Source organism: Monodon monoceros, unplaced genomic scaffold (genome assembly GCF_005190385.1).
Source record: "Monodon monoceros isolate NGI ecotype Baffin Bay Population unplaced genomic scaffold, NGI_Narwhal_1 Super_Scaffold_17, whole genome shotgun sequence".
NCBI classification, from domain to species: Eukaryota; Metazoa; Chordata; class Mammalia; order Artiodactyla; family Monodontidae; genus Monodon; species Monodon monoceros.
The window spans coordinates 8,846,934-8,991,112 of NW_021703773.1; positions in this window are offsets into that span (position 1 = coordinate 8,846,934).

The following is a 144,179-nucleotide window of genomic DNA, read 5'->3' on the forward strand; positions in this document are numbered from 1 at the left end:
GGTAGGATGAGATCATTCCTGATTGGCTAGTTCCTTTTACAACCAGCTAGGACCCCGGCAGATGAGAAATAGAGGAGGAAAGACTCAATTTATTAAAAGGTTGTCTCAGCAACAGGCTTGGTTAGTACCACCAATCTTTGGGTGCATAAGTTCTTGCCCCAGCTTTGGTCCAGCTGCTACATTATCATCTCTTCTTCCTCCCTTCGTAAGGAAACGACGTAGAGAGAGAAAGGTCTCTGTCCTCAGAACTATGTTGTCTGGGTCAGTGCCCAGCTGAGCTACACTGAAACCAGAAGAAAAAGAGAACACTGAGCCTGTCTTTATTAAAACTTTTGATAGTTGGTTTACCGTGGACTTTTTTGCATTAGTTTTGCTTTTTAAAACTATTGCCTTAAAATATTATTTGTCCCCACAACTGGATTTTTGGGCAGCCCCTTGTGAACGTCTTGCTTGCCTCACTCTGATCACAGCCCTGACTGGGGGGCTCAGTCCTCAGAGGAGAAAATGGGTGACGAAATGCAGGCACGGGGACCTCGAGGTGCATCTCACTGTGATGGTTAATTTCATGTGTCACCTTGGCTGTACCATGGGGAGCTCAGATTCAGCATCATTTCTGAGTGTGTCTGTGAAGGTGTTTCCAAATGAGATGAGCATTTGAATCGGTGGAATCGGCAAAGCACATTGCCCTCCCCAATATGACCACCCTTTCAATCTCTGAATAGAACAAAAAGCAGAAGGAGGAATTTGCCCCTTTCTCCTCCTGCCTGCCTGCTGGAGCTGAGGCATCCGTCTTTTCCTGCCCTTGAACTGGGATTTACACCATTGGCTCCCCTGTTTCTCAGGACTTTGGACTTGGACCGGAATTATGCCTCCAGCTTTCCTGGGTCTCCAGCTTGCAGATGGCAGACCATGGGACTTCTCAGCCTCCATAATTGTGTGAGCCAATTCCTGATAATAAATCTCCTTTTATATATGTATATATAATTTTATATTATATTATCACATATATTATTTGTAATTACGTATGTATATATAAAAATATATTACATACGAAGTAGTATATATGTGTGTATATATGTTCATATATATATATATATATATATATATATATATATATATATCCTATTAGTTCTGTTTCTCTGGAAAAACCTGACAAATATAATCATCTCCCAAATTCGAGATGACAGGAGCACCTCCTCAAAGGGCCAAGCCAGGTTGGAATGGGAGATCGCCCCTCTGACAAGGATGGAGACAAGGACGGTGCTCGTGTCTTGGGGAGGGCAAGAGATTAAACTCGGGCAGCGTTCCAGACAGACACATGGCCAGGAAAGAAGCCTCAATTCCTCTCACTCCTGCTGGTCCCTTGTCCCAGCCATGCCTGATATTGGGGGCCCAGTTCTCGGGCTCCCTTTGTGACAGGAATTAACACACCATGTTACTGTCCCCCTCTGCTAACCACACAGAGGCAGCAAACTGCGAATTAAGAGTATCACCTGGAAGATACACCTCATTTAAAAAACTGCACATCTTAACAAACTCTAGTCTCTTCTAACCCCTGCCAGGAGAAGGGGCTCTGGTAATACATGCACAGCCACGTCTCTTACTGTGTTAATTTTCTCGTTTCAGAAGCAAAGAGGCGGGCTGAAACAATTCTGCTCTCCTCTAAAGGAGACTCCAAGCCCAATTCAGCTGTCGAGACTGAAATACATATTGTTAATGTATCTAAACTATTTAATTCCTTGTACAGACATCCAAGGAGCGGGGGTTGGAGGGGAAGGAGATGGAAACTTCAATTGTATCTGCTCCTTTGTCCCAGGCCTCTTCTCCTTGACTTTCTCCTCTGCTATTTTTTTCCCTATGTTCCCTCTTTTATTCCTCTGTCTCTGCATCTCCAAGAGTCTAATTTGTGGAAAGGCAGAAAGTACACACTGTACCGGTCTCAGGCACTTGAGCTGCCAGATCTGATTTCCCTGGTAGATGTGGTAGACTGAGGAAAGAGCACCTGTGGCTGAGGATTAGATTTATTTTTCTCTGTGTAATCCAACCCCTGACACGGTACGCAGCTGTCCACGGCTAACCTACCGTCTCCAGCAGAACAGGGGCAATTTTATCGGCTCCCAGAGTGGAGAGACAGAATTTCTCAGAGTCAGATCAGACCCTCCCTGCTGGCTTGTGAGCCCTTCCAGCATCTCTCAAAGCAAGTCCTGTACGTCCTTGAAGAAAACACTGGGAAGAAAGCACTGGCTTATCTTTGGGAGGCAGAACTTGCTGGACAGAGCACCTAAGGACCTGGACGAGATGCTACAGTGGTTTTCTCTGACGCTTGACTCCACCGTCGTAGATTCTACTGCCCAAAGGGTTTTACAAGTAAATACAACCTTTGTTCTACTCAGCAGCATCATTCCAAAGGTACCATACCTCCTGCCCTCCTTTCCCATCACTTCGCTCTTTAAGAATAATTATGTTTTTGGCAGTCATTAACACCTTAGTGCGCCGTGCCAGGAAAACGTCTTTGGGGTTGGAAGAAAAGCAGAATGTGGAACAGAGGAAACAAGGGAGCGTTTTGTGCCAGGTCAGGTGAAAAGGAGGAGAGAGAACCAGCTTTGCTACTGCTCATCCTGTCAGGCACTGCACTGGAGGAAACGGGTAAGGGGTGGCATATGACAAAATAAATTAAAAAAAAAAAAAAGGTCCCTCCTCCAGGAAAGACTGAACATCAAGCAGAATTTTTAAAAGAAGAAAAAAGAAATAAAAGGAGCAAAAAAAAGCAAAAACCATGGGAGAGAAAATACACCTGAGATGGTGTCTGCTCTATGGATATAGTGTAGAGTCCCCTTTTATTTGCTTCTGCTCCTTGATACAAGTTTTCTTGCTAAAATCATCTCATAGTTTAGCTTGTTTATCCTCATATCTTGCTTCTTAGCCTTTTAGTAAATCTGAATTGGACCGAAGAATCATGAACCCTTTTTTCCCTTCCTACATCTCCCTGCTTTTTCCAACGCAGAGCGGGAGGTGTAGCCCGGCCCACAGAACTCCTTCAATGGCCACTGTGGCCTCTGAATTTGGAGTAGTTTTGCCTCCTGCCAAAGCTAAACAGATTTTGGATCCAGAGACTGTATCCAAGAATTATACCTGAACACCAACTCCATGGTCCACATTTACCTGGTTTGAAACACATCCAAACGCTGAGGACTCTGAAGAAAAGGACACGGTCCAGAGTCTTAAATACCAAATGCTGTAGCTTGTAAATAGACAAAATTATATTGGTTTCAGTATCACTTCTTATAGGGTGAACATACTTTCCCAGGAGACACGTCTTTTTATATACTTTTCCACTAGTATTTTATGTATCAGATTCAAACCTAATTTGAGATGCCCAGATTCTTATTCAGTTTCCATCTCTAAAAATCAAATACCCATTAGAGAATTCTGCCATCACTCCCAAGAGACTGGAATGGAAACAGATAAATGAACTTTTAAAGATAATTGGCTTCCAAAATGCCCTCCTGTCCCTCTTTCTCTATTTCTTGACAACCCCACGGGGAACTGCATGGAAATAGCAACTTGGGATTCTTTGGGTACATGACATGTGGCAGGGAACCAGTTCACAGAAACTAATTTCTTAGGCACTGAGGTGTCCTGCCACTTGGCTACTGCATCTTGGTAGAAATTTACTAGCTCTGCTCAAATGCCTGCTTCTGACCTTGTTCTGCTAGAGTCCCCTCATCCATTTTCTACTGCACCCCACTGTAGCTGCTCGTTCTTGAACACTTCAAAACAGGTATTGAATCCACAAACGAAAAGATTTTCCCATAGTTTATTTATCCTTGGATACATTTTCCCACATGTTCCCATTGAAGGTGATGAAGTGAATCCTTCACAATCTGTTTTCAGGAAATTCTCGGAACGCCTAACACATTCACTTAACGAATATTTGTTGATCACGAGTAATTGAGACATTAGTCCAGCTGCTGAGGATAGAGCAGAGTAAACCCAAATAATACCTTTGCCATTAAAGGGCTTGTAGTCTAGCAGAGGGAGTCAGAAAATAATCAAGCAGACAAGGAAATAAGCAATTGTTTCAGATTATTCAAAGTGCTGGACCTAAAATGAACAGGGCTCCGCTCTAGAAAGTGGTGAAGAGAAGTGTTTGCTCTAAGAGAGAATAACAGAGGGTTCCCATTTTAGGTCTGATAGTCAAAGAAGCCCCCTCTGGAAAGGTAAACTTTTACCTTACACGTAAAAAATATAAATCAATGAGTCAGGCAAAAGCCAGGGGAAGAGGACAAATGTACCAGGCAAGTGGTACAACAAGTGCAAAGGACAAATGGATAAAGTTAAGAAAGACTGAGAGTGTCAGGGCAGAAGGTTGGCTTCTCTGGCTGGAAGCTATAAGGTAGTCAGGGGCTAGATCCCATAGGACTTCGCCATAACAAGGACTTTGGATATTATCCTAATTATAATGAGAAAATCTTTTATCAGGTAGATAACCACCAGCACATTCCCATGGTTAGCTGAAAACAATACCTCAAATCCATGTTCCTATAGCCAGATTCAGGTGAGCCCCCATCTCACGGTTCTGACTTCATTTCTACCTGCAGAGTTCCCACTGAAATCAACAAAAGAGGCATAAAAAGGAGAGGAGTTGTCAGATATCTGCATCATTTTCCATTTAGCCTGTTTAATCAGTGTGTCCAATGTGGCCAAACATCTCTAAAACAACATCATGTTTTAAGCTGAATATCATAGAGCATCTCCTTAACCTTGACCAATTTGGACTGCTTTAGGGTATGTGTTATTGAATAATTTTGTCCATGATAATTTTTTTTAAGTTGCTGTTTAGTCGGGAGGGAAGAAAACAGCGTTTGCAGTGAGATAATAAAGGAATCCAATAAAAGCTCATGGTGACTGTAATAGGAGGTGGCAGTCCCCAAGTCCTTCCCATTGTAAGTCCTGCTTTGGGCAGGCTGCCAGGGAACCACTGAGCAAGAGGAGAAGCGCCTCTGCTGGACACCTGGAGGATCGACCAGCTACAAAGGGAGGGAAGTAAAGTTGTAATAAGAATACTCCGAACTTCGGGCTCCCCTGGTGGCACAGTGGTTGAGAATCCGCCTGCCAATGCAGGGGTTCCGGGTTCAAGCCCTGGTCTGGGAAGATCCCACATGCCGTGGAGCAAGTAAGCGCGTGCGCCACAACTACTGAGCCTGCGAACCACAACTACTGAGCCCACGTGCCACAACTACTGAAGCCTGTGCCTAGAGCCCGTGCTCTGCAACGAGAGAAACCACCGCAATGAGAAGCCCAAGCACCACAACAAAGAGTAGCCCCCGCTCCCCTCAACTAGAGAAAACCTGAGCACAGTAACAAGGACCCAATGCAGCCAAAAATAAATAAATTCATTAAAAAAAAGAATACTTTGAACTTTCATTATAATTTCTACTAGCAGATACTTCCCAGATGATGAAAGTGAAATACAGAAACACAGGAGTTGAGTTTGGGCTTTGGAGTCAGAGGGAACCAGATTTACACCTTCACTCCTCCCTCACTTGTAGCAATGTGAGCTTCTCACCTTAAACTGTTCATCATATCAGCAAAGGCACCTCTGTACTTCCAGGAGGTTTTCGTCATCCTCAACTCCTCTCTACGTTCCACAAGCAATCTGTCAGTAAATCTTATTAGGTTATACCTTTAAAATATACACAGAAACCAACTACATCCCACCACCTCCACTGCCGCTACCCTGTTCCAAGCCACCAGCATCTCCTGCTGGGTTTGTACAACAGTCTCCTAACTGCTCTCCCTCCCAGGCTTTTCTGAGTGCTGCAGCTAGGACAACCTGTTACAAAGGAGCTCAGGGAGGTGTAATTCACACCCCTCTTTGAGCATAGGCTGGACTTACTGACTCAATTCCGAAGAACAGAGTTGGGAAATGGACAAATCATAACTTCACAGTGGAGAAACCTGGCAGACACTACCTTAACCAAAGGATCAAGGCTCACATCACCAAGTGACAAGTCACGTAAATGTCACCTACCCACTGACATGTTATGATGTGAAGGGCACTTCACCTCTGTGGCATTCTTCCCCCAAAGTCACAGTCCCAGTCAAATCATGAGAAAAATTAGACAATCCCAAGTTGAAGGCCATTCTACAGAAAACGTGACCAGCACCCTTCAAAACTGTCTCAAGGTCAGGAGAGACAAGATGAGTCTGAGAGGGCTTCCCTGGTGGCGCAGTGGTTGAGAGTCCGCCTGCCGATGCAGGGGACACAGGTTCGTGCCCCGGTCCTGGAGGATCCCACATGTCGCGGAGCGGCTGGGCCCGTAGCCATGGCCGCTGAGCCTGCGCGTCCGGAGCCTGTGCTCCGCAATGGGAGAGGCCATGGCAGTGAGAGGCCCGCGTAGCGCAAAAAAAAAAAAAAAAAAAGATAAGTCTGAGAAACTGTCACAGATTGGGGAAGACTAAGAGGACATGATGACTAAATGCAACATGGAAATCTGGAACGAATCCTGGAACAGAAAAAGAACATTTGTGGGGAAACTGGGGAAATCTGATTCAAGTCTGTAATTTAGGGAGTAGTAACGTACCAAGGTTAATGTCTTAGTCTTGAAAAATGTACCATTGTTATGTAAGATGTTAACATCAGGGGAAACTAGAAGAATGGTACATGGGAACACTGCGCTATCTTTGCAACTTTTCTGTAAATTTTAAGTTATTTTAAAATTTTAAAAAATATTTAGAAGAAAAATCAAAGAGGAGTCAGATCATCATTCCTCTACTCAAAACTTTGTAAAGGCTTCCTATCTTACTTACTCAGTTACCTGGCCCCCCATCACCTTTCTGACCTCATGACTTCATACTGATCACACAGGCCCATGGATGTTCTTTAAACACTCCTGATATACTCCCAACTTTGGGGCTTTCCATTTGCTTTTCCACTTCCGGAAATGTTCTTCCCGCAGCATGGTTGGCTGCCTCAGTTTCTTTAGGTTTCTATTCAAAAGTGACTTTGTTAGTTGGGCCTTTCCTGATCACCCACCTAAAATGGCAATCTCCCCTGACACCTTCTAACTTGCATTTCTGCATTATTTTTCTCCTTAACACTTAGTACACTTATCATCCTATATGTTTTATTTATTTTGTTTGTCCTTTGCCTCTCCTACTAAAATGAAAGCTCCAAGAGACAGAGATTTCTGACTGCCGTATTCAGGGCTATATACACAATTTCTGGCCAGTATCTTCCTATGTGTCATATTATGATACTCCATAAATATTTTTCTAAGAATTAAAATGACCTTGAGTATTTATGTAACTCTGAATCTGTTTTCACATATGTAAAATTAGGATAATAGAATGATAATTCCTGTATAATAGGTTTCTTGTAAAGCTTAAACGTGATAAAGAAGGTAGTGTTTTGTACAATTCTTAGCATGGAAAATATCTAAGAAATTAAATATTATCACTGGTTACATTTCCATTACTATTATTAATTCTATCACTAATTGCTATTTCCATTTTGACTGTTCCCACGTACATTGAATTAGGAGTGTACTTGAAGATGTAACCTGTGTTTAACCCCTAAGGCACGCAGGTCCCCTCCTTTGGGAAAAATCCATAGCTCCTTTCTCCCATTAAAATAAACGATTTTCTGTCTACTTCTCTGACAAGAAGTCTACTTTTTTTTTTGCGGTACGCTAGCCTCTCACTGCTGTGGCCTCTCCCGTTGCGGAGCACAGGCTCTGGACACCCAGGCTCAGCGGCCATGGCTCACGGGCCCAGCTGCTCCGCGGCATGTGGGATCTTCCCGGACCGGGGCACGAACCCGTGTACCCTGCATCGGCAGGTGGACTCTCAACCACTGCGCCACCAGGGAAGCCCAAGAAGTCTACTTTTTTTGTTTCCTTGCTTGCCTGTTTTATTTTGTTGTTGTTGTTGTTGTTTTAATGTGGATGAAAAAACTGAGAAACACAAGTTTTAAATCAAAACCTTAGGCTTTATTTCTGGGTCTAAAAAGAATTGGAGTCATTCTTTACAGGGTCTCCTCCCCTAGGAAATCTCTGAGCTCCTTTTCAAAATGGCAATAATAATACCCACTCTGATTTTTGAAAATGAGCTCAAATTAGTTTGTGTCTTTCCATACCTATTTCACACTTAACAGTATATTAGGCACTCTCTAGCGTGGAGTGGCTTATAATCCAGTTTAGGGCCACATATGGGTGAGAAAGAGAATAAATTTTATGTTATCATACAAACAAGATATGACACAGACTATATGCCTTTGTCCTGAGAAAAGACAAAAGAAGGAAAATATCACCCTGAGAGTCAGAAAGGCTTTGTGTCTGTGAATTGCTTTTAGGTCCTTGAAAAACAGTCATGTGTGTGACGATGCATTTGATCTCTCTTCTTATCCCTTGATAATGAGAATAATGATAAAAATGTTTATTAGTGGTATTCTCTTTATTAAAGGCCACGGGTATAGATAAAATGTATCAGTATTGTTATTAGTTATTTGTTATTATTGTTATTTGTTTTTAGTCACAAGATGATTTTAGTATTTTTCTTTTACTATTTTTACTATTCTTAACAGTACTGTTGTATTATTATTGTTGTTGTTGTTATTTTATTATTAAAGACTCTACACTAGACCCTGGGCAAAACACATTGCATGCCATGCTCTCATTTAATACTTACAACAAGGTTATAAGACAAGTACTATTGTTATCCTCATTTTTAAGATAAAGAAAGTGAAGTTTAGCAAGGTGAAGTAATGTACCCAAGGGAACTACTAAGAGATGTGAGAGATGGAGCTGGATCCCGGATCTACTAGGCTCCAAAGACTGCACTCCATCCCTTCCCCTGTGTTGGAAGGTCCAAAGTTGAGACCGAGTGCTTGGAGCACAACTATTTATACATGCTAATTGGGATTAGGTTTACATTTATTCTGCTGAGGTCACAAATCTTATTGTCCAGGCACACACGTCAAGTCTGATCAGGAACAACCGGAGCTTGGAATTGAATTTCCTGTGCTCTTTTGCCCTCAACAGCTTGCAGGTTAAAGCTAAACGTATGTGTTATCCATCTCTGCAGCTGGGCTCCAGGAACATTTTTTGGCCGTAAAGTTAAATAGCACAGGAGACATTCTTGTCCAAACCAGACTCTTTTGTCTTCCTTTGTCAGACTCATGGTGACATTCAGGGGAAATGTGCACCAAGCAAGGTAAAGGTCTCTTTCCAGAGATTGTCTCTGGGAAGGAAGAAAGAGATCTCTAGATAGAAGCGTGACCTTATAACTTTGATAGTCCTCTTCCTTTTCTGGAAGAAGAAACTGAGAAACATGGTGAAATTAATCTGCTGGCAGACAACAGATAAGACCAGTTTTATGTTGCATAAATGAATGTGAGTCCGGAGTTTCCAGCTCTCACCCTACAGAATGGAAATGTTGGTCCACAGCTCAGAGTGCTAGGTGATTGATAGCATGGGCCGAAAGAGGCCTCCATCAGGGTCAAGGGTGAGTTACGGCGGTAGAGCTCAGAACCAATGATGGTTATAGCCCATAAACCCAGACACTCCAGACCGCACTCGCCCACACATGTTGTGAATATTGATTTCACTCTGGTTGATTTTATCCTTGCAAGTCTAAAGAGAGGACAAGAAGGAAGAAGAAACCATAATAACAAGAACAACAAGAACCATAAAAGTACCAGGGCATTCAACATACCACTACATGTAGCAAGGATGTCAGAGAGAAGACAGAACTACTCCTAATTGGTTTCTATCTTTTCGATCAAGGTTAATTACTTAAAAACTATGGAGGGTAGGGGAAGAAAACGAGACTGAGAAGGAATTATACCCAAGCTAGAATAATGCCTCATAACATGATATAAGTTGGCCTCCTGTTCCAGAGGAATCTACTAGGGTTTAGCTGAGGTCACAGAAATGCCATTGAGTACCTCTGTTCACAGTGAACTCTGACATCAATCCCGTGTTGCATGATTATTACCATAAGTTTTATCCCAATCCTCAGTATGAAAAATAAAGACATGGAAATGTTACTTTATTACTCCATTTCCAGAAATAATGTGACATTTGTGAATGAACAAGTAAAGTGTGAGAACAGAAAATGCCTTTGCTTTTTTCCAGGAATCATCACCCTTTTCCATAAACACAATCTGTTCCAGTCCAGACATTCCCTTCTGCATGGTTGTGGTGGGCTTATTATAAAATGGGGGGAGGGCTGCTGTGTACAGATACAAATATCTTGCTGAGACGATGAGGGACAGAGTCTCTCAAAATGTTTTAGTGGAAAAGAGAGAAAGGCACTTGTGAATGATAACTCACTAAGCTAAATTTATTAGCAGATAAATGTCAGGATGAACTGCCTGATTCTGACCTTTGTCTTATTGGGCTTGATGTGTTTTTTGGGATGTTTTGTTTTGGTGTTCTTTTTTTTTTTTTTTTTTTAATCAATGGCTTTGAAAAAGGTACCTTTTGTCTGATTTGCAGTTGAGACAAAGTTGAAAGTCAAACAAATATAAAGTATTGAGAAAAAGTTTCAGAAACGTCTGACATGCTTGTAAAATTAATTCATGAATTAAAAAGCAATCATCAAGCTAAGAAAAATATTTACCAGAAACACAACAGGAAAAAGGGTGATATTCCTAATATGTAAAGTTTTCCTACAAGTTAATAAGAAAAACACTAAAACTCCAATAAACATAAATGTATAATTCACAAAAGAAAAAAAAGTAACAAAATTTTTAAACAAATATGTTCAACCACACCAACAAATTAGTGAAAATAACAACGTGATCTATTTACCTATTAAAATAGCAAATCTAAATAAACTAGTGGTTACCAGAGAGGAAGCACTAACTAGTTCCTCTCTGGAACAAAGAGGGGAAATATAGGTGAAAGGGATTAAGAGGTACAAACTACTAGGTATAAAATAAGTAAGTTACAAGGGTGTAATGTACACACAGGGAATATAGTCAATATTTTAGAATAAATTTGTATGGAGTGTAATCTATACAAATATAAAATTACTGCATTGTACACCTGAAATTAATATAATATTGTGAGTCAACTATTCTTCAATTAAAAAAATAAAAATTTTTAAAATATATAAAAGAGCAAATCTCAAAGGAATGTTGATGTTTAATTTTAAGGTTAAACTTATTATAAAGAAATTTAGCAATCCCTATCAGTAACCTTGAGGTACTCCACTCTTACCCCTTGACACATTTTCTATGTCTAGGAATCTTTCTTAAGGACATAAAAAAAATCAAGCCAAGATTTGTCTGCCAAGATGCTCTTCTCAGCATCAAATGTGTAAGCAAGGAGGAGGAGGAGGAGAAAGATGAGGAAGAGGAGGATGAAGGGAATGAGGAGAGCAGATGGAAACAGAGGAAGAGGACATAGAAGGGGAAGAAGAAACAGACAGGAGAGAGGGTGAAGGAAAATGAGAATACAACATACTCAAATTTAGGAGAATGGTCAATTAATTATTAGATATTTATTAACTGGAATTTTATATATAAACACAAACCCAATGCCTTGAAATATGTTAAATGACATGAGAAAATGCTATGATAAAGTGTTATTTAAATCCTAGTGCAAATTTTCACATTAATCTGTACTAAACATCAACTGCACTAATATCAGTTAGAAAAGCTGTGATTTAACCAAGATTCATAGGTAACACACAAAAAAATTTATTCCCTCTACTAGACTGTGGGCAACTTTCCAAGTAAGTGCCACAGCTTTTCAGCACATTATCTGGAATACATGGAAAGCATTAGTAAATGTGTATAGAATCAATGATAACTGAATTAGAATGTGGTTTAGCCCAAGTTCCCTAGAAGACAGAGCTCGAGACAAAGCTTATATGCTGCTATTTTTATGGCAACATTGGCCAGCAAGATTGAAGAAAGTGGGAAGGTGAGGCAGGGAAGGAGAGAAGGCACATAAAATATTGTGTATATCATGCTGTCCATAGCTTCACAAGAAAACCTAGCTGATTTTTCATTCACACAGAATATCTCTATGAATTTTGGACTGAATGCACATTACAACAATCCATAGGAGAAAGGGGGAAATTCTACTGGCTGCCTTCTACCTCCTGTCTGTCATTGGTCAAACTTTGTCCCATGGGATCTTAACACCCTCCTATATCAGTCTGTGCCTCCTGGCCCTTTGAGCAGCCACTGGAGAAGCCAGATCTCATGCCGCCATGGCACTTCATCTGAGTCCAAGGAGGTGAGTTGAACAGAGTCTCTGTTGTTCCAGTTGGGTTGAGTCTGGGTACTGGAAGGGCTGAGTCTTCTGCTATAGGGGGAACAATGAAGGCAGTGCTGGAGACCAGCCTAAACCGGGAGAGGCAGAGACAGCTAGAAATGTCTTGAGACGAGTCAATTGCATCAAGACTTGGTAGAACAAGTGAGAGGGACCAGGAAGCAGGGAAAGTCAAGCAAAATTGGAAAAGTATATTGGTATAAAATTAGTATAATTTGTGTCATTATTTTGATATCGCCAGTCTAATATATTTAACTGCACCAGCAGAAATTCTATGTCCTGGAAAAATCACATAATCATCCCTCTGTGACTCCCTAAGGTCAAACCATAGACAGAGCACTGTGTTCAGTTCCAATTGTCCTGATATAAGTGGAACGATGAGCATGAGACAAGAAGATAAAAAGATAAAGATAGCCATAATGAGTGTCTGGAAAACATACTATTTGAGGAACTGTTGAAGGCACTGTGATTATGTGTGAAGAAGAAGGAGAGGGAGGCAGAGGGGGATGGAAAGGAGGGGGGAGGGGAGGGAGAACAAGAAGAAGAATTAATGATCTCTAAATTCTTATGAGCTGCTCTATTACAGGGTCATTCAGATATTCAACTGGGAAGTCTGGAACTATGATCTAAAGACTGGCTAATTAAATACCAGTAAGATAACTGAAATTTTGTACCCTTTGACAAACACCCTTGCATTTTCTCCCACCTCCTAGCCCCTGGCAACAACCGTTCTACTCTCTGCTTTTATGAGTTCATCAGCTTCATTGTGGCAATCATTTCACAATGTACACATACAGAAAAACATCACATCATACACCTTACCCTTCTTGTCAATTATACCTCAATAAAGCTGGAAAAAATACAAATAATATCAACAAAGCGTGTTTTTTATTCAGAGATGCTAATAACATTTTTTACTATTGCTGTTTCTTATTTAGCAAAAGTTACCTCTAAGAGCATATATTGATATTTCCAGAAAGAAGATACAAACAGTAAAGTAATAAAAATTAAAACACTACTAATAAGAATAACAACAATAATTAAATAATATGAGTGTACTAGAAGTACAAAGAAATATTTATATCTTATATTTTTTGGTTTTCACAACAGTTCTGTCTTAAGCAGAAGAGCTGAATCTTGGGATGACGTAAAAATAAGAAGAATGATTCTGGATTATGAGGATAGCAAAAAAGACCACAGCCTCAAGAATGAGAAAAATACAGCAATTACTTGCTTTGTGCTGAGTTTAGAGACAGTGATTTCTTTATTCTTGGGTCAGGGTGAGAACCTCAAGTCATCCATTTCCTGTACTGCCCTCAAAGGCTGTCAACTGCATTGCCCCTGTGGAACTCCAACTAGTCATTTCTTATGCTTCTAAGGGCCATCAGTCATTTCTTTTTTTAATTAATTAATTAATTAATTAATTTTTGGCTGCGTTGGGTCTTTGCTGTTGCGTGGGGGCTTTCTCTAGTTGCAGCGAGCGGGGGCTACTCTTCGTTGCGGCGCGCAGGCTTCTCATTGCGGTGGCTTCTCTTTGTTGCAGATCCCGGGCTCTAGCCACGAGGGCTTCAGTAGTTGTGGCTCGCGGGCTCTAGAGCACAGGCTCAGTAGTTGTGGCATGGGCTTAGTTGCTCCGTGGCATGTGGGATCTTCCCGGACCAGGGCTCGAACCTGTGTCCCTTGCATTGGCAGGTAGATTCTTAACCACTGCACCACCAGGGAAGTCCCCCATCAGTCATTTCTGATAGGACAATTTCTACACTTTCATTCAGGTACTGTTCATCCCTCCATCTCAACCATTTTTTTGGCCCCTGTTGAGACTGGATTGCTCCTCTTTCCATGACTGATCTCCAAAGCTTAGCATCTTATTCACCTCTTGTCTAATGCTTTGGGAGAAATTTTTCCAAATCGGCTTTACCCCAAATTCATGAGGTGTGGTGTTAGCCAGCCTGGCCTCATACTTGAATTATTCAAATTGAGCCAATTACTTTTGCTTTTTTTTTGAACGTGATACATAGTTTTAACGACTAAAGATCATTCAACCCACCATGATTAAAATTCCACAAGACATATCATCTCCGTGATACTATGTGCTCCGACTAAACTGAGAATTATCTTTAAAATTCTATTCTCATGCCACTACTCAGACAAAACCTCTTACAGTAAGGACCCCACTTCCTGCAGGATTAACATCCCAAAACCTGGGCCTGGCAGTCCAAGCCTTCCACAATTTGATCCCAGGCTTCCTTACTCCTGCTGTTTTATCTGTAGCTTCCACATTACCCAAACTGAATATGTCCTGGATCATTAGATTAGACCTTCCATCTCTGTGCCTTTATTTGTGCCCTCCCTCTTTCCCAAGATGCTATCTTCTTCCCATGCTTCTAAATTCTATCAATCCTTCAAATATCACTGAGTCAAACTTCCTCCAGGCTGTCTCCCTTGATTCCTTTACCCCACGGTGACTTCCCTCTCTTCAGAGATGTTACAACATTTATTGGGTGGAGGGGAGGGGGGGCATTCATATAATACAATTATGAAGTTCTGCTCTGTTTTGCAAAGTAACTTTTTATGTATATCTATTTCATTTTTGTCCACTAGATTCACTATGTTTCCTTATAATCTTTAGAAACCCTAGCAAATATTTGTTACCTGTTACACAGGGTTAAATTTAGAATTACACAGGTGTTTGCTTACCATTTATTATGACAAAGTTATGTATATATGTATATATATATTAGGTATACATATATGTATTAATTATATTAAAAAGCAGAGTAATGGTGATCTTTGGGAATGAGAGAGAGAAAAAAATATTCCTGGCCTGAAAACCTATTTACCAAAGAAGCCAGGTCTTCAAGCCTCAGTTTAACCTCTTCAAGCCTCAGTTTCCCCATCTGTAAACTAAAGATAAGCATCTTTCATTATACAACCAGTATATAATGGGGCAAAGATTTGAACTGATTTCCATTTGAAAAGTCCCTGCTCTTTGCATTATGCCACGCTGCCTCCCATGGGAATTAGGAAACCTAAATTCTAAACCTACGTTTGGCCACCAACCTTCTGGGTAACCTGGGTCAAGTCACTTCACATCCATGACCCTCAGTTCCTGAGTCTTAAAATAAGGAATGCTAGACTACATCAATGGCTTAAAATTTTTTTGAACATGGCCAACAGTAAGAAATAATACTTTAAATTGCAACACTATATATATCTGTACATATACATGCATATGTACAAATACATATTTATACGTACACAATACAAACATTTGTATTAACATTTACTCTGTGAATAGAATCTATTTTCTGTTTTTTAATTCTACTTTATTTCACTTTTTTAAATGCTTATCTACAATCCACTAAACTGGTTTCACAACCAGATCAGACCCCAACCCTAAAACAGAAGACTCTGAAGTCTCTTTTTGCTGTATAGTCTAGACTCTGACTTGCAGCTGAGTGAGAGCTGCAGGGTAGAATCCAAGCCCAAGGACTCAACCTGTCTTCACCTACCTATAAAAGTACAGGTCAGCTAACTGATGAAACCTCGGGCCATGAGCTTTTATGCAAGTTCAACCATCAACATATCCTGTGAACTAGGGCATACTACCTGCATCTAAACCTTTATCCATAAATTGAGAAGAGTGAAAGCTCTCACTGACTTCACAGAATTGCCACAGGGAAAACTCAGAATGTCTGCAGAGCCCTTTGGAAATGCCAGATGACCTCTTTGGAAGTACCTCTTTTAATGCGGCAGGAAATGTTCTATAGCAGGGACCAGCATAAAAGTGATATAGAAAAAAAAAAGAAAAAACCATCTGGAGCACATCAATTTCTGACCTCTGGGTCTTTGACAAAATCTGGGTAGATGTTTTTTTCTGGTACACCAGTCTTCAAAAATATATGATTCCTTTATACTAAATGGAAGGGAGAGGTGGAGAAGAGAGGAGAGATGGTCTCTATTTCAGAAAACATGCACAGAATCTCATTAAAAATATACTGTTAAATCTATTATGAATTTTGAAGATCATTCTAATATTTCACAGAAAAACAGGTCAAGTAATTTCTTCAGGTTAATTCAGTTTGTTGGCTCCAGAAGTGGGCTACAATTGAAGGTAGAGTTTCCTATTATGGACGGTGCTTAAGTAAAGGCTGGGTAACCATTTGGTTAAGATGTAGTAAAGAGCATTGAAGCTTACAGTGGTGAGGGACTAGGTATCCTTTAAGGCCACTGATTCATTTGGCAAAAATGTATTTAAAATCATCTATCTTGTGCTGATTACAAAGATGGCTCCAATTATTCCCCTTCCCACATTCGTATCCCTCGCCATGTAACTTTTGCATCTATTCCCATCAAAGGGTGAAGGCTTCCCCCTTCCCACCTCCTTGAATCTGGGTGGATTTTGTGACTGACTTTGGCCAATAGAATATAGTAGATGCAACCTTGTGCCACTTCTGAGCCCAGGTTTCAAGAAGTCTTGTCCTCTTGCAACCCCTGACCAGCTACCATGAGAAAAAGCCTGGACCAGCCTGAGTGATGTGTGATCATCACCCCCATCACACCAGCTTATCATCATCTAACCACAAGACATGAAGGTGAAACCATTCTAGACCAGTCAGCCAGCCCCCTTCTGACCAGCCGGCTGACCACAGACGCATGAACACAACTCACTGAGACCAGCAGAACTTTATCTACCTCAGCAGAACTAACAAGCCCCATAGACTTATGTCCAATGATAAAAATAGTTCACCCTTGAACAACACGGGTTTGAACTTCACGGGTCCACTTATACAGAGAATTTTTTCAATGAATATATTGAAATTATTTTGAGATTTGCAACGGTTTGAAAAAACTTGCAGATGAACCTCATAGCCTAGAAATATGGGGGAAAATTAAGAAAAAATTAGGTATATAGATACGAATATGTAAATATTCATGTAACATACAAACTATGTGTTAATCAACTGTTTATGTTATGAGCAAGGCTTCCAGTCAATGGTAGGCTATTAGTAGTTAAGTTTGGGGGGAGTCAAAAGTTATACACAAATTTTCAACTGTGCAAGGGATCAGACCCCCTAACCTCCATGCTGTTCAAGGGTCAATTGTACTTACTGTTTTAAGCTACTGAGTTTTGGGGATTTTGATATACAGCAATAGCTACCCAATCAGACATGGAAACAGACAACATGGAACAAGATGGATGACCCTAAACGTCATTTCCTACCCTAGGAGTAAATGATTCTTTTAAAATTCCAGGACTTATCACCTTTTTTGAGTAAGTACCACCAATATGTGTGTATTTATATCTTTATATTTTTTTAATGAACTAAACATTAACTATAGACAGAACACTCATGAATTCTTCCTGCAGACCAATGAGCATGAGCCCATGTTGTAAAGAACACTGCTCTGGATTGCTTCAGTCCTTCTGTGTTTTTGCAGGTGGCACCATGGTCCCAGCACCTAGGAAAGGCACACTGCCATTCTCTTTCCCTTCTCTCCCCAGACCTGCAGGCTGGGTACCAAACAGCTCCTCAGAGCAGCTTTACCATCCTGGATGTTCCTCACACTTCTGGTGGTGCTGGATTCTGCTGAGCTTTGTCTCCACTTAAAAGGCATTGGTGCATGTCCACACTGCCCTGAAAGGAGACTGGGGCCTGGGAGATGCACATCAGCTGTGGACAGACACTTGCACTTACATCTCCCTTGAACCCAGGAGGGTGTACACTTGGCTCTGAATGGTATAATTAAGCAGATGGATTAGAATGTTATGCCTTCTATATCAAACTAGAAATTCCCTCCTTTTTAATTTCAATATTATTCTTCCTATCTTCTGCCCAGCCAAGAACATTAAATTATTCTCCAAAATGGGCTCTGTGCTATGGCAGCTGAGATACAGCAGTTATGGGGAGATAGAGATGGAGTGGATAGCCCCTTGAGCTTTCCCACCCAAGCACAGTGAGACAAGTCTGGGGCTGCTCAGGCATCCCTTTTTCTTCTTATTTCCTGGTTCCTGATCTCCTATCTTAGTCTTATCATCCTGGCTCTCTCCAACACTGATTTTTTATGAAATGATGAGGAATTAGATCAATTCTCACTCAGATATGGAAATAATATCTATCAGTGAGTCTCTTTGCTGTGTCTAAATATGAAGAAATACTTCATATTTTCAGGCAGGGAGAAAGGAGGAAGAAATGGACATGATGGACAAATACACTTTGCCATTTAAGTGAATTCAAATCCACTTGACATTTCTCATATGCTCTGCAAAGGACAGAGCTTGTATAATAAACTTGTTACCAGCCACCTTCCTGCCACTGCCTTTCATGAGTTTGGAAATCAGTCCACAATGATATTCTAAGTGTTGGAAGTGCAGTTTCATGCAATATTTTACGAGCTAAAGAGCTGTAAGCTCTTGAATAAAAGAAGTCAAGAACGATTTGTTGACTACAGACAATTTGTTCATTGATTCGACAAATAATTATTAAGCATCAATCACATACAAATGCACTATAAGGACTGTTCACTACAGAAAACAAAGCTCTAGAAAGTGGAAAAAAAGGACCCACCCATCCTCCATTCTCTACTCTAGGAAGACAGCTCTTGGTCAAGGAATACTTACGATACAGATCAGGAAAGGAGCAGGAAATATTTCCTTGGCTTAATAGAATCAGAGTCTTAGTTTAAAAATAAAAATATTAATAATAACCATAGTAAAAATCTATATTATATAATTATATGATAGGCACTGCTCAACGAAGCTGTATTATTTTTATTAACTAGACATCAGACCTTATTCTAAATGTTTTGGTGGATCACTCATGTGACCATCACAATGAACGTGTGAGCTTTGAGGCAGACCTTCGCATCACACATATATTATATACAGGAAACTAAGGTGTGAAAAGGTTAGTAAATTCCCCTTGCTTACTTTCTTGGTGAATTTATGAATGGAGCCAAGCAGCTTGACCCCAGAGCTTGTACTGTACACTCTAATGGCTACAACATGCTGCCCCCATTCTAGATCCACTTGACCTAAAGAGAGTCAAAGATGTGGTAATAGGAGAAATATTATTTTTTCCATACATCATAACGAAGAGGTTTAAGGAGGAAATTAATCCTCTTAATCCTACAAGTAGAGACATGACTGACTTTAAAGGGTCTAGTGAAAAACCAGCAACAGCTTAGAGAAACAGACTCTCTTTGATTCTCCACCCACGACCACTGAGGTTTGTAATGGATGTAATGTTTTGAAAAACTATCGCTTTTTCTGTCCAAGATCCAGCGAATATGTAGCAGAGCTAGAAGTTCTTGGGAGCTCATAGCACTGCACTATTTTGCTTCTCAAAAGTGAAAATTAAATAAACACCCTTTTCAGCCCAAGAGCTGGGGAGGAACAAGACTCCAGTTTCGAGAAGAGTGCCCTGACTTTCCTACCGGTGACCTGGAACAGGAACAGGACAGTAGATAAGGGAGGAACATGCCAGAACAGAGGAGGAGAGGAGGTCTTTCCCCGCTACCTCTTGAAATTTCTTGTTGATTCTCACTTCAAAGTCTCCGCACACACCAAACTGGGAGTGTCTTCATCAGGGTAAAAGGCATTGTGTACAACAGAGTTGAGAAAAGAGAAAAGACCTGAATCTAACTCTGCAGAATCTCCCTCAGCCCACATATGGCATCAGTGGAATTCAGAAATTCTTGTGTGTCCTCTGGAATGATTTCGTGTCGAAGGTAATGAGAAAGAGAAAACACAGCTGCGGATGTCCAGAACTGACCCGGCATTCACAACCAGACCTCATTAGTACAGGTTGGTCTGATGCTCAGTCAAGACAATTTGTTCTCCTTTTGATACAGATGATCTCCCAGAATATTATATGAAGTGAGATGGCTCTGAGACCATGATAAAGCAAGACAAAACAAAGGTCATTGTGGAATACAAAACACCTGACGTCCCCCTCTCCCTACTTGAGCGACTGCTATTTCCTTACAATTACAATTAATTCTCACTATAGTCTCTTCCCTATTGATAAGATTTCCTGAAATGCACAATCATAAAATTGCCTTCGTTTTCTGACAACACCCAATCAAGAAGAAGCCTCTGCTTCCTTAGACCCTTCTCCAAACTACCCCAAAAAAAGCCCGAATTCTATAATATGTTCTTTCAAGCACCCTTTTACTGAGGCACTCCATGGTTTCCTCATTATAATGAGAAAGAAATCCAACTTGTTCATCAACAAGTGTGTTCCTGCTGGTGTCTAGCTGAAAGACATTGACGGTAGGCAAGGATGGTTGGCAAGATTTCGAGACAGTTGCCATATTTGAGGGTGAAGTGGTTTATCAGTTAGCTTTTGTTGTATACCAACAACAGCAAAAACTTAAATGGCACAATACAAGTATTTATTGCTCACGAATATGGCCGTCAGGTCGGCTGCTGATTTGGGTTGCGCTGGCTCAGACTTCTGGGGTAGCCTGGCTTCTGGCTGACTTAGGCTGGGCTGGGCTGGGCTTAGTAGTCACCTTAGCTCTGTCGCAAGTATGTCTCATCTTCCAGCAGGATAGCTCGCGCATCATCTCACAGTGATGGCAGAGGCACAGTAGAGCAAGAGGAAACGTGCACAGCCTCTTGAGGGTCTAGGCTCAGAACTGACATACCGTCACTCTGCTTCATTTTAAAATGAAGAAAAGAACCTGCATTTACAACGAGTATCCAACACAAGTCACACAGTTAGATCAGATTGTGGCAGAGGTGGGGAGACATGGGGACTAGACTCCACCTCCTCAGTGAGAGCAACTGAAAAATTGATTGCAAAGGGCATACACAAAAGGAGAGTCTAGGAATTGGAGCTATCACTGCAGTCTACCACAGGTGGAGCTGAATGATAACTCTAACCAGACCTCAAGGGACCTGTAATACCAGGGAAAGTCTTAGAGAATGTACATTCTATGAGGGCAGGAATTTTTTGTTTTATTCGTTGCTATACCCAGCATCTATAAGTGCTGACTACTAATAAGCACTTAATAAATTATTTTCAAATCTGACTCAGAGTATAAAGTATTAAGCACATTAAATTACTCTTCCCTGCAATGCTCTGCAAGTAACTCCAGCTTTCCAAAGAACTGGATCCCCAAAGAAAACAATAGGTTTTAAGGGAAAACATCATTAGGTTACCAATATCTGGAGGCCAACTCTTCCTTCCAAAGAGCTTACTGCAGGAAAATAGGTGATTGACAGTAGCCAGCTACCACATCTTTAACTTTACTGTAGTGTTCACACTGGTCCATGCTTCCCTTGGGTTGTTCCCTGCCAATCACTAAGAATAATAGTAGACTGGAAGTGGACAATTTCTGCCCAATGTGGGGTTCCTCTGATGGGTAAATTTGGCTAAGAGATTCGCCCTCAGCCTGGGCAAGATTTTCCCAGATCTCCACTGCAATGTGAGGCTTTCTACTCACTCCTCTGTCTCCTCCCTGTGTTCACAGGTGTCACACCTGTATTGTGGCTGGGGGCACTCCTTAAGTCCTCTTGTTCCCTCATCCTTTATCCTTCAGAGACCTTCCCCAGAAGAAACCATGTACACATCTAATCCCGTTTTCGTGTCGGCTTCTTGGGAGACCTGAACTAACGTACAAAGACACAACGGGTCTGTCCTTGGTGGAAAAGCATCAGTTTCCTCACATGATTATCCTAAACATAAGGCTCATCACACGATTATAGAAGTCAAGACTGCAAAAGTCAGGGACAGAATTGTTCTCATTAGAAAGACAGCAACTAACTAGGGAATTCCCTGAGGGTCCAGCTGTTAGGACTCAGTGCTTTCACTGTCAAGGGCCGGGGTTCGATCCCTGGCTGGGGAACTAAGTTTCCATGAGCTGTGCAGCCAAAAAAAAAAAAAAGATAGCAATTAACTAGAGCTCAAGCCTTCATTTATTTGGGGGACTACTTCCAAACAGGGTATTCTTGCTTACTGAGTTTAACTTAGGAGGCAATGTAGTTTTTCTTTCTGTCTGTAGTATATGATGTGATTATCCCTTATCCAACAGGGCAAGGCATCACTTTTGCTTTCTCAGAAGCAAAAGGTATAGATGAAAAGTTCATTGCCTTGGGAATCTGCACACCCCTCCCAACTTGCTGTTTACTCAATACTACAGTCTTGCGTAAATCCGCTGAACACATCTAGCCCACAAATACCATCGGCAAAATCCCTGCTGCTAGAGACGGCACATGAAAGGAAACTTCCGGCCTCTGATTCTGCAACTTACTAGGAGGCAGTAGGAAATTAATCAGCTAATACTATCAAGAACTTACCATTTTGTTCAGTATCCTAAAAGGTAAAAATAGAAAACATTTTTAAAGCAAATTGTTGCAGTGGTAATTTCTATATTCTATTCTCCTGAAATGTGTCCACGTTTGGGGGCGGGGAGGGGCGGGGGACGGGGAGGCAGGTATTTTTCTCAGTACAGGTTCCTCTCTGATTCCCAGGGATGCTCTGATTCCTAGGGATTCTCATGTATACAGAAAACCAAGCAGAAAACCTCTGAATTCAGTTGCCAAGTGTTCTGACTCTTCAACAGCAGATCCTGATATTGTATTGGGCCCAAAGTAGCACTCAAGCTGCATTTTCTCTTGAACACCCTCCCAGGACTCAGTACAAGTCTTCAAAACCATTTTACTCAAACCTTTGTTTGAACAAGGTTGTCTTTTTCCCTCATTCAGTCCGCAGTACACCGTCAGGATGAATCCTGCTGTTAGCAAGACAGGGGTCCCACGAGAGGCCATGTTGGGTTCTGTATGTTTAACTTTTTATCCTTTGTGTCAACCAGTTATGTTTCTAAAATATTTCCAATCCCCTGGCTTTGCAGAAAACAAATAACTCTGCACAGCCCCTCTCTTCTGTCATCTCTCATACATAATTATCAAGGGGGAAGTTGGCCATAGAGACAGAGCCTGAATGCCGAAGAGGGTGGTGTGGTCAACTTCAGCTCCACCTCGGAGAATCATCTTGCAGCTGTGCGGTGAGACTTTTCCAGTGTGATGGGAACAATGGCATGGCAGCAATACTGCTGCAAGTCAAGATCCTGACTGTGTCATAGGAAGAGCTCAGGGCTTACCATCCTAGCCCAAGCTCGGTGAAATGTTTCATGTATGATTTAGATGAGCTAAGATAATTACCTCTCTGGACCTCAGCATCTTCGTCTATTATGAAGCATGATGGTGGGGCAGTTAAATACATGGCTTTTCAAACCAAACTGCATAGTTTTGAATCTGAGTTTTGCCACTTAATAACCATGTAACTTTGGACAAATCGCTTCATTTCTGTATTAGGCAACTTATACTTGTTTATGCTGCACAACAAAAAACCCCCCCAAAATCTCAGCAGCTTGCCAAAATGAAGATCTGTTTCTCACTCACGTCACTTTGTCGCTGTGGATCGGCTGTGGTCTTGAGGCTCTGTGGCTCTGTTCCACATGTCTTCCTCATCTATGGATACAGGAGGAGATATAGCCTGTGTCTTGGCTTCTTAAGAGATTATAAGAAAGTGATGAGATTGGGCATGTTCAGGGTGGTACGGCCACAGATTATGGAGAACAGTATGGAGGTTCCTTAACAAACTAAAAATAGAGCTACCATATGATCCAGCAATCCCACTCCTGGGATCCAGAGAGAATCACAATCCAAAAAGATACATACACCCCAATGTTCATTGCAGCACTATTTACAATAGCCAGGACATGGGAGCAACCTAAATGTCTACTGACAGAAGAATGGATAAAGAAGATGTGGTACATGTATACAATGGAATATTACTCAGTCATCAAAAAGAATGAAATAATGCCATTTGCAGCAACATGGATGAACCTAGAGGTTATCCTACTAAGTGAATTAAGGCAGACAGAGAAAGACAAATATCATATGATATCACTCTTATGTGAAATCTAATTTAATAATGATACAAATGAACAGAAACAGACTTAGAGATATCAAAAACAAACTTATGGATACCAAAGGGGAAACACAGTGGGGGGAGGAATAAATCAGGAGCTTGGGATGAACATACACACACTGCTGTATATAAGATGGATAACCAACTAGGGCCAACTGTATAGCACAGGGAACTCTACTCAATATTCTGTGCTAACCTATACGAGAAAAGAATCTAAAAAGAATGAATATATGTATAACTGAATCACTTTGTTATACACCTGAAACTAATGCAACATTGTTAAATCAACTATACTCCAATAAAATAAAATAAAATAAAAGCAATGACCAGACATGAGATGGCTTTTAAAGAAAATGATTGAAATGAGCCTACGGTCTCTTCCACTGACATTTCATTGGCCTAAGTGATGACATCGTATCAATGTGCAAGGAAGTCGATTCCTACCCTAGGGAGGATAAGCAAGTCAAGTAGCAAAGGGCAGGGATCCATAATTTTCCTACCTGGAAGGGGGTAAATAATTGTGTACAAAATATAATCTACCTTCTGCCTCTCACTTTCTTCATCTGTAAAATAAAACTGATAATAATAATGCTTACCTTATAAGGCTGTTAGAAAGATTAAATGAGTTTTCATATGAAAAAAACATTTAAAATGGTACCTGGGACTTCCCTGCTGGCACAGTGGTTAAGAATCCGCCTGCCAGGGGCACGGGTTCGAGCTCTGGTCCGGGAAGATCCCACATGCCGTGGAGGAACTAACCCGTGAGCCACAACTACTGAGCCTGTGCTCTAGAGCCCACAAGCCACAACTACTGAAGCCCGCATGCCTAGAGCCTGTGCTCCACAGCAAGAGAAGCCACCACAATAAGAAACCCACGCACCGCAACAAAGAGTAGCCCCCGCTCGCCACAACTAGAGAAAGCCCGCGCTCAGCAAGACCCAATGCAGCCAAAAATAAAATAAATAAATTTTTTAAATAAATAAAACTGTACCTGGAATAGGGGAAACCCTCACTAAATGTCTGTTATTATGATCCATCCAATAGGAATAATATAACTCTTCCTACCTCACAGAGATGTTTGCGGACCCTGTTATTAGTGTTTTTTTTATAGATACTATGAAAGATAAGATAAGCATATTAAATAGCATATGAAAGTCAGAAACTTTATTACATCAATTGCAGGCAATAATGCAGATCTGTACCCTCTACTCATCTCCATGGAGATGTTCAGTGAGGAGGTTTCAAAAAGGATTATTAACAGCACAGTATCTCTTGGAGACATCATCACCATCAATAGCAGAGCATATCATTCATGGAGCCTCTATTATGCATGAAGGATGATACTCAGCACAAGAGAAGCAAAGGTAAGATCTAGCCCCCATATGCTTACAGCCCAGCTGGAGAGACCTTCTTTATTTATCTGCCTTAACTAAGTATACCACATTAGGGCTACCTGGATGGTGATGCAGGTCATAGATGCTACAAGAGGTCCAAGGGGAAATGATCCTGAAGGTGCAGCTTCGGACAGACTTTTCAGATCGCAAGATACTTGAACTAGCCCTTTAAGAAAAGTAGGATTTGGGTAACCAGACCAGAGAAGGAAAGGAAAAGGAGAAAAGCAAAAAAGAAGGTAAAGACAGTTTCCCCATTTTCAAGAAAAATTTTGTGCAAAAGATGTTGTCAGTTGAAATAGTGAAAAAAAAGGAGAAACTTAACAAAATCAGGTGCCCTGGCTCCTGGTACTGGGTGGGATTTTCCCCTGGACCCGTGATTTCTTTAGGAACATTTCATCTTCTGCTCATGTATTTGATTTCTTTCTCTCAAGACCCCATCTTTCTTCCTCCATCTGTCTTTTTGCAAGGTTATGTAACATGTGAAATACATTTTAATGCAGTTACTTTAATAATATTTATCACTTACAACATCTATGATGTGCCTTTTAGAGACACATAATAATCCTCATGACACTCAGTGAATTATTTAATATAATCCCCAAAATCACCCACTATGGGGCCAAGCCAGTATCAGACCCAGGTGTTTTGGCCCCAGAACTTGTGCTCTTTTCCATAACATTATACTCTTTGCCTTTAAAAGTGTGTGTATGTGTATGTGTGTGTGTGTGCGCACGTGTGTAGACACATAAGCATGTGCTGGACGTGTATACACACATTCGCCTGCTTTGGTGTGGGCACAGGGCCACAGAGAAAGGCCTTCAGTTGATCACATGATTCTTCCCACTTGGCAAATGCTGGTGTGTCAAACCCTAGTTCTTAACCCTGTTGATTGATTACAATTTGGTTGCTGACTCTGAAGAATACGGGCAACTGTAAGTGCAATTTCCTTGTTAGTTTATTTTAAAGCAACTGGTGTTGTGCCTCATGGTCACATTTTGGAGGATAATGAGCCTACGTGATCTAGGCAAGGGCAGTGGATTGCAGGCAGCCTCCTTGGAAGGTGTAGAGAATCATTAAGTCTCCAGCGTTTCATCAGAGACAACAGTGAATACCCCAATCATACGTGTGTCAGAGGTTCAATCTCTCTAGTGAGAGCAATTTAGTAACAGCCTAGTGATTCTTGCTGTCACACAGCTGCCTTGTGCTCATACCTGGCCGTTTAACATGAACCCAAGATCAGATGGGAGAAGACCCGAAAGTCATTTTTAATATGATTTCTTTATTCCCCATCTCCCTCACCAAGTTCTCAGTGCACATGGGAGTGTGCACATACACACACACATACGCAAACAGTCTTCCATAGATTTCTTCACTGTACCAAGACCTCACAAAGTCATTAAGAGCATGACTCTATATTCACCAGATCTTGTCATACAGCACCTGATTTCTAATTGGAACCTAATAGAAATCTGTGAAGGGGAAAAAGCAAAGAAGGAAAAAAGAACTAGCCAGGCTCTAGAATTTGAGAAAAAATTTTAGAACCCAGTGCATGAGCTATGCTGACATTTTTCACGTAATTTCAAACTCCTCTACTTATGCAATTTTCTCTCCCTCCCCCTTACACCACTGCAAACCTATCCATTTGTTTTCATTTGGATTATCACAAAAGCAGAGCCTGATGCAAGGATGTTTGTATAGGCAGTTTATCTGGTAGGTAAACCAAGAGAGGTAGAGTGAGAACCTGGAGAGAGTGAAACAGAAAAGTTAATATAAGTGTGCTATATCAAGTTCACTCCTGTGGGCAACAGGAACTTAATTTTGCTGGGACTTTCTGAGAAACATACAATTGTCGGAAGTGTCAACTAGAAACACAATGGAGCTCCATTGTCCCATTGGTTAATGATTGTCCCAAAGGATATTAATTCAGAAGGCAAGTCCAGGTTTTCAGAGGTACCAGAAAGGCTGGGTGGGTTCCTTGTAGCATCCGCATGACAGTAGCAGAAAGTCCTAGGGCAGAAAGTAAGAAATCCACAGTGCCGTTGAAGCTTAATTAGGCCATATGAGAAATAAATTTAACAAAGATATCTATCAAAGAAGTCTAACACAGTTTACCCCTTGAACGACATGGCTCCACTCATGCCCTACATAAATTCTTGCCATCATACAGCCTTCAGGATGGTACTAAGTTCAATCTTTACAAAATACTCAATATGAAATGGTTAGTGAAACAAACTACAGTCTTTGCTGCTGCAACTGGTCCCAAATCCATAACTTACATTCATCATCTCCTATCTCCACCATCCATTCCAAATATTCCTTACACTCAGCCAGAACATTAATGGATATGTGTGTTCTTTGTTAGGGTATCACAAACCTTTATTCCTGAGAAATTTCAGCCTTTGATCACCTTAGACTTGCCAAGTCATGGTTGCTACACTGTTCATTCATCATTCTCACCAAGTATGAAAACACCAAGAGACACCCCAGTAACCACTGAGTTTCATAGAATATCCTCTCTGCCACCCTATATAGTAATGAAGCTAGGTTCTCTTAAGATTCGGGGTCAATTACAACTCACTGGAAAATTTACTCATCCCCTTGTGTAAATGTTTTCTTCTCTGGGAACCAGGACCTCTAAATAAATAATGTCTAAAGATGCATAGATCAAAAGACAAATTTCACAAGTGGGTCACGGGGAACGATTGTGAGAGGGACCAGTTCAACTTTCACCCCATGATTTCTTGACTCAGGTTTCTAATTACTGGGGACACAACATCAGGTGTCAGTTCTTGGTTCAGTGCATAAACTGAATCCTGGAGGAGACCACTCCAACCCCACACGGTTTGTCCCCCAGCTGTCAACTTAACTGACCTGTTAATGGGCCAATCCATCCTTCCGGGAGGCCATGGTGAGACCAGTGATTTCCATGGTCATGCTCACCTGTCACATTCCTGGGACTGCATAAATGGTTAAAAAGGCAGACTGAATCCTAGGAAAATCAAATGTGGTTAGGTTGAGTATAAGAGAAGGCAAGAGTTATCCTAAAAATAGATAATAATCAGATGAAACAGATACTATGTCCCTAAAAGTAGAAATTAGATGATAGACTCAGTTAAGGCAAACAACAAAGGTACTTCTGTTTGGGGAATGAAATAAGAGAATAAAAGAGAAATTTTAAATAGGCTTTTCAGAGCACACCTAACACCCACATCTTGGTTTCTAGCTTTACTTGACAATGAAAAGAACCAGGGCACTTTGGAGCAATGACAAATTTTAAGACTGCAGCAGAAAATTTACAAGATGATCCTGGAGCATCTTGTCATGTAACACACAATGGGATATAACACACAATGATGGAGTTATGTCAAAAGAATCCAGAAAGCAACTGAAAGAGCTCCCAATGGCCAGAGAAGAAACTGTACAAGAAAATAAAGTAGTATTGGATTATAACCCAAAGGAGAATAAACATCCTTGAGTCCTTGGTGACATAAATGAATGATTGAACAAAGAAATAAATGGGACAGGATAGACAAATCTCCTGTACAGAAAAAGTCCAAATAAGTTATCTAGACACTCTGCCCTCAAGTAATGAGAGCATAAACTCCCCCTTCCTTCCACGTGAGCTGCACATAAGAACTTCCTTCCAAAGATCAAAGTATGGAAAGTAGGAAAAAGAGTAACTTCAGAGTGGAGAAATCTGATAAAGAAGCCTAAGGCATCATTGACCACTAAAGATATGTGGTGCCCTGGATGGGATCCTGCAACTCAAAAAGGACATTAGGGAAAAACTAAGGACATCTGAATAAAGTGTGGACTTCAGTTAATAATAATGTACCATTATTGTTTCATTCATTGTAACAAATGCATGATACTAGCATAAGATGTTAATAACAGGGGAATCTGGCTGTGGGGTATATGAGAACTCTCTGTACTACCCTCACAATTTTTCTGTAAATCCAAAGCTGTTATAAAATAATTTATTTAAAGAAAAAAATTATTTTTTAAAAAGGTTTTTCACCAGAGAGGATAGAAATGAGAGGAAAAGCACCAGCATTTGACAAAGGATAACGAATGAGGACAAAGACAACTTGGCCAGATTTCCCTCTAAAAGTAGAGTGTGAGACCAAGACTTATATGAGGGCAGTTTATTTGGGAGGCAATTCTGTGGTGCAGGAGCTACAGACGGGGGAGAGGGTAAGGCAGATGCGTAGGAAAAGAAATCTCACCGTGATTATTGAGAGAACTTCTTTGGGCAATGGAGTCTTGATTCCGACAAGGACTTAAACACATAAGCTGTCCCCAAAGTGTCTACCTGAGACAGAGAGCAAGGGAGTATTTTCCTTCTCGTTCCCATCTTCTCTTTGTCAAATGTTACCCAATGGGGAGTTAATGTTCCCACACTTCCAGGTGTGCACATGCATCGGAATGGCCCAGAGAAGCCCCCGCAGGTGTTAAACATGGTGGTGGCAAAGGATCCCCAGGGTAAAAAGGAAGACGTAGGAAGTGCAGCTGAAGCAAAATCCTGGAAGTCCAGATTTGCAGCATTTGGTTCCTGTAGCAATGACCAGAGCAAGGACATGGGCCACAAAGATATAGTCAGAAGATAAAGAATATCCAACTCACCAGCATCAAAGTTCCAGATAAAATATCTCTCTTGGGTAGTTCAATGTGTGCAGGGAACCAGGACATTTTTGCCAAGCAGTTCATGGCAACTGGGAAGACAGATGGCACATTTTCTTGGCAGGACTGTATCTCCAAGAGAAAGACGAGAAACCAGTAATCATCAGTGGGCCAGTGAGACCCAGCCCTTATTCTATGTTCCTGTGGGAGGGTTAAGCAGAGACCTGTGGGAAAGAGCCTGAGATTACTGCTACCCTCCCAGTCTCTGGCTAACTTGGGCATGAACCCCGGGCACGATTTTAATCCATAGATATGGACAAACCATAAACTCATCCCTGAGAACCTGGGGAAAGCAAAATTAGAAAATAAGGTGGTAGCCAACATTTTTTGTTCACTGAACTCAGACACCAGTGTGTTCTTAAGACTTGTTCTGTTGGAAGTTTGCCTTCTCCGCCTTTGGTTCCAATTTTCCATCTAGAGCAAATGTCACTACTGCCTATGCAGCTTTGTTGCAGGATGATGTCTGTCCTTCCATTGTTCTCTTCCTCAAGCCAACACTTTCCAAAGACCAGAGGAAAACTCCCTGTCTCTTCTTGTTTCAAAGCATGCCATCTTCTTTGCCTGCCCCCTGAGTTCCTATTCCCCAATAGGGATGTCCTTCATGGAACAGAGATAACCGGTAATCAATGATCCCAAAGAAAAATCTAAGGTTTCACCCCAGCTCTGTTTATCACCCACTTCCCAGGCTTTTGGTGGAAACTCAGCACTCACAGGCATCTTTCTCCTTCCTTCTGACTGCTATTTCACGTCAGCAGCATGCTTCCTCACTTTTACAATATTAGAATTACATTTACAAAACTAACAGCCATTCCCAACAAGCAGAATGGAAGGTCTTTCTCCCCCAGGACCAAGAGAGAGAGTTGTGGGCAGGGTCCCCAAAGGACCTTGCCTTGGATTGGTCCTCCAAGAATCCTTTAGGTCTTCTTGCTGCATGATTAATGGCCTCTTCAAAATACAGTCTCATTCCAGGAATCACAAACATAATTGGTTTATCTTACTACTTGATGTTTCCAGGCTTGCCAGCTCTGAGAATCTCCATCTTCACTTAACTCACAAATCTTTGGCTTCCTCTACTAGGGTCACATGACCTCTTCCAGTGGCAGGCCCTCAGCCCAGCAGAGTAACTGTCTTTTGATATCAGCAAGGATCACTTTTGGAGGCTCTCACAGCTTAACTTTGAAAGTTCACTCTTCTTGTAGTTTCTGTAATCATTGTATCAAAAAGACCAGCTGCTCTTTAGTTTGCAGTCTCGACACCATGAAAGCCAAAGACTTCCCAAGTCTGAGGTATGTCAGTCAGGGGTCACTTAGAAACCCAACTTAACAAGATTGCTTTTCTCACTGCATGAGGTATTTCGTTCTTTTTAGCTCTGTTCTGCTGCTGACTGATTGGCAGACAGAATTGTTTCAAGGTTACCTCTGAGGGACTGTATATACCCACGTGCAGCGTGCTTGCTGGAAATCGCATGTGGCAGAATTTTGGTTTAGTTCTTTTTTTTTTTTTTTGCATGTGCTAGACATGAATGTACATTTATTTATTTATTTTTATTTTATATTTTAGTTGATTTACAATGTTGTGTTAGTTTCAGGTGTACAGCAAAGTGATTTATTTATACATATTCATATATCTATTCTTTGTCAGATTCTTTTCATTTTTACCCAAGCAGATATGAAAAATGTATCATTATATATCTCCATGTTCTTTTTTTAAATTTGGCATCTTAGGTTTTATACTTTCCATGATGCTATTAATTATGTACCTCCAGTTTTTTCTGCTTTTTTCTCTAGCTGTTTGCACTTTAAATGTTGGAGTTTTGCAAAGTCATATTTCTGTTCTGTTTTCTTTATTCTTTGACATATTTCCTTTCTCTCTTGACATACTTCCTTTCTCCCTGTAAGTTTCCAGATACTCCCAGGACTTTAAGTACCACAGTATCTGATGACTTGAAATCGTGATCTCTCATTAGATCTCTCACCTGAGCTATACCATGGTACCTACCTTCTTATCTGGATGCTGTATACTTATTGTGTCTCAGGGGAACCCCAATTCACCATGAACAATGAACTCATCACCTTTGTATGCCATCCCAACCCTCTGTAAACCAACCTTGAACACCTCTCCCATCACTCTTGTCACCATCCCATCTGCCTGCTTCTCCTGTTCCCCCTGTGGTAGTAGGCACCACTCATAGTCACCAGTATCCAGTTCTCTTGTGGTTCCATGTGTGTGGAAGGTCACATGTCCCTACCCATTTAATAAGTATGGCCATGCTACGGAAGTATGAGCAGATTAATGTGTGTCTGTCGCTTCCATGAAAACAGATTCAAGTGCTGGTGTATAATTCACCACATTCTGTCCCTCTGACTTAGTACCCGCAGGGAAATGTTGAAATAGTGGCATCATAGTAACCTCCCTCAGTCTGGGTCCTAGTGACTACGAGGCACAAATCCCCCTGCCAAACTGCCTAACAAGAAACAGACATTTGCTGTTTGAAGCCTCTGTGATGTGGAGCTTTTTGTTAGTGCAGCATGACCCACCTTCTCTGACTGGTACACCTTTTCTGGTTAATGGGACCCACTTAGCTAAGTGATCAAGCATCATTAACACTTTCCTTTCCTGGATTTTCTGCATCCAGATAGTTGATAAGCCCTAATAGTTCTCCTCCTAAATATCCCTTAAATCTATTTTGTCCTTTTTATTCTAACTGCCACTGTCCCTTTTGTAATTACTCACATTTTTACAAAACTTCCTAAATGGGTTTACTGTGTCCCCCCTGTCCCTCAGTCTACACAAATATCCTTCACATGTCTTCTGGGGTATTTCAAAATAAAAATCTGATTTATTTACATTTTAAAAAAATTTTCATTGAAGTATAGTTGATTTACAATGTTGTGTTAATTACCGCTGTACAGCAAAGTGACTCAGTTATACATATGCATACCTTCTTTTTCATATTCTTTTCCATTATGGATATTGATATCTATAGTTCCATTGAGATCTATATATCCATAATGATATTGAATATAGTTCCCTGTGCTATACAGAAGGACCTTGTTGTTTATCCCTTCTATACATACCAGTTTGCCTGTGCTAATCCCAAATTCCCAATCCATCCTTCTCCCACCCTCTGCCTCCTTGGCAACCACCAGTCTGTTCTCTATGTCCCGGATTCTATTTCTATTTCATAGATAGGTTCATTTGTGTTATATTTTAGATTCCACATATAAGTGATATCATGATATTTGTCTTTCTCTTTCTGACTTGCTTCACTTAGTATGAGAATCTCTAGTTGCATCCATGTTGCTGCAAATGGCATTATTTTGTTCTTTTTATGGCTGAGTAGTATTCCACTGTATATATGTACCACATCTTCCTTATTACTCACATTTTTTTAATTCCTGGAAAATCTTTATTTAGGGTTCCTTTGAATAGAGTCATCTATTTTAAGGACTAAGTCTTTGAAAACATCAGCTTTATTTTGTGAACAGACATGGCAGTGTTGGAAATCAAAGCATCTAAAAGCATATCCACAAGAAAAGAAACCTTATAAGAGAAAAGCAACTTTTCCCAGACCAATACTCTGAGAGGTAGAAATGCCCATCCCTAGTATCCCTTCCATCAAGAGAGAGATGGGGTGGGGAGGACAGGAAAAAAGGGAAATAGGACAAGAAGATGATGGGACAGAAGGTTTCTTGCCTCCCCAACTCTTTCAGTATCTAGAATTTATAACAATCTTACTTTCCAGAGTAAGTCTAAAAACCAATCCCTAGACCCAACCACGAAGCTTACTCTATTTTTCTCATCATTCTTCCATCCCTGTAGTTAACTACTCACTGTGAAAGCAACAAAGAAATGCTATGATCCTGATTTTTTAAAATATTTTTTTTTAAAATGAGACAGAGAATGACCATTTAACTAAACCAGTTCTGCACATTTGTAACCCAGCAAGATCACTTCCCTGGGATTCTGGTTAGAGGTTAATTTCTCCATCCACAGGGACGGACTCTTGCTGCTTGCCATTCCATTTTGGTGTGGCTCTGTGAGTTTAGAGAAAAGCACGGCCAAAAAATAATATTACTAAGCATTATTTTTATTAGTTCTCCTTTTATTCCTAGGAGAGTTTCTCTAGGGAAGCCCATGTTATGTTTGGAAGACAGTAATGTGGAATACGCAAAAAATGTACGTGAGTAGTGGCTGTACATTCTCCTAGCTGCAAAGCCCCCAGGGGTCTCACCTGGAACTCTATTTAAACTCACATATTTAAGTCTAGAGGATAATTTCTAATGTTGGGTGCCCTATGGGATCTACCGACTATTCTATCACTTTAGATATAAATAACCAAGGGACAGGCAAAAGAAAGGAAATTAGCGCTGATACAGACTTTATAAAAACTAGAAATTGCTGAGATTATATTTTCCTAAGGAAAAATTTGATAATAATAAAGTAATATTAATAACTAGCTTATCATGGTTGTAATTCTCCCAAGATTGAAATGCGCTTAGGCACCTAAGGATCGCTTTTGCATCCCTTTAATTTAATTGTTGAGTAACAATTGTCCAAAATTGGTAGCCATTGGGATTACATAGATACATTTTTTTCCAAGTGAATATCTTTAAGGGCATAGATTTAAAACATAAGTCCCCACTGAAAATTTCCTTAAGGAAAAAGAAGTTTTTTCCCCTTAGCTCCCTCCCTCTATACCTCTCTACCTTCCCAACATGTTCTCCCACAGGACCCTATATCTTGGTATGGGAGCCGTGATTGGGAAGGTATTGGGGGAGGGAGAGAATTTAAAAGATTAAGAGCAAATCACCCAGGAAAAATATCCTCTGGGAAGTGCTCCTCAGATGGACCTGGTTGCTCTGGGATACTCAGAGTTAATGAGGTCACCTGGAAGGTTGCTACTAAAACCCCAAGAGATGCTCCTGCCCGGGTCCCAGACTCGGATGCATGGAATCAAAGGGCTCTGGCCAGGGAAACACAACCCTAAGTGCCACCAGTGACACAATGTGCTTGAAAATCCTTTGTCACTTGCTTGTATGACAGATTACTATCTGAGTGATGAATTGGGGACAAGCTGATATTACTGCTAGGAGGAGGAAAAAAAACCTCGTGTCCCTGTCACGTGTCTTCCTCTAGTCCATTTTGTCTTTGAGCACTTGGAAAGCGATCACAGCGGCACTGAGACTGACTTCCCTGTGCTTCGGAAAACACTGCCCTCACATGCTGTACCCGGGGTCCCTTAGCCACCACTAAGAGCTCCTTTCTGAGCATCAAGTACCATCCTACGTGCAGTGTTGGCTCTAGTTACTGGCTCTGGTTGCTACTTTGTTGTCATTCTTTTTTTTTTTTTATCATAGTGTTGTTTCAGCCAAGGTTGTTTTCAGGTGTATAACTTTGGATAAAATATGAAGGAGGAACAGTGGAAGCTGGCAGCCAACAGAAGATAGAGCTATTTGGAAAATCTGGGCATGAGGAATTCTGAAATAATTATGAAGAAAACAGAGCAGAGGTAAGAGGTGAGCTGGAGACAGGAGTGAATATAAGGAACTTGGGAATCCCACAGGAGGTAAAACCCAAAGGCTGAACATGGTCCTGATGCAACACGACCAACTCCAGCCTCCCCTCTGCTCATCCCTCCTCCTCTTGGTTACTGGATCGGATCACCTCAGCTTTCTCTCACTTTTTTCAAAACATACCAAGTCTGTCTCACCTCAGTGTCTTTGCACCTGCTGTTCTCTGTGCTTGAAATGCCCTTGTCCTTGCCCCTATATTATCTCATTTTCACCCATCTTTCGGGTCTCAGATTAAAAGCCACTTCTTTCAAGAGACCTCCCCTGAACCCCCAGTCGAAACAAGATCCCCTGCTTACATCCTCTAATGCGTCCTGCACATCTTATGCTCATCGCAGCTTACAGTCCTTCTCCCACAGCCATACAATTACACACGAAATTTCTACTTCCTCACTCGGCTATCGGCATCATCAGGTGTAGGGAGTCTGTCCACTTTGCTAAACAGTGAGGCGCTGTCAAAGCAGGGTGCTGGGCATACGTTAGGGTGAGTCCTGGTGGTTTTCGAAGGAAGAAGGGTGAACACTGAAATGAGGAACTAACAGCCTGGAAAAGCATCAGAGGAGATGATATTAACAAGCAAGAGTTAGCAGACAAAGGTTATTTTGGATGAAAGTAATAATAATCCGAGTTATGCGTTTACACCTTCATACTTCTCAACTAGTTTAGCATCCTTTATTTGTGAAGACTCCAGTAAGAGGAGAAGTACAGCAAATGGAGGCAGAGAGGAACGTGGCAGCTTATTGACCCAGCTCTAGAGATGCCTGTTGTGTTTGTGGTAAGGAGTGATTTTTAAGAACAAAACCTTGCATTTTGGTTGCATCTTAGGCTCTCCCACATGCTTTTCTTTGACCTTTTCTGGGATGCTCACACCTGAGACAGTTCCTCTTCTGGTCTCAGTTGGATTTTCAACGTTTCAGCTATAGGTTTTGCAGACTTTTCCAAGATTAATATCCATTCAGCACCAAAATTTTGTCTGCACGTTAGTTGAATCGACTCAAATCGAGTCATGTCTCTTCTAGCAATACTCATTTTTCTTAACTTTGAAATGATAGAAACACATGATTTAATTTAAAAGTAAAGGGTGAGCATGTGCATACCCTATTACACTGACATTAAACATAGGTTTGGTTCTTCTGTAATTCCCCATCTGCTAAATCTTAGCCTTGGTCCTGGTCCTGCTAAGATCTCATAATTATCCACACCTAATTTCCTCTTTTTATGTTTCTAATATTTCTAGAACCCTCCCCAAAATGTCAGTGCACGCCACCACTGCATTTATTTAAGTCCACTTGGTAATATTTAAGACCTTCTGCTTTAGCTGCTATTGACCTTACCTTTTAGCTGTTATCGCTCTTATCATTAACTCTTTTCCTTTTCATCCATCTCTGTCTCTTTGCACTTGCATCTCCATGCATTTTATTACAGCATTGCAGGGAAGAGTTGACTTTCCGTCTAACCACCACACTCTCTGATGTACTGTGTGCACTTGGCACCTGGCATTTTCCTGTGCTGGGCTCAGTTTTCTGGCCCTGTAGTAACTGCTGAGGGATCCCAACCCATGCTTCCTTCAGAGTGTTCATCGCGGCCTTGAGAAGCAGGTGATTCTTTTCAGTCTTGTTGGCCACCATGGCTGACAGGCCAGGGGCTATCATTGTACTGCCCGTCCAGGCTTCGTACTGTCACTCTCTCTGGTCTGTAGAGACTGTTGGATTTCAGTGATCACTCCAGTTTGGTTGATGCTTGGTTCCCCAAGATTTTTATGATCTGATTTAGGATAAGAAGGAGCAACTCATGGGAAAGGCACATTGGGAAGACTACTGTTTTCTCAGAAAACAACAAAAACACATGCCTCTTTGTGTGTGTGTGGCTTATATACTTTGGTCAATATGTAAAACTCTGGGGTATGCTCAAATTGCTGCTGTTCTAGGAGGAAAAGTCCTTTTAATTGTTTATTCTTTTCATTTTAACTCTTTCTGGAAATGCTGTATAATTGCATTTCCAACTAGATTAACATATTTGATATTTATATCCATCCTATGTTTCAAGCACAGCCATTACAGATAAGTATACTGAACTCAGGTTATTTAAAATGTCAGCGGTCATACAGCTAGTCAACAGAACTGAGAAAACCTAGCATACAACTTAGTCCTTCTGATTCTGATCTCAGTGTTTTTTCGACAGCATTATGTAATCACAGGTGCTAGAAATAAAATGACTTCCTTTATCAATGCTCTTCTATGCATTTCTTCAGGTACCAGGCACATCTTAGGCTTTGGAAATATGGGTGGGTATACATGGGTGGGAAGAAATTGTCAGGATCCAAGAAGGAACTAGCGGTAAAAAGGTCAAAAAAAAGTGGTGACCATTTAGTAATGGATAGAAACATGGGATCACTACGTGGTGCACTTGTAACTAATATAGTGTTATAGGTCAATTATACTTCAATTAAAATAAACAAATAAATAATAAATAAATTTTCAAATTAAAAAAAAAAGAGGTAAATGTAGTGGCTTCTTGCCATCTTGAGAATGGATGAAGTCGGAATGTTCCAATGAGCTAAAAATAGCATACAGCCTTCCAGGACTCCGGTTCTAACTCTGTCACTAGACACTTCTTCCCCTTCTAAGATTTTCTACTTCTAACAAAAAGAAAGGAAAGATTGTTTTTTCCTCCTCAGGAAATGTAGACATTAACGAGATGTTCTGAGCAAAGCTAGCAAGTCTTTAACCTCACTGTTAAATCAATGACTTTCTACGAAGCCCAACAGCCGTGAAACCATCTAATTATTCAGCCCATCTTGTGTTCATCTCAAGGGAACTTATCACATACAAAGCCCGTGGTCTTGAAGAGCTTTTCTGTTGAAGTGGCTTGTACTTACTAGCTACTTTTCTCTTTCAAGGCAGTTTCTTGGTAAGAGAAAGGGAATGGCAGTGGGAAAAAGTTGTGTTTGTTTGTTTTACTGTTTTTGAATTATTAGAATGATAGCTGTCACTGAAAAGGTGTGAGAGGGATAGATTGGGGGGGTGATAAACTAAATAAAAAACTAACATAAGACTTTAACACTGCAGTCATCTTGGGTAATATGTTTCTCAAGAACACTCAAGAGGAGGACAGATCAAGTATTAGCAAACATCAAGGATCACCATCACCTTTCCTCTTGGGAAACACTTTAAAAATAGTCCTGAGGGGCTTCTCTGGTGGCGCAGTGGTTGAGAGTCCGCCTGCCGATGCAGGGGACATGGGTTCGTGCCCCGGTCCGGGAAGATCCCACATGCCGCGGAGCGGCTGGGCCCGTGAGCCACGGCTGCTGAGCCTGCACATCCGGAGCCTGTGCTCCGCAACGAGAGAGGCCACAATGGTGAGAGGCCCGCGTACCACCAAAAATAATAATAATAATAATAGTCCTGAGTGTGTGTCGCAAAGGTCAGTAAACATAGAGTTACAGGTAGAAATGACACCATCAGTGTTTCTGATTCTTCAGATTTGGGATGAAGGACAAGCCTGCAGGTGTCTGTGGGACGGTGATCAGAGACATCCCTGGAAGAAACTTCCCTGGACATACGGCTCCTTTTGCTGAGTTTTACTGCACAGTATCTATTGTCTTGTATCGGCCACAGATTTGATGGTGTTATAAGAAACTTGTCAATGTGGTGTGTGACCCTAAGCAAAATAAGGACCAACTGAGATTTATTAATGCTGATTTCCTGTTCGGTGAGTGAGCCAAGAGGAGGTGTCAACCCGCGTTTGTGTCTGTTCCATGATGGGATAAATGTATGTTACTTTCTATTTACAGAAAATGGCAGTTGGCCTGCTCGTGTGGTGCTGAAATGGGTAAGGATGAATGGTGCAGACAGTTCTGTCAACGGCACTTGAAGCTGTCTAAATGGTTTCTACAAATTCCCACCTATGATGGACAAGGTCAAAAGCATCAAGGAGGTGCCACCTCATTAAGACTGAAATGCACCTGGCTCCAAGCCCCATGCAACCATCCCTGATGCTAAAATTAGTCCTATAGATGCCTGAGTACTTCTTCTTTCCATCTCATATTTGGTCCCATTAAGCACAGAGGACAGTTAATAAAGGAAGAAAAATTAGTCTAACCGCATTAATTGAGCTCGAGTAGAAGGGAGGGCGAACATCTATTTCTGTAAGGACAATGGGGCTTTTTTGGCCCATGAGGTTGAGTGCCTGTATTCTGATTTAATTTTTTCTTAGGCTTGAGGTGCACTATCCCTCCAGGAGAGGAAGTTTAAAAGTGTGTCTCTGCTTCAGTTCCTTCGAAAGAAAAGAGTGCTACATATACCCAAACAAATGAAAACAAACACACACACACAAAAAACAATCACATGACTAGAACCAGGATGACTAATTGTTCATAACATGATATCAGTGAACCTTGCACGGTGATTTTCTGTGTAGCGATCTATTAACAGGCCGTTGAATTAATGTTTATGAGCCCTCACCCAAATAGACAGTACTCTCTGAACATATTGTTATTAGAAGAACACATTTTATTCTCATGCTTAGTTAGGACAAGAATAAACCAACCTTTAGGATTGAAAGAGAAATAGAGACCATTTAGTTCAAATCTTCCTGAAAAACCCAGGACCAGTGAGGTTTAAAGACTATCCAAGTGGCCTGCTGATTCTTGACAGAGCACCGATCAGATTCTAGGTCTTCTGAAAGCTGTGACATTGTTCTTTACGCTGGACCTCACTGGCCATATTAGTAGGAGTTCCCCATTATTCCTCTTGAATATAAAAATATGTTCTATAACCCTAGTGTCCATACTTCAGTAGGCTTAAGAGTCATCCAAGCCTTTCATAAAAATTCAGAGTCTAGAGTCTCACCTCCAGATATTCTGATGTAGTAGATGATGCCCTCCCACCTCACCCCCCAAAAAATCTAGTTTACAAATCTATTTTTAACAAGGCCGTTGTTGATTCTAATGCAGTTAGACCATGAAACACACTCTGAGAAACAGAGTTCTACATGACTGAATATAATCCTGATGAATGGGTTGAGAAACAATAAGATTTTTCTTCCATTTTATGAAAGGCAATTAAATAACTTCTCCCTGCTTTTACCTCACTACCTAAATAGAAGTATTTTTTATCTTCTCAGTGAAACTATAATTAGAAAGATTTCAAAGGTCTTGTAATCCTATCCTGTCTGTTTCCTTCCAGATTCTATGCCATCAACTCATGCCTAGTTTTTTTCAAGACCATCTTCTTGTGCTAAAATGAGGTTTAAATCAAAATATAACCAAATATAGATACCTGTATCTCTTATGACACTAAATACTCTTAACTTTGTGTTGGGGCAGCAACAGTACAAATGCATGGACATTCAGAGAGGGGAGAGTACTTTCAGCTCAGGGAAACCCTGCAAAGCATATAACAGACACACTGAGCTGAGAATCAGTCAGGAAGGGCAAAGGGGAAGTAGCATTTATTGAATGTGTATAATGTATCAGTTATTTTATTTACATAGTAGAAAAAGTGAAACAAAGATGGCAGCAACATTATACTGGGAAGAAAGAATAGATCTTTGTTTAGCTATACTGTGTAACTGATGGACAATTTAGATACTATGAAACCCATCCATTTGTGTAAGGTCAAGGTAAGTCAGGAGTGAGCTGTCAAGAAAAAATGTGAACGACTTTGAAATAGAAAAAAGAAAAAAATCAGGGAGGGGAATCCTGTCTGGCATACACTTCCAGGTTACCTTCTTCTTTTATTGTGTTTGAGCTCTTTTAAAACTCTGTCAGTTGCAGAATATTGATAGTAATGCAAGTGATTCTTGCCCATAGACATGTAAATTGTGTCCAGAGGAGAGACAGTTTCTTACTGCCCTGTGAATATTGACCATTTTTGCCATTATATACGTGTGATTCTTTCAGTTTTCCTTTGAACCAGCTGTAACACCTTACCAGTCCTCTCATTAAATAACGAGTTAAATAAAATATTTGTCATGTGTTAATTTTTAAATGTATTTATACATTCCTGATTTTACCCTTAAGAAGATAATAATTCTTAACAAAACCAAAAAAAGAAAATTGGTCTGCATTAAGAAAGTAAGCTTTTTTTTTCGTTTCTCCAGGTAGACTGAAAAAAAGGGGGGAGGGGGTTGGAGAATGGAGTGGTAGGTGCAAGGGTCAGTAAATCATGATAAGAGAATAAAGCTTTATGTGAAGGGACCAATGAACTGTTGCAATGGCAGGTGTAACCCAGAGACTTTTAGAATGAGAGCACTAACTCTTGAGCGGCTGTGCTTTTTTCCCCTTCCCCACTCATACCCCCAAACTGTTAATACAATCTCCTGCTCACACAGCATGGGTACTGGTCAGTGCCATTTAATAAGGAACAGAGCAGGTAGATGGAGAAGGCAGAACTGAGGTTGGCAACGCAGCAGCGCCTGAAGCTAAAGCTAGAAGAGCCTGAGTCTAAGACAAGAGAATTCTCCAAAACTTGCCAGATATCTGGAGGGATGCTGGGCTATCTACCCAGTGTGTGATAGAGAGGTGATCCAACTAATACTTATTATGTTGTTTTTTAAATTAATAAGCTTTGTTTTTAAAGCAGTCTTAGGTTCACAGCAAAATTAAGCCAAGAGTACAGAGAGTCCCCAGATACCCACTGCACACGCCCCACACACACACACACAACCTCCCTTATGATGGACACCCTACCCCACACTGGTACATTTACCACAGTTCGTGAACCTACATTACACATCAGTATCACCCAAAGTCCGTGGTTTATATTAGGGTTCGTTCTTGGTGTTGTACATTCTGTAGGTTTTCACGAAGGTATAATGACACACATCTACCATTGCAATATTTAATGTTAAATTTTAAAGGACACATTAATACCAGTTGAATGACTTAGTCATATCCCATTGCCTGACATCCAGGTACCACATTCCACATCTTTCTTTTTTTTTTTTTTTATCATCTTTATTGCAGTATAATTGCTTTACAATCGTGTGTTAGTTTCTGCTTTATAACAAAGTGAATCAGTTATACATACACATATGTTCCCATATCTCTTCCCTCTTGCGTCTCCCTCCCTCCCACCCTCCCTATCCCACCCCTCCAGGCAGTCACAAAGCACCGAGCTGATCTCCTTGTGCTATGCGGCTGCTTCCCACTAGCTATCTACCTTACGTTTGGTAGTGTATATATGTCCACATCTTTCTTTAAACAGCCAGACAAGGTAAGTCTTATTAGCTCTCCTTAGTGCAAGAGGAAGCTGAGGCTCAGGGAAGTAAATTGACATGTTGGAGCTCAAATAGCAAGTAAGTGATGGAGCTGTCTACACTGCCTGACTCCAATATGCCCACTCTTGACTTTATTGTGTGCTACCTCCTAGAGTATCTGTACTTGTGGAAATAGTACCATGTGAAATATTTTGTTTTGTTTTATTGAGGTACTAAGCAAGTGAAGCTCCAGCCAAAACATTAGCAAAATCAAGAGGACCAGAGAGAAAACACGTGGCAAGGAGGTAAATCCTCAGTCAGCAGAGTTGAGCCTATAGTGGCACCAAGGGAAGGTACACGAGCGCGTTTTAAGCACTTTTTGGAGACTTTCAAGAAAAAGAAATGGGTTTATGATTGCAGTGCTCAAGCACTGAACTCCTTGAATGCAAAGGATTAAGTTCTCACACCTTTCAGGATGAATGATAATTTACCAGTAAACAGAGACATATTAGACTTGTCATAGGCAGATTTTGTAATAATCAGGGCTGCATTTGTAAGAGAATCAAGGTTCCACATTGTCAGTTTCAGCTTTTCTTGTTAAATTAACTTCTTCTCTGACAACATATCCTTTCGGGGAGGAAAGGAAGGGTGGGGGAAAGGATACATTCAGATGAAGGAAATCTGCTACTAAATTTATCACACTTTATTTGTTATGAGTTAGAAACAAACACTGAGATCAAAATACATCTGCACATATTTGAGAATCCAAGCTCTTCTCTGTGTTTCTTTTGTAAATCACTGCCACTGCTCTCTACCTCTCCAATGCAATGTCACCCTCTTCTGTTCCAAAAGCATTCTCACTCTCCCCTTTATGCTTCTTCCTTTTCCCCCAGAGTATCTGTTCAAACATCAGGTACCACCTCCTCAAAAAAATCTTCCCTAACCACCTAGCTTAACCTTGACCCTCACTTTTTTCCCTCAGCCACTTCTCTTGAGTTGTTCTCTAACTCCTTCTTTATCCATCTTTATTTTTCTTCCAAGTATTTATCACTAACTGAAATTATTTTACGTCTTGATATGTCTATCCCTTGCCCACGCAACCACAGAAATGTAAGTACCATGAGGGACGTTTTCTGAATTGTTCATTGATATTTTCCCACCATCTAGCATAGTTTCTGGGGCACAGATGATGCTCCATAAATATTTGTTGAGTCAATAAATGAATAAAATATGTAAGGAGATGTTTAGGGGAAGAAGGAGCCACATGCAGAAGTGTCTCTAATTCTTCCCTGTTTCCCCAGCTCAGCTATCTCCCTGGACAAAGAAGCCAATCTCAAGCCTGCCATCACCACACCAGTCCCTAAAGGGACATATCAAGGTATGTGTTTGTAATGTTGTAATGTCCTATTATGCTGACTGGAGTTTGACAAGACTATTTTGTTTTTTTTACCCTCTGACAACCCACAAGTTACTTCTACACTGGACCAGAGAAATTTGCTTAGAAACCCTAGGCCAACAAAGAAAACACAATGGTGCCCCAAAGGGTTTGTGAAATGGATGGGTTTACAAGCCCGGGAAAGTTTTCTTGGTTACAAGTTTTGTAGACTAGAATTCAGAATTACAAAATTGAATTCAGACCAATCAGGATCCTTCTGGCCACAGTCTGTCTTATCTAAGCTCTATTTGTGTTTCCAACCCTTCAAGATTCAGAGAATTTTCTCTCTCTCCCAAAACCTGTTTCCAGCTTTCAGTCAGCATGCAGTATCCTGATTAGTCTTGTTCCAGCCCTGGAAAGTGTTGCGATACTTTTGTGGGTTATTGCTGTAGTCTTTACACATTTACAGTGTCTCGGCACCTTAAAACGGGAGGGCTGGGGTGGGGTCTCTTTACAGATATTGGTGAAACCACCTTGACCCTTCCAATAGGTTTCTCTTAGCTGAGGTATCCATCATATTATCTTCCTTAATCCATTTCTTTCAGTCCCATGTCCAATGCATACAGGCAGGTGAGGGAGGCAATGTTGAAAACAATGGAAATTTCATGAACTTTACCATTACTGTCCAGGAATTAAATCATGACTTTGGAACTTTCTAGATGTGCAGTCGTGAGAAAATTAAATTTTCCAAGTGTAAGGAAATTAAACTCCAACATTGAAGTAATGACAATTATATCACAGGATTATCAAAATGCAATGATTTTGATAACAAATTACACATAGTAGTAACTGAGTAAATTTTTTTATAATTCCTTTCCACAGGTGGCTGAAGTTGTATGTGCCCATTTGTGAAACCCACCCCTACCCCCAATATTGTTTCTAAGTGAGCATCTTGGTTTCTTCTTCCCACATGCTTGTCTGTGGTAGGTACCATCTTTCCTGAAGCCAGTGGGTGTAAATGGAATTTCCTTGCTCCACCCCACCACTCTATTCACCCCCAATCGCAGTTTATCTACTATATTGTGCACGAACACTGTGTCATTCATGAATATCGCTGCCTCTCAATGACTTTCCTAAACAGAGATCATTAAAATTTCCTGTAGCAAATGAATGGTCAAGATACATAAATCCCTTGGGCTTCCCTGGTGGCGCAGAGGTTGAGATTCCGCCTGCCGATGCAGGGGACACGGGTTCGTACGCCGGTCCGGGAAGATCCCACATGCTGCGGAGCGGCTGGGCCCGTGAGCCATGGCCGCTGAGCCTGGGTGTCCGGAGCCTGTGCTCCGCAACAGGAGAGGCCACAACAGTGAGAGGCCCGCGTGCCACAAAAAAAATTAAAATTCAAAAAAAAAAAAAGATACATAAATCCCAAATAACCTCACTTTCTTTTTCCTTGACACTTCATATGCATTCTGTCATTTAATGCTCACAGCAACCCTGAGATGTAATTACACTATTATAACAATTGAGAATTTTGGTAGTACAAATCATTTGACCAACTTGACCCAATAGCAAGTGTCAGAGCTGGCCCCAAAAGAGGTGTGTCTGACACAAAAGCCCGAATTTGAAGCTCTCACTTAGCCTCCTTTGATAACTCATTATTTAATTATTTCCATGAAAGAACAGTCTACATTCTCAAGATAGCTTAATAGGTACAGAACATAATATTTTTAAACTTGGGTATTTGGGGGTACTTAGTGTTATATAATGTAAATGAGACTCTTCTAAGACAAACAATCTCATTAGAATCATTGATTTAAGAATTAGAGGTGGGGACTTACCTGGTGGCACAGTGGTTAAGAATCCACCTGCCAATGCAGGGGACATGGGTTTGAGCCCTGGTCCGGGAAGATCCCACATGCCACAGAGCAACTAAGCCCATGCACCGCAACGAAGAGTAGCCCCTGCTCGCCACAACTAGAGAAAGCCAACACATAGCAACGAAACACCCAATGCATCCAAAAATAAATAAATAAATTTATTTAAAAAGAAAAAAGAATTAGAAGTGGTCATAAGATACCACACTGAGTGTCCTTTCCTTTCATATAAGCATAGTATGAAAACCCTAATGAAACATCAGTTTCCTCAAGACAAAACAGGGATTTGACTTACTCATGGTCAACTCATCACATGTGGGTATGAAATATCTTGCTGATAATAAAAGTTCTACCTCCCAGGACATAAAACTGGAACACCTGCCTGACCTCGGAAAATATGCTCAATCATACATAGCATGCTTAAAGGGCCTTCTCATGCCACTTCTTTTCCAGATGTGCCGAAGCTCTGAAGTGCCTCCAGACTTGGTGAATGAACAGGTTAAGGCTCAAGAAGATAGCCAAATATCTCTGCTGGTTTTTTAATCCTTGGTTTTTTTCATAGACTCAAAGGCTATTCAGAAAAGTCAAAAAGTTGGTATTTAGAAGATACAAGTCACATGGTATGAATTTTTTGGATATTCTCTTGGCTGACCCCAATTTCAGAAGTTAAGTTCTGGGAAAGCTATAACCTATGGGACTTCTATAAACTAACAGGAAAATGTTCCTATTCCTAAACTTCAGAAACTAAAATCTACAAGTCAGACGGCAAACAACTTGCAAGAACTGTAACTTTCACTATAAAATCACTTAGGTCCATTTAAACTCTATCAGAAAAGATTTTGAATAATTATAATCATTATGCTCTTAGCATTACAGCACACTAGCTAAAATAATGCTCCCAGCGTTTCTAAAATAATGTGATAATATGCCATATATGTGACATAAAAGATAATTAATTTTCAAAATGACAGCTGCAAAAATCTCTTCCTTTTAATTTTGGAGAGCAAAAACATATTTCTCAATTGTGATTCATACTGTTTCCACTCAAATTTCTTCAGAAGTTGTAGAAAGACCAACATTAAGATTTCTAAAAGGTTTTCAAGACAGAGCATGAAACAATGTATTTGGCAAAGCTGGTCTTCAACTAGGTAAAGAAGGAATGATAAAATTCAGCAAAACTTTTAGGGTATGAATACTAAACTATGGAAATGCCTATAGCATCCTATTCCAAGGCTTGATTCTAGTCTGAATGTAGGCTAAAAATAGAGTCACCTGGACCCATAGAATTCTCATACTCCCATCCTGCAGAATGTTGCATGTTTACTAAGGTCCCTCAAGGGTTAATCGTCTCTAATTTCATGAGCTATTCACAGGAATTTGCAGAATATTTGTAGAATATGAATTATTTCTTTTGTCCTCCTTGGACTGAAAGCTTGTAATAGTCAAAGACTGTCCCTTTTTTTCACTAAATGTTGGTGGAGATTAACTTTTTTAACTTAGATGTGTGTATAGACTCATAGAGAAGCGAATGTTCCTGTTTCTCCCTCAAGTTTGGAGGGAAGTAATCTTACACATCACTCAATGAGCTTAAATGCTCCCATCCATATCACAAGGTTTAATCTCTCTCTTGAGCTCCCGAACAAGTTTTCTGTTTTCCGTATGTTTCTAAAACTCTCTTCTAATAAAGCTGAACTCTTCGTTATCCCTTTCCTGTAAACTGCTTCTCTGCTGAATTTTCTGCCTTGTTTAATAACATTATATCTTAATCACATGTGCAAATTTGGGAGTGATCCTCAACAGCTTTCTCTTCTTCATCCACTACATACAGGTACTCAATGAATCCTGATGATTCTATTCTCAGTAACACTTCTGCTCTTGACGGTATTCTTAGGTTTTTTGTTTATTTGTTTGCTTTTGTTTCAGCTTAAACTAATTCAATAACTTCCTAATTAGGCTCACAAACTAAACATTTGCCTCCTTTGTTCATCATGTTGTAACCAAGCAGGACCCTATGGGGCCTTCCAGAATCAGACACCCACCACCAAGTCCTCAACCTGCCTCTTGTTTGTAGAAAAGCTGTAGTCTCCCAGGCCTCCTCTAAGTCACAAAAGCCTGGCCCAAGAATAAATGATTGAAAGCATGTGAGCATGTAATGACAAAAATAACAGTTGGGCCAGGAGAACTAGTAAGAATTCAAACAGTGTATCAGTCATATGGCAGTCACAGAATCTTTAGTTCCTCCCTGAAGTACCTAGATAACAGTGTCCGATGTACATTTCCTGAGTTGCTTTGCAGATGCTAAACCCACCAAATGGAAGAAGTTAACTACCTGATGACCATGCCCCCAGACCTACTGGAGCTTGAGGATTGATAATGATAATCACACGACACTGGCCTGTTACCTCACCATCAACCAATCAGAGAACTGTGCATAAGCTGATCACACACCCTGCAACTCCCCTCCCTCACCTTCCCCTTAAAAACGCTTCTCTGAAACCCATGGGGGAGTTCCAGTCTTTTGAGCACAAGCCACTCTTTCCCCTTGCATGGCCCTTGCAATAAACCTTTCTCTGCCCCAAACTCCAATGTTTCGGTTTGTTTGGCCTCGCTGTGCATCAGGCACACGAACCTGGGTTTGACAATACTCCCATCCTTTATCAAGCAAACATATAAATCTGGTTAGTTCATTCCCCTCTTCAAAAATTGCAAAGGTGGGCTTCCCTGGTGGCGCAGTGGTTGGGAGTCCGCCTGCCGATGCAGGGGATGCGGGTTCGTGCCCCGGTCCGGGAAGATCCCACATGCCGCGGAGCGACTGGGCCCGTGAGCCATGGCCGCTGAGCCTGGGCGTCCGGAGCCTGTGCTCCGCAGCGGGAGGGGCCGCAGCGGTGAGAGGCCCGCGTACCGCAAAAAAAAAAAAAAAAAAAAAAAAATTGCAGAGGTTTCCTCACTGCCTCCAAATTCTTATCATGAACTTTAAAAATATCTAGTTGCAAATTATCATTCTAGCCTTGTTCCTCTCTGCATAATGCTGTGTGCCCTGTGCTCTAATCAGTTTCAGAACGGGCCCTTAATTTGTGTGTCTTCGTATTTTTGCCCCTGCTGCTCCCTCAGTTCTCAGGTCTTTATTAAAATCCTTCCCATCCTTCAAGACCCAACTCAGTTGCCACTATGCCTCTGGAATATCTAACCCCATGTCAGAAAAAAACTGTCTCTTCATTTAGATGCCTCTAGTTCATTTGTACATTTACTTAGCACTCATTTCATCTCCTTCCATGCTATCTCAAAAGGCTACATAAGGGCTTTTACGAGACAGCATGCTAATGACATTAGAAAGACATGGGTTACAATTGCCCCTTAGCCCCTTGCTAGCTGCGTGACCTCGGGCAACGAACTTAGTTTAAACTGTCTCAATCTCTTTTCCTCATCTCTAAAATGTGGCTGATGGTAGATGTTCCACATAACTATTATGAGGAATAGAGAAATCTATATACTTAGAAATATCTGCTATAATTTAAAGACGAGGTGTCAGAAAGAAATATTTTCTCCAAATAGTTTTTACTAAATAGACTCCTGTGATATTTTCCTTCTCAAGAAATAAAGAGCAGCAACTTCAAAAATCTGAGACAATAACTCAGCAACAACAAAATTGTCTGAATTTTGTAGACGAGTTGGGTTAGTTCCATAGATTGTTTTATCTTTCATCCACCCAGAAGGACATAGCAAATACCCTTCAGGATACAGAGGAGGGCATGAAGCATATCTTCTACTAGAGACTGGCATAATCATCACACTAGGTTTTTTTTGTTTGTTGTTTTTGTTTTTTGTGTTTTTTTCGGTACGCGGGCCTCTCACTGTTGTGGCCTCTCCCATTGTGGAGCACAGGCTCCGGACGCGCAGGCTCAGTGGCCATGGCTCACGGGCCCAGCCGCTCCGCGGCATGTGGGATCTTCCTGGACCAGGGCACGAACCTGCGTCCCCTGCATCGGCAGGCGGACTCTCAACCACTGCGCCACCAGGGAAGCCCACACTAGTTGTTTATATTTCTATTTACTCTTCCACGCTCTTGCCCTCTAGATTCTAAACTCCTTGAGGATATGAATCTCACCTTACTCATTCCTGGATAACCTCAGTGCCTAAATGAAGTATTGAAGTTCATAATGTTGAAATGAGTTGAATTTAATTTAACCAAATTGAAGATAATCAAATCTATGCTAACTAAATGGGTGCATCAAAAAGAGAAAAATAAACTATTTGAGAATCATTTCCGTCCTGCTCTGTTCTATCTCCTTCACCTCTTGCTCTTTGTTTATATCAGCACAAGGAGCTTCTCCCAGCCTCCCTTCTCCTTTTCTTCCATTAGTTTCCATCTGTTGCTTCTGCTGTATTACATCCTTCCTGGGAAGAGTTGCTTTCCGTAAGGATTCACTTTGGTATACTCTCCCCCTTCACGATGGACATGTTATTTGTACAATCTGTAGAGTGTTTCATTAGCAGAGATGTGTATGCTAGGAAGTGGGCTTGTTTATTATTCATATTTGTCTTCATGCTGGAGCTGTGATCGTTTTTCTCATTTGGGCTCTTCTGTGCCTCTTCAATTTGTCTTTTGTTTGCTCATCTCGCTTCAAAAACAGCCTGACTGCAGTTATAATTGTTTGGATTTGTAACAGATTAGCTGGGCCTTCTGATGTCTGTATAACTTCACAAGGGAAAATATGCACAAATGTCTCCAAGCCAGCGGACCTTCAGTTGTCTTCCTCTGCTCCCATCACCAGATAACACCAGGCACTTCCCAAAATGAGTCCACAGCATGTTTGCTGACCTATTAAACCATCTCCTGAAAGCAATCATTGAACTCATCCATCTGTTCTGTCAGTATGCATGCCTCTGCTTCCCCCAGTGAAATTAAGAAGATTGAAACCAAGGGTAATTGTAATCCTATTATCAATAACAGCTCTTTCATAACATATTACAGTCAAAGTATTATTTCTATCAGCTTGAAAGTTGGTGGTTAGTAGCAGGATTTTAAAAATCATTTGTCTTAAAGCAGTGTCTAAGAATCACCTGAAAAGTCTAATAAGCACATAAAATTCTGATCCCCAACCCCCAGAAATTCTGATTCAGTGGATCTGGAATGGGACCAGGAATCTGCATTTTTAATAGATTCTCCAGGTGATCCAAGGATAGGTAGTCTGCATACACTATATTGAGTAACACTGGTTAGAAGTGTGATAATTATCCACCAGATGTCAAAACAACCATAACATTTAGGAAAAAAAAAAAAATCACCTAAATGATCATTAGGGGTAAGGCAATGGGTAAAATGACTGGGTTTTCAACTGGCTGTTTGTTAGATTATGAAAACTAGGTTCAGAGTCTAAAGTTAAGATTGTGTAAATGAGTGTCTGAGACAAATCATCATTTCTGCATTTTGATGCTTCAACCGCAACCGGTGTTAAACAATGGCTCCAGTTTGAGTACCTATTGCCATGTAACAAACTAACCCAAAATTTAGCGACTTAAAATAACAGCGATTATTTCACAGTTTCTGTGGGTCAGGAATTCAGGAAAGATTAGGGTGACAAACCATTCTAGTTTGCCTGGGACTCAGAGGATTCCTGGGACATGGGATTTTCAGTGCTAAAACCAGAAAAGTTCTAGGCAAATCAGGATGATTTGGGTTTAGCTGGGTCGTTCTGGCACAGGGTCTCAGGTGGATGTAGTCAGATGTCAGTAGGGTCCACTGTCATCTGATGGCTTGACTGGGGCTAAAGGATCTACCTCCGAGATGGCACGCTTACGTGGCTATGGGCCAGATGCCTTTGTTCTTTGCCAGCTATTGGCAGGAGACTTCAGTTCCTCGCTTACACGGTCCTCTTCATAATACGGAAGCTAACATCACCCAGACTCAGCAATGCAAGAAAAGGATCAGGGAGGAAGCCACATGCCTTTTTATGATGTCGCCTCCAAAGTTGCACATCATTACTTCTGCTTTATTCTATTTGTTAGAGGACAGTCACTAAGTCCAGCCCACTAAAGAGGAAAATCAGGCTTCACCTCTTAAAGGGAGGAATGTCAAAGACCCTGTGGATATATTTTAAGCTACCACTGCTCCAATGGGAGACGATTTAGTAGCTACTCCTTCCCTCTAACACTGAAAGAACTTCAAGTTAAAATAAAATAATCTCCTCCGGACCTTGGTTTTGGTAGCTGAAATATAGCTGACCTTTCTGGCATTAGGAATTATGTTCTTGTTGCTTTAATAAAAAAGAATAAACTTTAATGCTATTTTACTCAAGTAAAGCTCATATTTCTAAGGTAAATGCCAGTAGGTTTCCTTCATAGCTGAGGTTAAGGTGGAAACTTGGCAAGTTCATAATTAACCAGATCAATGTGCTCAATCAAACCAGAAATTTGCTGTCCCAATTTACTGTATCTTGTTTCATTTTCACTTTATTCTTTGTCAAATTAGTAGCTAAGTAGAGACTGGAAACCAGATTTTAACAAATTAGCTATGTGGGGACTTCCCCGGCCGTCCAGTGGTTAAGACTTTGCACTGCCACTGCAGGGGACACGGGTTCAATCCCCGGTTGGGGAACTAAGATCCCACAGGCTGTGTAGCACGGCCATACACACACAAAAAAATTTACATATGTCACCGTAGGCAAGTACTGTTTCTAGCTACTTTACATATATGTAATATGAGAAAATTTGTCTAAAATTTCCTTAAGATCATTTCTATTTGTAATATTAGAACATTATCTGAATCACTAGGAAATTTGCTGGACTTTAAGATGGAATGGACTTAGTTTTTTTCCCTTTCACGTGAACTTGGAAGAGTGGGGTGTATATCAGTGACCTAGTCAATTCCATTGGCAAGCTGGTATAATACTCCAGTAGCTCCTTTGGGTAATACATCATCAAAATTTGTGGCTCTAGAGACACACACTCAAAAAAGCAGACCGTCTTTGAAAACAAAAGGTTCCTGAGAAGTGTGACCCATTCACATATTCTAGAAACCTTCCAGGCTATCCAAATCCTGAAGGCTACAGAAAAGCATGCAATGTGCCGTCTATGTTGTCTATTTCCCATTTTCCATGCCACATGTTACCAACTGATATGTCATAGAGATCAACTCAGTTCCTTAATCAACTTCCCTCTGTGTGTTCTGAGTCATAATCTTTACTTAACACTGATCACTAACAACCTTAAACGTGACTTACATTTCTTTTTCCATGTTTTCTTCCTTATCCTTTGTGTTTATAAAATGTAGCTAATTTAGTACAGTCTAATACAATTAGTTGGGTTTCTTTTTTCCTTTGAATGATTCCTCTAAAAATGCAGTGACTTGTTTTCTCTAATATAAAAGAGCTTTTTTTTGCATAGAGATATCAATAAATAGTTCAAAAGAGTATCCTAAAATTATAAAATTAAAAATCTGATATTTATACTAGGAAATCATTACCTTTTAGCACAAAGCCCTTTCCCTCAGATTGCTTTATTTAAATCCTTACAACAAATCTGAAACTGATGAGCCAAATATATTTATCCCCATTTTACAAATAAAGAAATGGAGGCTCAAAGAATTTCTGATGTCTCCAAGGTCACACTATCTAGAGTTAAGGAAATAGGGACACATATTCTAGACCCACACTTGAATATGCAACCCTTCTATGTCTTCAGTTCCTTTCCACAATGCTATGTATACCCACAGCATTTATATCTGATACATAAACACAATCCTTCATAAAAACAGGGGAACATGAATTCTCTCATGTTCAGGAAGTTCAGAGTAGTCTAATGTAAGAACTGTCCAAGTTGTGACATATCCTTGGACTCTAATCCCTCCCTACTGTGTGACATTCTTGGCAGTGCATGGTGGCCTAACTCTTCTGCCTTAATCACAGGATAACTCAACATGTTAATATCAGTTATCTTCAACATACGGCACACGTACAGGTGCCTTATGGCCCAGGTCCAACATGATGACATTCGCTTATACAAATTCAAAATATGCAAGATCAGATAAATATAACATTTTTAAAAATAAATGTGTTTAGAACACATGGTTCTAAACACCGGCCAACTACTTCATCTAGTACAAAAGTCAAAGGAACAGACATTTCTTTCAATGCTGGAGGGCAAAACTGGCTGTGCATTGGATTCACTAGGACAGTGCAATCTGTATAAAATCAGAGAATGTGTTCTTCATGGGGAACTTGAGGGATTCTTCTAGAGTAGTTATGACTACATGCCTACATAAACCATGACTTTGGCACCTAACTACAGAGGAAGAAAACAGGTAATGGGGGAAGGGGCAGAAAGTAGTCAATGACAGTGTCTGTCCTCCTAGTAGCTAAGCTTGACTCTAAGAAACAAATCTAACTTGGCCTTGTAAACAACGTAGAAGGAACCCAGTATCCCAGATGCGTAATGGCATCCATAATCCCAGTTGGATGAATTCTCATAAATATTTGACCCTGGCTAATCAACACACACACACACACACACACACACACACACTGCTTTATCTTTTGACACCAAAGCAGATACAGAACTATAGTCAGCTACCTTTCTCTTTACTGGCTAAAGTATAAGAAAGGAGCATATTGAGTTACACAGGAGGACTCCAAAACACTGCAGAGATCAAGGAGTCATGTTTTCAAAGAGTTTCCCATAAGATATCTTGCACACTCTTGTCTTCTCTGCCCCCCCTTCTCCTCCATCTTATTCCCTTTTGCTTGCTTGAAAAGACAATCATTGCATTAAGTGATTAAGTGCTTCTTTTCTTCTGACTCATAGTTCATAAGACCACGATATGAATTTCAATTAGATTTTCTTCCCGTGCGAAAGGGAAAAAAGAAAAATCAGACCTTGGAGAACAGAGTTTTGGGGAAGCCTTTTCAATGTCTACATGCAGTTTTTTTCACGGGGGCAAAACTGTGGTAAGACAATGAACAGACCCAAGATTCAAGTGCTCCTTAAATGAGCAGTTTCTGTACTAACACTCTGTTTGATATCTTCTGTCTAACTGGATAAACATGCCACACGGAAAGATTATTTGTAGTTAGAAATCTTAGTTCCAAGTTCCAGCTACTAACTGTGAAACTGTGGGCAAATCGCAAAGACTTTCTAAAACCCTGTTTCCCCATCTACAAAATAAAAATAGTAATACCTGCCTCGGAAGCTGGCTAGCAAGATTAAATGAATTGTATATATGAAACTGCTTTATACGCCATAAAATACTACATTTGAAAGACAATAATGCAATGGTAAAGACTGGATTCTAGAGCTGGGTTGCCCGGGTTTGAAATGTCTCTCCACTACTTCCTAGCTGTGTGATTTAGGGATCCTTGACCTCTTGGTGCCTCAATTTCCCTTCTGTAAAAGGCGGAGGTCATGATACTGTGACAGTTCACTCAATATTTAGACTAGAGCCTCGCACACTGCAAGTGCAACTTAAATGACAGCTACTCTTATCGATGTTTTTGTTGAGTAATAAGAATGACAGCAATGTGAGTAAAGAGAAGAGAGAAGCCATAGAAAGAAAATGATGGTGCCACCCAAAGTCAAGTGTCTCTTAACAAAGGAAATAAACAGAGTGTGTAAATAATCCCGCAGACTCGGAATTTAAAAGTAAGGCCCAGTTATTTATAAGAACTGTTTTGCAGGAAGGAAGGAATGTTCTCCAGTTAGTACACAGCCTAGTTCCTTAACACACCAATTGTTCAGCATCCTTTCCTCAGGAACACATCTCAATACCCACTTTGAGAATTGCCTTGTGTCACCAGGGGGCGCCAGACCATAGGACAATCAGGTCGGGGGGATGAGACCACTGAACAATCAGGTAAATGTACCTCATGATACTCAGCAAAGGATGTGAGGACTGGTACTTTATTCCTGAGTCAGCAATCTCCAAGAAACAAAACACTACTTAAAAAGGTGAAGGCAATGGACATAGAGAACAGACTGGGAGTTGCCAAAGGGGAGGGCATTGGGGGAGGGATGGAATGGGAGGCTGGGGTTAGCAGATGTAAGCTTTTATATATAGAATGGCTAAACAACAGGCCCTACCGTATAGCGCAGAGAACTACATTCAATATCCTATGATAAACCATAATGGAAAAGAATATTAAAAACAGAATATATATGTATATATATGTACCTGAATCACTTTGCTGTACAACAGATATGAACACAACATTGTAAATCAACGATACTTCAATAAAATTTTTTTTTAAATTTTAATTTAAAAATAATAATAGGGCTTCCCTGGTGGCGCAGTGGTTGAGAGTCCACCTGCCGTTGCAGGGGACACGGGTTCGTGCCCCGGTCCGGGAGGATCCCACATGCCGCAGAGCGGCTGCGCCCGTGAGCCATGGCCGCTGAGCCTGCGCGTCCCGAGCCTGTTGCTCCGCAATGGGAGAGGCCACAGCAGTGAGAGGCCCGCATACCGCAAAACATAAAAATAATAATAATAATAAAACGGTGAAGGTGACATGTATATAAACGCTCCCACAGTATTTGTTCAGTAAATACTTCAGACATAGAAATGAGTCACAGTGTTTGTCTTAGGGGATGATGAGTTCAAATTTTCCCACTACTGAAAATAGTACCAAAGGGATGATTTCCCCAGCGATCCCTCTTCTGTCTTTTGGGATCTTCCACTTAATATTAACCCTAAGCCCAAAGGAAGAAAACAGGTGGTGGGAATCAGGACAACGGCAATAACAATAGTTGCAATATTTTCATTTACGGTGCTCCTACGATGTTCCTACACTGTGAGAAGTGTCTTTCTCACACATTATCTCATTTGATCCTCCTAAATATCCCATGGAAATAGGAGTTTAGAAGCAAACTAAGGTTTGTGGAAATAAGCAACTTGCCCAAGGCCATAGAGCTAGAAAATATTGAATCTGGGATCCAAGCCCAGTTCAACCTGACTCCAGAAAAAGTACCTTAAACCCCTATCTTATATGAAAGACAAGAAAGTCCTATTTCTCACCCAAAAGAAGCTAATGTAGGGGCTGTTCTGGTCAGTGAATCAATAACATCTATTTCATACCCAGCATTGCACAAATTTGTCAAATGAGTGAGTACCTATGGGAATTTGCTTTTGTTGTGACGGTTGGTGTTGTTTTTAATGGATAATATGGGGGGGAAATCATAAATAGGGAAAACAAGCCCCTTTTCTGAGAGAGCTTAAAATCCAGATACAAAGTGAATATTCAAGGAAGAGAAGATGCAGGAAAAGAAAAGCTAAGGCCCCGCTTGCTGCAGGCAAGAGTAATCCAAAACAGGTGGGCTGATCCCAGCGGCACCGGCGTAAGACACTGGTCCCTTCAACAGTGGCCAAGGCACAAGCTGTGTGGAGGGCCCTGTGCTGGTGCTCCCTGCTGCGATCCACTCTAAGGCAGGAAGAGAGTGTCATTAATAATCATTAGCGTAAGGCTTACAGGTGCTACAGCAGATGTTGCCTGGCAGGAAAATTGGCAGCATCTGAGAACATAAACCGGGAGGTAATTTTCATCATGGGACGATGCTCGGGAGATGTCCAACCTAATTCAAAATGTGTTCACTCTCCCAGCCTTCACATGTGATGGGATCTTCGCCTCCTCTGACTCTCCCAGGAGTTAGATTCCCCTCCGATGTGCTCCCAATATCCCACGACTTACCTCCATCAAAACTTCTATCCCAGTGTAATGTGTTTGTCTATTTATGTACATTCCTTTCTTACTAGATTGTCGCTTCTTTGAGGACAGGAGGCATGTTTCATTCATCTTTGTATCTCTAGCACCCAGCGCATGCTTATTGCTCAGTTATTGTTGAATGAATGAGTGAGTAAACGAATGAATGCACCAACAGTTGTATGGGTGGATGGATGGATGGATGGATGGATGGATGGATGGTTGGATGGTGAAAAGAGTATCCTACAAGTATAATTTTGTAGTCAACTTTCATCCTCAGACCCAAAACCCTCAAAAATGGGTTCCACTTACTTTCATAAGAATATCAAATTACCTTTGGAAACATTTTATTATTTTGCAGTGTGTTTGCACACTCATAACCCAATTTAATCCTCCAAATAGTCTTTTACGACATAGAGGGAAAATGTGATTTACCCATTTCAAAAATGAGGGAAACAGCTCACAAAGGATAAATTACTTTCTCAACGCCAAGCAGTAAGTACGTGGCAGAGTTGGATTTTAATCCGAGTTTCCTGATGACTACCATGTTGGCTCTTCCCGCCACTATACCACACCCTTACCCAGGCATTCCTTCCCTGCTACCAGAGAAGCAGCTCTCACTCAGGATGGGCCTCTATTCTCTATGACTACCACCCAGGAAGTCAAGCTGAACAGACTTCTGTATATTTACAGCACAAAACAGACTCTTTAAGCCATGCTGCCTATTTGTTCTCTGCTCCTGTTAGTGGCATTTCTGTTCTCCCAGAACAGGTAACTAGAGATGAAAGCTGAGGACAAAGAGTCAAGCAGTGTCCCACATTGTACTGAGATTCCTCAGTGGTGGGGCCAGGCTGTTCCTTGTAGGGGAAAGGAAAGAAGGGTTCCGTACTCTCTGGAGCCAAGTGCCCTAGTAAAGAATGACTGCAAGGAGAAGACAATGGCACTTGATAACCATTTGCTCATTTACCATAGACATAGAACTTGTTCTTGTGCTGTTTACCAAGTTAAACATGGGAAACTTCATGGTGGGAGATGTCAGGACATAGAGAAAGAACAAATGTACATCAGTTGTAGTCCCACATTTGACACAGCAGGTATGAGAGGATTTCCTGAGGGTCAAATGGAAAACTAAAAGGATAGCCAGGTTGTTTTTAATATTTATTTATTTTCTTTAGTTTTTGGCTGCATCAGGTCTTAGTTGTGGCACGCAGGATCTTCGTTGCAGCACGGACTTCTCTCCAGTTGTAGCACGCGGGTTCCACAGCACGTGGGCTCTGTAGTTTGCGGCGTGGGCTCTCTGTTGAGGCGCACGAGCTCAGTAGTTGTGGTGCGCGCGGGCTGAGTTGCCCAGTGGCATATGGGATCTTAGTTCCCTGAGCAGGGATCAAACCCGCATCCCCTGCATCGGAAGGATGATTCTTTGCCACTGGACCACAGGGAAGTCCTCAGGATAGCCTGGTTTGAGCCAAGTAGCTGGTACATTGTTCTTAAGGACTTGATATGGGGTAAAAGGACCAGACAACCAGCATTCATTTGGCAGCTCCTCAAAAAGTTAAATGTAGATTTACCATATGATCCATCAATTCCATTCCAAGGTATATATCCCCAAAAATTGAAAACAGAGACTCAGGCAGATACTTGTATACCAATGTTCATTATAGAATTATTCACAAAAATCAAAGTGAAAACAACCCAAGTATCCACAAAGAGATAAATGGATTAACAAAATATGGTATATAAATACAATGTAGGGCTTCATTGATGGCGCAGTGGTTGGGAGTCCACCTGCCGATGCAGGGGACACGGGTTCGGACCCTGGGCCAGGAGGATCCCACATGCTGCGGAGCGACTGGGCCCATGTGCCACGACTACTGAGCCTGCGCTCTAAAGCCCGTGAGCCACAACTACTGAGACCATGTGCCACAACTACTGAAGCCCACGTGTCTAGAGGCGTGCTTCACAACAAGAGAAGCCACCGCAATGAGAAGCCCGCGCACTGCAACAAAGAGTAGCCCCCGCTCTCTGCAACCAGAGAAAGCCCGTGCGCAGCAATGAAGACCCAAAATTAATTAATTAATTTTAAAAAAAATAAATAAATAATGAGAAAAAAAATTATATATTTTTAAAAAATACAATGTAATATTATTCATCCATAAAAGGAATGGCATTCTGATACACACTATAGCATAAATGACTCTTTTAAACACTGTGCTAAATGAAATAAGGCAGATGCAAAAGGACAAATATTTTATGATTCCACTTACATGAGATACCCAGAATAAGCAAATTAATAGAGACATAAAATACAGTAGAAATACCAGGGGAGAGTTATTGCTTAATGAATACAGAGTTTCTATATGAAAATGTTTTGAAAATAGTGGTAATGGTTTGGGATAGAACTAATGCCATTGAACTATACACTTAAAAATTGTTAAAATGGTGTATTTTGGGTTAAGTATATTTTGTAACAATAAAATATAACTTTTTTAAAATTAAAAAAAGAAAAGAACTACCACTCCCCTGTGGTCCTGTGCTGGAAAACATTGCAGAGACTTTTGCTCTGCAAGTTAACAGGACCACATCTCAAAATAAGATCCCACTTTCAGAAAAGGGAATGCTCCTACACCACTGGTGGGAATGTAAATTGGTGCAGCCACTGTGGAAAACAATATGGAGATTCCTCGGAAAACTAAAAATAGAATTACTGTATGATCCAGCAATCCCACACCTGGGCATATGTTCAGACAAAACTATAATTCAAAAAGATACACGCACCCCTATGTTCATATCAGCACTAATCACAATAGTCAAGACATGGAAACAACCTAAATGTCCATCGACAGATGAATGGATAAAGAAGATATGGTACATATATACAATGGAATACTACTCAGCCATGAAAAACAACAAAACAATGCCATTTGCCACAACATGGATGCAAGTAGAGATGATCATACTAAGTGAAGTAAGTCAGAAAGAGAAAGACAAATACCATATGATATCACTTATATTTGTAATCTAAAATATGGCACAAATGAACCTATCTATGAAACAGAAACAGGATCAGGGACATAGAAAACAGACTGGTGGTTGCCAAGGGGGAGAGGGGTGGGAGAGGGTTGGATTGGGACTTTGGGATTAGCAGATGGAAACTGGTGTATATAGAATGGATAAAAAACAAGGTCCTACTGTAGAGCACAGGGAACTATATTCAATATCCTGTGATGAACCATAATGGAAAAGAATATGGAAAATAATGTATATATATATGTATAACTGAGTCACTTTGCTGTAAGCAGTAATTAACACAACATTGTAATTCAACTATACTTCAATAAAAATAAATTTTAAAAGAAGATCCCACTTTTTCTCTTGGCTATAACTAGGGTGAAATCTCAGCATAATCCAGCCAGAATTATACAATCCACCTAAGAAAGGAAAAAGGCTGTAGTCCAAAGGAGTTACAGAATTAGCCAGCATGTATCAGTAAGAATCAGCAGAGTACTCATAGGAGTGGATTTTGAGGGTGTTTGATCAAAAAAGTTGAAGTATACAACTGGATAATAAGAGTTGATTGACTTGTGGGCACCCTCTTGGGATAAGGGATTTCACACCCTATCAAGGATGCCTGGAGAAAGCAAAGGTTTGTTCTGAGAAAGACTGAAATCACTGAGTTGCTATGATAGACACTGGAGAAAGATATTAAAAGGTTCAGGGAAGTGGGCATGCTGGAGAGGTTATACGTTGTATGGTCAAAATGATGATTTTGTTCCTTGGAAAGCCCAGAGGACACACCACTCACCAAAGCCATCAGAAGCATGCTGGTGAGAAGGCATGAGCATCACCACATTCAGTGCAGCCCTCATCTGTGGACCAGAGATGGAGGTAGGAAATGTTGTCATGGAATATTCCTCAGGAAGCAATAGAAACCAGGTGGCAGCATTTAACTGCCAGAAGCCAAGGGGGTTGTAATTATTGCAGCAGTCCGCCTGGTCAGAGCAGCAGCTAAAGGTCTTGATCTCAGAGCGTTGTGGAGATGTTCAATAAAGCATCCTACAGGCAAAAGGAGGGGTGGGGAAGCCAACAAGGATACAGCTTGGTACATAAAATCAGAATAAAGTAAAAATGGATGAGTAGAAGGATGAGGGTGGTCAGCCCAATAAAAAGTCACCATCTCTTGCCCAGATCACATCCCTAAGCCAGTTTTCAAAACTAGAACCTATTGCCCATATACTGGCAACACCATGGCAGGTATATACTCTAATGATTCACTCAATCCTTTCTCAAAGAGACCTACGGCCATTTAGTTGGACTGGAGTCAATCTCACTTTGGGTCCTTGACCGTGGAAGTAAAAGCCATTGAGTGTAGAAGGCCAAGTTTGAGCCTCTGAAACTGAGTCCCACCTTCCTCCCTCAGATAGTAAATTATAAACAATATTGCATCCCAGGGGAAATTCAGAGATTAGATACACCCTTATATATCTAAAAGATGCAGAAACGGCAATCCTTATATCTTTGTTTAATTCACCAGTCAGTCCATGTGGCAACCGGATGCTGGCTAGGGAATGACCGCACACAGGAGGTTATGTTGTTAATAGAGCAGACGTACATGGAGTCAAATAAACGTATGCAGCCATTGATTTGGTGAAGGCATTCTTTCTCTCCCAAACAGGAAAGAGGAGTTAAAACTGTTCACATAGAATTCACATGGAACCGATAACATTATACATTAACAGTTTTGTTCAGGGCTCTACAACTCTTCCACTGGCCTCATAATCTATTACTCTGTCCAAATATCCCTTATCATGTCTCATTGAGCCATTATGTTCATGATATGGTACTAATCCAGCAGACTGAGCAAGAGTAGCTGGTATACTGGAGGCTTAGTTAAGACAAATAATCCAGAGGTCTCATGGACCTGTCACTTCCACTAAGATCTTAGGGGTCCAGTGGTCAGGAGTGTGCTGAGACAGACCCTCTAAAGAAAAAGACAAATTGCTGCAGCTTGCATCCCCTACTGCAGGGATCCCAAACAGCCCCCCCACCCATACTGGTCCGTGGCCTGCTAAGAACCAGGCCGCACAGCAGGAGGTGAGTGGCGGGTGGGCGAGAGAAGATCCATCTGTATTTACAGCCGCTCCCCATCACTCCCATTACCGCCTGAGCTCCGCCTCCTGTCAGATCAGCGGTGGCATTAGATTCTCATAGGATCACGAATGCTACCATGAACTGCACACGCAAGGGATCTAGCTTGCGTGCTCCTTATGAGAATCTAATGCCTGATGATCTGAGGAGGATCTGAGGTGGTGATGCTAGTGCTGGGGAGCGGCTGCTAATACAGATTATCATTAGCAGAGAGGTTTGACTGCACAGAGACCATAATAAATCAATTGCTTGCAGTTGTGTATCAAAACCCTATCAGTGAGTGGCGAGCGAAAACAAGCTCAGGGCTCCCACTGATTCTGCATTATGATGAGTTGCATAATTACTTCATTATATATTACAATGTAATGATAATAGAAATCAAGTGCACAATAAATGTAATGCACCTGAATCATCCCGAAACTATCCCCTCCCTGACCCCGGTCCGTGGAAAAATTGCCTTCCACGAAACTGGTCCCTGGTGCCAAAAGGTTGGGGAACTCTGCCCTACTGTATAGAACAAAGCACAACACCTAGTAAGCCTCTTGTGAGTTTTAGAGGCAACATATCCCACACGTATGAATACCACTCCAGCCCATACACCGGGTGATGGGGAAGACTAACTGCGAGCGGAGCCGGAAGCAGGAAGTGCTCTACGGCAGGTCCAGGCTGCAGTGCAACTAGCCCTATCCCTTGAGGAATACATTCTGGCAAGCCCTATGGCATTTGAGGTGCCAGTGATGGCAAAAGATGTGTGTTGACGGCAAGCTCAGGGGGAGAATCAAAATGCAGAATCTGTGGTTCTGGTATTACTTGACTTCTGCAGTGGAGAATTATATGCCTTTTGAAAAAAATAAAACAAACAAACAAAAAAAGCTCTTGTTATGCTCCTGGGCCCTGATGGAGAGGAAATACTTAACCATGAAACACCAAGTAAATGTGTAGCCAGAACTGTCCATCATAAGCTGGGTCTCTGCCCCTCTAAGTAATAAAGTCAAGCTAACACAAAGGCAATCCAAAGGGACTGAGCACTGGTGGGAACAGAGAGCACTGGCAAGCTGCATGTGAGCACAAACTCCCAAGACACCCATCAAGGTTCACCATCACATCTCTCAGCTCACACGGAGGCCATATGGGAAGTCTCATAAGACAAGCTGAAGAAGGAAGGAAAAACTCAAGACTGATTTGTGGATGGCTGGGCTGGTAAGGGGGTGCAGGCCAAAAATGGATGAGAGCTGCTTTACAATCTCACTCAAAGGTAGCTTTGAACTACAGTGGAGAGAAAATGTCTTCCAATGGGTGGTTGGTTTGGGTAGTACACTGATCGTCTACTTTGAATGAAAGAAAAAGAAGCTTGAGGTTAATTCATCTATCTATCTACCTATCTATCTATTCATCTTCCTGTATCTATTTTGGTCAGATTCCATTATTTCCCAGATAATTTTAGTTATTAAAAGACTATCCATTTTGAACTTGACTCTCCTATCTCATTCAAAGGTTTCCTTGCTATCATTATATGTCAGGCTTATAACCAGGGTGATAGAAAGTGGGGAAGCAGAACATTACAATACTATATCGAGCCAGTCGGCTGCTTCAGGAAGGTTCAATATGTGATACAACCAGGGAACACCATGGCCACGGGAGCATCCCAGACCTCCTTCATAGTGAAGTGGGTCCTTTGGTTAAATGTTACCCTGTGTGTGATTGTATGACTCTATGATTCTACTGGCCTCTGGATGGTGGTGATAGATATATTATGGGCAATGGCCAATGTCTTGGGTACTGGTCAGGGCCAAGAAAGTCAAAGTTCAGTGAGACAAGGAGCTCTGGGGTAGAAGTATGTGGATGGCAATACAGGCACAAGTGCAGCATTATCCTTTAAGAGCCATCAGAAAGCATGCACCAAAGAAGAGGCAGAAAATTACCAATGAGATCAATTGAACCAGTCAGTTGATATTAACCAGTGACTGTCAGTTGCCATCCCAAGCGCTGGAAAATAGGTTCCTCAACAAAGCGGCAGAGGTGGAACCGTGCATGGGACCGACAGCAGAGACTCCCACTTACCAAGGCTGATCTAGCCACTGTCACCTCTGAATGTCTAACCTGTAAGCAACAGAGACCAAAACAGGATTGGCACTATTCCTTGAGGAAACCAACTGGCCACAGGGTGGCAAGTTGGCTACAATGGGTCCCTTTCAATCTCAAAGAGTCCGTGATACATTCTTGCAAAAACGGATACTTATTCTGGATATGGGTTTGCCTTTCCTGCTGGCAGAGCTTCGGCCAGCACCACCACCCAGAGGCCAGTAGAATCTCAGAGTCGTACATAGAATCACACACAAGGTAGCACTTCACCAAAGGACCCACTTCACTGTGAAGGAGGCTCTGGGATGTGCTCATGACCATGGGATTCCCTGGCTGTATCGCATACTGAACCATCCAGAAGCAGTCGTCTTAACATAGTATTGGAATATTCTTCCTCCCCACTTCCCATCTCCCTGGTTGTAAGCCTGACATATAATGATAGCAAGGAAATCTTTGAATGACATATGAGAGTCAAGTTCAAAATGGACAATCTTTTAATAACTGAAAGTAGCTGGGAAATTGTGGAATCTGACCAAAATGTATTAAGGGATGTACTCCCCAGGGGGAAGGAAGATTTGACATAGAAGAGTTGGGACCAGTAATCATAGAAAAATTAAAACTGTTTCATGTTTGTCCCTTTCCTAATTGAGAGTGCTTAACAAACAGTTTGCATTTGTTGCTTTCCACCCGTTATCAGCGAGGCTCATTCTGGGAAGGCACAGATGTTGCACCCATACTGTACAATTTCGTGTCCATGGACTGACATTCTCCAGAGGTTTCCTTTTCTCTAATGGCTGCTGAATTATTCATATTCCCAGGTGCTTTCTGAGCCTGGATTGTAATTATTAAAAGTCCTTTCTGCAACACCCGTCCTCTCTCCCTCCTTAAAAGAACTTTCTTCCCTATTGTCTTCCTCATTTGCAATTCATTCTCCTAATCATCACAGCTTTGTCTGGACTAAAGAGCACCCTGGGCTCTTCCTATATAATTCTCTCTCGCTTCAATTGCGCGACAGAAGTAGCAGCTGACTCACTTCAGAGATTCATCCTTAAAAAAAAAAAAAAAACTCATTGTTTCCTGATTGAAAAACACTTTAAATAAAGTGTCCTAAATATACTTAACTGCTCTTTCATTTTAATTTAATACTGGGAGCTCCAAGTTCCAGAAAAAAAAAGAAACAACTAATTGAGCTTTAACAGTATGCCTTTGAAATGTTGGAAATTTTTAAGTAATTCTATATTGCTAAAGAGTTTGTAAATCTCACTGAAGAATTCATTTGTCCATTGTTGTTTTCCACCTTACAGAGAATATCACTATATATGTATACATATGTATATATATGTATGTATATATATTGAATATATTCCAAATGGACAATCTTTGCATTGTATTATATAGGCATATACATGTTTATTTGTAATATGCAAACACATTTCACAGAAACAAATAAACAAATTTTGAGCAAATAATACAAATAGTCTTTGAGCAATCTTTGACCAAGGAATCCTAGAAGAATCAGTACACATATATTTTGTCTTCCCTCCTGTTACTATGAATGAGGTAGAAGGTAGAATGCTTCTATCCTTCCACATTTGCACAGGATCCTATCTCTCCTCTCCTACAAGGACATACAACCTGTCTCTTACATTGTCCATTTTCACCTCTGTTGTATTTTTCCTATCAGCATAAACGCCTTATTGCTTCTCCAACTTAAGAGATAATGATAATAATAAATATTTTCTTAGTCCCTCTTCCCCCTGTAGCTGCAGTCCCACTTCTCAGCTCCCCTTTACATTAAAACTCCTTGAAAGAATTAGTTCTGGGCTTCCCTGGTGGCACAGTGGTTAAGAATCCTCCTGCCAATGCAGGGGACATGGGTTCAAGCCCTGGTCCGGGAAGATTCCACATGCCGCAGAGCAACTAAGCCCGTGTGCCACAACTACTGAGCCCACGTGCCACAACTACTGAAGCCCACGCACCTAGAGCTCGTGTTCCACAACAAGAGAAGCCACCACAGTGAGAAGCCCGCACACCGCACTGAAGAGTAGCCCTCGCTCGCCACAATTAGAGAAAGCCCACATGCAGCAATGAAGACCCAATGCAACCAAAAATAAATAAATAAAATAAATAAATAAATTTATTTTAAAAAGAGTTAGTTATATCTTCAATTTATCTCATTCCACTCTTTCCTAAACTCATTCCACTTAGGCTTTTGCCACCAAAACTCCACTGATAAGACTCTTGTCAAGGTCACTTGCCACCTCCATATCATTAGACCCTGGGTCAGTGATTAGTTCTCATCTTAATTGACTTTCCAGTAGCATTTAACCCAGTTGTTCATTACGTCTCCCTTCCCCTTTTATTTTTAATTTTCTTACAGGACACCATATAGTTCTGATTTTTCTCCAGACTCTGACCACACTTTGTTAATATTCTTTGTAAATTTCTGTTTTCTTCCCTGACTTTGGGCCCGAAGGGTTGAGTCCTTGCGTTCCTTCTCTCTTTGTTTTCCTCCAAACTCTGGGCTTTAAGTTCCATCCAGATGCTGGTCACTCCCAATTACTTTAAAAAACCTCTAAGCCAGTCATCTCCTCTAAACATCATATTCCCATATCCAGTGGCCAAATAAATGCGTACCGGACGACTCAAACTTAACATGCGTAGAATTGAAATCTTGGTCTTCCCCCAAAACTTGCTCCGTTAGCAGTCTTCCCAGCTCAGGTTATGGCAATCCCAACCTTCCATTGCTTGGCATCATTTTTGACTCCTGCCTTTCAAACTCCATCGACTATTTCTACCTCCCTGGTCCCGGCCACAATCATTACCTGCCTGGATCGTTACCATGGCTTCCTGATTGGTCTTCCTACTTCCAAGCCTTTCCTCTTTAGAGGTTGCACTCAACACAGTGATCCTTTTAAGGTATACGTCAGATCACAGATGCTCAGCTCCAAACCCTCCAGTGGCTTTTCATTGCATCAGAGTAAGAGTCATAGTCTTTACAAAGCCCTACAAGATGCACATCTCCCGACTCTCTGACTCATCTCCTCCTACCCTTCCACTTGCTTATCCTGCTCCAGCCACAGTGGCCTCCTTGCTCGTCCACCTCTGGGCCTTCCCATTGCCCACAACAGTCTTCCCTGCATGATCACATGGCTCATGCCTTTACTCTTTCAAGTCGCTACCCAAATACCAAAGTTTGTGTTTTTGTTTTTGTTTTTTTTAATAGATCTTTATTGGAGTATAATTGCTTCACAACACTGTGTAAGTTTCTATTGTACAATAAAGTGCATCAGCCATATGCATACATATGTCCCCATAGCCCCTTCCTCTTGAGCCTCCCTCCCACCCTCCCTATCCCACCATACAACCACTATGGAAAACAGTATGGAGGTTCCTTAAAAAACTAAAAATATAGCTACCATATGACCCTGCAATCCCACTCCTGGGCATATACCCTGAGAAAACCACAAATTCAAAAGGAGACTTGTACCAAATACCAGAGTTTTATTGAACCCCCCTCCTCTAATTTTCTTTCTCCTTTATCCTACCTTATTTTCTTGTAGCAATTATCATCTTCTAATATATAAAATAATTTACTCATTAATTACATTTTTTGTCTCTTTCTAATAGAATATGAGGTCTCTGAGAACAAGAATTTTTTCTGTATTTTTGTTTGTTTTTCTACTATCCTGTCTCCAGTGCCTAGAAAAGAATCTATCACTTAATAAGTGTTTTATGAAAACATGTTGAGTAAATTAAAGATTCAGTTCAACGATCCTTTACTGAGCACTTACTTTGTGCAAAGCACATGCCAGGCACTGATGAGAAGATACTGGGGTGAACAGAACAAGATCTCTGCCCTCAAAGAGCTTCTTGTAGTCAAGTATTAATAGAGTTAACCATGCAAAGACTGCCCATGAGGCATGACTGTTGGAACGTTAAAGAGATGTCTTTTTCTCCAACTTACCCCATGTATAAATTCACTGATGCTTGAAATTTCATAATTAAAATCAATCACTCTGAAGTTCTGTGACCTTGAGCAAATTATTTAAGATTTCTAAGTCTCAGACTTTTCATTTGTAAAGTGGGATAATAGTGCCCATCTCATAGGGTCGTTATGAGGACGAAATGAGATAGTCCTTATAAAAAGGCTCGGTATAGTCCCTTTGCAGTAAGCATGGATGGATGTTAGCTATGACATACATTCCCTTGACTCTAAATCCTTATCCTTGTTATAAAGCAAAACTGTCTCATAGAAGTCCTGAAAATCAGTTCTGAAAACCAAATAGAACAATTGCTAAAGCCACGATATGAGTTGTCTTTCAGGCAAGAAGAGGGAGAAATAATCGTATGCATCACGCATATACATCACCATCCAAAAATGGGAGGACTAAGTTTCATATCAAAAATTCACCATGGTCTAGAATAGGAACAAGAAAAGGAAAATCAGAGAAAGAAAGGATCCAGCCTCCCTATGTAGAAGCAATGGCAACTTTCGTATATGTCCTCAGTGACTGCTCTTTCCTACTTCTTTCTCTAAAATTAAGATTAAACAGAAGTAAATAAATATGATAGACATGACATTGCTTTCCAAAAAAGAAAGATTCTAAAAACATTTTTTGAGCCACTAACATGTGCTAGCTTCTCTCACACCTTTTTTTTTTTTTTTTTGCGGTACGCGGGCCTCTCACTGTTGTGGCCTCTCCCGTTGCGGAGCACAGGCTCCGGACGCGCAGGCTCAGCGGCCATGGCTCACGGGCCCAGCCGCTCCGCAGCATGTAGGATCTTCCCGGACCGGGGCACGAACCCGTATCCCCTGCATGGGCAGGCGGACTCTCAACCACTGCACCACCAGGGAAGTCCCTCTCACATCTTTTATACGATTTCATTCTCAGAACACCTCTGAGAGATATATATTATCCTTATTTTTATAGTCAAGGAAACAAAGTCTCAGTGATGTTAAATTGTCCAAAACCATAAAGTTTGTATGTAATGGAGAGATCCAGGATTCAAAGTAAAGTTTCTCAGACTAACTCTTAATACTACTCTATCTTACTTCCAGGAAAATCAGAGAGCTATAAAGAAAAATGCAAAACCCACACTGGACAGATCCCCTAAAAAGGGCCAGGAAAAGCCTCATAGTGGCTCACAGGAGCTGATTATATGAATCTCTTTCCAAGTCCAAGTTCAGTGCCTTTACGTTGGTAGCTTGAACTCAGCCATCATGGGAACAGTTATAATACTGAACTCAGCAAAAGTTACAAATCAGGGCTTTCTTTTCTCAGAGAGCCAGTTTACCAGCACCCACGACAGAGCCCTTGGGCACTCATCCTTGGAATCTGAGAATGCCTGATAGCAATGTCTGAGAGCCATTCACAGATTTTAAATGCCCAGACGGAGCCACACAACCGACATTCAAGGTGTGCCAGTCTCCTACTGCCCAGGGAAGATTCCTGTCAACATTATCCCACCAAGAGCAAATCCTTCAGATCCCTTCCTGAGATCTGGTCTCAACAGGGAGAGGGTACAGAACTGAGGACCCTGGCTTACCGAAAGATGAATGAAGGGAGACCCACCTGGGTGGCAAATGGCCTCTAAGGGCAGACCCTGGGATCAACTTAGCCTGCCTCAGTGCTGCCCATGGCTGGCTCAGGTTGCACAATGTCAGCATAGGTAGGCGCAGCCTATGTGACTTGAGAGGGAAGACCAGGGCTCATGCCTTACACCCTATTCCTTCATCCACTTATGCCTTCCATCATGCATTTTTGTCTCCTTCTATTTCATCAGTAGAAAAACCAAAGGATGAATAAGCATATTCAGCAAGGTCAATTTAAACATACACAGATTGAAAATAGATAACCGACCAGGACCTACTATATAGCACAGGGAATGAGCCTCAATATCTTGTAATAACCTATAATAGAAAAGGATCTGAAAAAGAATATATATATATACACATACATATATATATACACATACATATATATATATACACATACACATATATATATATATCTGAATCACTTTGCTGTACACCTGAAACTAACACAACATTGTAAATCAACTATACTTCAATAAAAATTAAAAAAAAAAAAAAACCACACAAACAGATCAAGATTTAGTCAAAAACTGTGATGTGGTGTTCCCCAAACTTCGAAGTTTCTTGCAAACTGGATCCCCTTTCTATTCTGGTAAATAGAGGAAATGCCTCCCCAACCTAGTACAAACTTCCTGGCTTTTGTTGGATAAATGAAAACAGAATTTTCCAGAGAGACTATTCAACCCAGCCTGAAGATATAAACCGAACTAAGGGGAAAGAGAGTATCAAAAGAGTTTGGTTGGTTAAAACTGGCTGGGGACGTATTTCTTCCTGACACCTAGTATTATTCAAATGACAGCAGATATGACTGAAAGCATTTATCACACTCCCTGACTTACTTTAATCTCCGGCAAAGGGAAGCTGAGCTCAGCTCATGGGGCAGGGGACATAATGAGGGAGGAGACCAGGCTGCTGGAGTGCGGCATTGATTTTATGTGCTGAAAATAGAACCTGCTACAGTTTCCAGCCGGCTGCCCTGTGTCTAGAAGTGGATTATCAGCTGAACAGCAAGAGCACGGAGAGATGTTTCCAGGCAATCAGATTGGCTTATACACAGGGCATCCTTTCTCCAGAATTATGCCATGTTGACTAATCAAAATGGCTTTGTCTTTAAATAAAGCCTGTGGTCTCTAAGGCAGCATTCACACTTTCAGAGAGCAATAATGACCTCTGTTTGCAGGGCATGTTCCAGAAATTAGCACCTGGCTCGGGTTAATGGTATAAAACACAGCTTCTCCTAACTGGTCATTAATCCCAAGTAAATACCCAGCAACTCGATTTCTGTGGCTTTAGGATAAACCTGAAATCAAATGGACTAGTCAGACCAAGCAGATTTAGTGCGGGAAAAGCTAATGACCACAACAGCCTCCCGCTCTGGGTACAGTGGGGGAGAAGCTAATCTAAAAAGCATTTTTCCTTTCATGATGTTCAAAATGCTGATTTCCAAGTAAGAGCTTGTCTCCCTTACTACATGGAGATAAGTCACCCACCCACCGTCAGTGAGGAATGAGCTGTGAGCTGTTTTTCTAAGTTAGTGATGATGGATTCTGAACTGATTCATTCACGGTCTCAAATGACATGTGTCTAGAGGGTGATGAGCTCTGCTTAGGCTGCTATCTGTGGCTGAGCAGTCAGGTTTAGCAGGGGTGGGGTCTGGCTGGGCTCTCACTGTGTTAATAAGGCCGGCACAGCTACCCACTGAAGCTCAGACAAGCTTGATCTTTAAGGAAGGCATTCTTTTAAGCTCTGTAACTCTGCAGTCATCACACCTGATAATTTTCAAACTGTGTTCTGTAACCTTTAGGGTTTCCGAGAGGTGCATATTGGACTTTGAAAGGGTGTGAGGACAGAGCATCCGGTGATCCGACTCCAGGTTTATGCTTCAAGGAATCTATGCTTTTGCCTGGTTTATAGATTGAAGGTCTTTGTAAATGTGCATTAATAAAAATAGTTCTGCTATTAAAACTACTGTTCCATAAAATCTGATTCTAGTCAACTTTCTCATCTTACGCTTGAGGAAATGGCTTCCCCACACTCCATAGTTTGGGCAGCTCTCCAAGCGTGTTAAGTTCAGCCAGACCCCTTCCCCTCAGTTCTCCTTATGTTTATTACCTGTTCCACTCCCTTGGAAATTTATAGCACTGCTTTATTTTGCTAATTACCATTTTCTCCAAAAAGCCATATCCTCCTGAAGGGCAGGATAATAATGAACATTTCTTATCCTTTTTAATACCTAGCACAATATTTTATACAGAATCAATGTCAATTTCTCAGGGAAATGATGAATGACAACAGTATTGAAGGTGCTGGTCAAAGAAATATAAGATCTAGCTAACAGTAGCTAGTTTGGTTTTGGTTTCTGTTGGCTTGAGGGTTTGTTTTCATTCATTTTCTTTTCTTTCTTTTTTTTAACATTATCACAAAGTATTGAGAAGCTGCTGGCATTTGTTAAATGATTCAGTGACATCAGAATTCATCTCTACTTAACGATCTCAAGGTGGATACCATTACTCCAGACTTCATATCCAGGCTTGTGATAGGCAGAAGGGAGGTAGAGAAGTGAGAAGTTGTGCCTAACTCTGTTCCTTTTTTTAAGATAATTTTCCCCCAAAACCTCCTAGCATAACTTCTTGTAAATCTCTGTCAAGAACTGGAAAGGCCTGAGAATTTACCCCACTTACAAGCTAACACATTAACCTGCCAATGTTCCTGGATGTTGGCAGAAAACATGAAACTCTCAGTTCAGAGATAAAGGACTTCATTAGCCAAGGTAAATCAAGCAGGATGAGTATCAGCATATTTGTGTCAGACCCTGTTGTTCCCAAGTCTCACAGGGATGACATCAGGAGGCCCATATGCCTATACAGGGAGTCGGTTGTATTACAAGAGAGGAATCCAGAGCTTAGGGGACCCCAAACTTTTCTAATGGGCAGTAGACATGCCTGCCATTTGCTCCAGAAGGAGACACTATCTCTACCTTCCAAGGAGACTCACAATACATTCTTGAAAAAACAATCAAGAAAAAAAGGGCAATCAGTATCTCTCTTCCTAAGACATACAGAACCATGAGAAACCCATGATATATCGTCTCTCAACAAAGTCTCAAAAGCCAAGACCAGGACCTATGGCTATATCTGTCTTTATTTAAACTTGATGATAGAATAATTATCCTTTGATGACACAGGGGCAATGATATTACATCCAAAAAGAAATAAATACTGAGTTCACTAGGTGGTTTTGAAGTAAATATTAATTTGCATAATTATAATAATGTAAATTCTGTTCACTTGTTTTCAACTTTTATGATTAACCCATAGAAAAATCATGGAAAACTTCATTGTGGTTACTGGAAAGACAGTAAGTATCATCAACCAGGATACTTCTGGAATGGTATACTAGGCTGCTGTAGAGGTATACATGTACCATTGGTTCAAACAACTTGAGAAATTTTAATAAAATATAACAATTAACATTTTTTAACAAAAATTAACAAACCTGACACCAAGAAAGGAAAACCCTTTGGTGCTAGAAACAAAAGGAGCTGGAAGTCACAATAGTGAGTATGAACTGAAACCAAGACACCTCACAGTACTTTGGAAACTAAAACAGGCTGTAACAACTAGGGAATGGGATACTGTCTGACTCTTACAGAGAGGGGAGTCCAGTCTATAACCTTCAAGAGCATAGGGATTCAGAGCTGCGCTATTTGCATGAAGCTAAGTCACAAAGACAGATCCTATCTGTAAAAAAGGGGCTACAAGAACTTGACACTGAGGGACATAACAAGGAAAACTTCCATCCATTCAGGCCCATGTTCAGAAAAAGAGTCTGAATCCAGGCCAATGCCATTTTCAGGACTGGTATTTGAATTCACACACTGAAAGGATACATGAATTCCAAAACAAGGAATTCACATTAAAACTGATCCAGATTTTATCAGATACCTGTGTAAAACCACGTTGTAAAGATGCTTCTATAGACGAGATTTTCAGTTATCAGTTCCAAGGAAAATGTGGCCATGGCTAAATCTGAGTTCATAACCAAATATTGTAAGTAGCATAAAGAAATGAAGTATAATCAGGAATGATTAGGAATGCAAGTAGATGGAAGAAAGTGCAGCCTAAAAATTAAAAATAGAAAAACAGTATGAAAGTAACATTGAAAGTATTATGTTTAAAATGTTTAAAGAGAGAATAGAAACCAAAGGCAAGTATAGGACAGTATGAAAAAAATGGCAGAGTTTTAAGAATCCAAGGGAATTCCATAAACAAACAATACAGTCAGTGAAATTAAAATATCATGGAAGGATTTAACAGTACAGACAAAGGTAAAATTAATGAATTAAAAGAAAATCCTGAGAAAATCATCCATAATTCAGCACATAGAAAGAGAGATACAAAATTATAATGATAACAAAGAGACTTGTAGGCTAGAGGGGAAAAAAAAGATGCAGTACACATCAAATAAGCATTCCAAATAGGAAAAAAATAGAGATAAAGGGAGGATTTTTATGCAAAGAGCTAGTTAAAAAGAATTTCCAGAATTTAAGAAAGACACATTAGAAGAAGCCCACCAAATCCTCTACAGAATAAATAAAAATATATCTACACCTAGCCAAATTATAGTGAAACTTTGAAGAACATCAAACACAAAGAAAAATTGTGAAAACACTGCATTTATTTTAAAATAGGGTTGGCTTCAAAATAAATAAAGAAAAATGCAATGGCTTTAAAAAGATTGGAATTCATTTTCTTTTCTCATGTTATGGTCTAAAGCACCTCTCCCAAAAGAAATAAAATGCAAGCCACATATGTAATTTTAAATATCCTAATAACCACATTTTAAAAAGTAATGAAAGTTACATTAACTTTAATAGTTTGCTTTAGTTGGTGCACTATAGCTAAATATTATTTCGATATGTAATCAAGATAAAATTATAATTAGACATTTCACATTTTTTTACTAAATTGTTGAAATTCTTTTTTGTTTTGTTTTGGGGTTTTTTTTTTGTTTTTTGTTTGTTTGTTTAATTTTGGCTGCCTTGGGTCTTCGTTGCTATGTACAGGCTTTCTCTACTTGCAGCGAGCAGGGTCTACTCTTCGTTGTGGTGCACGGGCTTCTCATCGTGGTGGCTTCTCTTGTTGCAGAACACGGGCTCTAGGCACGCGGGCTTCAGTAGTTGTGGCACGTGGGCTCAGTAGTTGTGGCTCATAGGCTCTAGAGTGCAGGCTCAGTAGTTGTGGCACATGGGCTTAGTTTTTCCGCGGCATGTGGGATCTTCCCGGACCAGGGCTCAAACCCGTGTCCCCTGCATTGGCAGGCGTATTCTTAACCACTGTGCCACCAGAGAAGTCCCTAAATTGTTGAAATTCTTTACATGCACAGAAGATCTCAATTTGGACTTTACACTTTCATACTTAACCTGTATTTAGATTTTATAAAATTTGCTGTCGAAAAAGTAGAATCATACACTCAAATTGTTCCAAACATTTTTTTAAAGTTCCAAGTCCTAAATCAAATATCAATGTTTAAATTTGTTACAATTAAACAAAATGTAAAATTCATTTCCTAAGATGCACTGACCACATTTCAAGTACTCATGGTCATATCTCGCTAGTGGATACCATTTTGGACAGTACAGCTGTAGGTAAGTGTTTTAGGTCTAGTTGCAAATCTGGTCCTGGAAAACTTCTGTAGTTCTTCACATCCCTGCAAGTGAGAAAGGGAAAGTGGCCAGGGATCTGTGTACACTTCTTCAGAGCCTCTACTGGAAGGAGTTTACTCAAATCCCTATGGCCAGTCCCTAGAAGAGTGTCTGACACATAGTAAGTACAAATATTACTTATTAAAAAGTAATATTTGTTCAGAGAAAGAATATTATATAGACATCATCTCACCCAACACTAAATTACAGTCAGATTAAAAAAATTATGTTTTCAAATATATGGACACCAATGGGGGGAAGCGGGGAGATGGGAGGTTGGTGGTGGGATTAAAAAAAAAAAAAAGGAAAAAAAATTCTGTTTTCTCATCTATAAAACTAAGGAATTTACTGGACTACCTCATATCTAATAGGGTTAAACAATTTCCTTCTCTGTTCAAAATACATAATGGCTCCCTTAGGCAAACAAAGTATGAATTCCTTAATATATCTTTTATTTTTAAATTTTTATATTTTATTGGATTATAGTTGACTTACAATGTTGTATTAGTTTCAGGTGTACAGCGAAGTGATTCAGTTATACATATACATATATTCATTCTTTTTCAGATTCTTTTCTCATACAGGTTATCACAGAATACTGAGCAGAGTTCCCTGTGCTATATAGTAGGTCCTTGTTGGTTATCTATCTTATGTATAGTAGCGTGTGTAGGTTCATTTAACCCTCCCCCACTATGTTTCCCCTTTGATAACCATAAGCTTGTTTTTGATATCTTATATCTTTTAAAACCATCAACAATACACCCTGTAACTATTTTCTGTAACAGGAAAGAACCTGCACTCAGATTTATCCAGATGTTTGGGGAAGGTGTTCATTTAAAGGGGTAGGAAATGCCCTCCTTTAGTAAGAAAAGTCCAAATAGTAGTTTCATAGGTAGACTTTTCATACTAAATGCTGTTGTCAACAGCAGAAGCATCATGCACTCTAGGAATCAAAATTTCATACAAATAATTCCAAATGGCTCTGTTGGGTGTTATGGATTTGATTGTTAGACTGAGACAGCATAACGGATTGTGCCGACTCAAATCCACACATAGTCTGGTTATATACATTGAATAGCAGTTTTATCTGACTAAAATTAAAATATAAAACAAGCCAAAAGTTTCCACAATTCTTTTCACTTTTCCTCCAGTTTCTCCCTCCTCCACTGGCCACAAACCCTCCTTCTGAAGTTCAGCTTCCAGATATTATTCTAAACAAGTTGCATGCTTTCCCAAGTACATATATACTCTTGCCAACCTATCTGTCTAAAATTTTCTCTCTTGATTGATTGGACCAAATTCTATCTTTTTCTTTTAGTAGTCAGCCCAATTATTTTCTCTTTCCTAAAGTCTTGTTGTGTGGTTTATCAAATCCAAAGTAATTGCTATCTAATCTATGCTGCACAGCACTATTTTATGCATTTTTATTGAGGTATAATTGATATATAACATTATGTTACCTTCATGTGTGCAATATAATAGTTCAGTATTTGTATATATTCCAAAATGATCACCACAATATGTCCAGTTAACACCCATTGCCGTACATAGTTACAAAAGATTTTTTTCTTATGCTGAGAACTTTTAAAATCTATTCTTGGGCTTCCCTGGTGGCGCAGTTGTTGAGAGTCCGCCTGCCGATGCAGGGGACACAGGTTCGTGCCCCGGTCCGGGAAGATCCCACATGCCGCGGAGCGGGCAGGCCCGTGAGCCATGGCCACTGAGCCTGCGCGTCTGGAGCCTGTGCTCCGCAACGGGAGGGGCCACAACAGTGAGAGGCCCGCGTACCGCAAAAAAAAAGATCTATTCTTTTAGAAGCTTTCAAATATGCACATTTTTAAAACTTGTCTTTTTCTCATAGTTTATCATTTGTATGTCGGCCTTCCTATCTAGATTATAAATTCTAGTAGTGTAAGTAGGACATCTTAACCACCTCTAGGCCTATAAAGTGCAGGCAATAATGCCCATAATATCTATACCCTAGAAAATAATAAGGATCAAGAGGGTATGTAGATTTAAGTATGTTTGATAAACTGCAAAGTGTTCTAAAAATGTGGATCAGATTATTATTAATATAAAATATTATATTAATATTGTGTGCAAGGTATTACTCCAAGAGGGTCTTTGGCTAGACTTGGTCTGAGCAAAATGGTGGGGGGCAGAAATTGCTAGTTACTCTGGAGAAGTAACTAGCAATTTCTAGTTACTAGAAAGGAGGAGGGAGTGGTTTTGTGTGGTGTCAGAAAGCTGCACATTTCTTGGTGTTTTTCACCTTTCATTTTTCGTTTACTTTAAAAAAAAATCAACTTACATAAATGTACTTTTGTTTATAATGAGAAAAGAGACAAAATGTTGACTCCATTGGTGAGTATTGAACCGATGGAGCCAGAAGCATCGAGGGGAGAGGAAATAGAGACAAATACGGTTGCCATGGTTTCTTTGAGATGCAGTAAACGAAGGGACCCAAATGGACAAGGGAAGCCCTCGTTGGGAAAACCCACCTGTTGCTCCTTGCACGTTGCTTCATGGGATCTCTCCTTGTGACCCTCTCTCCTTGTACTCAGCCCTCATATTGTCGACAAAATTACTAAACAAATGAAATAGGAAGTGAGATGTTGGGGACAGGGACTGTGGAGTCCAAGGTGATGGAATACTTTGTCCAGATCTTAAAAGCAAGGGGATTCCTACAGGACCCTTTGGCTGCCTTAAAGTTGGTTTCAACAGCAGCCGTGACGGTAGTGGTACCTGCTAGGAAACCAGCTCAGTTTACATAACAGATTCATATTTTATTAGTCATTCAATTAGAAATATGGAGAAATTCCTGAACAAAGTTGTTTCACTAATGCAGTCCTTTTCCAATCTTCTTAGCTGTGAAGCTCTTTACAAATAAAATCTCTGCTGATCCCCATTATATAAAAAGTTACAAATAATGGACAGCTCCCTCTGAGAGATCAAATCTTTATGGTCTGATGGATATCAATTCATTGTTTGTGAAATAGAATGTTAATACTGAAGTTTCAACAAAAGCATTACTATGAGCATCACTTTTTATGAGGGATGATCGAGACAAGGTTCCATAAATTGTGGATCCTTCAAAAGGATCAAAGGATATAAGCAGAGTCAGAAAGTAGAGAAAGAAAAAGGATTTGTTACATTTGCTTTAGGGAGAGCTGTTGAACTGCTGAGTCCTTCCCTACAAAGCGGGGAGGAGGGGAGTTGGTGTGAGAGAGATGCTAACATTTAACCCAAGAACTATAAGTAAGATGGAGCTTTAAATGATCTTTCTGTGCAATCATGATAAAGCTAAAGTAACTCTTATGGCAGCAGGAAGAAATGGCTTCATCAGGATCCCTCTATACCATCGTGGTCTTTCAAGAAAAAAGGTAACAGTATGTGTCCTTGAGCCAAATACAGACTATTCACAAGAAAGAGATCTGGGCCATAACCCTTTAAAATCCTGCCCAAAAGGTCTCAGTGGGAACACAAGACGACAGCAATTGGGGTAAAACACCAGAGAATCAGACACTGAGGAGTGTGTGGCAGCCTGAGAAATAGAATACATCACCTATGTTTGAGGAGTTGCCAATAACTGCAATCTCACTGAAGAACAAAGAGAGAGGCAACTCTAAATGTTGGCCAGGCACAGAGAGCTTGCTAGAGCCCAGCCACGTAAGGCTTTCCTTATCCTTTCATCTCTGAGTTCCCTAGTCCCCCAACCAGGGGTCCAAAATAGTATAAGTTGCTAGATTGTGAAGGAGGTGAGTGAGAGAGAAAAGGAACCAACCCTGAAGGTAGACTGCAACCAACTACACACCCAAGGAAAGGAAAGAAGGGCTTTGAATGGAAGACTGAAGAAGATTGGTTAATATCTTGAATCGGATGCTTTCCAGTTACCAAGAAAAAGCAGCGTTTGTGTTTCTTGACTCATGACCATGTGACTGTGTGACTTAAGAATGAGCAGAAAAATTATGGGATGTGCCAAATTTTCCATCCAGGGACAAAGAAAAATAACTCGCCCATGGGGAAAAAAAATGTTAATGGGTCAGTGTTGGTAAAAAAATAGAATTGCAGCAAGAGGGAAGAGATATGGGAACATATGTATATGTATAACTGATTCACTTTGTTATAAAGCAGAAACTAACACACCATTGTAAAGCAATTATACCCCAATAAAGATGTTGAAAAAAAAATAGAGTTGCTTTTTGATTACATCCTGGGAGTTCTACATTCACTGTACCAGGTACATTTGCAAAAGCCCTCGGTCCATCTCTTTAAAGCCCATAGAAGTTTAGAATCCAGAATACCAGTGTTTCAATTGAGGCTATTCAAGAGTCATCACTGATTCAGTAACTGCTGTCTACTTTGGGCTGAGCACTGTATTAGAAGCTTTCACCTACGTTATGTCTTATCCTCATGGGAGTACACGTTCTCCAGTGACGTAAGAGGTCAAGAGCATTTCACAGGCTCAGTCTCACTTAATCCCTCGAACACACTGTGATGTAGTTAGGGCAGTGTTTTTATGTTCAATTTTCTCCAAGGAAAATAAAGCTAGAGGAGTTAGACAAACTTACCAAAGACCATAGCACTAGTGAATGTTGGAGCTGCCCTTCCTCATCAGGGCACGTGACTCTCTCTCCTGGGTTCTGTCCAAAACACTCAACTCTTTTGTCGGCCCCACTGAAACCAAGAAGGACCCTGTGGGGCTTCTGGGCACGAAGCCTTTTTTGGCCCCGTTTCTTGCCGGCAAGACTCCAGCCTCCATGACCTCCCCTGAGTCCCAAAGGGCAGATTCGAACAGTTGAGAATCAAGGGAGGAGCAGGCAAGAGACCACCTGAGGCGAGATTCACGGGACCAGAGAAGCTCATCAAGTTTAGGAGACTGACCACCTGAGACCCTGCACACACCCTAATCTTGTCAGCGACCCCACCCTTGAACCGTTGTTGAAGCCCTCCTCAAATCCTCCTGGATTGGGACACAGTTTTCGAGGCAGGAGCCCACTGTGTCCCCCTTTGCCTGGCAAAGCAATAAAGCTATCCTTTTCTACTTCACCCAAAACTCCATCTCTGAGATTCAGTTCAGCACCAATGCAGAGAGGCTGAGCTTTCGGCATCACCTTCACATGCTTTTTGCAAACTGTGTAATATATATTTATAACTGACCACATTTGTTTTATTCTACTTTGATGAATCTTCATTTATAAACTTCACCCCTCTTTCTCTTTGGGGCCTATTTGATTAGCATTAATGCAGAAGTTTTGGCCTTCATCGGAAAAGTAATTGTGATAAAAAGAAAAGTTTGAGGAGACTATATTTTCTCTTCATTTGGTTATAGAAGTGGTTCCTTTTTTTTTTTTCCTAACCCATATTTGGATATTAACTATTTCAAAGGACTCCTTTAAAAGGAGGCAGGCAGCTAACACAATGCAAATTCTTAGAAAGTAATCATTTCAATTCTAGGATGTGTCAGTCACCTTTGAGCTAGTAAACCATGCATGTTCCAGTAGATTATCTGAAACAGATAAGGCATTAGCTGCTTGGGTTGCCTTAACATAATATCATAGACTGGGTGGCTTAAACAGTAGAAATGTATTTTCTCAGAGTTCTGAAGGCTGGAAGTCCAAGGTTAAGGTGTTGCTGTCAAAGTTAGTTTTGGGTGGGGCCTTTCATCCTGGCCTGTAGGTGGCCGCCTTCTTGCTATGTCCTCCCATGGCCTTTCTTCTGTGCACGTGCAGAGAGAGCGACAAAGGTCAAAAAAGAGACCTCTTTCATGTCTCTGCCTCTTCTATAAAGGTCAATAGTCTTATCTGATTAAGGCTCCACCATTATGACCTTATTTAACCTTTACTACCTCCTTAAGGGCTTTATCTCCAAATGCAGTCACATTGGGAGTTAAGACTTCAATACATGAATTTGACAGGGAAACAATTCAGTCCATAACAGGTAGCAACTGATCTCCAGTGCTGTCCCTAATATATAGTAAAACCAAGCAAATGTCCCTACTCCCCAAGCCCCTACTCAGAAAAGGAGCTCATCAAGGAGAAAAGAGAGATCTCTTGCATCTGTTTTCAGATATGAGAAACAGAGAGAGAAAGAGAAGACCTAAGTCCTTTGGATACAATCTCCCCATAACTCTGTCACACTTCAAATCTCCTCCATCATTGTCACTAAAGCAGAACATCTGGAAAGAGTCTTTCTTCCCTCTGAACCTCTCCAACCCAAATAGCCTCCATTAAAAGACAGTATATAGGGCTTCCCTGGTGGCACAGTGGTTGAGAGTCCACCTGCCGATGCGGGGGACAAGGGTTCACGCCCCGGTCCGGGAAGATCCCACGTGCCGCGGAGCGGCTGGGCCCGTGAGCCATGGCCGCTGAGCCTGCGCGTCGGGAGCCTGTGCTTCGCAACGGGAGAGGCCACAACAGTGAGAGGCCCGTGTACCGCAAAAAAGTAAAATAAAAAAGATGTAAACAACATCATAGATAAATAGGTAAGCTCTGGATACAGATTTATTATCTTCAAGTTGTAGTGTACCAAGTACTGGCTACGTAATTGAGACAAGTCATGTAACGTCTCTCAGCTCAGTTGTTATTCCAGATCAAGAATGGATCCTGGTTTTCTGGGGCCTGAAGCTTTTATAAATTTGAAGGCCCCCTTTAAGAAAAAGAACCAAAAATTAAGGTACACAAATATATGGGAAAAGAAATCATAACAAATGACAAATTTTTAAAAGCTGGTAAATGCCACAAACATCACAAAAATCCAGAAAATAATATAATATTTTTATTAATTAACCTTGTGACACACATCTATAATATTTCCCCATGGTTTTGACTGCTTACCTTTTGATCACCTCTCCATATAATAAGAATGTGACAAAAATAATTTTCTGTAAAGAGAATAGAAAAAAAACTGAATCTTTCATTTAGCTTTGGTTGCACAAAATTTCCTTTGATTATCAATTGTTTAGAAAGGCTTCAGCATCACAACTCAATACTGGTGATGTCATGCAGAGTTTTAGGATTGCCAAGTGTGGGAAAAACTCTATAGAGCTTCTTTCACATTGAATTTGTAAGATTTCAGGACATTTAAAATTTTCTTTTGTAGCGGCTAACTTAAATTCTCTTTTAAGCGACAACCCTCTAATTAACCAGTTTGCCCTGTAGGCAGCACAGAAGGTGGGAGTGTTCCTGGAATCCAGGCTGGCAGTAACTTAACTATGTATGGAAGGGACAGATAGTCACATAAATGTAGCTCATTAAACCCAAACTAAATATGTCCTCAACTCAACTTTCCTTAGAGAGCTCCTTAAAACGCCCAAAGGTCATTGGAGTCAGTGGGTCATTGGGAAAATTGGAATGGAAAAATGCCAAGTGCGGTTTAAAATATCTTACTTTTGCAAATTTTACAGAGCATATAACTATGTGAACACATTGCTGGGACCTCTATCAGGGCTTTGGCTTTACTAGCCCCGTGGCATATCTTCCTCAAAGTCAGAATTCAGGGCAATGTTTTTATGAAGACAGAATAATGTGGGTGTGTGTTTCTGTGCGGTCAAGGGACTGAAGGTGGGATAGGGACCTGCTTGCAAGGGAATATCTTTATATTCTTTTAAATATCCAGGTCTACATTTTTTTTTCTCCCTATTCATAATCCCTCCCAAACTCTTCCCTGTGGAGTCTTTTAAAATCCTTCCTTACTCTGTTTCACCTCTTCAAAAAAATTTTTTTGGCTGTGTTGAGTCTGCGTTGCTGCGCTCGGCGTTTCTCTAGCTGTGGTGAGCGGGGGCTACTCTCTGTTTTGGTGCGCAGGCTTCTCATTGCGGTGGCTTCTCTTGTTGCGGAGCACGGGCTTTAGGTGCGCGGGCTTCAGGAGTTGCGGCACGTGGGCTCAGTAGTTGTGGCTCACCAGCTCTAGAGCGCAGGCTCAGTAGTTGTAGCGCACAGGATTAGTTGCTCCGCGGCATGTGGGATCTTCCCAGACCAGGGATCGAACCCGTGTCCCCTGCATTGGCAGGCGATTCTTAACCACTGCGCCACCAAGGAAGCCCTGTTTTACCTTTATTAGAGGCAAGCAATTAGTTTGGTTTTAAAATGCAGACTGTTGATTTCCAACTGAGTGGGGAAAAAGAAAAGAAAAGGGCAAAGAATCCCTCAGGTGAGTCACAAAGCTTTTTATGTATTTTTTAAACTCCATGTCTAAGAATTGGCGGAAAAGTGACAATTCATAATGGTTGAGTGGGAGGGAATGAAAAAATCGCAATTCTGTGACGACTTGGGCTTCACACCCTGCCTGTTAATGATTTACCGAATTAAATAGCAACACAGAGCGTGAGAAATTAGCAAACCCTGGCACTGAAAAAGGCAAGACTGCAGTCGTGATGCGAAGTGACAAACAGGACCAGTGAGGTGGAGGGATTCGCAATTCTAGATCACGATCCCACAAGTGGGGTCACTGGATGAGCTGCAGGAGGAAAAGGGGAAGAAAAAGGCCAAGTTGGAACCCTCCATGGTGGGAGCCAACCAGAAGGAACTCCTGGCACAAGAACAAGCAAAGGCTGCGCCCTCACTTCCACGTGACAGAGATGCTTCTAGTAGGGAAGGAATACGATAGGTAAGCAGGTAGTTGTAGAAGTCCCAGTAGGGGATTACAGATAGAGAGGGAAACCTAGGGAACTTTGGGAGACCACTGTAAGTTAATGATCGCTCGAGAAAGCTATCGGAACCTAGTGGAATGAAGCAGGCTTGCTTAACTACAAAGCCATAAATAAAAGCGCGAGATATGACCCAGGTCGTTAAGTGAAAGAAAAAAACCAGGCCTGTATTCCACTGGTCGAGTTCAGCAAGATAATTATCCTTAAGACCAAGGACAGGAATTTAAGGGAAAGGTGACATTCCAAAGTAGGAGACCCTCATTATAAGGAAATGTGAGATGATTCAACATATTTTAGTATATGTAACTACCCTTCTGCTGATTTGAATAAGTGCTATGACGGTCCTAGTCTGACCTCATAGGGTCAGAAACTCACCTGCTTGATATGAAGGAGAAGCTAGTGATGTAAGCCTGACATCTACCCGAAGAAGGCAGTCTTTTCCCGTCCCCCACTTTCCTTCGATTATAAAAATGTAGCCCGCTTAATCCTCAGGGCAGAGCCCCCTCGCCTGCCCGCTTGCATCTCTCACAAGCGCCCTATATTAATAAATCTACTTCTTGCCTATCACTTTGCCTCTCTGAATTCCTTCTGTGCTGAGACACAAAGAACCTGAGCCTCAATAAGTCCAGACACCAGGTGAGTGACTCTAATTAAAAGACCGTGGGTTCAGGTCCCAATCTGAGTTACACGGTTTCACTTCAGTGGGGAAAAGAAAGGCAGCAAACAAGAGAACAATCTCTTTTCAAGAGTGACTACATTAGCATCCTGGCACAGAACAAGGACCCTTGCCACTAAAAATAAAATAATTAAAATCCAATCTCCATCCTTTCACTGTTACATTCTTCTCAGGCTTGGTAAATAAACTCACCTTCCCCAACCTCTGTTTTAATAAATTCTTAATAGCCTTAAGGAGGTCTGAACTCATACATGTGGATCTCAGAGATATTGTGGGTTTGGTTCCACAATAAAGCAAATGTTGCAATAAATCGAGTCACGTGAATTTTTTTGGTTACCCGATACATATAAAAGTTGTGTTTACACCCTACTGTAGTCTATTAAGTGTGCAATAGCATTTGTCTAAAAAAAATACTATGTACATACCTTAATTTAAAAATATTTTATTGTTAAAAAATGCTAAGCATCTTCTGAGCCTTCAGGAAATAGTAATCTTGTTGCTGGTGGAGGGTTTGAAATATTGCAAGAGTGACCTGAAGGTGACACGGAGACGCAAAGTAAGCAAATGTTGTTGGGAAAATGGCGCCGAGAGACTTGCTCTGAACAGGGTTATCACCCACCTTCAACTTGTAAAACATGCAGTATCAGCAAAGCGCAAGGAAACGAGGTCTGCCTGTACTCAGCAGAGGCTCCCCAGAGATATCCAACCTATAATTGAGAAAAGATATTTCAGTAGTTAGAAAGACAAGAAGATTGAAATGTGGTGGTTACAGGTGTATGTTTGTTTTTTTTCCTTTTCCTCCAAGCTTTGTTAGAAGTATGAAGATTCACTTTCCAAAGAGAGAATTGTTTCACGGGATAATTTTCAGGGTTGTAACCTGAAAGGTAAATTTACTTAAGGAGCCTGATTTCAGCATAGTTATAACCTGCTAGAGAAGGCAATTCAGGTGTCCCAGTCACCAAATGCCACGCTGACCCAGATTCAGAGTGGAGGAAGCGCCTAAGTGTCACCAGGCAGTTTGAATGCTGATTGAACAGGGATTCTATTTTCATTTTTTTTAAATGCCATTTCTTTAAAAAAAAAAAAAAAAGCCCCGGGGCATGCAAAAAGTAAAATATACCCATCATTAAAATATTTAAATTCACCAGCAGAAGTGATTAATAAAACATCCAAATGAAACAGTTTACAAAAAGTGGTCTCAACCTGTCTGGTCTAAAATAGAACACTCAACCCAGCCAGCTCATTTTCTCCAATCATCACCCTCCAAAAGTTTCTTGCAATTCTACAGTAACGTACCAAGCACCTATTCCAGAAAAGGCACTCTGCAGTTGGAAAGATGATCACATGTCTTTCTCACTCTCAGTGTATTTATAATTAATAACCGAGATATTATATTCTGACCTGATTTATTCATCCCCAGAGTCTACCGGGTAAGGTCATAAAGCAGGATTATCAGCCAAACACAGCCTTCAGGCAGATTTTTGTTTAACCCACTCAGTTTTTCAAAAATATTTGAATTATTTATTTGCCAATATTTTAAAAACCAAGTAATTTCACACACACACACACACACACGATTGGGCTCATTTTATGCCCAGAACCGAGTAATGGCTACCTATTAGGTGAAGCGCTCAGGGGCTTGCCACAATTTTCATAGCTCCCATTCTTTTATACTCAGCAACCTCCTTTATTTAGGATACTGGGCTGGTTCATGCACATAAGTTTGCAACCTGTGCTATAAAGATGCAAACAGAGTTCAGTGGCAATACACAGAATGGACAGGCAGTTAGCGGGCAGCAGGAAATAGGGGCCATATGGGAAAAGGCATCACATGAGTCAGATACTGACAGACAGGCAGGACTGTACAGGTGGAAACAGAGGAAAAGGGCATCCTAAAGGAATGAATCACATCGGTAACATGACAGAGATAGAAAAGGGCAAAGACTGTCCAGTAGTCTGGTATGACTGTATGACCCATATATATGATGGGAAATAAAGAGGCTGGAATGGTAGACATCCGCCAGAGAGAAGAAGGCCTAGGCCACAGTTTGGTAATCTAAGTTTTAAAGTAGAGAAGCTATGAAATCAGAGCTGCGCTTTAGGATAACTTTCCTATTAAACTCTCATAACCTATAAGAATCACTTGGGCTTCCCTGGTGGCACAGTGGTTGAGAGTCCGCCTGCCGATGCAGGGGACATGGGTTCGTGCCCCGGTCCGGGAAGATCCCACATGCCGCGGAGCGGCTGGGCCCGTGAGCCATGGCCGCTGAGCCTGCGCGACCGGAGCCTGTGCTCCGCAACGGGAGAGGCCAGGGCAGTGAGAGGCCCGCGTATCGCAAAAAAAAAAAAAAAAAAAAAAAAGAATCCCTTGAGTTACTGTGACAACTATCCCCAAACAGCAGAATCCTTGTCCTTAACTGTATTCTATGTCCCTTCTGAAGTATGAGCTCATCAATATCACATTCAACCGACAGTTTAGAACGCAAGAACTCACTTTCTTCCAGGGTTTGGATGGAATACAGATGTAGTGGGGAGGATATTGAACTTCCTGTCAAAAACCAGGGCTCTCTTATCAAAACTCCACCACTTACTCTGTGCTCTTGGGCAAGTGGCCAACATTCCATGACATTTCCTGTAAAATGTTGATAATAATAACCTTCTTCATAAGGCTGTTGTTAAAATTAAATGTAACACAGAGTATAGTATTTGAAAGCACAATGTAATGCAAATAAGTTATATTATTATTGTAGACATTGGGTTGTTCAGGTTCTAATCTTTTCCTCGTCTTTAACGTTCCCCAAGAAGACTGTCTATCTCTTATGCTTTCTGTCCAAGCCTTGATGGCCTTTGATGGGTCCTACTGAGTTGGTTCTCTTGATGATATCCCAGGGTTTGAACCAACCACTGGTCTCAGTTGATTTCCAGTAACTTAAGCCCATTGTCCTTCTTCCCAATGACCTACATATATATTCAAATTCATTCTTTATAAGTTCTTAGCATAATTTAAAATGCAAAGCTCTCCTGTTCTTGATTCTGGCTTTATCAACATAGCTCTTATCATTGTTAATAATACTCCAATTTCTCTAACTTGTTTTCACACACCTAAGATAAAGTGCTGGATAAAGACTATTCCAATAAATAAATAAACAAAAACACCAAAGATCTGAAAAACAGTTTTTTGGGGTTTTTTTTGTGGTACGCGGGCCTCTCACTGTTGTGGCCTCTCCCGTTGCGGAGCAGAGGCTCTGCACGCAGAGGCTCAGCGGCCATGGCTCACAGGCCCAGCCGCTCCACAGCATGTGGGATCTTCCCGGACCGGGGCACGAACCCGTGTCCCCTGCATGGGCAGGCGGACTCTCAACCACTGCGCCACCAGGGAAGCCCTGAAAAACAGTTTTTGGAAGAGGGTAAACAGAGAGATAAGGTGAATATCAGGATACCAGAGCTGCCTTTGTCCAGAGGGAAGTTACTTATGCCACAAACTTTGTGTTTAAGTGAGTAGTGTTGGTCATGGGGGGCTAGAGTTGTAGAGCTTGGGGGGCTTTGGGGAGATGCTCCTCATACACAGCTGGGGCCCCAGATTATACCCTAACCAGTTAAGGGTGAAGTAGACCTAAACAGTTCCTCTCTTTCCCCAACCAATGTAAATCCAGAGAGGACTACCTTGGGGGTGGGCCTGAAGGGGAGAGGAAAGTAAAAGGCAAAAGAAAAGGAAGACATCCCAATGGCTGCCCAGTGGCCCTTGGGAAGCATACGATGATGCTGCGTGTCATACACATGGGATGGAGATGCAGAGCTGCCCCAACCCTAAACTTGGTCCACAGAAGTTCAATCTGGAGGCTCCTCAGCACCTGGGAGGAACAAAACAAAGCCTCTCTCCTCCCACAAATAATTTTTCAAGAATAAGAAGTAGCAAGCAGTCACATATTATCATTCACACAGGAAAATAAGACTGCACAAGCATAAACAAAACCGCAACAGAAGAAACAGCTCTAACAATGGTTCTGTGTATTTGAACCATCAGTCTAGTTGGGGGTGACATGTACAGACATAACTAAAATTCAAAGCAGAGGAACTTTCAAATTGAGAGAAGTACAGAATGTCACTTAGGATGGGAGAACGTTGCCTTCTGTGCAATGAGGCTTTGCATCAAAATCACAGCTCCACCATCTGTGTTGTTCCAGGACAGAGGTTGCTAAGAGGTCAAGTGACAATAGACAGGTGATTGAGCCAGGCGGAGCCACGGGGAAGGGTTACACCCTGCTACTTGCTAGTGCTACTAATGTTTCCAAATCTTAGTTTCCTCTTCTATAAAAGGAACAATGACTATTTCAAGGGGGTTTTGAAAACCTCCTTGAGTTGGCTTCAAGTGACATAATTATACTGAAATATAAGTGCTTAATAACGCCACTTGCTTTTATTAGAATTTTTCAGGCAAGAGTAAAGGCACATATCTTAGTGCTGTTATATAGGATGCTGTTTTAAAAAGTGGGGTGAAATAAATCTCCTTGCACCAACTATAAAATACTACCCAATTTCTGGAACCCCAAAATGGACACACTCAAATGGCAACCAAGTTATGCAGAAACACCAAAGAACACACTTAAGATTATAAATTCACATCCTAGAAATTATGAATAAACCAATTTCCTGCTGGATCGCTCTATACCCAAAGACAGTGCTTGCAGTAAGAAAAATCAGAAGCAATCTCAGAAAGACCAAAGTCTCTTGTAATTTTAAGTGGCCAGGAAATTACCAGAGCACTGAGAGAAGAGTAAACCAAACCGATCATCCCAGAGGCCTCTTTTGCACTGGAGACCAAGCCTTCATCCCCACTGTAGTAACCAATCAAGGGAGGACAGAGCCATGTGATTGCAGGGCTTCCTCTACCAGTGATGGCCGTCATGGTCTGCAGGAGGAGAAAGGGAGAGCAGCCATCAAGATAACACAGCCTGAGTCATTTCTAGCTGGTGCCCTTATAAATAGGCTTCAGTTGTCCAGAATAATTTCTTCCAATAAAGGCCAAACATACAATTCTCAGGGATGTCCTTACGAGTTTATGCTGCTTGTACACCTGTCAGAACTGATGCCTCCTTCTATTTCCATCTTTAGACCAAGCTAACAAGTCAGGTTATTTTTCAGGAAATCATTCCATGTGTTCCACTCAAAGCCAAGTTTGAAAGCTCAATGAGCCCCCACGGAGCAATGGTTTTAATTAAGCTGGCTTCACCTTTTTCTATCAACAAGGTAGGAATTCCGTCTCCTCCACCTCTCTCTCTCATCCATACCCACCCCTCCTTTTGTATTCCCTATCTTGGTAAAAAGCCACCACTATTTACCTGATAGAGCTGGAACCTAAGAGTCATCCTCTAATATTCTCTGTTCTGAAACATCTACAAATTAACTGGTTACCTCTCCTGACAACGCTGTCTTCTCAAGATCTTGAATCTGTGACTATATCACCATTTGCATGGTCACTGCCCATTTGGACCCTCAGCACTTCACACCTGGGCTAAATACAAGTCTCCTCACCCCTTTAGAACTGCCTTCCCCAAAGACTGATTATTAGAAAACAGAGATTTGACCAATTCACCGTCTTACTTAAAATCATTCACTGGATCCCATCACCTCCAAGAAAAGACACAAGATTTTTGGCAATTTACCCAAGACCTTTCACTGCACCACTTCTGCCCACATAGATCCTACAGGTGCTCTGGGCTGTATAGAAATATCTACAGATCGGTCATGATGCCAGGATCTGTCACCCTCCAAGTCTGTGTGGTTCCTTTCCCTGGAAAGCTTTTCCTCCCTCGCCTTCCCCACCAATCCAGCTGGTTCACTTCTACTCATCCTTCATGACTCAAATTAACCATCAAATCATTCAGAGATCTTTTGCCACTTTCCCTCTACACTCCTGTAGAATTAGTGTGAAAGCTAGATGAGCCTTCAGGGACCTGTGGTTTTAATTAGGCTGACTTCATGTTTTTGTTGTTCCTCAACCTCAGGCTGTTGACATTTTGTGCCGGATAAGTCTTTGCCGTGGGGGCCCGTCCTGTACATTGTAGAATATTTAGCACCATCTTTGGCCTCTACCCACTAGATACCAGGAGCGCCCTCCCCCCAAGGTGTAACAAGCAAAAATATCTCCAGACATTGCCAAAGATCCCTTGGGGGCGAAATCATTTCCATTGAGAACCACTACTATAGTATTATATAAACATCATTCCTCTGCTTTTAGGGGTCAATTAGCTCTATCACCAATTTCTTTGATTTGAGAGAACAGAAGCACAAACAGATTAAAGTGGCTCTGTGTCTGCCACATACAGTATATGCATAAGAAACTCGTCTTGAGTGTCCCACTGACCTTGGCAAAGCTTCTTGCTTCTCTATTCATACAAACAGGATAACTTGTCATACAATCTTCATCTGGCCAATGTATACAAACAATCCTTTAGCAGGTCTCTTTGAATCCATCCTGACAGCGTAGCTCAGATTTCTTTCTGTGATAATTCTGAGATGTATTTGAAGGCTTGGGTAAAACTTTAGCTGCTTTGGAGCTGATCATTTTGCAGTGGTAACCATATAAACTATTTATGGTATTCCCATTTCTCTTTTTTTTTTTTTTTTTTTTTTTGCCTGTGTTGGGTCTTCATTGCTGTGTGTGGGCTTTCTCTAGTTGTGGCGAGCTGGGGCTACTCTTCGTTGCAGTGCATGGGCTTCTCATTGAGGTGGCTTCTCTTTTTGCAGAGCACGGGCTCTAGGTGCATGGGCTTCAGTAGTCGTGGCATGCAGGCTCAGTAGTTGTGGCTCACAGGCTCAGTAGTTGTGGCACATGGGCTTAGTTGCTCCGCGGCATGTGGGATCTTACCGGACAAGGGATCGAACCCGTGTCTGCTGCGCTGGCAGGTGGATTCTTAACCACTGCGCCACCAGGGAAGTCCCATATGGTATTCTCATTTCAAACCATCTGGTTCTGAGTTCTTCACCCCAACAGCACATCCTAGTTTAAGCACACTACTCCAGGATCCTGAAAGTGAGAGGCAAGCATCGAATATGACGCTTCTCAAGACACAAATGCTCAGGCAGAAGAAAACAAACCAATCTAAACAAAGCCGTAAAATGCCCAGAAGACTGGAGATTTCCACCCTCACATCCATAGCAATGATAGTCTGCCTTGAGCAGTTCACTTATCACTACAAGCTGTGAGAACAGCTCAGTTTCTACCCTTCCAGTACCCAACACTGCAGACCAAAGCCAAACTGTAAGAGTAATATATTTTTAAACTTAAAATGGAGAAGTAGCACCGTTAGGCATTTTCAAAGCCATACAATTCATATTCTGGTAGCCATGGGGATGAGGTAACCTTAGCATTCATAAAGTGCTGAGAACAGAGTTGCTTAACCCAGAGATCGGTCCACTGAACGGTGACCCCTTTTATTTCGTCTCCTCTGGTATAAAAGCTTCCTCTCCTGTGTGCTACCAAAAAAGATAGAGATTTTCTTTCATTTTTGCTTACACAAGCTCCTTGAAATGGGAGGAGAGGGTTTTTGTTACCTAGAGTGCTTGAGTGAGATGTGGAAATATATTTCCTCTTCTTCCTTTGTGGGAGAGAGAGAAAAATAAAAGGTAGACAGTGATGGCTATAGAAACCCAAATGCTAAATCACCCCAAGCAACATGAAAGAACCTCAAAATAATGCTGAGTGAAAGAAGCCAGACCAAAAAGAGTACATAGTCTATGATTTCATATGTATGAAAATCTAGAAAATGCAAACCAATTTATAGTGGCAGAAAACAGAAGAGGGTGGAGAAAGGGCATGGAGACGTGAGAGAGGGGGTTACAAAGGGTCAAAGGAAACTTTTGAGGTTGATGCCTAAGTTCATTTTCTTGACTGTGGTTATGGTTTTATGAGGGTACGTATACGTAAAACTTATCAAATTGTGCACTTTAAATATATACAGTTTATTATATGTCAACTGTACCTCCACAAAGCTGTTTAGAAGTTCCAACTGTTTGTTGTTAGTATGTAGAAATATAACAGATGTTTATAAATGGACCCTTTATCCTGCAACTTTGCTAATCTCACTCGTTCTGATAATGCTTTGCTATTGCTACTATTATTGTTGGTGTCGTGATTAAAATCATAAACATTAGAGAAAAAAAAAAGGAAGCCCAAGTGCTTTCTGGAAGAAGAAAACATAAAGAAATGTGGAACTAAAGGAGACTTCCAGACTCTACATGGTGAACATGAAGGCAGGTTGAGAATACTTACAATCGCTTGGGTTGTGTCCAAGTCCTGCAATGAACTTTATGGCCCAGCTGAGGCAAAGCCATGTAAGTCAGAACTCTAGAAAATGTCTGAGAAGAATTCACTAGTTGCCATTGCAATTACCAGTCAAGAGTAAAATTGATCTTGGAAATGTCCATGGTGTCAGTATTTCTGAAACACCTCCTTTTTCAAACATTTGTCATCCTTCCAATACTAATCCTTGTGGTTCTAAAGTTGCCTCTAGTGGAAAGGAGAGCCCCACCTATGATGATTTAGTACATGATGCATTCTTATATTCTTGAATTTGAAAATCCTTGGAATCACCTGGCATTAGAGCCAATCTTACCGCGGCAGGAAATTAACACTTTAATTAACATAACACCTTAGCAAGAGATAAAGTGAAACATGCCTATCTCCAGATAGGACGATAGATACAGAGTTCTATTAGAAGTTAGTTTTCCTTGTTTGGATTCGACATGCATGTATCATTATATCTTCAGTGCTTTTTTTGGTTTCTTGATTGACCTTCCCTGATGTTCAGTTATGCTTGCTCAAATGAGGACAAATACGTTGAGATGTGTACTTGGTGTGTGATAGATTATATAAGAGCCTTCAGTAGCATGGCTGATTTAAGCTCAGACTTTAGGTAATTACAAAGCTCAGGAAATTACATTTTATAATACCTGGGAGAAAGGAGTTACTAACCTAGTTCTAGGGTTTGAGATCTGAAGAGTAGTGATTATTTATTTGCATGTTTTTATTATTACTTATGTCCCAATATTGTATATATAGTTGTAATTATAATTTTCTTGTTATCTTCAGCAAGATTATTTCATTTTTTCCAAGGAGATCCTAAGCATTATTTCAGTAGATTAGAGTTCATATTACCAACATCTCTAAATGATATTGATGATATTATCTTATCATGGATACTCAACACCTGAACAATTTATTTGCAACCGAGGTAATGAGCTCCTCGCCTTTCAGAAACCTCTATTTTAGAACACGGCTATCTTTGCTTTAACATAGAATTTAAAATCTTAGCTATAGATGTAGACAGAAAGAGCAAAGTTTTAGATAGGGTAAGATTAGGAGCTCAGTCTAATATATTAAGTGCCTCTTTCTCCACCTTTGCTTTCTTATTCAGTCCTCTTCTCTTTCAACTTCACATATTCTCCAGGACCTCAATTATTCTCTCTATGCTGATAAATGCCAAACGTATATTCAAGCTCAGATCTCTTGTTTCTATGTACATGCTTCTCCATCCCACCTGGATAAACAATGGACACGTCAGAGTCAACATACGTAAAAGTAAATTCATCTCCTCTTTGGCTTCCAAACTCGCTGTGCTCGGTAACTCAATGAATGACATATTCATCCCCTCAGTTATCCAAAGCAGAAAACTAGAAGTCGCCTTTGAGTCATCTTTCCCTTGCCCCACACCCAAGCAATCACAGGGCTTGTCAATTCTCCCTTTGATATTTCTCAAATATATCCTATTTCTATTGCCAGTCAGTTCAAACCATCATCATCTCTTGCACTGTCTGCTAATTGTTTTCCCTTCCTTCACAGTGACCACCTCCAATTCAGTCTTCACGGTATAGGCAGGGCAACCTCCCTAAAAAAGAAATCTAATTCACCCGCTCTACTTCAAATTCATCTATTCCTTCTCTTGCTCTCTGAATAAAGTCCCTTAACAATTCAGACTGCTCTCCCTCCCTGCCTCAAGCATCACCACTCTTCACCCTTAACTCAATATCTTAAACATATTGTACCACTTGTACATTCTCTTTCCTCAGGGTTAACGACAACTGTTCCCTTTACTTAGAAAACTTTCTCTTTCTACATTTTCCCTTATTTAGGTAATTACAAATCATCCCTTAGGTATCAGCTCAAGCATTATCTCTTAAAAAGGCATTCCTGGGCCACCAATTTTCCCTCACTCCCTCACCCCCAAAGCTGGATTATCTGGCTCTCCTGTGATGCCTATTCCATCATAGTATTTTTCACTCTCTAATGATAACTTATGGACATCTTATTATGGGCCAGACACTGTGCTAAATGCCGACATAGGTTATGTCAGAGGTTCTGAACGAAGGGCTCATGGACCAAATTTAACCTATAGGTATTTTGTTTGACCTAATGGGGTTTAATATTTCATTAATTAAAAGTGACTATATTTTTAATCAAAAGATTTCAAATTTAAAAATCTGGATTTATGGCTTCCTTTGAAAAATTATTAAATCCGACAGTATTGGATCCACATTTCTGAACGCGGCAGCAATAAGCCATACTTAAATTGTAGCTATGCTCCTTAATGGCTGTGTTATTCTGTCAGAGCTGCCATAACTAAGTACACAGACTGGGTGACTTAGACAACAGAAATCATTTTCTCATGGTTCTGGGGACTAAAGGTCCAAGATCAAAGTATTGGCAGACTGGTTTCTTCTAAGGCCCCTCTCCTTGGCTTGCAGACAGCCATCTTCTTACTATGTCCTCACATAGAATTTTCTCTACACATTCACATCCCTGGTGTCTCCCTTGTGTGTCAAGGCAGGTTAGTGTCAAAGACAGCAAGCTCCAGAGCCAGGAAGTTGAAGTCTGAATCCAACTGTGTGACTTTGGACAATTTATTTAATTTCCCAGTATTTCATCTGAAAAATGGGGATAATAATAGTACCTATCGTCTAGGGTTATTGAGAGCATTAAATGAGTTAATACATGTAAAGTACTCAAAACACCACCTGACATATAGCAGTTGTCTAATAATAAATATGATTAATGTCATAAAGGCTTTTTATAGTATCTGCATCCATTTATTCAATAAATATTTATTGAGCACATATTATGTAACAGGCACTCTACTAAGCATAAAAATCATAAAGAAAAATGAGAGAGAAAGAGACTGAGACAGAGAAAATATTAAAAATGAACCCTGAACTCAGACTCTAATTACAGGTTTGAATTCAAAAAGCATTTTGAATATGTGATACTTTCCTAAAAGGTATTTTCCATACATCAGTGGCCTTTAAAATATATTCTATTATTTATTCAACATAACCCCAGCATTTGAAACAAATAAGTAGGAGAGAATTTCACCAAAATGGCAACATAGAAGACTTGAGTTTCCCTTCTCCTGTAGGTGCACTAAATATATAACTACACGTGGAACAACTCCCCCTATGGGAAATCCAGAAACTAGTTGAGTGACCCCTACCCAATGTGAAAATACCCACATTAAAATGGCAGAAGGCTGAGACAGTGTTGCCATAAACCACACCCCCAGCGCCATGCAGTCAGAAAGGAGCCCGAACTCTCAGCTTCTCCCTGAGGAGCAAAGAGTTTGGACCACACATCTAGCACCCCAAATTTAAGAGTGACACTGAGGGATGGGCTCCCAAGTCACCTAGCTCTGAAAGCCAGCAAAGCTTGCATTCGTGAGTCCCACAGGACTATAGCAAACAAAAAAGCAGTTTTTTTGGCACGGAAGTACTCCCCACAGCTATACACCTGCTCAGAACAGAGAGAGCAAGCAACCTGGGAAGGGGTTTGACTACATACTTTCCCAACTGCTACCTGAGGGTTCAGCTTCTAATGAGCCTCTAATCTAGGTTCTGACTGCAATCCTCCCTAAAGCCCAAAAAAGTCTGTCGGCATTTTTCTCACATTGTCCCCCCAGCTCAGTCCAACAATAAATCAAGTGAACAGCATCTCCCAGAAAGAGATTTGTCCAAACAGCTAGTGCCCCAACTTATACAGCTGCTACCCAAGTAATAGTCCCTCAAATCAACTATTTTTAATAGCCCACAGGGCTTGGCATTTATGGGTCACAAAGGCCATATTAAGCAAATAAAACAAATAAACAAAAAGCAACTTTCAAATAGGTGTGTAAGTACTTCCTGCAGCTATCTTCCCCAGGTTCAACACAGACAGATCAAGGAAAAACACCCATCTCCCAGTTTCTTCCTGGAAGGGATTTGACTGCATGTTTTCCCAGCTGCAGCCTGAGGTTTCATCTAATAAGCCTACATGTGGAAATTGACTAGGTTCCTTCTGGGAGCTTGATAAAGTTGGTAGTCACATCCCCTGCTGTTTCTCCTTAGCTCCAACAGTAGAACTAAGCCTCTAGTTTTTCCTGGAAGGAACTTGTCAACACATCCAACACCCCAACCGTTACTGCTGCCACCCAAGGGACAGCTTCCCAAATCACCTAGCTCTGGGAACTGACAGGGCTTGGCAATCATGAGTCCCCCAGGACCACACAAAACAAAGAAACAGTTCTATTTGGGTGCACAAGCACTTCTAATGACTGTTCAGTCTGGCTCAGCACAGAGTGAGTAAGCAAAAAAAAAAAAACAGCTCCTAGTTTGTTCCTAATAGGGGCTAGACTGAAAATCTAACATTCTGACTTTCCCAGGTGCAGCCTGAAACCTGGGCCTCCAATGAGGGAGGTGATGGGGCAGGCAATTACTAGCCCTCTAGGAGCCTGAACAGCCATGTGAGCATTTCCCGGCTTTTGGGGACACTGATGGGTCTTGGCACACCCTTAACTACTGGGGGCCACTAAGAAGAAAGACAGCAGCTTGGACAATCACAAAGGTGCTTGCATCAGACTGGCTGAGGAGGTACATCTCCACATGAGACCGGTCTCTCAATACTGGGATAGATGACTGTTTTATCAAATGTGCAGAAACCAACATAGGAAATCAAGGAAAATGAAGGAAGAGAGGAATATGTCCCAAATTAATAGAACAAGATAAATCTCTAAAACCAACCTTAATGAAATGGAGATAAGTGATTTACCCAATAGAGTTCAAAATAACAGTCACAAAAATGCTCACTGAGGTTAGGCAAGCAAGGCATGAACAAAGTGAACATTTCAACAAAGAGATAGAAAATATTTTAAAAATAACCAACAGAAAGATTAAAGTTGAAGAATACAATAATTGAGCTAAAAAAGAATTCCATAGAGGGCTCCAACAGTTGACTATTTTAAGTAGAAGAAAGGATCAGCAAACTTGGTGACAGAAAAGTGGAATTTATCCAATCAGAGGAAAAAAAAGAAAAAAGAATGAAAAAGAGGGAAGATAGTTTAAGGGACTTATGGGACACCACCAGAAGGACTAATATGTGTGGTATAGGGATCCCAGAAGGAAAAGAGAGAGAGAAAGCAGCAGAAAGGCTAGTCAAAGAAATAAGGGCAGAAAATTTCTCTAACCTGGGAAAAGAAACAGACATCCAGGTCCAGGAAGCCAAAGATCAAATAAGATGACTCTATAAGGGCCTACACTGAGATACATTACAGTTAAATTGTCAAAAGTTAAAGACAATGAGAGAATATTAAAAGCAGCAAGAGAAAAATAACTTGTTAAGTATAAGGGAACCCCCATAAGACTAGCAATGGAATTTTCAGTAGAAACTTTGCAGTCCGGAAGTGAGTGGGGCTTCTTTCAAGGGGCTGAAAGAAAACAAAAAAAAACCTGACAAACAAAAATAATCTACCAGCAAATCTACGAATCCTTCAGAATTGAAGGAGAACTAAAGAGTTTCCCAGATAAACAAAAGCAGAAAGAGTCATCACCACTAGCCTGGCACTATAAGAAATGTTAAAAGGAGTTCTTTAACCTGCAGTGAAAGGCTGCTAATTCGTAACATGAAAACATAGGAAAGTATAAACCTCACTGGCAAAGGTAAATATATAGTTAAATTTAGAATTCTCTGATAATATCATGGTGGTTTGTAAATCACCTATAACTCCAGTATAAAGGCTAAAAGACAAAGTATTAAAAATAACTATAACTACAGTAATTTGTTAATAGAAAAACAATATAAAAGATGTAAATTGTGACATCAAAAACATAAAATGGGGGGCGTAAAAATGTAGAGCTTTTGTATTGTTCAAAGTTAAGCTGTTATCAGCTTAAAATAGACTGTTATAACTATAAGATGATTTATGTAAGCCTCATGGTAACTAAGAAGCAAAAATGTATAGTAGATACATAAAAGGTAAAGGGAAATGAATCAAGCGTACCATCAGAGAAAATCATCAAACGACAAATGAAGAGAGCAAGAGAGGAAGAAGGGAACAAAGGAACTACGAAACAGCCAGAAAACAATGAACAAAATGACAATAGGAATAACCACTATCAGTCACTAATAATTACTTTAAATGTAAACGGACTCATTTCTCCAATCTCATGTATAGAATGGCTGAATGGATAAAAAAGGAAGACCTAACTATATGCTGCGTAAAAGAGATTCACTTCAGAAGTAAAGACACACATAGACTGCAGATGAAAGAACAGGAAAAGATATTCTGAGCAAAACGAAACAGAAAGAAAGCAGGGGGGGTTATACTGATATGAGACAAAATAGAATCTAAGCCAAAAACTCTAACAAGAGACAAAGAAGGTCATTATATAATAATAAAAGGGTCGATTCAATTATAATAATTATAAATATTTAACAATTATAAATATTAACAATTTTAAGAGATTTAACAATTATAAATATTTATGTACCCAGCCTCAGAGTACCTAACTGTATGAAGAAAATGTTAACAGATCTGAAGGGAGAAAGAGACAGGAATATAATAATTGTAGGGGACTTCAATACCACACTTGCAACGATGGATAGATCATTCAGGCAAGAAATCAATAAGGAAACATTGGACTTAAACTATACATTAGACCAGACAGAACTAACAGACATATTTAGAACATTCCATCCAACAGCAGCAACATACACATTCTTCTCAAGCACACGTGGAACATTCTCCAGGAGAGAGCGTATGTTAGAACACAATATGATCCTGCAATCCTACTTCTGCAAATACATCTAAAGGAAACTAAGTCATTATCTCAAAGAGCTATATGTATTGCCATATTCATTGCACCGTTATTAACAATAGCCAAGACATGGAAAAAATCTAAGTGTCCATCAAACGATGAATGAATGAAGACAATGTGGTATACAATGGAATATTAGTCTCTATAAAAGAAGGAAATCCTACCACTTGAGATAACATGGATGAACCTGGAGGCCATTATGCTAAGTGAAATAAGCCAGACAGGAAAGACAAATACTGCGTAGTATCACTTATATGTGTAATCTATTTTTTAGAAAAGTCAAACTCATAGTAATACAGAGTAGTATGGTGGTTGTCAGGGACGGAGGGGTGGGGGACTTAGAGAGAAGTTGGTAAAAGAGTGCAAACTTTCAGTTATAAGATGAATAAGATCTGAGATGTAATGTATAACAAGGTGACTATAGTTCATAATACTTATTGTATAATTTAAATTTGCTGAGAGTAGAAACTTGTGCTAGCTTCAAAAACAAAAATAAACAAACAAAAAACACACACAGGTAAATATGTGAAGTATTGGATGTTCAACATTGGATTCAATGTAGTGAATCCTTTCATAATGTACACATATATCAAACCATCATGCTGTACACTTTAAATATATTACAATTTTATTTCTCAATTATACTTTAATAAATATGAAAAAAACCAAAAAAAGTAGGTAAATTCTCTTTCCAGACCCCTCACTAGGAAATTTTATTACTTTATGAATGATTTCTTCATATGAATTGTTACATAATAGTATTTTGATATCAATTTTCTCCTCTCCAACCTATTTCTGAACAGATTATCAATTCTCTTTCACAAAAATAATTTGCCTTTTGTCCATGAGATTCTTTTTTACTGATATATCAGGAGCGGCAAAACAAAAGGCTATATCCGAAACAAAAGTCGTAAGAATTTCCCATCATTAGCTTTGCCTAATCTCTAATCATAGTTTATGAATCCTGGTTTTTCCTACCAAACTAGTACTGTCTACTTGGGACTAAGTTTCCAAACTCTGAGCCGTGCCTTCAGCTGACAATCTGATTCTTAAATCTGGGCCATGTGTTCAGTTGGTTAGAACGTGTTGATGATAAAGCCAAAGGCCATTTCTTGCAGGAACCAGTTTCACCCAGAGATATCCCTTTGTACAGTCACAGAAAGCATCCTCTCCCCAGCCACTGCTCTCATAAACGTTGGTCCCCGTTATCAAGGAGATCAGTGTCAGAGTGAAACACAGATCCCAATAAAAAACAGAAAGCACAGGTCATATCTTCTTAGTCAACGGTGATTATAATAGTTATTAGTTACTATTAATTCACTTTGTGCTAGACACTGTGTTACATGCTTTTCATGTTTTATCTACACAACCCTACGAGGTATTATTTCAACTTAACCTTAAGAAAACCAAGACGAGTAATTTGCCAAGGCCAGAGTGAACGAACTGAAAGTTGACCCCATGTCTGACTTGAGCCTCCAGAGTCCATGTGATTTACCCACAGCACACTCTTTACAGTATTAGGGCCACAGGGTAATGGGAAACAAGGGAAATTAGGACTTTATCTTGGTTCTGCTCAGACTTTCTGTGTGGTCCCTTGAATGAAGGCTTGTCCATTCAGTTCTGGGTGTTGCAAATGGATCCTGCTACGGGAACACACAAGGATACCACTGCTTTCAGCATTCACACAGATTGCTGTTCCAGTCTTGATGTCTCTGACCCCATCTTCTCTAGCTCCACATTTAGGTCCTGAATATCCTCTCAGACTTCCTCTGCTTGAAGAACCAACTGGACGTGTTTCTCTTCCAGTCTGATACTTACCCTTTATCTCCACTTCCACCCAGTCCTGGTTTCCTGCACATCTCATCCTGAGAAGAGACTGGGCAAGTCACTCTAAGTATCAGTTAACTTACCCACTGAATAAGGGATTTGGACTAGATTACCTCTAATGCACTTTTGATCTCCTATACATTATCATTAATAAAATGATAACTAGAATTCTTACTGGGGAAGTCTTCCCTTCACTGGAAAGAAGCATTATGTACTTCAGCCCTAACTCCCAGGTCTTACCTGATGACAGCAGTTGCATAGTTGTCTACCCACCTTTGAAGCACATAGTGAAAATGAAATTCAAAAAAAAGGACTTACATTTTAACCCACCCAAATCATCTTTTCTTTTTCATCCAAATTTTTAAAATAACCCCTATTGTTATACTTTAAGAGGATGTCTCCTGCCCTCAGTGAATGTTCCCCAGGACCATAAAATGGAATGAAAAATAATAAGGAGAAGGGAATCAATTTGGAGCAATTCTGGTTTTATATGATTGTATTTAATCAATTTTTTCTACTCATTATTGCATATTCAATTCAAAGTTTCAACCAAAACGGGGAAAATGCTAGAAGGGATTAATTTCCCCTTGTTCTGCTAATAGAACAAGTTTCCACTTGTCATTTTTATTGTCTCAAGTGAGGTAGCATTTTTCAACCATAATCAAGTAGAAGTAGAAATTATTGGGGTATAGAGGAAATAACAGGGTGCACGACATTCTCTGTCTCCACAGAGCTCCACCTTACACGTTACTCTAAACTTCAAGTGCGTTCTGGAGTTTCATATCTGTAAAAGGTATCTGAGAGATCTAGAGTCCCCTTGGGAACTTCCTCTCAGTTGACTGAGACAGGATCTGTACCTTCTCCAAAACCTCTCTCAACATGAGGAGCAGAAAGGTAGTGACTTTAGAGACACTGACTCACCTCACACAGGGCAGAACGGCCATCATCAAAAAGCCTACAAAACAATACATGCTTGAGAGGGTGTGGAGAAAAGGGAACCCTCTTGCACTGTTGGTGGGAATGTAAATTGATACAGCCGCTATGGAGAACAGTATGGAGGTTCCTTAAAAAACTAAAAATAGAGCTACCATATGATCCAGCACTCCCACTCCTGGGCATATATCTGGAGAAAACCGTGATTCGAAAAGATATGTGCACCCCAATGTTCATAGCAGCACTATTTATGATAGTCAAGATATGGAAGCAACCTAAATGTCCATCGAAGGAGGAATGGATAAAGAAGATGTGGTATATACATACAATGGAATATTACTCAGCCATAAAAAAGAATGAAATAATGCCATTTCCAGCAACATGAATGAACCTGGAGATTATCATACTAAGTGAAGTAAGTCAGAAAGAGAAAGACAAATACCATATGATATCACTTATATGCAGAATCTTAAAAAAAAGGATATAAATGAACTTATTTACAAAACAGAAACAGACTCACAGACTTAGAGAACAAACTTATGGGTACCAGAGGGGAAGGGTGGGGGGGGTAGGGATAGACTGAGAGTTTGGGATTGACAGGTACACACTGCTATATTTAAAATAGATAACCAACAAGGACCTAATGTATAGTACAGGGAACTCAGCTCAATATTCTGTAATAACCTAAATGTAAAAGAATTTGAAAAAGAATAAATACTTGTATATGTATAACTGAATCACTTTGCTGTACACCTGAAACTAACACCACATTGTTAATCAACTATACTGCAATATAAAATAAAAATTTAAATGGGCTTGTCCAAATGACATAATATCTCTGAGCCTAAGTGTATGTCTTTATAACGAGAGTGGTGACAGTAACTATCTCAGGGCAGATATGGGAATGAAATGAGATAACGTTTATGGATGTACATTGCAGGCAGTAAGGCAGAATGGTCCAGAATTTGGCCAATGGACTAGCTTCCTAAATCTGACTCCCAACTCAACCTTTATAAACTATGTATAGGACTTCCCTGATGGTCCAGTGGTTAACATTCTGTGCTTCCAATGCAGGGGCCACAGGTTCAATCCCTGGTCGGGGAAGTTCCTCATGCCGCATGTTATATACATATATATGTATATAAACTATGTACATAACCTTAGGTGATTTGCTTGAACGCCCTAATCCACAGGTTCCTCCTTATCTGTTGAATGGGAATGAGAGTTGCATCTATCACATAGATAGTTGGGAAGATGATGTAACGCCATCAGGGCCCAGCTTAAGGTAAAATGTCCATGAGTGTTACCTATTATTAATGCCAGCACAGAATCAGGAAATGATGGGTCAGCAAGATTTCTGCAGGTGCTTGAGCATCCACAGTATATGTATTAAGTGGAAGGGGGAGAGAAAAAGGGAGAGGAAAGAGAAAATAAACATATCCTTGGATAGAGCAAAGAGGGAAAAATCCAAGAGTAAATTGCTCTTAACTGATGTGACCCTTTGGCCAAGGATCAAGAAAACACTTCTTGTATCTAATGATGCTCACAGCACCAACTCTTGGCATTCTCCGCTCCCTGGCCTCGACCCTCTCTCTCTGAGCTCAGTGGATTTTATTCCTGTTTCATTCTTGAAAATAATCAACTGTGGAAATTTAGAGGAGTCTCTCTATGAGTTTTTAAGAGTGCATCAGGGTCATAAAAACAGAGTGGTTCTATCTATATGGAAATGTAGATTTCAAATATATCCATTCTAATAATCAAATTATAAGGGAAATGGTCCCCTAATAGGGAGCTAATAAAAGTTGATTCTTAAGGCTGCCTGGAGCTGTCAGCAATAAGGAACAGATTTATAATGTGAAGCTTTGCTGTATTCTTCTTCCTCCTGCGACCCCTGCCCCGTCCCATATTATATGAGCTATGCCAATAACTAGATGGCCCAAGCTTGGATTTGAAGGAAATAGATTCAGCAGAGTTCTCATTTGACCAAATCTTTCCCCCCATCCATACACACACACACACACACACACACACACACACACACACTCATACATTTTTTTTTTTTTTAATCAGGTAAGGGTTTGCCTAAAGGTGCTAAATTTACTTCCCTGTTTGACTGGAATTTTTCCCTTCTGTACATTGCATGAATGTTCCCCGGGGTACTATTGATTAGCTATTGAGACTGTGCTTTGGATAACGAGGAGACTGTTAACAGGGGACAGGAAAGCAAATTTGGCATAACTAATTTTTATGTAATACATAGGAAGGGAGAGGTGGATTTTTTTTTTAAACCTCTTCATTTTCTAGATGCCTTCCCTGAAAATGTGGCATTTTAGATGGAAACTAGCTTAAGGAGTTGTGCATTTGTTACTGCAGCAAAAGCAAGCACACGAAAGATAAAAATAGATCCCTTTCTCCAGGGTTATACTGAATTGTTTCCCAGATGAGGAAATACAATAACCAGCCACAGTCCTCTGGCTGTGACCAAACATAGATTTTTCTCACTACTTAACTGTAGCGCTGGTAGTAAGTCACAACAGCCGGAGTGGAAGCGCGTAGCTGGGGCAGGCAAATGTGGACACCAATGCAGCCTATCCACCCAGCTAATCTTCCTAAATGATTAGGAAAGGACTCTTCCACAAGGCCATGTGGATGAAACCTTGTCAGCCAGGGAAAAAGACCTTTCCCACATCCACTTGTCACCAGGCTAAAACTCCTCATTGTAATCAAGAAGAACATATCATAGGAGGAAATGCCCACAGGATCATCTCCAGACTGTGTATTACTACACGTGGTATAACAGTAACACTTTAATCATAAATTCAAGCAATAATGCCCCAAGTTATTTTTACCAGAAGGTAGGGATAGCATAATGGCATAACACAAAAACATTAAGACACTATTTCAATGTATTTAGGTGCCAAAGAGAATACAAGCATGTTGCTTGGGTTATTTTGAACATAAATGCTGTCCCAATAAATATTTTGGACCGGCACAGAGCTGTTGTTGTTGTTGTTTTAGATTTGTTTCTTTTGGGTTTTAATTTTGCAAATGAAGCAACTGACAAAGGATTAATCTCCAAAATTTATAAGCAACTCATGCAGCTCAATAACAAAAAAACAAAAAACCCAATCCAAAAATGGGCAGAAGACCTAAATAGACATTTCTCCAAAGAAGATATACAGACTGCCAACAAACACATGAACGAATGCTCAACATCATTAATCATTAGAGAAATGCAAATCAAAAATACAATGAGATATCATCTCACACCAGTCAGAATGGCCATCATCAAAAAATCTAGAAACAATAAATGCTGGAGAGGGTGTGGAGAAAAGGGAACACGCTTGCACTGCTGGTGGGAATGTGAATTGGTACAGCCACTATGGAGAACAGTATGGAGGTTCCTTAAAAAACTACAAATAGAACTACCATATGACCCAGCAATCCCACTACTGGGCATATAGCCTGAGAAAACCGTAATTCAAAAAGAGTCATGTACCAAAATGTTCACTGCAGCTCTATTTACAATAGCCAGGACATGGAAGCAACCTAAGTGTCCATCATCGGATGAATGGATAAAGAAGATGTGGCACATATATACAATGGAATATTACTCAGCCATAAAAAGAAACGAAATTGAGCTATTTGTAATGAGGTACATAGACCTAGAGTCTGTCATACAGAGTGAAGTAAGTCAGAAAGAGAAAGACAAATACCGTATGCTAACACATATATATGGAATTTAAGGAAAGAAATGTCATGAAGAACCTAGGGGTAAGACAGGAATAAAGACACAGACCTACTAGAGAATGAACTTGAGGATATGGGGAGGGGGAAGGGTAAGCTGTGACAAAGCGAGAGAGAGGCATGGACATATATTCACTACCAAACGTAAGGTAGATAGCTAGTGGGAAGCAGCTGCATAGCACGGGGAGATCAGCTGGGTGCTTTGTGTCCACCTAGAGGGGTGGGACAGGGAGGGTGGGAGGGAGGGAGACGCAAGAGGGAAGAGATATGGGAACATGTGTATATGTATAACTGATTCACTTTGTTATAAAGCAGAAACTAACACACCATTGTAAAGCAATTATACTCCAATAAAATAAATTATACTCCAATAAAATAATAATAATTTTGAATTTAGGCTGGGCCCACGTTTTCCAAATCCCCTGTAGATTCAACCACTTCTTTTATCTTACACCTGGCTAGATCCACACATTTCTGTTACCTATCTCGTCCTTTAAGAACTGAAGTTCAAGACTCTGGGAGAGACAGGCCACAGTTAGGTAGCTTTTAGAGCACAGCTGACTCTCCATATTTGCAGATTCTGCGGTTGGATTCAACCAACCGCAGAAGGAAAAATATTCAGAAAAACAAATTCCAGAAAGTTCCAAAAAGCAAAACTTGAATTTGCTGCACCAGGCAACTACTTACATAGCATTTACATTGTATTTACAACTATTTATACAGCATTTACATTGTGTTAAGTATTGTAAGTAATCTAGAGATGATTTAAAGTAAATGGGAGGATGTGTGTAGGTTATGTGCAAATACTACACCATTTTACATATGGGACTTGAGCGTCTGCAGATTTTGGTAGCTGCAAGGGGTCCTAGAAGAACCAATCACCCACAAATACTGAGGGACGACAAGACAACCATACATTTAAGAGAAGCTCCGTCTTCCATTGAAAGCCACTGGTAAAAGATTCAAGATTAGAGGTTGCTTTCAACAAGTACACGACTGTGTCGTCAAAGCTTGAAGCAAGAAATCATGAGACATCTACAGATGGGCATCTAGCCCTGCAAAACAGTAGCCACTCACCACATGTGACTGTGGAGCCCTTGAAATGTGACTAGTCCGAATAAATACGTGCCATAGCACAAAATAAACACACACCAGACTTTGAAGATTTAGTGCCCACGAAATGCAAAATATCTTATGAATAATCTTTACACTGATTACATGTTGAAATGAAAATATTTGGGGCATATTGGGTTAAATAGAATACATTATTAAAATTAATTTTACCTATTTATTTTATTTTTAATGTGGCTACCAGAAAATGTAAAGCTGCGTTTGCGGCTAACATCATGTATCTGTGGACAGCACTGGTCTAGAGGAAACCGTAACTACTCCCTTAGGTGCACAGACTTGTTAGTACTTTCTGGAATTTCCTTAGCGAAAAGGAACCAGAGACTGATATCCATGCATAGCTTATAGCTTAAAATATATGTGTGTGTAGGAAGCCATATATATTAATCATTATACAGAATGGATTCAGGCATTCTCAAAGAGTTTTTTTTTTAAACCCTCTGCAATTAGTATACATAGATCCTTCCACTGAATGGACTCTACTGGACTAATTAACTAGTAATAATTACAGAATCCTAACTAATAAAGCTCATTTAATCATTGTAGAGTACGTGCCGTCCTTATTTCTGTGGGTTCTCTGGATGCTGACATGGGAGCAGATCTCAGCTCTTGAAATGACCCCCATGACCACTCTGCAGAAGCAAATTTGACCATAAGGAAGAAGCACTGAGCTTCCAGTCTGACGATGGAGGTTGACATCCTAGCTTTACACAACTGTACAGCCCAAGACACTTCAGCTGGCCGCTCTGAGACTCAGTCTTTCAAATATCATAAAATTGGGGTGGTAATGTCTATTCCACCGAGATTCTATGACAACGAAAAGGGGTACAGTGTGTGAAGGCACTTGGTAGACTGACAGTTTACCTAAAAGCTTGGTGCTATTAACGTGAGCTGGAAGTTTTAGTCACACTTTCCTCTAGAAGCAGAGCCTAGAGTGTGCCTGGGATCACGGTCCCCCCTCATTGATGGCACTTCCCTTGCAATCTGTATTCACACCGGCAGCCTGTCTGCAAGACAGTGTCTGTGCACCACCCACTATTTTATACAAAGCACTCTGATAGCCCCTATAAATCATAGGAAAGAAACATGAAACAGGTCCCTGGTTTCTCCCCTATAGACCTCGTAGAGATTTCTTTCTCTCTCCTCCATTGTCATGGCCTTCAACTCCTTCCACGCATCACTTTGACCCCTTGACAGGAGATCACTTGCCTCCTATTCGCAAATTTATCCAGTTACTAATTTTTATGTGTATAGGGATTTACGGATGTGGCCATATGTGTCCCTCTTTCTGGAAGTCTTTCCTGAGCCTTGCAAGAAGCTGGGTAACCTTACACAAATTACTTAACCTCTTTGTGCCTTCAGAGTCTGTGAAATAGAGATAGCATCTACCTCGAAAACTTGTTGTGGGAATTAAGCATTTCCTAGCACATTATAAGTACTCAATAAACATTAGACACTCCTACAATATCAATGGAATCTACCCAAAAACTCTATCAAATACCTCTTCTCTACAGCTACCATACACCTTGTTTATCTCTAGTATAGCAATACTTGCTCTATTATAATAGCTTGCATACTTGTCTTCCAAATTAAAAATAATACTATTTACTAAGAGTTTGCTATGTACTTTGCTTATATTAGAGCATTTCATCCACCCTGGAACTTTTGTGATATAGACAATCATTTTCATTTTTTTGAACTGAAGAAAGTAAGACTTAGGCAGAGTCATATACCCAAGGGCATTCACTTAATAAATGAGAGAAGCAGGACTTCAGTCCAAAACCCATGCTTTCAACCACTCACCACACTCAGCCACCTCCCCTGAGGGTCCAGCCTACCATGTCCGTGGGTCCCTGTGGCTAGTACAGTGTCTGACATGTAAGTTTGCATTCACTCTTAATTCATTAATATAACACCTTTCCAAGGAAAGGCATAAATATTTTTGTGTTTCAACTAAATATATTAAGAGACACAAAAATGATGTGACTGTCCCATGGATCTGCAGGTAGCTTTTTAAAGGGTTAAGCTGACTTGGCTTTCTCATTTTAGAAGTGTTGCCATTTCCTTTTCAGGAAGGAAAAGACATAACAGGAATAAATTGTAGGCAGATGTCTCATTTCTCCAACTTATTATTCTAGGGTGAAAATATTGAGTGACATAATGCATCACAGGACTGTCATGACTAAGTAGGGGACAATATATCAAACAGGCATGGCTCTTGGAAAAACTACCAAACAAGCTTTAGCTAATGATGGATTAAGTGATTAACATTATGCGGAACGGGAGAAATGTTTTAGGGAAGAATGTATTATATTCTTTTTTCTAAATATTTATTTATTTGGCTGCGTTGGGTCTTAGTTGCAGCTCTTTAGTTGCAGCCTTCTGGCTCCTTAGTTGTGGCATGCATGTGGGATCTAGTTCCCGGACCAGGGATAGAACCCTGGGCCCCCCACATTGAGAGCACAGAGTCTTAACCACTGCGCCACCAGGGAAGTCCCAAAGGTATTATATTCTTAAGCAGAAAGTAATATGAGTTTCAAATCCAGTTTAACGTAGGATCCGTGAAAAATCACAGAATAAAGATATCCTTCAATATTAAATGCAATCTATTGAGGTCTTTCCCAACAAAGAGTTTCTGGAGTGAAGATCTTAGGTTTTACAGAATGAAGGGACCAGCAGAAAAATAAGTCTGTGGGCTAGGCAAAGAAAAGTGTATAAAGGGCCTTGAATAGTATGTCAAGGAGTTTGACCTTCATTCAAAAGACAGCTTTGGGGGGAGAAGAATGACATCAAGGTGACACATAACTGTAGATCAAGTAAGGGGAATTGAAAAAGAGAAATTTAGAGGCACTAGGAATACAAAGGAGGGAACAGATTTAAGGAGATACATAGGAGGAAGAATATATAGGACTCAATAGCCCCTTGGATGAGAGAAGAAAGGAGAGTAAGACAGCAGATGGAAGATAGGAAGAGAAACAGAAAGGTTTGAGAAAGAACGGAGGATGATGACGTATTGATGTGGGACAGGGTGGAGGATGGGAGCTGGGATGATAGACTGGAGGTTGGGGAGGTGAGGGCTCTGGAGGGTGGGGTGGGGGAAGCATCAGTCCCTAAGTAGGGTAGATTCTCCACTCTTAGACTGAGGAGGAAAGATAATCCCTTCAGTCTTTCACATAGTAAGTTGTGCCATATTCATAGCCAGGTCTATAAATACAATAATTTGTTGCTGGTGCTGGAGCCTTTAGTGGCAATGAGGATTTGGAAACTAATCCTGTACTACCTGCTGATATCACCTGTACCTTTGTGCTCTGTGCTTATTTACTTTTTCTTTGTCTAAGGTTTGCTCCCACCTATGAAGTAGACTCCTATAGGCATCGTTGCCTTTTTGTATCCCCTAGAGAAAGGGGCATGGTTCCTAGTTTCTGCCAGGTGCTCTGAAAATAACCATTATTTAATTGATTACATGGTTGATTAACCTTCCCTGTGACACTCCCCCTCCTCCCGTGTCTACAAATGCTCTATCCCATCAGCCTCTCCCTGATCCCTAGATGCCTTTCCTTGAGCCAAGCAGAATTAGTATATGTGTCAAACTAAACTGCTTTTTTTTTGGGGGGGGTGCGGGGAGGGGGTCTATTTGCCACAGCTCTTCTTATTGTTACCATTTTAAAATATTGTTCTATTGTCATACTTTCTACAATAACAAGGAAAACACTTCTGGCATTCCAAACTGACCCACCAATTTCTTCTGCAAACCAACATACAGGCTCTGTGACCGCAGTAGAACATTACTTTAGCACCAACCTCTGCTCTCTACAAAGGAAAACTGAGCTGCAAAGTTTAGGGACAAGTATACATAACAATAGTCTGCCCTGCTTCACAGGGGGTGCTGGGGGAGGACTGAGTAAAAACATGGTGGAAGGCAGCCGCGGAATAGACTGTTCTGAATGATCTGAATGCTTTCTGAATGCTAATTCCCCAGGTTGCATCGGACTTGGGACAATTTGATGCCTTATTCGATCCTCACTGAAATAAAGCATACTCTCCCCTCTTAAGTCTTCCCTCTGAACTTCCATTATACATGTTCTCCAAGAGTTTAAAGAAAAAGAGACCCTGGTAGCAACCCTCTTAAATTCCCCCCCATTGATGGGAGGCAGTAACACATAGTGTAAAACTTCCAAAAGGCTCAGATTCAAATCTCAGTTCAACCAACGAGGTTTGTGTGAACCCAAACCTCATTTTTCTAATAGTTTAACATGGGGATAATATCCTTTACCTTCGGAGTTGAGTACCTAGTGGATATCAGGTACCAGCACGATGTCTGATGTACAGCAGGCACCTAAGAACTTAAAAGTATACTTATTATTTTTTTAATACTTATTATTATTGATACCAAGCAGGACCGTGTGGGGCTCCTGAGCACAGAAACCTTTCTGTGTCCCCCATTTCTTGATTACAAGAGGTAGGCTTCATTCAGCCTCCACGACCTTCCCTCAGTTCCAAGGGGCAGATTTAAACAGTTGCTAATTAGGGAAGGGAGGGGATGCAGAGACAAGGGAGGGACAGTCAAAAGAAACAATAGCGCAGCCTTGGGGCAGGTTCCTGGTTCCCCCTCAAGGGATACACACAACAATACCTTTGAGCTGTTTTGCAGATACTGAACCCCCACCCCCGCCCCCGCCGGGTGGGAGAAGTTAACTGTGTGCTGCCCACAAGCACAGAGACCCCAGATGGGTTGGAAACGTAAGGTTGAGGATGCCGACGCCCACTTACCTCACCACCAGCCAATCAGAAGAACGTCCACGAGCTGATCACGCCCTCTTTGAACCATTACGATAAAACTCCTCACTATCTAATTTACACACATTAGTCTATATATGTCAATCCCAATATGTATAAAATAGAAAACTAATAAGAACCTGCTGTATAAAAAAATTAAATTAAATTAAATTAAAAAAAAAAAAAACTCCTCACACCCCCATCCAGGTTGGGACACACAATTTTGAGGACATTAGCAGGTTGTGGCCCCTTTGCCTGGCAAAACAATAAAGCTGTTCTCGTCTACTTCACCCAAAACTCTGTCTCTGAGATTTAATTTGGTGTCGGGGTACAGAGGCTGGATTCAGCTTCATTATCTAGAAAATACAATTATTATTATCTGAGCAATGACCAACCCCCCCTATGCTGTTGGGCTGGGAAAAAACACAGAGCTGGAGTCAAGGGGGCAGAGTTTCTCTCTCTCTCCTGGCTCTGTCCTGGATAAATAACCACTAGACATGTGTGCTGAGGAATCTGACTAAAGGCATAAGGCATGGAGTCCACTTAGCATGGGAGCTACTTCCTCCTTTCTACTTGGGTTTTCTCATTGGAACCCAAATTATCAGGGTCATGTGGTTCTACTGTAAGGGGCACTATCCCTCACAAGTTCTCTATTCTTGCTTTTATTTTTTTCCTCCTTGTTCTTCCATTAGGTACAGCAATCAAATGTCCCACTCAAGGCCTGCCTGCTAAGGACAACCACTTTCTAGAGCCTCTCAGGACTTCCGGTTACCTGCTCAGCTCTGGCTGGCTCTGCTGGTGATTCCAGCCTCACAGCCCTGCACCTAAGCTGCCTCAGATATTAAGGTCCTTTCTTAAAATAATAAAATAGATAAGCTACTTGATGTATATTAGTAGTAATCATTACAGTACTCTGTGACTAAATTATCACTATCTCTTGCTCATGAGGATCCAGAGTCTTTGAAAGGGCAAGTAACACAGGTCCAAAGAGTTGGACAGTCAGGCAGTAAGGAGTGGAGATGCAAACTCTGTCCAGCCTGCAGGGAATCCCATTCTTTCTACTTACAGAAGCAGCACATGGGCAGCCTGCAGATGTGTTTCATTTAGCCTGTTACAATCCTGGCCTTATGGTGTTTTTCAAAAAAATGAGTTCATTTCCGAGATTTTTTTGAAAGCTAGATTCATTTTAAATATTCAATTTTTTACTTTTTCTTTAAAAAAAAATCAGAAGAACTAGCAACACTGGGCTTGTTTTCCCCTGGGTGACTAGCTACCTGCTGAAGCTGAGGTGCAAACTCTCCCCTCAGACAGACCCGATGTGCAGCTTCTGGGTGGCCACAGTCCTCACCACTCCCTTGTGCCTTCTGACACTGCACTCTCCTCACTCTTTAGGTACCTGCCTGGCCCTGTAGACAGCTGACTTCACCCCCGTGTTGTTAAGTCCTGTTCCCAGGGGAGGGCACGTCTTACTCTCTGTTCTTGGTCTCAGAAGCAGCTGGTTTCCATCTCTATACCTGTACCTTGTGCCTCCCCCTTCCTTCTTCCTCCTGCCGTGATGTCTTCTTGGTTTTGTCTTTTGATATGACTTCTGATTCATGCCTGGCCCTAACTCACCATCACAGAGATAGGCTAAGCCTCTGGTTTGCCGGCAGTCAGGTTCTAATTCTAACTTGCATTGATCATCCAGGTTAGATTGAGGTCCAATCTGAATTACTCACTAGGTCTGCTCTTTCATTCAACTTGAACTACTCCCATTCCACCAACCCAGTCCAAGATTTCTCTGCAATTCCCTTCGGCTCCCTTGTAACTGCCCCACACTGTGAGTGAGCCAGTGTCTGGCCCAACACAGAAGTACTTTCCTTCTATTTGCCATCCCCCTTTCTCCTCTCCTCCATCTCTCTGGCTCTCCCAGCTCTGTCCTCACAGCAGAGCTGAGAAGGGGGACCTAAAGACAAGAAAGGATTGATCAGTGTTCCCTGAATAGTACAAGATGAGGAAATTTTTTAAAAGCCCTCTAGACTTCATGCTTCGAGGATGTTTCATAGGGAACTTGACAGAGACTTGTAAAATACATCTCATATAAGAAAGAAGTTGAAAAGGGCAAAAAAAAACCCTACAAGTCTGACAAGGAGAAAAAGAAAAAAGGTGTAGACCAAACTATTGGGACTGAAAACCCTATTGAGAGCAAAGCTGGCTCTGACCTTCGTGCCTCCCTAAATGAAAAGCAAACTTCTCCCCTCCTCCCTCATCCCCGACTTTGTCAAGCATGATTGATGACACAGCTTTTGCTGAAGACACTGCTGAAACGTTCTCACATATAAAATGAGAGCTCACCTAGCTCTTATCTGCAGAAGAAAAGGCACACTATTGTAAAAGACAGATGCCTGGCAATTAAAGAGAAAAGACTGGAAAGGAACACAGTTGCTGGCAGCACGGCACACCGCCTACCTGATGTTCCCCATCGTGCTGTACCATGATGGTCCTGGTCTTTAAACTTTCTAGGGCAAGAGTCAAAGACATAAGGACACATCCGCCACTACTCTCCAAACAAACTCCCGTCTTAAACAAAGAAACCAGTTAAAAAGATGAAAACTCTACTTCGAAAAGACCCATGCACCCCAATGTTCATAGCAGGACCATTTACAATAGCCAGACACGGAAACAACCTAAGTGTCCATTGACAGATGAATGGATAAAGAAGATGTGGTATATAAATTCCATGGAAAATTACTCAGCCATAAAAAAGAATGAAATAATGCCATTCTTAGTCATGTGGATGGACCTAGAGATTACCTTACTAAATGAAGTAAGTCAGACAAAGACAAATATCATATGATATCACTTATATGTGGAATCTAAAAATAGCACAAATGAACTTATTTACAAAACAGAAACAGACTCACAGACATAGAAATCAAACTTATGGTTACCAAGGGGGAAGGGGCGGGGGAGGGATAAATTAGGAATTTGGGATTAACAGATACGTACTACTATATATAAAATAGATAACCGACAAGGACCTACTGTAGAGCACAGGGAACTATATTCAATATCTTGTAATGACCTATAATGGAAAAGAATCTGAAAAAATATATATATTTATATATGTGTATAACTGAATCAATTTACTGTACATCTGAAACATTGTAAATCAACTACACATCAATAAAATAATTAATTTTTTGAAAGAAGCCAGTTAGCTCCTTTTCTAACCCATCCTATCATGTATATTCCAGCTTCCAGCCCTATATTCCCCCTCCTAGATTACAGCTGACTCCTCATTTTCACCCACCTAAATCCTACACATCTTTTAAAAGACAACTCAAATTCTCTGTCATTTCTCAACTATCCCAACATACTATGCCCTCTTCCTTCTCTAAATTCTACAACAAATACAACCTGTGTCCACATCACTCACCAACTAAATTGTAAGCACCTCAGAATCAAAGCAAAGACATCATTTTATCCCTACTACCATGGCTAACATTTAATAGGTTCAACAAACATTGAAATGAATATGACACTCTGCCATAATCTTCATTACTTATTTCATTCCATATATATTTAACTCCAATAAGATTATAATTCCCTTGAGGTCAAGGACCATGACTTAATGTATTTCTCTGGCAGTCTAGATGGGACCCAGCCCACAGGAGGAAATAAATATTTACTTGATAGAGAAGGTTGATTGATTTAAAGGAATTTAAAGCTTTCAAAACAAGTTAACAGTTGCAATACTAGACATTCCTTACTTTAATAGGAAATATCACTTTACAGCTAAAACAAAATCGTGCAGGCTGTGGACAGTCCCAAAGTTTCTCAGTGCCGTAATTTCACTAAGTTCTAGAGAAAGCCCCAAGTTTGCCCCTGGGATGTTCAAATACCACCTCAGAATGAGTGACCGGTGTCTGAGCAGCCATCCTGTGGATCTTACTTCAGAGTTCTCCAAGTTTATCCTCGGAGGGAAGGGCATATCACACTTAATCAGTTCTGTTTTTTAAATGCTTCTGCTGTGAGTTCCACCTGGGACTTGCAAATCCGGATGAGATCCTGATTTGCACATCATTGTTGGTGGCCAGACCCTGTGATGAGAGCTCAGCTGTCAATGGGGAGTGAAGCAGGATGTCAGCCAGCTGCTCCTTCCCTGCCTACCCTCACAGTCCTTGAATCTCCAGGGCTGATCCAGGGGGAAAGCAGTAAAGACAAGCAGGTAGGATTTGAAGGCCAGGATTAAAACCACACGTGGAAAAAGAAAGACCGTCATTAGGTTGTTTTCCTGTCTTGTAATTACTGCTCTAAGACCATCAGCTTTAAGTAATAAGTTTTTGAAAACCAAAACTTTTAGCTACAATTTTGTATAAGCAAATCATTTGTGTGCACAAAACTCTGTATTTTCTCGAGCAAACAGCATTTTTCACATGCAAATGGCGCTGTTAGAGCTTTAGCTAGTTGAGCAGTGTGTGGATTTCAATGCTCTTTTGCAAGCACAAGTGGGAAGTGATACTGGCGTAGCTACGGAGAATGTTGACAAGAGTGGCTGGGGGTCAGCGGTACTCTTTGCCTACAGTTGGGTGGCTCTGACTCCTTGGAATGCTGTAACTCTTGAGAAGTGGAGTAGAAAACTGTCTGAGGTGAGTACACGGTATTTTCAAGCAAATTACTGGTAAATTGACCATCGTCATCACATCAACCAGGTTACTCGAGGCTCAAACTCACACGTGCCATCCGAGTTAGCATTTCAGCATGGCTTGGAAGAAATGGTCTGATGGGCTGTTCTGTTGGGTGGTGCTGCTGGGTGGTGCAACTGCTCCAAGCCCCTCTGCCGTCCTAGAAGCTGCATTAAACTGAAAGCTGGCAGCACACTGCAGTTGGGTACTTGAGGAGAGTGTGATAAAGGTACTGTTTACAAAGGAATGGGCAGGGATCAGGAAATCAACAAGGGTTTGTACAGTACCTTCAGACTAGTAAGCGGTTGCAACCTCTAGACCTGAAGGTGCAAAGGAATGGGTCTGTTCATAGAACCTGGAGGGACAGCTATTAAAAAAGGACCACCCAACAGGAGTTGTGATCTTTCAGTTGACCGAAGGCAGCCAGCCCATCATGACCCTCAAGGAGAAAGCCAGAGGGATCAATACTTGGACCTCATTCTTCTCTCTCCCTCTGGTGTTTTGCCAGCCTCCCTCATTGAACAAACCCAGCTGGAAAGCAGAAGGCCAAGGCATCTCTTGATTCTGTCTATACTGGTCAACCTCCCAGGCACAGGGCAGGGTGTAGACTAGTGTGGAGAACAAATCAAAGATATCCTGCTTAGGTTCCCTGGAGCCAAAGGTTCTGCAGGCCTTTTCCTTTATCTCCTATTTCAGTATTTCTAAGCTCCAGAACTTCTCTGAGAGCTAGATCACAATCATACCCTGCCTGGCGCTATTCTCCAGTCTCAATGGAAATTTTCACGATTAACAATAGTTGTCTTAAACCTATAAGAATCATTCTTAAGATGGCAATAAATTTAACTTATAATGCTACTATGGAAATGGTTAAGGGTTCATCAGTGGTCATGGATTTGATCGGTTTAGTTTATTCCCTAATCATAGACCAAAGCCATTGCCTGTATAGCAGAAGCCAAATAGGAACAGAGACCTCTTCTCGTAATTCTTCGCCTCTACTTCTGCATGATATATTTTCCAACTACTCCTTTTCTCATTAGTTTTGCTCCTTGTAAATGCCTGTTTGTATTAAAATAATCACCATCTCACAGTTCAGATTTAATTGTTCAGTAGTTATTGAATGTGTGCTACTTTATTTTTCCTCCCTGCCTAAATTACAAGCTCCCTGAAGGCGGAGGGTGTGTGTGGTACGTATTTAAGCAGCTATTAAGGTCTCAATAAGTACTTCTCCCATGTAATAATTCCCCAGTGATTTGCAGGTTCTTGTTATCAGCATTTATAGAACAGTTTCTATGCACCTAGAACTCTGACAAATTCTAAGCTACTGGAGAGCAAAAACAAGTACGCTTTATCTCGAGCCCTTCCACAGTGCAGAGCACAGAGCCTTTCTACATAGTAGTAATTACTCTTGAAGGTTACAGGAAGGAAAAGAGTGGAAGGGAGGGAGAGAGGACTGATAGCTAATTGTGTTCCTTGTTGGTAAAGATGCTCATTGCATTAGGCATATGGGCAGTTGTTAGATACAAAGCAAGTAGAGTGGCTGGAAAATACCTTGATCCATAACCAAACCCATATAGTGTCGCCTAGATGCTATGAAGATAATTGGCCTCTGGGTATTTCAAATATGGTCTTTGTTCTCCTTTTATAGATGATTCTGTACATCTTTGTGTATAATAAGCCAACTGGATGTGGGTGATGCCATGATTCAGATATGTGCTTCCCAGGAGCCGTAAAGAGATCTCAAATACATCTATAAACACCTTTGAGAGATTGTGCAATAAAGAAAACTTCCTGACAAATTAGCTACAGACTCAGAATAACAGAGCTAATAATACATCAGCTCACTGCTCTTCCCAGCAAACACAGGGGGAGAAATGTGTTAGACTGAAATTAATCAATCTAACACTTACAATCTGGAAATTTTAGGGGAAAAAAAATTGTTTCTTAAGGAAGATATTTTTAAAGCAATATTTATTAAGACATAGCTTCATCTCTCCATTTTATTTATTTATTTATTTATTTATGTATGTATGTATGTATGTATGTATTTTTGGCTGTGTTGGGTCTTTGTTGCTGCGCACGGGCTTTCACTAGTTGAGGCGAGTGGAGGCTACTCTTCTTTGCAGTGCACAGGCTTCTCATTGCGGTGGCTTCTCTTGTTGCAGAGCACGGGCTCTAGGCACACGGGCTTCAGTAGTTGTGGCACGTGGGCTCAGTAGTTGTGGCTCGTGGGCTGTAGAGCACAGGCTCAGTAGCTGTGGCACACGGGCTTAGTTGCTCCGCGGCATATGGGATCTTCCCGGACCAGGACCCGTGTCCCCTGCATTGGCAGGCGGATTCTTAACCACTGCACCACCAGGGAAGCCCTCCGTTTCACTTTGGCCCTGCCAAAACAACCTCTGAGGTAAACAGCAGCCCTGAGATTGATACCAAGCAGGACCCTACTTCACCCAAAACTCTTGTCTCTGAGATTTAATTCGGTGTCAGGCTACAGAGGCTGGATTCGGCTTCAATATCTTGCTTTTCCTTAAGTACGAGACTTGTCAACACAGCCAATATGCTATCAAGCAAACTACATTTGAAGATTCAAGGGGGGTGGCAAAGAGCTATTAATATGGTGATCATTCACCTAGAGACGATCAGTATTTCATGCAATTGTATTCATTTCAAAATACTAAAGAAATTAATCATACAGCTAAGTATGCTTTGTGTTTATCCACCTTGGTAATACTTTATGGATACAAACTATAAATCAGAAAGCAGAAATTTTTGTCAGACCATGTGTCAGAAGTAATTATTACTGTAATAGAAGGTCCACCCAACCTGAACGGGACACAAACACCACCACGTCCCACAATGTAAAAATACAGATTGGATCCCACTCTGGAAGAAGAAACGTTTAAAGTGTTGGAAATGCAAGACTTCACGAAACAGACAAGGAGCCTTAAAAAGTTCTTATTCCGTTAGGTATAGGTGATGCTGTCTTTTCACACAGAAAGGTTAACGGATTCAAGTACTTTAATTCTATCTCTGCTCCTTCCACCAGAACCATGGCACACATAGTACTAACTTTCTGAAACAAGTTCTGGATGTGGACCCTCTCTTGCCATCCACCCTAATAATTCAGTATCAAACTGACAGTCCTGCCCCATCTTATCCCGATCTGCAGGGGACCCCCGACACAGGCACAGGCTCTGGCTGTCCCTTCTGGGCAAGTGTGCATGTTTATTACGTAGACTGGAAGGCTGTTATTGCTAACGATTTTGTTGTTGCTGTTTGGAGAAGGGAGACATAAGGATCAGTGTGATGGGTGAGACCAAGTAAGGAAAATCATGATAAACCATTATAGCTGCACTGTGCAATATGGTAGTCCCTAGCCACATGTGACTACGTAATTTAAACTTAAAATTAAATAAAATTTAGTTCTTCAGTTGCACCAGCCACATTTCCATCCTCAACAGCCATGTGTGGCTAGTGGCTGCCCTATTGGACAGCATAGATACAGAATATTTCTATCATCATAGAAAGTTCTTTTAGACGGTGCTACAGGCTAGTGTGGTACTAAGGCTTCTGGCAATGTATCCTCTTGGCTCAAATTTCATTACCGTTTGTATAGACAACAGTTTAGATTCTGCCTGCCATTTTTTTCCTTCATGGTGTCTCAAAAGACCATCATGTTTATGAGCAACTAATGCTTTTTCACATTCCTCTGTATGAAGTTTGTTCTTAATATTGTCTTGGATACTAATTAAGTGGGATTTGAAAGTAAGAACGCATTGGCACAGTTAAGGTTAATGGCTTAATCCTTTGGCACAGGAGACAACTTCAAGAACTTGTTTGAAAGATTTTTATTGAAGCACAGGGAATGCACTGTTTCATTATCCATGAGCATTGTCTATTCTGCTCTTCCTGGGAACTGTGCATCTATATGTCCTTCGAGTAACCGATACTTAGAAAATGTTTCCAGGTCTTTGCATTTCTTACTACAAGAGTAAACTGCTAATAAAAGAAGATGGTTGTTTTTCCAGATAATTCTAGATTCACCAAGATCCATATTTGATTTTTAATATCTTAGAAATTAACTTAGTAAAGAGTTAATCATTTTTTATTTAGGAATATTCTAGGTAAACAGTTGATGAAGTACGAAAAAATAACTTCACTGGTTGCCAGGGGATAGGGGATGAGGGAAAATAAGAAGCAGCTGGTAAACTGGTACAAACTCTCAGTTATAAGAAGAATAAGAATAACCAGACAATCAAGGATGTCTCCAGGCATTGTCAAATGCCCCCTGGGAGACAAATTACTCCCCTCCCCTCCTTGTGAACCATTGTCCTACAGACAGAGAATTATACAACATAGAAATGACAAGGGCTTTAGAAATTCTTCAATCAAGCAATCCAACTTTTAAAAATAGAAAGGACTTCTCAAAGAGGTTATGTGACTTGCCCAAGTTAGTGGCAATGGCTACATATAAATCCACCATCTCCCTGGAGTGCTAGAATAGACCATTTGAAAACTAAACATTTATTATGAGTGTTAGTTTCCAGAGCTTAATTCACATATGCAGACAACTCAAATAAAGCCCTGCGAGTTGATCTAGGTTTCTTATCCTTCCATGGTTTTTTTTGTTGGTTTCACTCTTCAGAACTTTTGTGGCTAAAATTGCCTCTAATAATGGTTATCAAGAAAGCATTTCTGCTAATTAGCAGGGGTGACACAGAGGTCTATGGAGCCACATAGGTAATTTGCACAATACCAATCTCTCTCCTTTCCCTTGAGCTGAAATGCCTTCTTCCTCTTTGTGCAGGGAGGATGCGGATGGAGAAGTCCTTCCTTTCTGGGCAAGGAGGTCATTCCTCCAACTTCCTCAGAGATTTGACCATCAATCAGCCATCAGTTGCCAGGGGTCGGTTGGTTTTGTTCACTTGTAGTTGCATTTTTACTGAACAGAAAAGGAACATCAGTAGCAGCCATGGAGATTTCTAGGCGTCTCCAATCTTAATTCTTCCTTGTATTGAAAGGCATAACAACGTCGGTAGAATTAATTAAATTGCTTTCACTGTTCTTCATACCTCACTCACTCACACACTCCTGTGTTAACACACATTGAGAGTGCAGAACACACATTTACACAGGCACCCACCTGCACAGGAAGAAAAATATGCTAATGTTTTTCATTGGTATCTTTTATCTGTGGTTTTGGATCCCTTTGAAAGCACATGTAAAGAATACAGGGATGGTGAGACAACCAGGCTTTCTCAAAACGCTGAACATTAAGTACCTTGACGAGTCTGCTTCAGCCCTCTGAAAACACAGGAATTTACTAAATGATTAACCAACAACCTAATAAAATTTAGATTGTTCAATTTTATGGCAGTGAGGAAAGCTATACGCATTCACTAGAGACCGTACTTGGAATTCTGGTCTTTTCCCGAGCTAGTGACCTGCTCTCTGGTGATGCTGGGCAGTGGCAGCCACAGCTCTCAGGCAGCCCTGCGATCACGAGGGTGAACACATGACACACTGACCACCATTCTGCACCCAGACAACCACTCTTTTCCACTTTCAGTACAGTTTTCAATAAACGGCATGAGATATTCCACACTTCATTATAAAGTAGGCTTTGTGTTAGATGACTTTGCCCAACTGTAGGCTAATGAAAGTGTTCTGAGCACATTGAAGGCAGGCTGGGCTAAGCTCTGATGTTCTGTAGGTTAGGTGTATTAAATGCATTTTCGACTTACAACATTTTCAACCTACGATGGTTTATCGGGACATAACCCCATCATAAGGAAGATCGGTATAGATGCTAAGTAACCCAATACCACTCCAGCCACATTTTATAGTGTAGGAGATGAGGCCCAAATTGTTGGAATGCTTTCTACTTGGCCAGAGAGCTGGAAAGATGTAAGGCAGGCTCCACCCTCGGGTTTCCAATCACTACCCAACCCAGTGCTGTTTCTACTACACCACGCCATTGATATATAGCAGTTACTGGCTCATCCTTCCATCTGTAGCCCCTGTCCCATTCCCTCGGGGGTGACTGTGTTCCCGGAATCATTGGAATGAGCGTGTCTTGGGTGATGGTGGCGCAGGCAGGGAGTTCCCTTCGATTCTTTTGATGGTAAAAAGGAATAAGAAGATTGAGCTCAGAGAGATGAAAAGGAGCTTTGAAAAAAATAAAATTTCTATACCAATAATGTTATTTTCCACCCCTGGGAACTTCAATTGTCCAACAGAACTTTCCAGGACACAAAGCCTTGCAAACTCACATGTGGAACATTCCCGCATATACTGAGCAACTATAACTGGTCCCCAGGTCTTCTTTCAATCTGAAGACCAAGAATTAGTACTGGAAAAGCCTTTCCTCCCCACATCTTTTCCTGTCTTTTATGGTTGAACAACTGGGCTTTCATTTCTAGCAAATTGGGGAGAGACACGAACACTCCCTCAGGGAGAACAAACGCAGCTAAAGAAAAACAGTGAAACTGGCTTTCACACAACAAGCTTTACGTTTCACTTTTCTTTCCCCTTTCTCCACTCTTTGTTGCATCTAGGAAGAAAACCTATTTTTAAAACACCAAACCCCCTTTCTGTCAGGGGGCTTGGCTGGATTGATAAATAAAGGGAGTCATCGTAATGGGGGTGCTGTCAGCAAACTCCTTCTTTGAAACAAATAAATGTGACAAAGGAGAATGTTCAAGGGGCCCCTGGGTTCTATAAGAGAAAAGGAACAGAAGATTCGTTTCCACAGCAATTTGGAGTGGACTTGGCCCAAAGGAACCTCCCTCACTGTTGGAAAGGCTTGTCAATTAGCACATCAGACTCATCTGGTCGCTTCCCCCCTAATGCTGGGGGAATGGTTTGCACAAGCCTCTGGGCTGTCCCTGGCTTTACCCCATTCCAAGTCCTGCCCATTTCCTATCTGTTTTCTGCTGGGCTCCAGGTGTTTCTGTCGGCTGCAACACATCTCTAGTTACCGCAGACGTGCTGGGTTTAAATAAGAATCAGACTGCTCTCGTTCATCTCCATGCAGACAGTACCATTTGTCAAACTCAAAAATGCCCATCCGTGTAAAGGGTTTAGGGAGAACGCAGGATTGGCTGAGGAACGAGAGACTGGCATGGCAGATGAGCCTCAGAAGGAGACCATTTTGATCAGTCGAACGCGAGACAGAACCCGTGCCCTCCTCCACCTCCAGTAAAGTGGTACCTAGGCTGCCTGGCGCAGCTAACTTCCACGTAGAGCGGGCAGGCCACTGAGTCCCATCCCGATGAAAGCAGAAGCCTGGTCCATTTGATTTCAGGGAGGAGCGTTTGCATTCACTTCCAAACTGAATGCCCTCTGCTCTGGGAGCCTCACTATAATAACCAGATCCCTGACTCCGGTCTGACTCTGACCTGGTAAGACTGGGGCTTACCTCCACGGGGGTGTCATCAGGGTAACCAACACACGCCGTACCACCAAATACTGTTTGCCAATCTCCTGCCCAGGTGATGCTCTCTCGCCACTCAGCGACTTGGCTTATCTTGTTATTGTTTCCAAGAAAGTCTATCCCCCTGAACTGTGTGCTACAACATAGCTCTTAAGGAGATTTCAAGTTGCTTTTAGTCTGTGTGAGAGAACTCAATTAAATACTCATCAAACTTGCATCTTCTTTTTTCCCAGCTCACAGCTAAACTCCGTTTCCAAGCCTCTCTCACAATCAGGAGCGGCCGTGAGACAGAACTCTGGCCAAAGGAATATGGGCAGAAGTGCTTCTTTCCACATCCAAGCCTGACCCATGAAAGATCCCATTCCATCCTCCTTGTTTCTTTCTTCCCTTGCCTGCTGGCCTGAGGCAAAAAAAAAAAAAAAAAAAAAAAATCCCAAGAAGGACTTCAAAATCCCAGGAGATACTTGAGTCCCTAGAAGGAAGCTTGGGGCCATGGATGTGACTGAGGTGAACAGAGCTTCTCCATCAACCTGCACTAGACCAGGACAGGAGCAGAAACACAAACCTTTCTTAAGTCAGTCCAGTGAGATTAGGCAGTTGCTTGTTATAGCAGAGAGGCTACCCTGGTGAATACAGACGGGCAGGAGAAAGACCTGTGTTAGCTGCCCTGCCCTGTGATCAGCTTGAAGGAAGCCAAACCTTAAGTCCCTTTTATATCCCCAGCCTCCGAGAGAAAATATGCCATATAATCATTTGGAGACAATGAAGTGGGGACAGAAGAAGAGGGAAACATCTGTAAAATATGGTAATATATGCTATTGTGTGTCATATGGCAAAATTAAATTAGCTCTATAGTCAAGGTCAAATGTGCAATGAAAAGAAGAGAGCAGAGAACAACTGCTTAGGACTGGGAGAATTTGGAAAGTCTTCGCGGAGGAAGTACAAAAGGTAAGCAGAATTCGCACAATTAGAGGAAACCCTGCGAGTTAAGCAAAACTGCTTTGAATCCTGTGGCTGTTCTCACAGTGGCAAGTGGTCCCCCAGAGGAACAAAATGTTTTTTAATGGTTAAAGTGGTAAATGTCATGTTATATATTTTTACCACAATTTTAAAATCCTTACCATCATGGAGCTTATAAGCTAGGAGAGAAAGATAATAAGCCAATTAAAATATCAAATAAAAAAGTACATTCTAGATCAGCTTTGGGTCCATCCCCATTTTACAGATAAAAAGCCAGAGAACAGAGAGAAAAGGTAACAAGAGTTTACCCAGTAAGACCCTCATGACTCACTCCTGGGCCAGTGATCTTTCCACTGGACCAAACTTCCTTTGTGAGGTGGTTTTACTACCTCTGTTTTATCTGAACCATTCGATAATATAACTAGAAAGAGAACAGGTTCTGGAACTGAATTCAGATTTCAGCACAGTTGCTTCCTGGAAGTTGGGTTTTGAGATTTCCTTCTCAAATGGAAATAACAAGACCAGCTTCATAAGGGTTAAAGGTAATTTAATGTAATTTGTTACACTTACCCCTAGGTACAAGGGAAGGAGTCAATGAAAATTAGCTCCCTTCCTAGGAACAAAGGTGTTTTTTGTTTGTTTGCTTTGTTTTTGTGGGGTTTTTTAATGAAGTTGAATGATCTTTATCAGAGTTTTAGAAAATCACCTCTGGCAATAATATGAAAAATACAATAGATTTCAGAAGGAGAAGATTGGCGTTAGAGACCAGCTAAGTTATATCATTAAGGAACAGTGAAGGGTCCTCCCAGAGAACTCTGAATGGCTTTAGTTGTAGGAAATTAGATTGACCAAAACATTTGGATTAGCCAATGAATCACCAGAGTGCTAGGCACAACTGCACCGTGCAAATGTAGATAAAACTTAATTGTGTTTGGGGAAGTTTTTCGATTGAATCATGACTATACATTTCAATTCAGCATGAAAGATTTTCATGGTGGCCACATCACATGGCAGTACCAGAGAATCTTTGACTTCCTGTTATCATTCATATCAGTCTCCTGTGGGTACCATCTGACAGTGACCAATGAGAAAATATACAAGACCAGGTCATATACCATAGCATCAGTAAAGCTGAGAATGCAGCCCATTATTGGAAGAATTCAGCTAGACCAGGGTAGTGCAATCCTATAAGACACGCCCTAGCTTTAAACCTTCCCAGAGCTTCCTATTACCTACAGAAATGCTTCTCAGATGGTGGTTCTTCTTGGACCTCCTGCATCTAAATTACCTGAAACATTAGAAGGGCATATTCTCAGCCAGGTCTGACTCATGACCTACTGAATTGTCATCTCAGTAGATAAGCCAGGAATTTGCGCTGTAAACGCTGCCTCTCTCCCCCCTACCCTGCCATCCTTAATCACAAAGAAATTTGAGAACCACTAGCCTGAAAAATAAACTCATTCTTCTCAGCGTGATGCTTACAAATCCTTCATAAACTTACCCCAAATACCTTTATTCCCTCATCATTCTCTCCCACTGGTCCTATGTTCTAGCATACGGATGAATAACCATTTCTGAACATACTGAACTTTTCCCCAACCTCACAACCCCAAAATATATTGTTTCCTTTGTCTAGACAGCTTCATCCCTAACCATCTCTTAACATTCCATTCATCTCAATACATGGTAGATACTATATTACCCTTTGAAAAACATTGAGAAATCAGTACCCAAAGCTCTAACTGGATCTTTGCTCTAAGCTCATGGCGATGCCTCAGTAAATTGCACATCCAAGGAATGAAAAGGGAAAGTGATTGAGTCTGGCCTGGGTTTCCCATTGTCAAGCAGACTCAACTGTGTAATAGCTGTCCTGACTCTGAAACCCCTCCTCCACCAGGTGGGATAAGATGGGCTCAATGACACATGATTGTTCTTCATTCAGTGTTTGAGTGAATGATTAGACTAGATTAATTGTCTTGATTCCCCATTTCATTTTGGTTAATTTGAACAGTTGTTTACGTCCATTCAAATTATGGCCAATTCAGTTAAAAGCCCAGTCGAACTGTCTAAATGTTTTGAATACTAAACAATGGGTTGATTGAATAGATTTTTCACTCTTCAACTGAGTAGTTTTGCAGGATAGAGCCATGGCCTAATATAGAATACAAGACTGGCCTTCTGTCTTTGCTGAATGGCCAAAGGAGGTACAGTTCAGATCAATGGGCAGTTCCAAATAAGCCTGGATTATTTATACAGGTGGACTAGCCCATCACGCCCACAGCCCAGGCAAGCAGGCGAGGCCACACGGAAAAACAGCACAGTGCTCCTCTCTCCATGTTTAGGCCACAACATGGACCCAGCAAAATGTGAAGAGACCAAGAGTTAAGGAATTCTGCCCTTTCTCAGAGGATGCTGTCGTAGGGCAAATTTCCTAGAGCACACAGGCTGCTGGCGACATCACAGGTTTTCAGACATAATTGCAGAATAGAAAAATATGCCTTTGTCACACTTCCTTTATTCTTCCCTCTGCCCATGGCTTTCACAATGACCACAGACTGCCCACCAAGCTTTGCTTTCCCCTGACACTATCTTAGATCCAAAATTAGTTTTGACTTTTACCCATCAGTGAAAATATATCCTTTCAAACACATAGCCCCTAGGAGACCATCTGATTAGAATGTTGGTGATTTAAGGCTTTCCCGCACGCTGTCCTCTCTACACACGTTGCTCTCTCCATCTTGTCTCAGCTAAATGTCATCTTCTCATTGAACCTTCCCTGACCACCCCCTCTAAGGATGTTGCACCCTCCCCCCATCCTCTATCACATCACCCTGTTTATCTTGTAGCATTTCTACCATTGTTCAATTGTTTATTTACTTCTTTATTGCTTATCTCTTTCAGCATATTATAAGCTCCATAAGAAGAGGAACTATGTGCTATTTACTGCTCTGTTCACAGCTGCTAATATAAATGCCGAGCGCAGAGAAGGCACTTTGTAAATATTTGTTGAGTGAAGAGATGATTGGCATAACTATCTCAAGAAGGACTTATATTTTTGGAAGAGCAGCTTCCTAACAATCCAGACCAAGTAATGGTTAATGAGCAAAAGAAATGACTCCCTTTACATCATTTTCTTTTGCTATTGCACCTACACTGTACATTTGTACAATCTCTTTAAGTTTGCATTGCTCATGACCATGAACTTATGTACACACACACACACACACACACAATGTTAGTTGAGTCATGTAACTTTCTAGAACAAAGTTCGTAAAGCAGGCAGAGACTATGTCTATCCAGTGGGCAGTTGGACTGGACAACAGCTGGTCTTTTTTTTTTTTTTTTCCGGTACGTGGGCCTCTCACTGTTGTGGCCTCTCCCGTTGTGGAGCACAGGCTCCGGACGCGCAGGCTCAGCGGCCATGGCTCACGGGCCCAGCCGCTCCGCGGCACGTGGGATCCTCCTGGACCAGGGCACGAACTCACGTCCCCTGCATCGGCAGTCGGACTCTCAACCACTGTGCCAGCAGGGAAGCCCCAGCTGGTCTTTTATTTCCTTTGTCCTCCTCCCTGCTACCAATTGTCTGGGCCAGATTCATCACAGAGTGGCCCAAATGGATTATAGAGCTGGCTGCGATGACTGGTTTGGACCATGTGCATATCACATAAGTGGACAAACAGGCAAAAGAGTAATAAAGAAAAACCCCTTCTTTAAGTTCTTTGTACTCTGCCTGTTAGAGTTTACTACCCTTCAACCCTGATAATACAGAAGTAAAATATTAATGCACCCACTTAACACTAACGTCCATAATGATAATGGATGCCTTTGTAGCCAATTTAGGGTCTGCAGAACCGAATGTTACAAACGTAATTTCTTAGTTTTGTTTTATGATAATTGGTAGTAGTTGGCATTAAATCGTAATACCCAGCTTCAAGACAGCATCGAAAAGCACCAGCCCTCAACCAGAGTTGTCCTAAGGGAAAAAATATGCTGGAGTTATGTGATGAAAAACTCACTAAATAAGACATACCTTCTTCCCTCTCTTTTCCCCATGTACACACACACACACACACACACACACACACACACACACAATGTTCAGGAAACAGACAACTAAGGGTGTTAAGGAAATCTAAAACCATGGCTAACAATGACAAATCCCAGAGCCATTGTCTTCTGCGTGGCTGGAAGTCACCACGCTGTGCGGGGGATAAATGGCCCCATCGCACAGACAGATGAAGAGCCTATCTGAAGCAAACAACTCAGAAAAATAGAGAGAAAGGAACAGGGAACAGTGAAATCTTTATCTCCAGAGCGAATTGAGCTTCTTAAACATGGCAGTCAGAAAAAAAAGAGCTTCTACCACCAGCCAGAAAAAGAAAAAAAGCCCACAGCCTGTCTCTAGCCACTGGCTGACAGGGCAGTGCAGTCCTTCTCAGCGCCCTCTAGGGGTCATCCGGGGTATTGGCGCTGGGCTGGGGGCTGTACCCTGAGCGGTGACCCTGGAAGAGTGTTCTCCAGACCAGCAGCCAGCAGCATCACCAGGCAATGTCTTTGAAACGCAGTTTCTCAGACTCCACCCTGGACTTACAGAGCCAGAAACTCTAATCAGCAATGTTTCAACAAGGCCTCCAAGTGATTTTATCCACGAGGTTGAAATGGTTGCCTTGTTCTGAGCAATAGGGTGGGTTGGGAGGCCTGCTTCACCCCGTACGTAACTCCAAGAGGCATGTCAGCCCCTCAGCATTTCTGCCTTTGTTATGGACAGAATTGTGTCCCCCAAAATTCATACGATGAAGCCCTAAGCCCTGGTACCTCAGAGCATGACTGTATTTGGCGATAGGGTCTTTAAAGAGGTAATTATGTTAAAATGAGATCGTTAGGGTGGGCTTTAATCCAATCTAACTGCTGTCCTTATAAAAAGAGATTAGGACACAGGAGAGACGCCAGGCCGGCATGCACACAGAGAAAAGGCTGTGTAAGGATACAGGGGGAAGACAGCCACCTGCAAGCAAAGGAGAAATCTGCCAAAACCTTGATATTGGACTTCCAGCCTCCAGAACTGTGAGAAAACAAATTTCTGTTGTTTACACCCCCAAGTCTGTGGTGTTTTGTTATGGCAGCCCTAGCAAACTGATACAGCCCTCTTCTAATTCCCGCCCAACTTGGCAGGGATTTCACCATGGTGCTGTCAGAGGCTTCTCTAAGATCTTCTGTCACTGTGCTTAGTATAGCCTGTGACAATAGCTTCAATTCAGCCCTCTCTTGCCAACAAGACTATGTCTTATCCACTTTGATTCCCCAATGCATCGTGCATACCTAGCTCAGATTACCTAACTGTTAACCAACCAGTTAACACATGAAAGAATAATAATGGCTTGGAGAATTACTAAGTACGGCTTCATGATCTATCCCTGTCTCCTCATTTATGCAGTAGGGTTGTCTATGAGATTAAACCTGTGAGCAGGTAGAATAAGGGGTGCCCAGAGAAAGAGAACCAGCCATAGCTTTATTGACATAAAAGAAGCCATTTTTGGCCTAAGCCATTTTGTCATCTAAGCCTGGCCACAGTGGTTGTCCTTGAACAGGTCTCAGTAATTAATGATCTTGTGGGAACAAAAGAAGGCAGAAACATTGCCTGTTATGCCTGTTATCAGGCAAGAGAAGTAACAACACCAAAGATAATGCACCGGTTGTAAAGACGCCCAGTTCTGTTTCATTGATCCACCAGATCAACTGGGACCTAAGGGAGGATGTTGTTGACCTTTTCTGACCCTCGTGACTTCAATCAACTAGAGCTTGGATTCTGTCCTCTGCTCAAGCCTCTTCATGAATATGCATGTACACTTAGCTCAAAACTTCCCCAACTTTGCTGTTGGGGAGACACTGCATTGGGAAAGATCCCCAGTGTCCTCCTGACTTGCTGCAGGTAATAAATCCTTCCTTCTCTGGATCTTTGGCTTGGTTGTGTCTTTTGGCTCGACACCCACCAAGAGGTGAAGCCGGTTTTCAGGTAACAAAGATTCAGTCTTTGAGGCTGAGAGGTCGATGTAATCTTTGCCTGTGTTTGACCATATTTTTAAAAACCTTGAAAGAAATTCAGCTGACTCAAGTTTAAGTCTCTACTTTGCTATTGATTAATCATGTGACCTAAAATATGGTTCTAAAACATTTCTCCCTAGAGTTTCCTCTTACGTAAGTGGGGATTAAACAGCACCTACTCCTCAGATGATTGTAGGGAGGATTAAGCAAGATAATTCTGCCGTTGATTTAGTGCTGTTACCTACACATAACTAACATTTACTGAGTACTTATTATTCATGAAAAAGTTCCTTTTAGAAGAAAATAATTCACTTGAAACCCAAGGTATCTCACATGATTTCTTGTCTGAAAGTGTATGATCAAACCACTTAAGATGGCTGTTCTCTTGCTCTCTATGCATCCCTTGCTCTCTATGCATCCCCTGTTCAACCAGTCCCTGTCTCACCTGCACTCTACTCACTTAACTGACTTCCCTCTTAATCACAGTCTAATCAATAAATGCTTACTTGCCCCCAGCCCCAGCTAGTGATTATTCTAATCTTTACATCAGAATGTCTCCACCATGATAATCTATCATGATAATCTCTGCTGGTTTCCCTGGTAACTGATTGCCAACCTGACATCAAATTCCCTCTATAACTGTTAACCTGGCAGCTTCCCTCCCCCCCACCCCACCCCACCCCACCCCCGCCCCCTTAGCAAAGACTCCTGCCTTATCCTGCCCGCCATTGGCCACACAGGGTGGGGTATTGCTCCAGGACTTTTTGTCTCAGATATGTATAATCCCCTATCCAACAAACCATTGAAGTCTCTGTCACTGTCTCCGGGCTCTTTCTTTGGTCTTAAGGCTTACAGGTCTGCAGTGTGCAGCCCATTAGAAAGGCTATGAGTTTCACAGGGTCACTAATTTATCTATTTCCACCTTCTCATTTCCTTCCTGTTCCTCTCAATTTGTGCCACCTCTATATTCCTTATTCCTGTTCTCTTTTCCCAATACTGTTGTGTATTGGTCTGCCAATGTCCTGAACTTTGTCCTTTTTATCTATATAAGAAACATAAGTTAACTTGTGATTTACTGCAATTCTGAATGAGATATTTTAATCCTAAAGCAAGATAGGTAACATTGTGATTCAAATGTGTAGGACTGATTCAGTTCTCATTACTGGTGAGAATGGAACAGCTGTTAGCAGCATGGAAATAATTAAGGTATCATAATAGACAAAAAAATCTCAAGCTAAGAGTTAAGAGCCTGGTTCTTTCACTAATTCTCTAACTGAACAATTTATGTTACCTCTTTGGACCTCAATTTCCCTACCTGTGAGTGACATGGTGGACTTTTTCTTGAAAAGGATCATTAAAATATATATGTATTTAATATCTTGCAATCAAGTTAGGAGCCTGAAGAGCTAGGGGGTAGGGAAAAGGGGGTGGGGAAAAAAGATGAGACAGTGAGCAATGAGGTGCTGGTGTGGGTCCTGATAACAGGGTCAGGGAAAGGGTGGGTGATAGAAATCACTCAGAAGGAGACATGGTGACGGCTTTTTTAGTTACTGTGTAAGGCTCCATGATCTGCTCATATACTCTAATCAATAGCTAGTACTCACCTGCACAGGTTAAAATCACAGAACTGGGATCCACGTTCAAGGCAGACAGGTCACTGCAGTTTGGGTTTCCAGAAAAAAAGAATCTGGAAGGAAATTTAACTGAATCAAGATGCTCAACTTCCTCTACACTATCAGATGCGTTTATTCAAAGTATATCTGTATAATCATCAACTTCACATTTTCAGGCTTTTACAATCATTGGGTCTTATTTATAATGAGTACCGTCTTTGTACTTTTCTCTAGTAAGTGAAATTAGCATTCTCTCTTGAACTGTAAATGCTAAGTTGCTAATAACCTCCCTGGGGGTTTCTTCACATGATGATGCCTTCAATGATTTCATCATAATTTAGCAAATTAAAATATCACAATTTATACTCTTAAGCATAATAATTTCCCTAAGGCGTGATCTAAAAGTGGTAGGTGTATTTTTAAATAACTCAGTAAAATCTTGGATAAACATTAACCAAGAGACCAATTCTAAAGAAAGAGCCTCTTTTTTTTTAAGGAATTGACATCACGAGCGGAAACATATTTCTTAGAGAATTCAGAAATTGTAACAAAACAACTGAATGTCTGAAGTCTCAGATAAAAAAATATTGCAATTACAAAAGTAATTTTGAAAGAACTTGTATGTGTTAATTACCAACGGCAAGGGCCATAAAGCATGAAATTTCACACTTTGACAGACTAGCTCCAGGTAGAAAGCACTGTAGAATCTAATGTTTATTCCACTGGAAAAGTAAGAAAACAATTTTCCATAAACCAAAGGAAATAACTTCTCTTTTTCTCAACCATTTACAGACTCTAGGGAACTAAGATACACTGAAAGAGGTAGCAGCGAACAAAACAAATTATAGCGCAAATTATAACGGGTGATCAGGGAACATAGGGATGCTTATTTGCTACAGTTTCAAAAACACAACTCGGCTATATTTAAAATTCCTATGAGACCAAACTTCTACTTACATTCTAGTTTAGTGGAAAATAAAATTTTTTTGGAAAAATCAAGAGTAAACATTGCCAAGGTAGTTCATATAGAACTAGGATTCCAAGAAAGGCCATTCAGAAAATTCTGTCTTTTCCATTTTTTCAACTAAGGGGGAAAATGTGTATATCTTCTTTTCTGGAAATAGGAGAATAGTATAAGAATAAAATTTTGCATTTCATTCACTCATTCATCCATTCATTTATTCAGTCTATTTTAATTTAGAACCTATTCTAAACAGTGTGTCAGGCACTGTTGAGATTCAGAGGTGAACAGAACAGAAGTAAACCCTGCCCTGAGGACACTTAAAGTATAAAGGTACAATTAAAGGATTGCTACTTATTATAGCTGCGAAGAAGGAGATGCCCTTGGTGCTCTGAGAACATATGGATAATGTGACCTAATTAGGACAGGGAGGATGTTCCTGAGGAAGAAACACAGAAGTTGCCATCTCAGAGGATGGAGCAAGGATCTGGGTGAGCCATCCCTAAGGACCAATGCCCTCCATTACATGAGACCAGGCAATAAAGGGGAAGGTAGAGCGAGTGTGGAGGAGCTCGTGGGAGGTTTCACAGTCCACACCGGGAATTAGCATCACACCATCATGGTCCACATGCCATGCAACAGAACTTAGTTATCTGGGCTGAGTACAAAGGGGTGATATTGTGATTTACAGTAGAAATAGGATATAGTCTTCATCCCATTCCTGGTGCAGAGCTTCCAAAACCCTTGGAATTTCCTGTGATAACAGTGATGAAGGTATCTTTTGTTATTTTAATGAGGTGACTTTCTGAAAGCCTGGTTGGGGGGGGGCGGGGGAGGGGGGGGGGGCGAGGTGGGGGAGCCAACCACTTGATTAGAGAGGGTTGGAAACTTCAGTCCCACCTCTGACTCTGGGGAGGGGAGAGAGGCTGGAGGTTAAGTTCCATCACAAATGGCCAATGAGTTAATCAACCCTGCCTATGGAATGAAGCCCCCATAAAACCCAGAAGGATAGGGTTTGGAGAGCTTCCAGATTGGTGAACAGGTGGAGATTCAGGCCCACTCAGAGAGGGCCTGGAAACTCCACACCTCTTCCCACATACCTTGCCCTATGCACCTCTTCCATCTGGCTGTTCCTGAATTATTCTTTTATCATAAACCAGTTATCTAATAAGTAAAATGTTTCTCTGAGGTCTATGAGCCACTCTCACAAATTCACCAGAAATTATCACAACATTGTAACACAACTATACTTCAGTAAGATAAATTTTTTTTTAAAAGTAGGCACGTAGTAAATGTTTGCTATTGTTAACTACATTACTACTGAAGACTGCTTTATCTTTGGATAATAAAAGACAAAAATTTCAGCTCGGTGCTTTGTGACCACCTAGAGGGGTGGGATGGGGAGGGTGGGAGGGAGGGAGACACAAGAGGGAAGAGAGATGGGAACATATGTATATGTATAACTGATTCACTTTGTTATAAAGCAGAAACCAACACACCATTGTAAAGCAATTAGACTCCAATAAAGATGTAAAAAAAAAAAAAGACAAAAATTTATTTTACTCCAATTAATTAGAAATATCTAGTAATGAGAAAACCCCATTCCAAGAATGTTTTAACAAACTGGAGTTTTCCTGTATACTTTGTGATCCAAAGTAATCTTCTGACTTAACCACCCCCAGAGAGATTGTAAGATGCTGAGACAAGACGCTGTTCCTGGGACGGTCTGAGAATTACGAGGAGCTCGCCACAGAGGAGACGCAATAGAAATGGGCTGAGAGCAGTGTGAGGCCCTGGCACCTCCACCCATGCAAGAGAAGCACAGACTGCCCATGGGAAACCTTTCCCCAAGTTCTGTGGCAGAATTCCATTTCCATTCTTGAGAAGCGCCAGTATCCTAGGGTGAGTCAATTTCTAGGAACAAGTCCAGGTTAGAGGTGCAGCTTCGGGAGTCCAGGGCAGCAACATTTAAGTCAGGCTGAGTCCTCAGCCAGGGAAATCGGCTTGTATGCAAACAAGAAAGATGAGCAGCGACAGGACAGCCAGGAGAAAGGACTGGCATGGAGCCTAGAGCAAGATGGGCCCAGATTACTAGGGTAGAGGAAGATCAAAGTGGAGGGTGATGAGCAAGCCTGCTCTGGGAAACCCTAGAAGGAATGCCACCAAATAAGCATATGCCAATCATGGCCTTTAGACAACTCTGTGTTCTCAGAAACAGCTGAATGCTAACCAGGGACAATCCCTTTAGGTAGGGTGACCTTTCATCCTCCTTGGCCTGGGACTGTCTTGGTTTACAATTGCTGTCCCAGCAAAATTATTCATGGTGTCCCTTTTGACTTACAAAAGTATCCTGGCTTGAGAAAAACAACCCTTGATTTGCTAAAGCTGTGGACTCTTCTAGAAAAGCTGAAATCACTGACCAGATTCAGAGGCACTCAAGACATCTCTGGCCCATGTCAAGAAGAGCCTTTGGGGGACTTCCCTCGTGGTGCAGTGGTTAAGAGTCTGCCTGCCAATGCAGGGGACATGGATTCAAGCCCTGGTCCGGGAAGATCCCACATGCCACGGAACAACTAAGCCCGTGCGCCACAACTACTGAGCCTGTGCTCTAGAGCCCACGAGCCACAACTACTGAGCCCACGTGCCACAACTACTGAAGCCCGTGCTCCTAGAGCCCATGCTCCACAACAAGAGAAGCCACCACAATGAGAAGCCTGCACACTACAACGAGGAGTAGCCCCAGCTCTCCGTAACTAGAGAAAGCCCGTGCGCAGCAAGGAAGACCCAGTGCAGCCAAAAATAAATAAATAAATTTATCTTCTTTAAAAATCTTCCATGGTTGAAAACATCATACATTGGTGATTGTTTTCTGTAAGCAATCATAAGGCACGAAGAAGAATAATGAAAAAGATGGTTAAGCGGAATAATCAGAATCAAGGTATAATCGGAAAAGATTGATTTTCTGTAGTTCATGAAATGATGAGAAGTGATAGGGGGAAAAAGTAGTGTCTTAATAAGTTGAGAAACATTATACACAGAACTCTGCAGAGGGAAAATTAGCCACTATGGGCTCCCCTAGAATTTAGCATTAAGAAGTTACAGGATACTGAGTTTTCCAGAGAAGAAAACAAAATCTTTCATTTTCGGATGGCTAGTGCCCAGCATAGAGAATAGCATATAGTAATCACCCAAAAAATGTTTGGAGGATGAAACAAGAGCAAATTGGTTCCATTATCTTGCTGGAAGACAGTAATTATGCCTCCAAATATATAAAAGCAATGCAGACAGCATTTCATATATTACTATATCATGATGTCATTTGTTTACCATTCCTGAAGTCTCTTTAATGAACTCAAATTCCCAACCTCATCTTTTAATTTAGAAATGATCAAAATTTTAAAATACAAAAAGTACAAGGGATAATATAACAATCACCAACTTTTTTAGGACTCAAACACAAAAATGTATAGTTGATATTCACTAACATTTTAGTAGGCAGGACAAGAAAAAGTACCCAAAATGCACTTCGAAAAATAGTGTCCTTTCCTATCTGTCTGACTCCTTAACTTTCTTCCTTTTTTTTTTTTTTCCCCTGTTTGTATATTCTCCTGACTCTTCAAATTACACCTTTTAAAACTTTGCTTTTACTTTGTGCCTTTGCCTGGCCCTTGGAAAGACTTTTGTAATTTGGTGTTAATGGCATATTTTGGACTGTAATCTCCATCTCACTTATTTGGAGTACATTTTTCTCCCAAATTTCTCTTCCTTTCCATTCAGCCCAAGCTGCAAATAATAATAATTTCCTCCAAACTCTCACCTTGATGGCTCTTTTATGCACTCCATCTTACTCCCAGCTATGTCTCCCAACCAGACCCTTTAGAATAAAAACAACAAAAAGCCTCTCATTTTAAGGGAGAATCAGGCCATTATGCTATGTTATTTTACCGTATTTAGATACTATGTTTACCATGTTCTAATGTTTCATGCTTCTTGGCATCAAAGAACATTCCTTTATTGTGACATTTTCAAATGAAAACTACGTGACAGTAACAATTTCCAAAGAACTCTCATTTACCTTGGCAACACTTACCAGTAGTGGGGGAAAAATACATAAAGCCACACTTTGAGCAAAACGCTACAATGATTATTTAGCAAACAAGCTCACACATTAGAACGGCAGAGGGAAGGTTGCTTCTACAGACTAAATTACACTTTACACACAGGCACTGCTGAATGGTGTTCTACAGAGGTTACACTTAAATTATAGCTCTTGCTAAGCAAACATCTCAGGGTTTGTGTGTGAATTTGAATTATGCATCTAACAGGCAGCATGTTTATGGAAAAAAGGTCAAGTCGATAGATTGCTAAATGGCTACAATATTTATAAGGGACAAAAATAGCTGGAGTGTTGGTCAATGAAGAAGCTTTGAGAGGGATCCCACTTACTGTCCAGTAAGAATGGTTGGGCAATTCTGGACCACGTGAGTGATCAACCTTTGGCTTCATTTAGAAGCATCCAAAACTTGTTTTAGTGCTTTCTCTTTAGAAATATAATTTGATACTTTTTGCTTGGAAATTCTGAAAGTGGAAAAGCACATTTTGGTGACTTGCAATTTGATTCCAATTCCTAGAAATAAGGCGAATCTATATGACCTAATTCAGGGAAAGAGGCTGTTGGGCAGTAGAAACAGGCAAATCAGGTAAGAGTGGGGGAAAAATGACCTAAGGAAAAGGCATTCAACCTCTTCGGAACCTGCCAAGCTCCCCAAAACATTCTAGAGAACAACTGAGTATCCTGCAGCGGAATGTATCAGTGTAAATACATCCTTCATAAAGGCGAGAGAAGGGACAAAATGGCCTTCACAGTCCCATATAACTCTAACACCGTGTGATTCTATCGCTGATATGTTATGCATTTTGCTATCAATAGCCCTTGGGAAGGTTACGATCTTTCTTTCTTCAGACTGACAACTCTTCTGCATGTTGGAAATCCAAGTCAAGTGTCTGCTGCAGTAAGTACAGGTTTACCATGGAGCAGTGTGATGTTGGCAACGTTTCAATCTACTCATCAGAGAGCAAACGTGTCTCATGGTCCCCAGTCCTCCCTTGATAAAGAAGATGAGGAAGTAGGAATCGCTGGCCAACACTCTATACAGGTCAGCAAAGAGCCCAGAAGAAAATAACTGGGCAAAACCAAGATATGAAACTCCTGCCATTTGATAGTCTAGAAAATTTATAGGTGCATCCAACTCCCCTTCTATACATATGTGTGTGTGTTTTAGATTTTAAAAGTGGTCTGTACGATTGAAATTTATATAACATTCTTCAAGTGACAAAATTACGGAGATGGACAACAGATGAGAGATATTCCAAGGGTGTGTGGGGTAAAAGAAAGGAGACGGACGAAGGGGTCTCTGGCTATAAAAGGATCCTTGTGGTGATGAAACTGTTTTTATCTTGAGTGTAGTGGTGGTCACATGAATTTACACGTGTGATAAAATTGCACAGAACTTCTTCCAGAAGCTGGAAGAGGTGAGGAAGGACCCTCCTCTCAAGGCTTTGAAGAGAGTATGACCCCACCAACATCCTGATTCTGGACGTCTAGCCTCCAGAACCATGAGAGAATAAATTTCTATTTAAGCCATGAATTTTGCAGTCCTTTGTTGCAGCAACCCTAGGAAATTAAAACAACTAAATATACACATATACACAAATGAATGCATTTAAAACCTGGTGAAATCTGATGAGGTCAGTGCATTGCATCAATGCCAATTTCCTGGTTGTGATATTGTACTATAGCTGTGCGAGAATTACTATAGGGGGAAAGTGAAGATTTTCAGGCTCTCTTTATATTATTTCTTACAACTGCATGTAAATCTACAACTGTCTCAAAACAAAAGTATAAAAAAGTGCTCTGACTTCAAGTGCATTGGTTCCTCAATACATCCTCAGGAAGTAGTCCAGGGAGCTAAATCATTTAACCGCAGTTTAAAAATGAGAAAGTTAGGACTCAGAGAAATTAAACAAATTTCCAAAATTGGTAAGAATACTGAGAAATTCAGTACCTCAATCACAGCAGTCCATCTTGTTTTGCTATGCTATGATTTTCATGTCCGTTTAAATTCATTCAGGTTAACAAAGATTTCAGATTGAGAGGGGGAACTTTCACAGGGTTGCAGAACCAATATTGATTGTAGAGGAAAAGAGAAAAAACTTGGGAGAAGAGGTATAGCACACCCTGCCTGTTTTTTTCCCAGGGAAAGAAGATCCGACACTCTATGTACGCATCGTAAAGCAGGGATGCTGAGGAGAAAGCTGGCTCCAAGACTGGTCACTGAGAAGAGGCATCATATCCCACCACTCCAATTTCCTTTTACATGTAAATGAGGAAAAAGCAGACTGCCATGGGCTTAAGTCATGTGAAGATCCCTCAGAAAACCCCAGCCAGATTAAGACAGGAAGCTGTAAAAAAATGAAGAGATATGAATCAAAGCATCTAGAGTTTATTTACCACCAAACACCAGAGCACTAGTAGTGCTTACACAAGATATCACTTCTTAATTGCATTCAAAGCTGTCAGAAACGGGGAGCAATTTGTCAGCCTTATTACCTGCGCTAGGCAGCTGTTGTGCAAGGCTCTCAGGGCAGAACACACAGAAAACATCAGCAGCTGGACCGTAATTCTGGAGATAAATGACTCAGGGGATGAAAACTCTCCTAGTTCTTGCCTGGACTTAACAGGAAAATGGGGAGACATGCACCAAATTATGTTCAGATTCATGTGTAGATCAGAAGTAGAAAAAAGACTACTGGCGCTAGTTACCTTGAATTATCACAGATCTTTTTATTCTCAAGGGGTGTGATGCATTTGGAAAGCCCGGATTAGATGTATTAAAGAGAATAAATCATGATGAAGGGTAAACACTTCTCCTAAGGTGGAAAAGGATTACAAGTCTTCATAAGCTAGGGTTTGAGAAAATCTTTTCAGTCCTTCGGGTTTCTATAGCCATCATCCAACCAGTCTTTTTGAAGTAAGGTTTTCACGGGATGACAATTCAGTTCTTCTGGTCAGCTCTCTTCTCCAGGCAGAGCAGAGAAACTGTTCAAATGCAATCTGCAAATACTGAGCTGGCACAGGAAATCCAGAACAGATTCCTGTGGACATTTTTTTTCTCCCTTTAAGGAAGCCCCTTTGTTTTCTTGTAATTGTATCTGATGAGAGGAAATACAGAAGTCAATGGAGAGAAGCCAGTCGGAATCTGCTTGCAGGCTTATTGTTTATTGACTCATAGGCTACCTGCCCTGAGACAAATATAATTATGAAGCAATTATCCTATGTCCCTCAGGGGGACAGAAAGATCCAGGGACACATTATGTCCTCCTGTTTAAGTTTACAAAGACTGTGTAAATTCAGATGGTTATAGTTGCAACATTAAGGAAGAAGTTGGACAATTATACATGTTTCACTGAGAATTCAATTGTCATTTTGTTTTACACACAAGTATTTCTCAAAATTTAGTGGGCAAGTGAATCACCTGAATATTCTGATTCAGAAGGTATGGCGTAGGGTTGAAAATTCTGTGTTTTTTCTTTTTTAATCATTTAAGTTTTTTTTTTAATTTTAATAGCTTTTTTTTTTTTTTTTTTTTTGGCCATGTGGCATGTGGGATCTTTGTTCCCTGACCAGGGATTAAACCAGTGTCCCCTGCACTGGAAGCTTGGAATCTTAACCACTGGACTGCCAGGGAAGTCCCTTAATTTTAATAGCTTTATTGAGATATAATTGGCATACAAACATTGTATGTTAATGTGTACAACTTGGTGTTTTGAAACATATGCGTTGTGAAATAATCACTACAACTGAGCTAATTAATGTATCCATCACCTCCACATAGTTGCCATTTTCTTTTTTTCTTTCTTTTGTGTATGTGTGTGTGTGTGTGTGTGCATGATGAGAAGACTTCATTTAAGATCTAGCGTCTTAACAAATTTCAAGTACTACACAGTACCATATTGTTAACTATAGTCACCATGCTGGTCCATTAGATCTCAAAAACATATTCATCTTGCACAACTGAAATTTTGTACTCTTCGACCAGCAGCACCCCATTTCCCTCTCCTCCACCCCCAGTACTTGTCTTTCTCAGTCCAATCTATTTCGTTTAGCATAAGGTTCATCCACATTGTTGTAATGGCATGATTTCCTTCTTTAAAAAGGCTGGTTAGGGCTTCCCTGGTGGCGCAGTGGTTGAGAATCCGCCTGCCAGTACAGGGAACACGGGTTCATGTCCCGGTCCGGGAGGATCCCACATGCCGCGGAGCGGCTAGGCCCGTGAGCCACAACTGCTGAGCCTGCGCGTCCGGAGCCTGTGCTCCACAACAAGAAAGGCCGCGATAGTGAGACGCCCGTGCACCGCAATGAAGAGTGGACCCCGCTTGCCACAACTAGAGAAAGCCCTCGCCCAGAAACGAAGACCCAACACAGCCAAAAATAAATAAATAAATAAATAAATAAATAAATAAATAAATAAAAGGCTGGATAATATTCCATTTCATGAGTGAGTGTGTGTGTGTAGACAGGGAGGTGAGGTGGGAGGGAGAGAGAGACAAAGGGAACAGAGGGAGAGCGAAGATGGCAAAATGTTAACAGTTCTCGATTCTCGCGGTACGTCTGCACCACATTGCCTCCATCCATCCATCCACTGACAGGTGTTTAGGCTGTTCCCAGGTCTTGACCATGGGGAACAGAGCTGCAATAACTGTTGCTGCGGATTCTCAGACCACACTTTGTGCACCAAAGCTCGAGTGCACAGCATCTGGAATACAGTCACTCTTAACAAGAGGGCCATGCAAGTCTTTTCTTTCTCAGCTAGGTTTCTTTGTTTCCGCAATTTTATTACGAACGCGAAATGTACACAAAAGTTGGAAGAAAAATACAATGAACCTGGACACCCACCAACTAGAGTCAAGAACTGTTCACATTTTGCTTCCCCCTTTCACCTCTCTGCCTCTTTCTACCCCCTGCATAGATACATAGATGTTCTCCAAACCACATAAAGCTGCAGACATCATGACGCTTCACCCATAAATGCTTCATCACGCATCTCC